The following is a 144,179-nucleotide window of genomic DNA, read 5'->3' on the forward strand; positions in this document are numbered from 1 at the left end:
AATGCTTTGAGAGGGAAGGTTTTACCAGTGGGAAATGCTACCCTGCCCTTGGTGTTGGCAGGCAGGGAGGCTCCTGTGTCAGATGGTCTCTCTGAGCCTCCCCAAGCCTCACTGTGGGCTGGTCCATCTCCTCTGCAGCTCGCCAGCAATGACCAGTCTGGTGAGCTGCCTATCAAAGCACACCCATGCCCAGGATTGCCAGGGAGAGACAGCAAACCCTGCCCAGTCTGGAAGGTGGTGGTTGGAAGATGCCAGTGGTGCTGATAGAAAACTCCTGTCCCAGCTTGCAAGGCAAGATGTATTCTACTTGCCATCTGTTAGAGGTGGGGCAGTTCTCTTCTGTTCATTGAGCAGTTTTTCTTTATCTGTTCCACAAACCAATCTTCCCTCTGGGGAGACATCTGTTGATAACGGGCTATTGAATGTCCCTGCACGACTGGTAAAAATTACAGCAACCCAAGAGGGAGGAGCCAAGCATTCCTACCTGGATATAATCTGAGATCATGGGACAGTAAGACAGCTTCTCCACTGGATTTCCCAGAGGAACAGCAGCTGCCTCTTCCACTGGATCTTCAGAGGAAAACTCCACCCTTCTCCAGGGTCCCTGCTCCAGCAGAACCACAGCTGGCACTGCAGGAGGGCTGCAGCCACAATTCCAATGGGACTGCTGCCAGCACCCTGACCCACAGGGGGTCAGGCTGTGTTCTGACTCTGTCAGTGTTGTTTTGGTTTACTGCATTGTTTATTTTATCTTTTTATTTTCTTCCCTAATAAGGAACTGTTATTCCTATTCCCATATCTTTGCCTGAGAGCCCCCCTTAATTTCAAATTTACAACAATTCAGCGGGAGGGGGTTTACATTTTCCATTTCAGAGGAGGCTCCTGCCTTCCTTAGCAGACACCTGGCTTTCCAAACCAAGCCCTTTGCCCATGGCTGAGGCAAAGGCAGCCTGGTGCAGCTGGGGCTGGAGATGGAGCTCCCTTAGCAGGAGGGAGAGCAGGTGGCAGAGCAGCAGGGAGGAAGGCTTGCCAGCCACACACATCACGAGGAGCCTGAAAGGAAACAATTTGTTTAACTAGTTTGCCAAATAATATCTATATTATGAATGCACCAAACGTTGCTTATTTCTCCTCACTGGAGGGTTCTTGCTTCCAGGATGAAGCTGTTGTTTCCTCCAGTTCAGAGCTAGGGAAAGGCTGGGAAATGCTGCTGAAGTCCCAGTGGGTGTTTGCTGCAGGTCAGTGAAGGTGGAAGGGGGTTTGTGCTCCTGTGGATCACTCCAGCTTTCCCTCGGGAGAAGTTTGCTCAGTGTGTTCCAGACTCTTCCTTCACCTGCTCCCAGCGTTGAGTTCACACCTGTTTATCCCAGTTTTGGGGAGCTCCAGGGTGCATGGCTAACACCTGTGATGTGCTGCTTCTCAGCTGGTCCCTGTGGCTCCCAACCCAGCCTGATGTTCTCCTAACAGCCTAAAAGATGGAGTTTCAAGTGGTCACAACCCACATCTAAGGCCAGCTTTTTCCAAGAGTTGGGTTTGGATCCTAAATTACCCAAATTCCAGGGTTTTGTCTGGAGCTGTTCAATATAGGTCATACCCATGCTCAAAGCTTCGTATCCGATATGAACTAATCTGATATTAACTGGTGTGGGTGTGTGTGTGGCAGGGGAGCTGTTGGAAATGAAGCTCAGTGCATCAGAGGAGCAGTGAACATCCATAAAGCAGCAGAGGAGGGGTGACAATAGGAGTGCAAAGGTGTGTGCAAGGGCTGCAGGGTGCTCCAGCGTCAGAACCTTGTGCTACAGTAAATGAGCACTCCTAATCCTCCATAAAACTGAACAGTGAACTCTCCAAAAGCTGGTAATGTTCAAGCTGCAACCCAGTTCTCTGATTTCCCTAAGTGACAGGGTTTAAAAGGAAAATTGATGAGGAGATGGATGTGACATGACTTACAAGGGCATTAATGGAACTCTAGAAAAACATTCATAGCAGCATAAGAAAAATAAACACAGTGGAAAAGTATTTATGGATCTACACTGACTTAAATGGTCACCAAAACAATTTCTCTTTCTGTCTCCCACAGGAAAAAAAAAATGAAACTAGGAAATATAATAAAAACACACACTTCAGCATTGGCATGTACAGCCTTTCTGGAGCTTGCAAAACACTGTATGTGCCTGGATATAGGCAGTGGCACACAAACACACTTGCTGATCTTTGCAAGAGCTGAGGCGCTTTTCCTGCTCTGTCAAAAGGCATTTGGGGTTGGTGGCTGGCAGGAGAGGAAGGCAGAGAGAAGGGCTGGAGGCTTTGAAAGTGGCGTAACCAGGCAGGCAGCTTCCCCTCTTCTCCCTCTTGTACTTTCCCATCATGACTGCAGAAATATTTTCCTCTAGTGCTTCAGCTTCACTTAACTCTCCCTTTGATCAGTGTTTATAGTAATGGAGCTTGGTATAAGCGCTAATATCCCTAAATGCTGTAAATATATATCTATAAACACTAAACAAAACATTCCCCATATAATAAACAGAGACCAGAACTGTGAATTAGAGCCCCAGACAAGGCAGATGCACAGCAACAATTCTCAAGGACTTTGAAGTTAAAAGCATGGCTGTGTAAATGTAAGAGCTTTTGTAAGTCAAACTAAAAGTCTCATTAACGCAGAAGTTCCATGATCAGAAACCTGACTAGTTCAATGAGAATCCCCAAGGACACGAGTATTTAGCACACTTTCTAATTAAAAGAAGAGAATTATGGTACAGCAGTTAAAATATGGTTTATACTCATCCAGGAAATGTTCAGTGGATGGTGTGTGCAGAGATACCCTGCCAGGGCTCTCTCTGCAAATAGGACATGAGCAAACCAAGGTGCACCCAGGCAGGACTGAGAGTGTCCTCTGTGCTGGGGTCTTGTCACCTTGGGTGATGCCTCAGGTTTAGCTTTTCTATTTTTCCCATTCTGTGCTGCTTTAGTGTGTGGGTCTGAGCTTTATATTATGGGATGGTGAGCTCTCTGCACAGAGCAGGGAGACAAAACAATGCCTTCTCTAGCTGGGGACCCAAGGACAACCAATGCAGATTTCAGGCCCAAGAGCACAAACAACATGGGCTGAAAGAGAGAAAAACGAGCAGGATGGGACTGCATGGGCTGGAGCTGGAATTGGACAATGAACTCCAAGATGCAAATGGAGCAGAACTTCTAAAAGTGAGAGACCCCGTGACTGGTCATGCATTTTGTGACCATTTTGGGTTCACCTGGGATGCAGCCCTGGCTGGGCTCTTGTGCTGCCCAAGGTGGATCTGTTGAGACCTCCTAATGAATCCCTCCTTTATTCTTTAACTCTGTCTAGCCTCTGTTTTAGGTCAGCCTTCACAAGGCATCATCAGCACACCCAGGGCTGCTTGGAGTCAGGCTTGCTTCACTTTCCTCATGCTATACAGCACCCAGCCTTAGAAACTAGAGGTTAAGGATTTCATTAACCCCTAAATATAGAATATCACAGTAATTTGAAACAGTATGTTTTCAGGGAAAAAAAATTATCCAAAGCACTGAGAGAATAGGAGAAGAGAAGGGTGAGGAGACACAAAACTTTACCATTTAAGAAACAAATGAGTTCAGGTGGCATTGGTTGAAAGGGGTTATTAAAAAGTGAAAAAGCAAGTGAAGCCAATTGGTTTCAGGAGCTGAGTTGCAGGTGTTTGTGGAATGAAGGGTTATCCAGCTCCCAGGTGTTCTCAACATTTTGTCTCAGATGCCTTCAGTGCCCCCTCCAAGCTCCTGCTTTTTTCTGTACAGAATAACCAGGGCAAGTACAGCTATGTGAAATAGGTTTTTGTTATTCTTTAAGTGCTAGCAGTATTATTATTTTAATGAGCAGTTTATTCATTGTTGTCTCTGCCCTGGTTTATCAGTCTGTGCTGCCATTTGTGTGAGAGCTGCCTCGTGAGCTGTGAGAGAAGTGAATTGCTCTGATCTGACTGACTGCAGTTCACACTGGGGGCAATCAGAGCAGTGACCAGGTTTATGATCTCAGTGAAAGTGGCACAAATATGGGCTTATGAAAATGTAGAAGCTGCCTACATGGTATGAAAGGTGTTTTTGCAGTGTACTCCCTTTGAGTTTGGCAGAGAACAGGTTTTTCAGCCATCAGTTCAACTGGGTCTCTTAATGAACAGCTGTTCCTCATTGGCAGCCACCAGTTTCTTGTGGATTATTTCTGAAACAGCAAGAGACAGCAGCAATCATTTCTGTTACCCTTGACTAAAGGCTGCCTGTCAAAATGTTTCTTCAATCTCTGTAGCGAGGATTAGGGTGTTTTTCCCAGCTCATGAGAAGTCAGGTGATCTTAAAGGATTTCCCAGTCTGCTTCAGGATTCCTCCAAAAAGTCTCATTTGTGGAGTTTGTGACCAAAGAAAATAAATATCTATCAGATCAACAGCTACCTTTCCTTCAAGTGAGTCAAAATGCTGTATCTTCCCTTTGACATCCTTTAAAGAGCTTCTTTTTTGCTCTAAAATGAAGAATACAATGTTTTTAAAAATATTATTTCAAAGCTGAAATTAGGAAGTCTGAAAGTTTCATTTTGAAAACACAGAATGAAGAGTTCCCCAGCTTTGAAACTCTTGAGACATATTAAGTGAAATTTTTATCAGACTAGGCTTTTCTAGAGTTAACTTTGCAAGAATGACAGACTACAAGCATATTTCATTTAAAACAGTTTTTAAATGGTAGTTATGCAAAAGCAGAGCTATTTTGGGAAGGTCCCCTCTGTGAGAGCTGCTGCTGAAATTAGCAGCTCCTGGTGCCTGCCATGTGTTTGTACTTTTAATATAGGTAACCCTGAGCCAAGGTTGGAGACTAATGCCCCACTTAGTTTCTCACTAGTGAGCTGTTGCAGTTTGCCCTTTTCTCCTTCCACTCAGGACGTTCTTAGCCTGGGTAATTGCACTGAGGAGGAAAACAGACTCCACAGGAGTGGGTGAACATGAACACAAGAGACACCCCTGTGTTCAGGCTCATCTCGGAAGGAGGGAAGAAGGAGGGGGACACCTGGATCAGTGTAGAAGCTTCCTCAGGATTTCTTGGGGTAGATAATGGCATTTTTCGTAGCAGCATGTCCATCTCTGATGCTGAGGAAGATGTTTACACCATTCCTATTCAGTGCTGTCAGTTTATCCACTGGAGTCCTCCCCACCCTCAGTAATATTCTAGGAAGAATCAGAAGTGTTTGGGATGTTGATACTCCTGTAACATCTGTTCTTCATTTGATCCCTTCCAAGCTCCTGAATGCCTTCAGCAACCAGGATCAGCCTCCTCCTCAAATCTTTCTTCTTTGCTTTGCCCCAGTACACTCCACCTCTGAATAAGGCAATTTTTTTTGGTGGTAGCATTTTCACAATATACATGAAAATGCCAACATAATTAAATAAACCAGTGCTGAAACCCTCTAAAGAACAATTATCTTTTGTTTGAAATACTCCTGGCAGAAATATTGGAAAACTGACGTGTAATTAGTACATTGAGCCCCACTGCAGCACTAAATACAATGCAGCATTAAATACAACTAGGGCTCCTAACTCTGGCTTCTCCAGGATTCCAATTGACCAGAGATAGCAAATTTGTGAACTGGTTTTATACATGTGCACACTGTTACTCCAATGATTTTAGATGCTGTTTCAAGCCTATACTCCCAGTCTCCATTATGTTTGTCAGGCTCTTCTTCTTATCCAGAAATCTTCACCTTTAAATGGCTTTTCTCTGCTGTCTGTGTGATCAGGGACAAAGAATAGTGTTGGATGTTAGCCCAAAACCAGACTAAAGCAGAACAGGATTAATTGTATGACTCCCAGTGGAGGAATCCTTTAGGGTCACACCTTAAAAATACCAGGGCCCCCAAAATGGCAGATAGGTGATTTCACAGTACTTGCACATCCAACCCTCCTTGATTCCAGCTGTCTTAGGTGCCTGAACACATCAAAAGTTGCCTGGCAAGATAGAGGCCTGAACCCAGGATGATGAAGGGAGCAGGGAGATGGGAGAAAATCAGTGGCTGTGTGTGAGGTGTTTGTTGGACACAGAGCCCCCTCACCTGCACAGAGGGCTCAGGTAAAAGCCAGGAGCTGCAAGGCCTGGCAGGAGCAGGATGGAGGAGCTGGCAGCTCCTTCACGCTCCCTAAAGGGAAAGAGCTGCCAAAAGGGAACACAGCCCTAGAAGTTGTTTGTTCTTCTAACAGCAGGTTGAGTTGGCTTTTATGTTTCCAAATGTCTATCTATGTACCTCCCCACTGATTCAGAGCAGCTGATATGCCAGGAGACCAGGAGGATGGCTCCTGGGGAAGAAAAAATGCTGGTGGAAAGGGAAATTTCATACTTAGGTATCTGGAGTCTTTTTTTATCATAAAAGAGGAAGAGCAAGCTGTGCATGACAGCTATTAGTCATGTTATGCAATTCAGTACAGGGAAGTACACAAGGGCTGCAATGAGAAGCATTGTGTGAGAACTGATGTAAAACTGACTATTTATACTAAAACTACTTCAGCATTTCTATGAGTGCTTTATTGTGAAAGTGCCCCATATAATATTTCCAGAGGTAAAAGATGATGGGAATCTGCAGGGTGTTCAAATCTGGAGGGGAGGACAAGTCTGAAGGTAGGTTTGGAAGGAAGCTGCTCCTCAGGGACAGCTGTGAGGCTTGGGACGTGCTGCTCCCCTGGCTGTGAGCAGAGCTCAAGGCACAAAGCTCCTGGCAGTCGGGCTCCTTGTGCTCCCTTCCAGCCTCCCTGCACCACAGAGGGATCCAGATTTGTTTCTTGTGACAAACGTTGAATGACTCCTCATGGGAGAGCTGTTGTGTTTGCTTTGGGCTGTCACTGCTTTCTGTGCTCCCTTGAGCATTATCCTAGGGGGGTGTCAGGGGAAATGGGGATTTGATGCTGCAGTTTGTCCCATCCTAGATGGTTTGCCATTGCTAGAGTGGTGATGTATTCCCTCCTGGGATGGGCTTAGAAGCCCTTTGCTAGAAAAATGTGTGGTGACCTTCTAAGGGGAGGTGTGTGACACCACACGCTGTCCTGCAGGGTGGGGTTTTGTATCAGGAGGGCCTGGGCAGTACAGGGCAGGAACCCAGAAATCCCCAAGGAAGCCTGGGTGTGGCATTCACATTCTTTGAAAAATTCCTTCACCCAGGATTTTTCCCCTGGGAAGCTGGGAGGCCCTACAAAAAAGGAAAACAATTCTTATCTCATTTGCTTCTCCTGTGTTGTGCTCCTGTGGAATGTGCTTGGAGATTGTTCACCCACAGGTGATTGTTCCATTGGGTTCTGCTGTGAGCTGTTTTCACTCTTTGGCCAATGGGGGCCAAGCTGTGTCAGGACTCTGGAAAGAGTCACGAGTTTTCATTATTATCTTTTAGCATTCAGTAAGTATCCTTCCTGTATTCTTTAATATAGTATAGTATTCTTTAATATAATATATTATAATAAAGTAATAAATTAGCCTTCTGAGAGCATGGAGTCAGATGCATCATTCCTGCCTTTGTCAGGGCTCCTTGATTACAATACCTGGGCAGTTCCCCTGCTCAGCAAAGGGACAAGGACAGAGCCCAGGGCTGCCACCACTGCAGCCTCAGCAAGGCTGAAAGAAGAGCAGAGAGCTGAAGAAGGTACAGCCACATCTTTGTGACCTGCAGGGGACATGGGGCCACTGGTCCTTCAGCTGTGACAGAAAGCTCCTACCAGGAGGTGTCACAGCAGAGATTTTGTCATTGGAAAAACTAGAAGGGATGGGGAGCACTGCTGGCAGCAATCAGAGGACTAATTAGAGGACTAATTGCTACACAGAAAAGTGAAGTTAATGACAATGGTTAAAGTCACATATTGGTGGTAATAATTCAGTACTGCCTTCTCAACCTGCTGAGCACAAGGTGACAGCAGTGCAGGATGTCAAAGGAAATATCAATTCCTACATGTAAAAACAAACTAATTTTGTGGTTGAGAGCCACAAAAGCATGGCTTCTCTTCAAGAAAGAGTCACCTGCACTCCACGACTGTGGTCTTTGTGAGGTCCACAGGACGAGGGAAGAGATGAGGAATCTGACTCCATGCTCTCAGAAGGCTGATTTATTATTTTACTATATTATATTATATTATACTAAAGAATGCTATACTAAAGCTATACTAAAGAAAAAGAAAGGATACATCAGAAGGCTTAAGAAGAATGAATAATAAAAACCCGTGACTCCTTCCAGAGTCCCAACTCAACTGGATGGTGATTGGTCATTAAGTAAAAATAAATAAATAAATAAATTTAAATGGAACTGATCAAACATTCACCTGTTAGTAAACAATCCCCAGACCACATTCCAAAGCAGCAAACACAGGAGAAGAGAATCAGGTAGTTATTATTTACGTTTTTCTCTGAGGCTTCTCAACTTCCCAGGAGAAGAAATCCTGGCAAAGAGACTTTTCAGAAAATATCACGGTGACACACGACCTCCACCAGTGGACACAAAATAGGATTTCTGTGCCGTGGCTCCAGGTGCAAGCTGCATGCAAACCCCTGCTCCCCTTCAGGGGTAATTGTGTGTGTGGACAAGGCTTTGTGCCCTGTGGTGGCTCTGGGCAGCAGAGCCCAGACTAAGCCTCCACGTGAGCACCTGAACCATCTCCTGGGCTCTCCTTGGCCCTCTGATGTGTGAACACAGAGCAGCACTGAGGATCCAGCTCTTCCAACCTGTTAACATCGTGGATGAAAATGCACATTTCTGCCCTTGAAGAAGTGGAATCAGAGGAGTCTGTGATAGGGGAGCGTGGCACGGATGAAAGGAGAATGTGAAGGACTTTGAACATGTAAGAGAATGTGAACAGTGGCGATCCCAGAAGGGAAATTCTTCAGGGAATTAGAAGGAAAATAGATGTTAGGGAGGCAGGATTAAAACTGATTGAAGTCAGAGGGGGGAAGCTGGATCTGAGTTTTGATCATGAAAAGGCTGAGAGGAGGGAGAGTAATCTGAAATCAAAGCACAGATGGAAATCAAACCTGAACATTAAACAACCTGCAAATCTCTCTCTGGAAGAGACGAGATTCAAGGACCCAATAAAGTGAGATGAGGGGTTTTCTTAGATCCTTGCAGAGGGACAGCCTCCACCTGGAAAAGGGTCCAAAATTCCCCTGGCCTGGCAGAGAAGGGGAGAAGGAGTGTGCTTGTCATGACTGAGAAGGTTCCCCTACAGGCCCTGAAGGAAGAACCAGCAGGGTTACACCCACACCCCACCCAGTAAAGAGGGCTTTTACTTGTCATTTCCCCCAGCAATCATGTTTTCTCTCCTCTTAAGGGTCTGTTTCTGGCACTGTCCAAAGGGCTGAACTTTTTCTGTCTCTGCTGAGGCCCTCAGATGATGCCCCTGAGTGGGGCTGGCTGGGAGCCAGAGGGAAAACCACAGCTCCTGCATCCAGATCCCTCCTTAAGCTGCTGCTGAGCCCTGTGCATGCGTGTGTGAAGTGTCCTGCCAAGCTGATGGGCTGGAGATGCAGAATTAACAGTGTTGACTCAGGCCTGAAGACTTTAAAAGAATTTATATCAACAGATTTTAGAGATCTTAAAATATACAGCTTGAGTAGCCTTAGGTTTCTCAGGCAGCTGCCAAATCAAACTGAATAATAAAATAAAACTGAATAATAAAGTGATCGCACAGTGTAAGATCAAGACAGGGCCAAGTAGAGGCACCTCCAGTAATTACTGGATTGGGAGCAGCCTCCTGACAAGCCTCGAGTTTCTGCTGACATGCTGAGAACCAAAAACAGCTACAGGATTTCTCCAAATGAAAGCAGCTCTTCCCTGGCCTCAGGATTTACTCCCCGTTTGTTCCTTTTGCTCTTTCCTGCCAGGGGAGGTGCCAGGCAGGGCAGGACAGGACAGGGTGAGGTGCTGCTGGTCCAGAGGAGGAGGAGGTAATGATGGAGATGGAGATGAAGGAGGAGATGGAGATGGAGGAGGAGGAGGTGGTGGTGGTGGTGGAGAGCTGGTCATGACCCAGGGGGAAGGGGGCTGTCAAAGAAGGAGCAGATCCCAGAGAGGACAATGCTGATGGATGATGAACCTGGCTCCAAAAAGCACCACTCCCTGCTCTTCGGCTGCTGCCACACCTGGGACAGGTGTGTCCTCTTTGCCCTCTCCCCAAGGGCTGACAGTGCAGGTCTTGTAGGTGCCAATGTCCTTTGGAGAGCCCAGCTGTGGGTACAGGAATGGATCATCCTTTCTCTGCTTTTTATTATTTACTTGAAGTCTGGAAAATATCAATATTAAAAGCCTACTGTGAGGTTTAAAAAAATGGCCTTGAGATGTTCATTTTTCATTATTTGCATTGCAATAGTGCCTCAGAGCTGTAAAAAGCTCAACTAGGAACCCTCCATTTGCTTTAAAGCTACATATGTTTTGTTTGGGGGTTTAGAGGGGGGATGTTTAGAGGTTTTTGAAAGAAAGATTTCATTTTTTGATAAAAACATCCTGGGGAAAATGAAGCTATTGAGGAAGGGGAACCAATTTTTATTCCTTTTTGGTGACATTTTTCATGAGATAAAATGTAATTCCTGAGAAGCTCTAACTTTGGTCCTTTTTCATCCTTAAAAGGTTTCTTTCTCTCTAGACTCATGGCATCCATTTCCCATTGTCCTATCAGAGTGCCAGGGCAAATATATCTTTCTATTTTGGTATTGTCAAGAGGTAAGGTTTGAAAGGAAAGGTAATATCTTTTCTTAGAGGGACTGATAGAACTGGGAAAAAAGGGACTTATTTTTGGGCATAGAAGCCCTGTCTGACTCTTTTGTTTATAAATTGCCCTTCTGTTCTCCCAGAGACCTTCCTGGCTCTACACTGAACTCTTTTAACTCTCGCACAGACACTCAAAAAACACAGTCATGATATATCTTCACTGATCCTGCAATCTCCTCTCCACCTCTGCTTTCTCTCCTCCTCCAGCTCCTCACTCTTCTCTGTTTTGCAATCATCTCAAGTGGCGTCTGCAGCTGATATTTTATTACTGATGTGTGCCTTTTTCTAATCCTCCATTATTTGGGGCATATCCTTTGTTATCTGTGTTAGACTTTTCTGTGCCCTGGGGATATTTATCACTAATTGATTCACAGAAATGGGAAGGTAAACATCCATTTTTCTTAGAATACACATTTGACTTGCAGCGGGACAATCCCTGGAGCTTTTCTTCTTTCTTTCTTTCTTTCTTTCCTTTGTGGTGTCATGCATGGCTGGTTGGAGCTGAAATGGAATAGAGGTGATGTCTGCAGTGGGCTGAGCAGCATGTTCAGGATTTGTGTCTGTGCCTTTGTGGCTCACTGACCCCACTGGGGGGAGTCACAGCTTCCACACAAGGAAGTGGTAGATGTACCTGCACCCTCTGGGGGTAAAATATCCCCTGCAAGCCCTCAAAAGGGGCAGAGAGGCTGACTGAGGCTTGGGGAGGAGGGAGGCCATGGGTTCTGTTCAACATTTCCATTATCAACCTGAATGATAGAACTGACAGTGCACTTATGAAACTTAGAGGTGGCACCGAGCTAGGAGGGACTGCAAATGTATTGGACAACAGGATGAGAATTCAAATGAGTTCTACAAACTGCAGAAATGGTTTGGAGGAGGGAAAAAAAAGGAACTAAATTAGAGACAAGTGCAAGGCACAAAACTTGGGTGGAATAATCAATGCAGAGTATGAGGAAGAGGCAGGGGTTCTGTGGAAAGGGAACTGGTGAGCAGAGGAAAATAAAGGCTGGACAAGAAGTTCATCAAGTCTCAGTGTCATCTTGGTGGGAAGAAGGGGCAAATATAGGTAGGACATCAAGTAACAGTCTCCTCTGACAGCAGAAGTGATGCAGAGTGTGCATTGGAAAAGCTTTCTGATGATCAGCAGTGTTCAGCATGGGCTGATAGTGTATTTGCAGGAAATGCCCCGACAAAGGCAGGAATGATGCATCGGACTCCATGCTCTCAGAAGGCTAATTTATTACTTTATTATAATATATTATATTAAAGAATACTATACTATACTATACTAAAGAACACAGAAAGGATACTTACTGAATGCTAAAAGATAATAATGAAACTCGTGACTCTCTCCAGAGTCCTGACACAGCTTGGCCCTGATTGGCCAAAGAGTGAAAACAGCTCACAGCAGAACCCAATGGAACAATCACCTGTGGGTGAACAATCTCCAAACACATTCCACAGGAGCACAACACAGGAGAAGCAAATGAGATAAGAATTGTTTTCCTTTTCTCTGAGGTCTCTCAGCTTCCCAGGAGAAAAATCCTGGGTGAAGGACTATTTTAGAGAATGTGAATGCCACAGGCTGAGGGTGCTGAGGAAGAGAATCTCGCAGGGGTGAGACAGGCACAGGTGGGACAGCTGTGGGGCAGGAGGAGGCAGCAGCATTGTCTCAGGATCCCTGAGCCCTGGTGCTTCTTGCCCTTGTGGCCCCACACCTCCCTGTGGGGACCTGGGGAGGGCAGAGGCTGGTGCTGTGCACAGCCCACACCCCCCTGACAGCTCCAGAGTCCTCTCTGCTCCCAGCCCTCTGCCCTGCCTGGGCTGTCACCCTCAGCAGGGTTCTGTTCTGGGCTGTGAGCATCAGTCTGCCTGGGTCATGTGAGGAGGAGACTGTAGGAACATGGGCTTTTCCATTATATTTTTCTCACTTCACTAGACAGAAGTCTGGCAGGAGGAGGATATGAGTTTAACTATGCTGTTGGCCTTGAGGCTTTAGGTATCAAGGAGAGATTATTTCAGAGATCAAACTGAATGCTGATTTCAGGGAGTAGCTCATCCCTTTGGAGTGCTCCAAAAGGAAAAGGGAACATTGTCAGTTCAATCTACTGTGGAATTTATAATATTAATGATCTGAACAACACTTCAGGGATTTCTGTCAGATGTCTATTTTAATTTAAACTCTTGGGTGTTTAACTACCCAAAATATTGAGTTCTAGTCATTATAAAAACTAATAACTGGCTTATTTTCTGCTAATTCAGAAACTGAGGTTAATTATCTATAGTGAAGGGATATGGTAGTAATCTAAAGTCTACCTGAATAAGACACTGTGGTTAATTGATTCCCCATGAAATGACAAAAGATTCCTTCAGAGAGAAAGGGTGTTTAGTATTCATGGCTTTCTCAAAAGTACTAGTGTTTGCCTCTCAGGAAAGGGTTTGGCATGATCAGCTATACTTCACCCTTTTCTTATCATCATTGCTGGTTTATTTTCACAATAAAAAATCCCACCCCAAACCCAGGACCACTGGGTGATGATGAATTTCCCAGGGGAGAGCCCATGTGCTCCTGTACACCTGTACAGGTGTTTACAGCAGCCCCTTCCCCTCTGCCTTTTTGGGGCACTGCTTGATGCCCAGTCCAAGGAGGGGGGACTGCACCTACGAATTTGGCATCTGTGTTTGACCTGGACACAGGGATGCTTCCTCAGAGCTGTGTGAGCACAGCCAGGATTTGGCCCACCTGACTTTTCCAAAATCACAGAGGACATCAAGTCCAGAGCTGGAATTGCTTCCTTTCTCTCTGTCTTGTCTCTTCTCTGTTCTGCCATTCCCTTTCTCAAGGGCTCTGAATCTGCCCACTCTCCCACTAGTTTATTTAATAAAAATTACTTTCTAAGCCAACTTCAAGCAGCTGAAAAAATTAATTTAAACTTCCCCTAAAGTGTATTTGTCAATGTCCACTGTTGTAATTCATTGCATTGTATCCTAGCATCCCCTGAACATGGCAGTGTCAGAACTCTGGTGATGTAGTGCAGTCTCCATGTATAATACATCACCAGAACAGTTTCAACTTGGATGATATATGAAGCCAGCCTGGGAGGATTTTTAAAACAGACCTAAATTTTGAGGTTTTTTTTTTTTTTTTTGTTTAACTTTAAGCTTTTGAAGGCTTCACCTGAAGCCTTTACTGAACATCTAAATATTTTTTCCCTTGCTAGGTAGGAGTTAGCAATGGCAATTAACCTCTAAGGGCTTTGTAGGTTGGCTGCCCAAATTGCAAAGGTGATGTGTGTGCATCACTATTTACCTGGATTTCTCTGGATTTATCTGGATTACCCTGCAATGCTGGTTGTGTTTAAAACAAAATACTCCTTGTGTTTGCAGCCTAAATTGGGCAGTTTGGGAGGGCTTTTGGGCAAGGGGATGGTTAAGGAGATGGGATAGGCATGGGGATCCTCCACTGCATGGGATAAACCTCCCATGTGAGCCCTGGACTGCAGAGCGTGGGCAGCAGGCTTTTCTCACAAGAATTGTTTTGTAAAGAATGTGTTGGGTGGTGTAGCTGGGTGTACCTGAATGCTGAGAGGGCAGGAGAGAAGAAACAGCTGAGAGCAAAAGCTAGAATGGGTGAGCCAAGAGCAGATAAATATGAGGGCAAAAATGGCAGGAAAAGGGTAGAAGGACTGGAAATGAAAATGGGAATGGCCATTGATCTTTGTTTACAGACACAATCTGTTACCAGGGCAGGTCAGGACTTTCTCTTGAAGCAATCTTCAGTGCTAACTTTAGAAAAAATAAAATAGAGACATGAGCAGAGACCAGCTACCTCCTCTTCTTCACACTTCATATAAAAATGCAACTCTGCTTGTCTCTCACTTTCTCCTTCTGAGTTTGTTGTTCTTTTTTTGACAAAGAGGCCCCATATTCCAGCCAGATTTCTTCTTACTTCCGAAGTGGTGAAAGGTGAGTGTGAAATATGCTTTGTGCTGCTGTGCTCCATCAATGGGAAGCAATTCCTGCACTTTTGAAAGAACCTGCCTTTGGTTGTCAGGGCTGTAGTAGAAAAAAAAAAAAACCTCTGAGTGTGCAAGGGAACATTTGAAGAGTTATCTAACAGTAGTAAAGATTTGGCCCAGCTCAATGTTCCCACTTAATTACCAAGAAAATGCTGTACATTTGAAGGTTTAAATAATTAACAAGCCTTGTGTGACTCTTAATGTTTTGTTTTTTTATTACTGCCCTTTTTACAAAGCTTTTATTTGAAAGGACAAAAGCAATAGTCAGCGTGGGCTCCTGGCCGGAGGGGTCACCCCAGTTTGCACAGGACACAGCACACTTTTCATCAGGAGAGAAAGGATGAAGTAGCTTGTGCTCTTCAGGGCAGCCAGGACAAGGGATGAGAGACAGAGAAATTTTGATTCCATGTTTCAGAAGGCTGGTTTATTATATTATGATATATATTATATTTTAAAAAACACACTAAAACTATACTGAAAGAACAGAGAGAAATATGCATCAGAAGGTGAGACAGGAGTAGGAAGGAATGAATAACAAAGGCTTGTGACTCCCAAAGAGTCCAAACCAGCTGCCTCCTTGATTGGTCATTAAGTAGAAACACCTCACATAGACCAATCAAGGAAGCACCTGTTGCATTCCACAGCAGCAGATACTAATTTGTTTAAATTTGTTCCTGGGGCCCTCTCAGCTTCTCAGGAGAAGAAAATCCTGACAAAAGGATTTTTATAAAAATGTCGTGGCGACATTAGCTCACTCTGCTGATCACTAAAGCTGGGGTAAGGAAGGACAGGAGCCCCTTTGTAGACAGCCTGTTTGTGTACAAACTTCAGCAGGTCCAGAGTGGGCAGGATGTTCAGAACCTGGGACCTGGCCCTGCTGTGGGAACTCCTGATGTGCTTAGAAGTTGCTGGCTGCTTGTGGCTGCACCTGAAGGGAGGAAGGAAGGGGGAATGTTCTAGGCTGAAAGAGCAAATGGAGCAAAGAGGTAAACACTGGGTTAGTGCTTCATTTTTTCCAAACTGCTTTCCTTATTAGGGGTATGGTTTGATAGAAAAATAAATCTGACTTTAGGACCTGGAATAACAGCCAATTCCATGGCATGATGTGGTGTGTGGCAGTGGTGCAGCACAGACTCTGCCCACCCAAAAGCTCTGAGGTGTCACGGTGGGCATTGCTCAGGGTGCTGTGACCTTCCCAAAGAAGCACCATGAAGAAGACACCTCAGGGGCACAGGCACATCTCTGCTCACCCCAGGTGATTTCAGCTCTTCTGGGATCTGGGTGATGCAGAAGCAGAGACGGGGTCTGCGTGTGGGGTTCCAAGGAGAGCTTTATTGAGCATCTTCCCCAAAGGGGTCCAGGGACAAAGAGCATCCAGGCAGGGAAAGCAGGGGTCTATATATATGGATTTTGAGGGGTGGGGCAGAACACCAGTGTGGGAAATGGATTTGTAGAGACTTCTCAAGGCACATTTGCCGAGTTATCTGCTTTCTCACACAAGGAGCATCAATTTCTTGGACTATACCCGTTTCTGACCCAGAGATGGGGCAACTGAGAGGCGTTTTAAAAACTTTTATTTCATTTTCAGTCTCATGTGAAGGGTGACCCAATACAGATGTTATAATTCATTCCATCACAATCAGAAGCCAACTATTTCCTAATTACAATACACTATAAGCATTTCTGGGCTTATCAGCTTTAGCCACACCATGCTGTAAATGCCTTAAAGCCAATCATCTAAAACTACCCCTTGTGGGTGTTACCACAATGCATCTTTCATAGTTCTGTTTCTCCAAATGGCCAGTCTTATTTGCAAGGGCATCCTTTGAATCTTGTTTCTAGCTCCATTTCTCTCTCAGCAATGTCTGTCCTATTCCATGGCATTTCTAAGTCAGCATTTCTTATCTCAAGGTTTGCACACAGATGCACACTGTGTGAGCCTTCTGTCAAGCCCTGAGAACTCTCTACAAATCCATTTCCCACACACCAGGGCCAATGGGATGAGGGCACAAGGGTGGAGCCAGAGGGAAGGGCCAATGGGATACATGGAATCTGCATGTCACAGCAAGGCATGCTGGGAGAAGCCTTTTTCCTCACCCTAACAGAAGTGGTTATGCTTGAAGGGTTTCCCCTGAGCAGCATGCTGTGGATTCTCTCCCTGTTGGCCTCCCCAGTGAGGAGCTGAGAACCTGCTGGAGTCCAGCTCCCACCACAGCCCTTCCTGGGTGCTCCTCCCTGCAACACAAACCCTTGGAGAAGGCTCCAGGTGGGGACAAGGGAGCTCATCCCTCCTTCCCTGGCAGGTGGGGACAGCCTGGCAGATGTGAGGGGTGGTCAGTGAACCTGTCCCAGTGCTGGTGCTTCGCTGCTTTATGTGGGACAGGTGTTCCTGGCAGGGAGATGCGGGGTGCGCCCTCCTGATGGGCTCAGAGCAACCAAATCTGCCTTAGAATGGATCAAAGGGATGATTTTCACGGAATTCACAGAATCAGCGGGTTGGAAGAGACCTTCAAGATCATTGAGTCCAACCCAGCCCCAACACCTCAACTAAACCCTGGCACCCAGTGCCACATCCAGGCTTTGTTAAACACATCCAGGGATGGTGACTCCACCACCTCCCTCGGCAGCCATTCCAGAACTTTATCACCCTTTCTGTGAAAAACTGTATCCTAATATCCAACCTGTATTTCCCTTGGTGCAGCCTGAGGCTGTGTGCTCTGGTTCTGTCAGTGCTGCCTGGAGAAAGAGACCAGCCCCAGCTGAGCACAGGCACCTTTCAGGGAGTTGTAGAGTGATGAGGTCACCCCTGAGTCTCCTTTTCTCCAGGCTGAGCACCCCCAGCTCCCTCAGTGGTTCCTCACAGGGTTTGTGTTCCCAGCCCCTCTCCAGCCTCGTTGCCTCCTCTGGACGCACTCAAGCATCTCACTGTTCTTCCTGTGGGTCTCTCTAGGACACAATGTCCCAGTTCCACCTTCTGCTGGAACAGCCTAGCTTAGTGTGTGAGCCTTTCTCTAAGTCCAGCCTCCGTGCAGTGAGCTGGGCTACACAATGCACAGGTTTGTCAGGAGAGGCTCTTTTCTTCTTCTGCCCTTGTAATTAGATGCTGTCTAAGCACTTGCACTTTGCTGTTTCACACCATTTTGGAAGCAGTTTTTGGGGGGGGGGGTTGTTTCTGTGAACCCTGTTTGTGTTTCTGTCAGTATACTGAGAAATATTCAATCCTCCTCTGGCTCCTGGGTCAGAGGATCATTTCTGATGCCTCCTGTGGTGGGTATTCCAAGGCTTACACAGTGTGTAAGTCTGATTTCCTGAGTCAGTGATAAATCATTGATTCTCATTGTCATCCCTGTGCCCACAGCAGGGAACTGTCACAGTGGTGCTGCTTAAATTGGCCCCAGTGCTACACCCATTGCAGGTCAGCAAACCCATGGCTGAAGTACCTCTGCAACAGAACAAAGAAGTATCAGAGCTGCATTAGCAATGAATTCATTAAACATTTGCATTTTCATGGAAATCTGATGCTATTTCATCTAATCAAAGATTGTACTTGGTTTCCCCAAAGTCTTACATCTCAATCTATAACTGACACACTGTGAAATATCTGAAATCCACTTGAAAGCCCATGGGATCACTGCTGAATTCCACATCCTTTTAACATATGCAATTACACTGAGATACACAGAAATTACTGTCGGTTTTTTTTCACAGGCTTTTCTGCTAGTTCTGTAGAAGGCATATTTGCACCAAGTGGAGAATTTTAATTCTCACCCATAAGACTCTTTGTTCGTTTTTGCCAATAGCTTTTATGACTGTCTGCAGTTTCATGGGCTATGTATACATCCAATACTGTGACTTAAATGTTTCCAGATTTCCTAGCTTATTACTTAAAAAATTGAGTAAAAAATACTCTTGTGAAAAATTTGTTACAGTTGCTTCTAAGATTTTTAGTTAGCGTAAGTCTCCAGAATCTGGCTTGTGAAATATGTGATTCTGAGATACTCTAAGCTCTGGAAATAGCCCTTTTTGTTGAACTCTGGTCTCGTCTGGTCTCCAAAGCTCAACATCTGCCTTTGCAGACAGAGCTGGCACTGAGCTGCTCCTGCTCACCCCGTTTTTCCTCCTTTATTCTCTGGATCACCTCCCCTGGTGGGCATCTGGGAATTCCAGGGCTGCTCCTGAGCCAGCAGAGCCAGCCGTGCCCCCCAGGTGAAATGAGCCCGAGCAAGTTGGGAGAGACTGTTCAGATCTGTTCCCTGCACGCTGAGAGGAACAAAGAGGGAAGCCAGCATTCATCATTCAAAAGACAAACATTTGACAGCACAGCTTGACTATGTCAGGAACACTTCTGTTTTAATAGTATGCCTGCGAGCTTTCAAAACAAGTGTTTACCTGTCACAATAAACATTTATGAGTGAAGTACACAAAACACACTAAACTTGGAGCTGGCAAGCTTCCAGAAATGCCATGTGCAGTTAAACTCTTGAGCTTGTCATTCCATCCAGCACAAATCTCTTCAGTTGTCTTCTCTCTTCTTCAGTGTGTACTGTGGGACTCTCCTGACTGCTTTGGAGACATCTGTCTTGGATGCAGACAGAATCCTGGGAAGTGCAGCCAGTGCCTGGAGCTGACAGGCACATTAAACCCAGCTCTCAAACAGGTGCAATTCACTCACTCATGGCTCCTGGTGATGCTGGCTGTCTTACTGGTAAACAGGAGCTCCTCGTGGAAATGTGGAGCAGAGCACATGGAGCTTCCCTTAGGTGTTGAATCAGACTTCAAATTTGGATTTTCTGGTGACTTAAGAGGAATAAAGAGTCTGATCTAGTGGTTGGCCTGGCCTGGATTTGAGTCTGACACAAGAGAAGGTCATAAGTTTGCTTGGCTGGAGTTTCCTTTGACCATGCCAAACAATGAGAATTCCCACTTTTTCAGAGATGTTATTTCACTTTGTAGGATTTCTTGCCAAGTCTAACACTGTGCAGCATACTGGAAAAATAGCTAAAGTCAATAAATACAGCCCATAAAAATAAAGTCTGGCACAAGGTTTGCACAGGAAACAATTACGTCTTGCTTTTTCTTTTTTTTAAGGCCATTTCACATTTCAAGAGCTTAAGGAAAAGCTAGGAGAGCAAGGGGAATTTCCTCCTGTTTATACATTTTACTGTATATACATGTGCATTTAATGTTTTGGGGGTTTTTTACATTTTTACATTTTAATGTTATGCTTTTTTTTGTTGGAGAGTGAAGTACAGGACAGTTTCAGCTGGCCAGATAGTGTGGTCTGACCAGGATGGACAGGTTAAAAGGTCCACCTAATACTGGGGGAACAGCAGCTGAAATGGGAATTAGGAACCTCAGCCTTGGGGCTCCTGAGTTGGGTTCAGTCCCTTGTATACTGTAAAATTTGAAAGTCTAGTTGAAATCAAGACAATGCTGCTTAAACAGGAAACACTTCTTGAGATGGCACAGTAAGCTCTACAGCACTTTTAAAGTCCGAGTGGGGTGGTGTTGGGCTTTGTTAAGGAACTCCTGGCCTGCTGTGGAATTGTTGGTGCAAACCAGAGATTCACATCACCACCTGCCCCCTGGGCACCCACTTGGTGCTGCAGTCCAGTCCTCATGACTCCTGGCACTGTAAGCTCCAGGCAGTTGGTTTTCTCCCCTGCCCTGTGGCTTCTCACAATATCAATCCTCCTTTCCCTAAGCCCTTGGGTGCTTTCCTGATCCAAAGGAAGCCCAAGGGTGCTGCTGAGCAGCCCCTTCTCTCCCCTCTCCCACAGTCAGCGTGGGTGGCCGTCTGCCTTGACTCCCGTGCAGCATTTCAAAATGCTTCATTTTTGTTCCAGTGCAGAATGTAAAAGGCTTTCAACATCTCCATTTAAAAAAACAAAAATTCCAGTGTTTGTACTCCCCATTTTCCTTCGAAGAGCACAGTGAGAAAAGGGAAGGCCTGCTCTTGTTCAGTCCTGGCAAGTCCAATCCAGAGCTGTGTAAAAATGCATCTAAAAAAAGGACCTTTCTTCAAATAAATGCCCATTTAATGAATAAAAGGGAAACAATTGAAGTCTGCAGTAATAGAACAATTATGTGCTGTTGTGCATTCCAGCTGGCTACACATTGAACAGTTCTTACAAATTGCTGGAAACACAGCAGCACACGGATCCGATACATTTCAGGACAGTCATTATTAGGAAGAAATACCATGTGTCAATCTGCTGATGCCCTGTGAGGGCATTCTGCTCCTAAAATCCCTTAATTGCTGCTCTGGGGCTCACGTGTGCCCCGGCCCACCACGTGGGAGAGGGAGAGTGCTGGGAGCAGGAGCCCGTGTGATGCTCATTAACGCCCACAATCTCTGCTCCTTGCTCTGCTCAGCTTCAGAGAGAAGGAGAATGGGCAGGGGGGGGCAAAGAGGCAAGGACCCCCAGCTTGGGGAGGTCTGGGTAGCTACAGGGGAATAGGAAATCAGGGGAGATCTGAACACAGATCTGAGCTAGGAGGGGGATGCACAGAAAAGACAGAAAAAAGGCAGGAAGTGTTATAGATGGGTAATGAGGTGGCTGGCTCTCCCAGTGAAGGGCTGACCATTACGTGTGTGTGAAGTTCTGTAGATGTACAGTTGTGTTACTGCAATGTGTCCTCCCCCTTGCACTGCGATCATGGGATGGCCTTGGGCACACAGGGGCATTTGGGAGGATTGGCTTGTTACTATGGCAACAGCTGACCCCAAATCAAGGTGTAAGAAAGTGATCTGCACCCCTGGATGGCAAGGAAGGAGTCACTGACAGGACTCTAGGAGGGGCTAAGGGTATAAAAGGCAGAGCATCCATTTTGAAGATGGGCACGTGGCTGACAGTCACAGGGGCTTCCAGCACTGTGATTTTTCTTTATTTAGTTCTTTTGTTGTATTTTTGGTTAAGGTTTAATAAAGGTTAGGGCTTCCACCTCCTTTAAAATTTCACAAGTGAGCAGTCGTTTCTCACAGAAGGCAAAATAGCCAGTGGATGCTGTGCCTGTGAGCCCCACATGCTCTCTCCTCATACCTCTCTTGGTTTTCCCTTGTGTTGGTATTCCAGAGGCAGTGAGGAGGATGAGATGGCCGTGGAATGTCACTCTGTGTGTGCAGCCCACACCAGTGTCATCTGGGGTCAGGGTTGGCACCTCTGGAGCCTCCAGCCAAAGAGGCACTGGATCCAATCTGCACCCTAAAACAGCAGCAAACTGAGCAAGCTGCTAATTCACTGCTTGTCCTTCAGGTTCAGGATTTTAATCAGTGTTTTGATGTTAATGGAAGCATTTGATGGACATTTTGGGATGCAAAACCAGGAGAAATGTGTCAGGACTGTGGTGTGGTAATGGCACAAGGGCTTCGGGCTCCCACGAGGTCCTCGCTTGGTTGATCCCCTAATGATCTTTGGTCACTCAGAAACTGAAAAGGTCATGAGGGGTGTTCAGAGCTGGTGAGTGCTGATTAAACATGATATAAACACCTCTTCTGTGTTAGATCTGTGGAAAGAATTTAAATGTCTGAAGTGCAGAGGAGTAGGGATTAACGAGCTGTGAAGGAAGGAGATGTATTTAAGGTGTTTGTGAATAGGGAGAGGATGAAGTTCCTACTCCATATTTAAGACATTAAAACTACTTTGCAGGTCTTTTTTCTTTCAAAAGAAAGCCTGCAAGCCCCCGCAGATCTGAGTACTTGTCAGGGATGTAATGATGGAAATTCTGTCAGCCTTGCTTTGCATAATAGGGATCATTATGTGATGGTAAATTTCTCTGTATGTTCTGTACGTTCCTGATGTGGGAGGAATAAAATATTCCTGAGGTTTCTTTTGCAGAGCTTGTCAATGAACAGGCTGGGTCAGATTGTCTTCCCATTTATTAGCAGGAAAAGCTAAGATGACTTTATGCAAGCACAACAGTAGGAAATCAGTATACTGGGGGAATCAGGCTTATTGGTTCAAACCTTCCCAGCCGGACAGGTCCTTCTTTCTTGCATCAACTCTATTTTAAGTTCATGTTGGGAAGCCCTGCTCCATCCTCCAGCTCCTCAAGTTCTGCTGGGACAGCATAAGACAAGTGGCATTCACATTCCCTGAAAAATCCCTTCTCCCAGGATTTTTCTCCTGGGAAGCTGAGAGGCCCCAGAGAAAAGGGAAACAATGCTTATCTCATTTGCTTCTCCTGTGTTGTGCTCATGTGCAATGTGTTTGGAGATTGTTCACCCACAGGTGATTGTTCCATTGGGTTCTGCTGTGAGCTGTTTTCACTCTTTGGCCAATCAGGGCCAAGCTGTGTCGGGACTCTGGAAAGAGTCACGAGTTTCATTATTATCTTTTAGCATTCAGTAAGTATCCTTCCTGTATTCTTTAGTATAGTATAGTATTATTTATTATAGTATAGTATCATAAAGTAATAAACTAGCCTTCTGAGAACATGGAGTCAGATGTATCATTCCTCCCTGTCACGGGGGTCCCTGCAAATACAATAGTGGATGTGTCCTTGCACCTGCATCAGGTGCCAGCTCCCTGCCTGTCCCCATGACAGAACTGGGCTGGTGTGCTGGGCAACCAGTCAGTGGGAGCTGGGTGAGTTCTCCTGAGGGGCTGCACAGGCACACAGCTCGTTCTTCAAGTGCTGCTGCTTTAGGAGTTCCCAGAGAGTGCAGAATTCCTTCCTGGAAATACAAGCCATGGGGTTTTCCTCAGAGGCTCCTCTGAGACTTTTTAAGGATTTGAGAGTGTCACGTGCCTGTGAAGAGCAGACCACTACATCTTAACTTGGGCTCACACAAACCACAACTGCCTGGTTGAGTGAAAATATGCCCAATCTGGCTGATAATAGCCGGTATGGATTTCAGAGAGGCTTATCTGACCCAGCTGTGGTGTCCTCCATCAAAATCTCAGTGGGAAATTTACACAGGGACTTAGCCAGGACTTTGCAAAGGCAGGAGAAGTTATCGCAGTCTGCTGAGGGCAAATTAGTCCCAAAGGGGATACATGGATCATCTGGAGCTGCAGGGGGACAGGGCACAAGCCTGTCAAGCTCTTACTTTCATCTGAGTTCTTCAGGTACTTTTGCTATCTGCAAGAGGCTTCTGTTTGTGTCCATGGGACACATTTGGGTACCTGGAGCTGAGAATGGCATTGAGGGGTAAAATGAGTAGTTGTTGGAATAAATTGCATTTTCCAACAGGCAAGGCAATGTGTCCTTTCACAGGCTGTAAGTAGGTATTTGTTCAAAACAATTAGACTCCATAGCCTAGTTTAGTACTTAATCAATTTATGTGGTTCGTTAAAGTACCTGCATATGCCCTTAATAAGTTCTGACACCCTTTTCCTAGAGCACTGCTATGTGCTTACAGAGAAATTACACTTTTAATTATGCCACACAAGCCTAATGGAAAATCTAATTATGACAGCAGTATTTTTCAACTTTTGTACAAATAATATATTTTCTGTAATGCAGTTGCAAGTGTTGGCTTTGCTGTAGAGCTTTGGGACAGGACATTGATTCAGTGCAGAGTTTGTGCTGTGCTTCATGGAATATTTATTAATCACTGCTATGTATTATTTGTATGCTGTCACAAATGTCCTGGTAGTTGATGCAGTAAAACAGGCAGGTGGGAGTCCTTGCTCAAAAGACTCTCTCTGCTCTGAACCCAACACTTAAGCAGCAGTGGAAATCCTGAAGCTGCTCCTCAGGGATTTGTGTCCTGACTTTTGATTCTCTGGTATCTGATGTGGTGTAAACTCTGAAATGTTTGGCACAGATTAGGATGTTCACAGGTTTCCTTTGTGCCTAATTAGGGTTCAGTTCGTCTTGGAGCCTCATTTTTCTTGGGGACAATGTACAAATAGATCAGAACATCATTCTTCTTCTGAGTGATCTGTTGCTGACTGCCTTTCATGGTCATGATTTCTCCAGAAGCTCCACCTCACCAGAGGGTGAGGAATAGATTGTGTGGAATAAAAGTCTCTGCTTTACTCTGGTGTTCCCCTTTGTGAGCTCCACACAGTCCCAGGGATTTTGCCGGAGCTTGCCAGTACTTCCTGCAAGCTCAGCAATACTGTTGGTGCTTTGAAACAGCGTGAGCTGTCTTAGTTTGGCTGTTTCAAAGAGAAAAGATGGGGATTTCAGTGCTATTCAGAGTGGGCCTCTTTCTGAGCCTGTTTCTGCTCAGTACTCAGCATGAGCATCAGCAGGGACAGAGTCACATCAACAAAGCCATCTTGCACATCCCATCCCTTGTGCAGATGGACTTGCCTCGGGGCAGAGGAGCCCCACAGCTGCTCCTCATGAGCCTCACTGGCAGTGCCTGGGTTTGCTGGGAGCACCTATCGATTTAGTTCATTACAGCACACCCAACCCCTCTGCTCTACAAAATACTTTTCTTCAGTGTCTAAAATGTCAGTCAGGCTCTTAATTGCCTTGCAGCTCATATGCAAAGGGTATGAACATGCATGGGTATGCAGTTCATATGCAAAGGGTTACAGCCAACCTTCTGTTCACAAAAGGAGGGCAGACTGTCTCTCTTGGCTGTCTCTCCCCAGCCTGAACTGTCAGAGGCAGGGGTTGTCCTCAGTGTCTGTGCACAACACCAACCACTGGAGGTGCTTCTCTGGGCTGTTGTGGAGCTGCTGGACACTAACTGAGGGGCACTGCTACATGCAAGGCATGGCTGCCACACACAGAGACCGAAGTTTGTCCCAATCTCTAAAAGCCTGGGAAGTGCAGGGAAGGGCAATGATGTGAGCAGAGCTCTCTGAACATGGAGCAAGCTGAGCTTCTCAGGACAAATCCTTGATTCCTCTGAATGGTTCCTCCTCTGGTTCCTCACAGAGAAGTACCTGGACAAAAGGCTCACAAGGCTCTGTGCTGGTTCAAAACCCACTCAAGCTGCTCCCTTTCTCCCCTGCCCCTTCTGATAATGGAGAAACACCAGGAGAGATTATAAATTGGAATCACAAATTTCTGAAAAATTACAATAACCACAATAGTAACCACAGAAAGAGGGTTCAAAAGAGAGGGAGAGTTTTACCCACTGAATAAGCAAAAATGCTTCATCAAGACAGCACCCAGTGTAGTTTCCCAAAGGCAAAATGGCAACTGGCCCTGGGCTGGGGCCATATGCTATTTGGGAAAACAAAACCAATATATATTTTAGAATTACTCTTATGGCATAACTTCTCCATCCCCAGCTGCAAACCAACAGGAAGCAGGGACAAAATAAAGCTTGGAAAGGCTGTGTCTTAGGTTGGAAATGGGGGTGTGTGTTCTATCCCCATCTGTCAGAGCTGGGGCAGTTCTCTGCTGTTCATGGGGCAGTTTTTTCTTTCTCTCTCCCACAGCCAATCCTCCCTCCAGGAGATCTCTGCTGTCCATGGCCACTGAGTGTCCCTGCATGGCTGATCAAATTCCATCATCCCATGGGGAGATGCTCTGCCCAGGGCAGGAGCCAAGCATTCCTGCCTGGATCCAATCTGAGCCTGGAACAGCACAGCAGCCTTTGCCCCCTGCATTCCCAGAGGAGCAGCTTTCTGCTGCCCTGCATTGCCAGAGGAAGAGCAGGCCCATCTCCAGCAGCCCTGGAGCTGCAGAGGAAAACTCCCCCCTTGTGCAGGATCCCTGCTCCAGCAGAAGCACAGCTGGCACTGCAGGAGGGCTGAGCCACCATGGAATGGCACTGCTGCCATCCCCCTGACCCACAGGGGGCCAGGGCCTGTTCTCACTCTGGCAGTGGGGTTTTGTATTACTGCATTTGTGTTTTTAATTTTCCTAGTAAAGACCTGTTATTCCTATTCCCATATCTTTGCCTGAGAGCCCCTTAATTTAAAATTGTAATAATTTGGAGGAAGGGGGTTTGCATTTTCCATTTCAAGAGAGGCTCCTGCCTTCCTTAGCAGACTCCTGTCTTTTCAAACTGAGACTGTTTGTGAATGAGTGGTTCAGCTGCAGAAGTGCCAGCTCTGTGCACCCAGCAGGGTTTGGGCTCTGCTGCAGGAACCTTCCTGGGGCAGCAGTGACAGCAGCCCCCATCTCACACCCTCTCTGGAGTGAGAGCAGCAAAAAACATGAGAGAGAAAACTTCCCACTCCTGGCCTTGGCTTTTCCTGGCCGAACCCACGTCCCCAGCAGTGATGTGAGTGGTATTGAGCAGACAGTGCCAAACACTCACAGCCCTGCCTCAGTACCCAGCACACACTGCAGAGGTTATTGGCTCCTGAGGATCCTATTCAGAGCAGAGCTAGAGCAGCTGGATATTTTCAATCAATATTTTTACTTGTCAAGGGAACAAGTTTGCCCTGAAACCTGGCTTGGTCAGATGAGTCCCTCTGTGTCTCACTGGGGTGATTTATTTAACAGGGTCCATCTCCCTTTTCTGGATAGATCAGGAGAAAAGTTGTTGCTCTTGGTTGCTTTAAACCCATTAGTTCTGCTTGGGTGCTTTGTGGCTACTAATAGAAAATATTATGGGAAGGACTGCAAATCCTGGTCACTGGAGAGTGCTGAAAATCTGGATGTCTGTTAGTGTGTAGTGTCTTTTTCTGCAAATTCTAAAGCATATTGCAGAAGTGTAACCTCTCCTGCCATCATGAGTCCTCTGCCTAGACCAGATGTGATCACCTGGTGTTATGTGTTCCATATGAGCTGGAAAGCAGTTAAAGCATCCTCTTGGCTCCCTTCTTCCTCATTGCTTTAATCACAGACATCTCCATTTTTCCAGACATTCCCAGTGTGGGGTATTAAGCGTGGTAGATTAAAAATGAATGAAAGGAAAAGGGAAGGTAAGAGGGAAAGTGCCAAGCTAAAGCTGACCATCTGTCCTCTGTCCCTGAAAATGAAAAGCCAGTTTTGGAAGGGAACTAAGGGGACCTTGATGGCTGGAGTGGCTTCAAATCTAATGGCAGTGCCCACTGCCCTGCAGGCAGGAGATTGTCAGGCAGAAATCTAGTTGGAAATTATTTTAGCATTTCTCAGGCCGGTGTGGTTTGCTTTGGCCTAATCCACCTTTTGTGTTTTTATTCCTTGTCTCATGGAGGTACCTACAGCCCTGAATTGTCTTGCTGAAGGTACTGGTGCCAGGATGAGGCTATTTTATTTCAGCAAGTCCATCCCCAAAGCTTTCAAAGTGCCTGAGATTATGGAAGTTACCCTGCCTGTGCAACTTAATTGCACTACTGGGCTAAGGCTGCTGTAAAGATATGCCTGTTAAATTATTAACTGATATCAGCTCACACAGATGAAATTTTATTTCTTGAATTATGATGATCAGAGCAGTCCCACCAGGTAGAACTGCAGAGAACAGGTTTACTAATAAATAGTACAGAGCAATCCTTCATTTCTCATGCCTGTGAGAAGCTTGGAGCACAACAGATTGCTGCTGGAGGGTCCTGCCTGGGAGGCTCCCAAGCAGCAGCCTGCCATTCCATTTCAGCATTTGTTAAACTGCAGGGCAGCATTAGACTGGCCTGCCATTTACATCAGTGAGAGGTTAAAACACTGCAGAGTGCTTCAAAGGCCTGCTGGGGAAGAACTGAAAAATGCCTGGGAAATAATGGCTTCCCCAAAACCCTCATTTTCACAGTGGTTGCAGAGTAAATCTTTCTCTCCACATTGCAGCTCTGCTCTGAAGCGTCGATTCAGACCCAGCCTCTCACAAAATTACCTAATGCCTTTCAGCTGAATATCATCCCAATTTTAAGCCCATTAGGTGACAGGAATATTCATTGTTGAGGGAATGAAACGTTTTAGAGCGTGCCCAGGCTGGTAAGGAGATGAGGGGGCAGATAGAGAGGGGAAATGAAGGCACGAGGCAGACAGCCAGGATCACAGACGCTGTTCAAATGTGTGGAGCTCCAAGTTCAGGCCTTCCTGTTTCACTTCCAAAATCTTCCTGCCCACTGATGTCCCCTTTGCTTCAAGGAAAAAGAAAAAGAACCCCAAATATATCCAAAACTTTATGACTCTCTGGTATGTGGTGACTTAATTTTGCCATTCTTGAGATAGAAGTGCCATTTGTGTGGACATGAGCACAGTCAGGTTAAAGAAAGATTTCTAAAGCAGGAGCTAGGCAGGGGAGCCCAGCTGAGACACCCAGAAGCAGCTCTGGACTGGCCCCTGTAAAAGGTTTATTAAAACCTTATCAAAAATACAATAGACCACTGAATAAAGAAAATATTACAGGAGTAGAGAATCTTTCCCACCACAGGCTCACCCACACAATGGAGGTTTCACCTTTTAACCCTTTGGCCCCTCCCAAAGTTCTGTCCATCCACTCCTCCTTCCCTGCCCAGTGCTGGAGATCATTCCTGACACCTCGATTGGAGCTCAGCTGCTGCCACAGTAACGAGTGACCATCCCAAATGTCCCAAACCCAGGGCACCCCTGATAACAATACAAGGGGGTAAAGCACAACTGTAAATGTATAAAACTGCTCCTAACATATATACACCATATTTGCCTTGTAATTGTGAGAGTCAACCATGACATTGCTTATCACAATCATTAAGCCCTTTTGCCACTGGCAGGTCCTCAGTGATTTCCTTGCTTCAGAAGCAGGAGGAATTGCCCTGGCAGAGGCAGTGGGGGTGTTTCACACCCATCTGTGTGCAGCAGGGCTGGTGTGTGCCAGGGCAGGTCAGCTCGTGCCCAGCTCACCCCTCCTGCTTCTCCTTGCCACCAACAAGGGCAGGTGGCTGAAGGCACACGGTCTGTAGTCACTGGGAGCGGGACTGTGTGTGGCACACGGTCTGTGGGCACTGGGATTGGGGCTGTGTGTGGCACACGGTCTGTGGGCACTGGGATTGGGGCTGTGTGTGGCACACGGTCTGTGGGGATTGGGAGCGGGGCTGTGTGTGGCACACGGTCTGTGGGGATTGGGAGCGGGGCTGTGTGTGGCACACGGTCTGTGGGGATTGGGAGCGGCGGGGCTGTGTGTGGCACACGGTCTGTGGGGATTGGGAGCAGGGCTGTGTGTGGCACACGGTCTGTGGGCACTGGGAGCAGCGGGGCTGTGTGTGGCACACGGTCTGTGGGGATTGGGAGCAGCAGGGCTGTGTGTGGCACACGGTCTGTGGGGATTGGGAGCGGGGCTGTGTGTGGCACACGGTCTGTGGGCACTGGGAGCACCGGGGCTGTGTGTGGCACACGGTCTGTGGGGATTGGGAGCAGGGCTGTGTGTGGCACACGGTCTGTGGGCACTGGGAGCAGCGGGGCTGTGTGTGGCACACGGTCTGTGGGGATTGGGAGCAGCGGGGCTGTGTGTGGCACACGGTCTGTGGGGATTGGGAGCACCGGGGCTGTGTGTGGCACACGGTCTGTGGGGATTGGGAGCAGGGCTGTGTGTGGCACACGGTCTGTGGGCACTGGGAGCAGCGGGGCTGTGTGTGGCACACGGTCTGTGGGGATTGGGAGCGGGGCTGTGTGTGGCACACGGTCTGTGGGGATTGGGAGCGGGGCTGTGTGTGGCACACGGTCTGTGGGGATTGGGATTGGGGCTGTGTGTGGCACACGGTCTGTGGGCATTGGGAGCGGGGCTGTGTGTGGCACACGGTCTGTGGGCACTGGGAGCGGGGCTGTGTGTGGCACACGGTCTGTGGGCATTGGGAGCGGGGCTGTGTGTGGCACACGGTCTGTGGGGATTGGGAGCAGCGGGGCTGTGTGTGGCACACGGTCTGTGGGCACTGGGAGCAGCGGGGCTGTGTGTGGCACACGGTCTGTGGGGATTGGGAGCAGGGCTGTGTGTGGCACACGGTCTGTGGGGATTGGGAGCAGGGCTGTGTGTGGCACACGGTCTGTGGGGATTGGGAGCGGCGGGGCTGTGTGTGGCACACGGTCTGTGGGGATTGGGAGCGGCGGGGCTGTGTGTGGCACACGGTCTGTGGGGATTGGGAGCAGGGCTGTGGCCCAGCCTCATCCCCAATGGGTCCAGCTGTGAGAAGCAGGTGAGCAGCATTGACAGCAGTGAGAGTGCCCAGGTGTGCTCACCAATCATAAAAAGGGTACAGCAGGCACACAGGTGCAATGCATGAACATGAGGGGTTTAAAAGGCCGGGCTAAAGAACTAGAAGGGTGGATGTTTGCAGCTTTTTGAAGTTATGTGGTGATACTCTGCATGGGTTGAAGCTTTCTGAAATTGTGTGGTGATATGTGGGGAGCAAGTTTCAAAAGATGGCCTTGCAAATAAGACCAGATACTGTGAAGAAACAGAACTATAAAAGATGCATTGTAGTGGTACTTCTGAGGGGTAGTTTTAGGTGATTGGCTTTAAGGCATTTAGAGCATGGTGGGGCAAAAGCTGATAGGCCAAGAAACACTTGTAGTGTTTTGTAATTAGGGAATAGTTGGCTTCTGATTGTGACGGCATGAATTATAACATCTGTATTGTCTCACTCTTCACATAAGACTGAAAATGGAATAAAAGTTTTTCAAATGCCTCTCGGTTGCCCCATCTCTGGGTCAGGAAAGGGCTTAATCCAACAGTGGTGCTCTGTGTATTGTGGCCATCTCAACCGTGACAGATGGCAGCAGCACAGTGCTCCTGGCTGAGGGGTGACAGCCAGACCCACGCTGCCCTGCAGAGCCAGCACAGGCTCCCTGTGCTCCACCAGCCAACCCCACTCCCACACAGGGGTGCACTGGATTTGGGCATTTCAGCACAACCTGGAGCAGGAACATGCAATCAGTGTGGGAATGAGATGTTTGTTTCAGGGCCACAAACCTGCCTGTAAGGAAAAATCAGGGTGGGGGAATTGCTGTTGCTTTTCAGGCAGATACAGCTTTTTTTTTAACTTGCTCTTGATGTTGTATAAAAGCAATGGGGTCATTTTGAATCTGCAGAGGAGCCTGAGCAAACTGCCTTGTTCTAGGGAGGAATCCCAGGAGGGTTTCTGAGCAAGGCTCCACTCTCCACATGGCCCCTTCTGTGCCACGCTGGAGAGCTGCCCCTCTCTGGTGGGATGGGCAGGAGCCCCAGCAGCACTGCAGGCATCCCATGCCTAGGAGAAGCCATTCCTGCTGCAGGGAGACATCAGGAATCACTCCAGTTTTGCTGGAGGAAACTGAATTTATAAGCCATTAGTGACACTCTGAATCAGTGTATTTATGAAAAGTGCCTGTAATATGTTAGCACAGCTCTTAGATGAAAGTGGAGCAGAAATCCTGCAGGATAGGGAAGGGGGATGCACCAAAAACCTTGGATGAAGTCCAATATTCAGGCAATAAGACCTTAAGAAGCAGGCATCATTATAAGATAATTGACTGTGGAGAGCAGTCACACATCCCAAGGTGAAGCATAGGGCACTTAACATATCAATAAGGTCAATTATCTGATTATGTCAGCTGCCTTAGTGCTGTTATTAACCTATATTGCTCTTATTAACCTTTCTGATGAAGAATCTTTCAAAAATAATTATATTAAAGTACAAATCTCTCAAGTTTAAAATATGTGAATGTTTCATTTCAGTAGTCGTGTGTCATAGGATAATGAACAGCTGATTGCCTGGCTGACACAATGAGGTTTTTAATCAGGCTCCTTTCCCTGGGATCAGCCTGTTCACTCTGACAGCCTTCCCTGGGCTCAGGCAGGCTCATGAAAGCACTGCTGTCATGTTACCAATGGCAGGATTTAAAATTGAAATGTGAGTAAATAAGACAAGAAATGTAAGGGATATGCTGAGGAGAGGGGTCCTGAGAAAATACCCACTGAAAGCCTCTGCAGTCAATGCCAATTATTACAGCACACAGCTGATTCAATTAGTGCCCATGTACTTGTGCATACAGGATTTACTGCCTCACACAGCTGATCAAAGGGAACACACTGCTCAGGAAAATGTGTCCGTATTCTTTTTGTCCTTTTTTCCCTGCTGCAGAGCATTTTGAAGTAGGAAGGCATTTTGCCACAACTTTCAGCCATTCTTTCATCTCTCGGGGAATGGGAGTGCTCTGATTTCTGCTGTGGATTACTAATTCATTACATGCTTTTGGCAAAGCCAATGCAAATTCTGCTCACTGCAAGTTTAATGGCTATCCTGTCTCTCTGTGTGTCTGGGCAATAGGTGAAGCATCTTTTCCTGCAATGTGGCTGTGTAGTCATCAAAACCAGAGGCCTTATTTTTACCTCTGATGACTTGTCATGCTTACACCTTGATGTGGTTTGATTTTAGATGACTACACTGAGCATCCACTAAAGATGCCTTTTTAACCTCTGGAATTCATCACTAATTTGAAATCACTGGGCATTTGGAAAAGTTTAGGTAAAGAGTTCTTATGTCCATTTTAGGATGGCACTTCTCCAGTTGGAAGTGTCTGGTCTCCCTCTTTGATGTCCAAGTGAATTCCTTTGCTAGTTGAAAACAAGAGACGGGGACACCTAAAAAGCTAAAGCAGAAAAATTATCCTTCCATTAAATTTCCATGCAATATCTTCCCATTTTGGTTCCTTTGCCAAGATCACCACTGTCAGCACAAGATATCTGGTGCTTGGGAAGGGCAAGTATTTCTGTTGTCATTCCACATCTTCTCTTCCCTCTTTTATAGAAGATAACAGATGATGAAAGTTAATTTCTTTGTTTCCAGGTCCTACTCAGGAGACCCTGATACACTTCTTGTTGCATGTTGGGAATACCGAAGTTAAATCTTATTATTCAGGATGAATCCCTACAAAGTCACCTCCTTGCTCCTCCAGAGAGAGGACATGTCCCTCTATCAGACCCCAAACCACTGCAAAATCCAGTGACCATCACAAGCCACAGCTCCTGGCTCAGGCAGGTCAATGTTCTGGTGCTGATGAACATTTCTTCCTTTTGTACACACATCTTTTGTACTTCTTCTAGTGGGATGGTGGGCATCTGTCTGTGCCCCACACACACATTCCTGGTCACCTTCCTAGCTGTGATCCTGTTGGAGATGTTTGTGCCAGGATTAGGGCTCTGCTGACTTCTTGCACAATTCTTTGTAAAGCCTGCTGTGAAGTCTCTGCAATGTTCTGGAGTGAAATGAACTATTAGGAGGGCATTGGAAATCAAAGTCTGCTGGGAATAGTCTGGAGGTAAAGAGAGGGCAGCTAGCAGAAATGAGGACTCAATGAACACTCTGTCTTGCAAGTGACACTGCTGAGCCATGCCAGTGTGTCTGGAGAAGCCCACAGGAACAATCTCTTCCAGGAAAACAAAATCTGCTTTTACCTCCCTCTAAGGTGTCAAAGCTGCAGCAAGACTGAAGGTTTGGGTAGATTTTCACTCATTAGCTTTCCACTGGGACTGGAATTGGCTGAGCCAGATTGTACCATTATGAAATGTATTGTTCCTGTTGCCTGGGGGGCTTTTTGCCTTGGGGAGGGTGTTTCTTTCTGGGTTACCTTGAGGACTGGAGTGTTACCGTGGTTTCAGAAGTGGTTTCTCTGCCCTGGGACAGCCTTGTCAGTTCTCACAGGCTGGTAAAATTGGCTGAAGGTTGATGCCATCATCCCCTACACACTTGTAAACTTTCTCCCTTTTCATCTCTCTTCTTTTTTAAGACACCCGGGAGATGCTGGGGCTGCTGTCAGGACAAGTTCAACATCAACTGTGATATCTCCTTCTGAAGATTTTCCTTCTTCTTTTAATCACTGGTTTTGACATTTGTATTTAGGTGCTCTCTCTTGTTTGTCAGTAGTGTCAAAAGAGAGCTGTACCAGACAAGAGGTGAAATCTTTGATTAAAAGGCAGATGTCCGGTGGTCTGCAACCTGCTACTGCTGCTGTGGGAGTGAGCTTGCTTCCAAGGTAAAATCTGAAAGGAAATATTTGCTGGCCTGAAAGCTTATCTGACTTCATTTCCCACATATTGCTTCTTGTTTTCTGGTGGGTGAGTGGGAGTGGTCTGTCAAAAACCTGCTGCTGCTCATCCTTTTGAGGATATTTGAAGGTCAAGGACCCCTGAGTGTGTAGGAACTGGTAACTGGCACTTGGAGGGAATCTGAACAGAGGAATTGTTAAGCTCTGAAAGATCTTTGCAAAGATATTGCCATATTTGTGTACCAATTTATGTTTCTCTGTTTCTAGAGAAAATCTTTCAAACATTTCTTCTTTTACATTTACCAGCAAGAACAGAAGGCTGTAGCAAGGTGAGGGGAAATAGGCAGAGGAAGATGCTGAAAGCCAGATTTTATTTCATATGTTCCCAGTCCTGGGAAAATCTGTGCAAGAACTATCAAAATAGTATTTTTCTTCTTTTATTTTTTTCCTCCAGTGCTGAACTTCACTATACTGACAGTCTGAAATTCTTTTGCCTCTACATTATTAGGTTATTTGGTGAAAACCTTCCTGTTCCATCTTCAGTTTTTCAGGGCTCTAGCCATCACTTGAAGCATTGTAGGACTGACTCTTGGAGACTCTTATTTGGTCTTTAAAATGACTAACCTGTTCCTCATAGTAGCCTGTAGTAATGCTTCTTGCTCCAGTGTTTTACACTTCCAGCGTTCAGATTTCCGAATAAAGGCACCACTTGTTCCCCCAGGCCCTGGGACACAGATGTGGGAACCTTCCTGATGAAAACACAGCACTGTGAGGGTGTCACTGATGCTTGCCCTGGGCTGTGGGACAGCTGAGACCCTCTGGCATCCCTGAACAAGGAAAGGAAGTGTATGATAAACTCATGGATGGAGGAGTCTTGATGCTCCTGCAGAAAGCAGATGGAATATTGTGTGTTGTGAAAGGCCCTGATTTAACAGGAGACACTGGAAGACGGAGAGAAATAGAAGGCATTTAGGAGAGCTGAAATTCTGCTTCTTTCAAGATCAGCCTGCCAAGCTGATCTTGAAATTGCTGATCTTGAAAAGCTGATCTTGATTCACCTTCTTCACATTAGCTGTAGCTGGCTGTGCTGCAGCTTCCACAGCTCTACAGACAGGGAGATTTTTCTCCCCTTTTCCTTCTTTCCTTTCTTCTCCTTCTCCTTCTCCTTCTCCTTCTCCTTCTCCTTCTCCTTCTCCTTCTCCTTCTCCTTCTCCTTCTCCTTCTCCTGTCTTCCTCTCTTTTCATTCTTTTTTTATTTTTGTCTCATTTTTCTCTTTCCTGTTTCTTTCTCATCCTCTTTAGGAGCTGAGAAGAACCACAAACACTGTAATGGTTTCATAGGGTGATCAGTCACTCCTGTTTGCAGTGGATATTGTCTGCATAGAATTAGTAGTCTGTAAAATTCCCACAAGACAGGCACAGCTGAATAGACATAAAACTTCTTCTAAACAATTAATCAGATTTTACACAAACAATGGAATTTCAAGTCAGCTGTTTGAGATGATAGAGAACTGATGAATTTTTACCTGAAGTAAAGCAAATCAACAGTAATTATATTTGTCTTGTAAAGGAGGGAGCGAATTTTAGAGGTGGAAAACTGATACTTGAAACCTCTTTCAAAGACAGTGGTCCTGGCTTGTTGCCATGGTTTGGAGAATCTGTAAGTAATTGTCCACACTATTAATCAAATAGAAGTTTGTGAATTTTATTCTATTGGGAAATTGCTACAAAAGTAATGTTTTGAGGCTTTGTAATGATGTCCCAGTTGGACTCTGCTTCCATGAGCCACATGACTCATGAGAAAATGAAATCCCACATAGTTCAAGGGAAGGCAGAGATGAAGAGCCCTTTTCAGCAGAAGAAACCCAACAGCAGAGAGACAGAATTTTTCCTGCTGGTCTCAGAGCAATTCTGTAAACAGCTGCATCTGCTCAAGATTGTTTACTCTGGTTTTTGTGGTTTTGTCCTGGCTACCAGAGATGCCACCATCATGACTGCAGTCAGGGATCTACAGTGGCAGATGAGCTTTGAACAAAGCATTTAAACAGGATTCAGTTTAGTTCTGCATTCCCTTGGATGTCAGTGTTTCTCTAGACTTCTCAGCCTGCAGAGCCATGAGACACCTCTCCAGCAGCTACTCTGTGGCCATTTCTGCTCCCAGTCACCAGCAGGAAATGCAAAGGCAGGTGGAAATGAAAGCTGGTTCTCAATTTGCTCTGGAGCCAGTTCTTACTTTGACATTCCAGTTTTCCTGTGTTTGCTGGGCCATGTCAGCAGAGTCTAAGTAATGCCTGAAGTTCTAATTTGTCTGTCAAAGCCCTGTTCAGTGGCCAGCACCAGCCGCAGTCCCAAAGCCTGCTCTGTTCTCTGTTGACTAAGCTCAGAGTCAGCTCTGGACTGGGCACATGCCGTGGCTCTGGGGCTCTGGCAGAGCCATCACACTGCTGGTCACTGCATGAGGCACTGGAGCTCTGCCTCCTGGGAGCTTGGGGAGCAGATGTGGGGCAATAGGGAAGGCTAGAGAACAGGATCTCCTGCAGAACTGGGACCCATAGGGAGGTCAGCAGGACCAGGCCAGTGGCTGTCCCCCTGTGCTGGGCACTGGTGAGGCCCCACCTCAAATTCTGGGTTCAGTTTTGGGCCCCTCATGACAAGAGGCTGGAGAGTGTCCAGGGCAGGGAACTGAGCTAGGAAGGGTCTGGAGCCCCAGGAGAGGCTGAGGGAGCTGGGAAGGGGCTCAGCCTGGAGAAAAGGAGGCTCAGGGGGCCCTTGTGGCTCTGCACAACTCCTGACAGGAGGGGACAGCCGGGGGGTCGGGCTCTGCTCCCAGGGAACGGGGACAGGAGGAGAATAAATGGCCCCAAGCTGCTCAAGGGCAGGTTAAGTTGGGAAAATATCTTCACTAAAAGAGTTGTAAAGCATTAGAACAGGCTGTCCAGGCCAGTGGTGGTGGTGTCACTGTCCCTGGAAGCGTTTAGAAGGTGTGTGGATGTGGCACCTGGGGACATGGTTTAGTGTTGGCCTTGGCATTGCTGGTTGGACTCAATGATCTCAGAGGGCTTTTCCAACCAAAATGATGCTGGTAATATTTCACAGGCAGAATGGAGCAACTGAAAATGTCTGTGTAGAAACCTTGGAGTTCCCAGTGCTGTGCTCTGGGGGTTTTAGCAGTCAGCCCATCTCTAGCCATGACTCAGCTGCTGTGGCCATTTGTGGGAGATCCCTGGATAAGGAATGAACCGTGAGCCACACAAATGTTTGGAGCTGTTCACATCCACACACTGCTATTTTCTCATGGTTACAAGGACCCCAGGGAGGCCAAACTCTGACTAGAGGGAATCTTAACAGGAAGTTCACAGCTTGGAGTAGTGGACTGGTTTTATTTCCCCACCAGTGCAGTGGAAACAATCGATCTGGTGGAGAGATGGCAGGAGCAGGGCAGAGCCACCAGCAGCTGCCAGCACTCCCTGTGTGTGTCCCTACAGCAGGTGAGCTGCTCCTGGGTCTCCCCCTCTCCTCAGGGGATGTGAGCCAGGCTGTGTTGGGGCACCAGGAGTGAAAGGAAGTGTAGCCACATTTCTCTTCACATGGAAAAGCCAGGCATGACTTCCCAAGAATATTTCTGAGATTCATATTCTCTGAACCTCAGAGAAAGGAAAACCAATTCTTATCTCATTTGCTGTGCCTGTGTTTGTGCCAAAGTAGAATGCAATATGGAGATTGTTTACCCAGAGTGATGGTGTTTTGTTTCCTTGGCCTGTCAGGGCCAAGTGTGTGTGTGTGTGTGTGTTGGGACTGTCAGCTGACAGCCACGAGATGAGTGCACTGTGTCAGAGTGAGTGCTTGGCACATTCAGTTTAGATGTAATATAATATAGAATGATATGGTAAAATAAAGTAATTAATTAGCCTTCTGATAAGATGGAGTCCTCCTCATCATTTCTCTCCCCCTCGTCAGGGGCAAAAATATCCACTATAAGGAAGGGGACCTGCCCTGCCCTGCAGCATGCCAGGCTGGGGCTGGGGGCTAAACCCGCCTGCCTTGGAGCAGTGGCAGGTGTTAAATAGTAACAGATGTTAATATTGACAAACTGAAGTGGCTAAATGTGGAAATACAGCCCTGCTGAGACGTGTGAAGTGAGGCAATGACCTTCACACGTTGCAGATGGAGTCAATAAAAGGAGTTGGACTGCAGTGAGAGGATGTGTGTGCACAGCAGGACACGGGGCTGGCCAGGGATGGTTTCCTGTAGGGAACAGGATGGAGAGCCTGTCCTGAAGAGGTGACAAACACCAAAAACCCCAGAGTTCAGCACACCTATTTACTGCACCCAGTGACCCTGTGAACCCTGTGTGAGTCCTCCAGCCCTGTTTCAGTGGCACAGAGAAGAGGCAGCTCTCTCAAACACTGGGTCCCTCTGTGGCTTTACCCCCTTTTATCCACATTTGCTCTTTGGTTTGTCCAGATCAAGGGCCCAGATGTACACTCTGTTCATGCTGCCACAGAAGCTTTTCTACTAACATGTTTTATGTCAGACCTCAATGTTTTTAGGGTCACAGCCTGCTTTTTGTGAGTTTAGCCAGGAAATTCAGTGGGGCAAGGATTTGATCTCTTCTGTTCCAGAAAACAATAGCAATTTCTGCTGCCCTATGTGATATTATTTTGCAATTTGGAAGAGATGCAGAGGAGATGCTGCATTAAAGGGAGATGGGGTTTTTCAGGAGCTCCCCTGTATCCAGTCCATGCTCTGTTTCAGTTGTTTATCCCTTGAATGCCCCTGACCCTCACAGTCACCCACCGGCCTGTGCTGGGTACAGACCACCTGAAATCTGGGCAGGCAACACCTTGTTTCCACCTCACAGGCCCAGACTTATGGAGGAGAAAATGTCCTGACTGAAGGGAAGGGATGCTCCATGTGCCAGGTTTTTCCTAATATCTGCCTTTGACTGAGATCCAGTTTTACACCAAACGCTGAAGGTGTTAATTTAAACATGCTGGGTTTTTGTTTGTTTGTTTGTTTTTCTCTGTTCTGGGCATTCAGCAATATTTTCACCAAGCCCAGGCAGGGCAGTGCTGCACTGGGGGATTCATAACTCAAGGCATCCCTTGGGCCAAGCAGCCTAAGATGTTTTTAACTGGCACCAGCTCCCATGGCAGCAGCAGGCATAGAGATCACAGCCAGGAGACAGCATGGTGATGTTCAGTGACAATATTAGTGGGGGGAATCAGCTTTAATTCTTTACTTTCCATTTCTCTGCAGATCAGAAGTGAGTATGCACCATCTTCATTAGCAAGGCAAATACCTCAACAGGCAAACAGGGGCGATTCCCTTTCCTTCTGCAGCACAGAGCAGGAGATAAGCACACATCAAAGGGGGAGCTAGTGGTTTCTAGGAAAGGATCCCAGTCTGAGCTGCAAGGTCCAATCCCACCTGACATGTGCTGAGTGGAAATCAGGAGTTTTGCTGTGTTTGCTGATGTCAGTGGGATGCTTTGTACTAGTGCTACTCAGTTTTGATTTGTAGATGAAACAGTAACTATGATAACCAGAGCTCAGCCCTTGCCTGCATAATTCCACTCCTCTAAAGATCATGCTTCCAGGCTCCCTTGAGAGAGCTTGGCAGGCTCAGAGTGTGACTCATCCCCCTCCCAAAATACACGACTGATGGGATGAATCACTCATTGACTGGGGAGGATGTCTCTCCTCAGGTAGCCCAGGCAGGATGTCTGGCACTGAGATGTCAGTGGTAGGTGACCCCAGAATTCTCTGCTTCTTGCTCCTTGGTGAGCCAGGCTTGTTTTAGGATATCTTTGAGGTTCCCTTTCCTAAATCAGTGGCAGATTGGTTGGACACATGGGGCAGCACACTGCAGCATTTTGAGCTGACAGATGTGGCATTCACATTCTCTGAACAGAGAGAGACATAATTCTCTCTCTCAGGTTTTTTTTTCCTGGAGAAGCACAGAGGGAAAACAATATTTATTTCTGCTTGCTGCTCCTGGTGTTTTGCACATGTGGAATGTGTTGGGAAGGTTGTTTACCTGATGGAATTTGGTAATTGGATTCTGGTGGAGATTGTTTATGTTAATTAGCCTATCAGGCCCAAGCTGTGTGGCCTGTCGCTCTGCAGACAGTCACGAGTTTTTAGTTAGTAGTATGATATAGTATGGGATAGGATCTCTCTTGAATATAGTTGTAATGTAACAGAGTGTAGTTTTAATAGAGTGAGTGTTCAGCATTCCAAAGCCTTGGAGTCACATGCCAATCATTCCCTTAGTTGGGGGCACCCTGCTAATTCTATATACAGAGATCCTGTGGGCAGACTCTGCTGTCAGAGAAGGAGATTTTCAGCTGCCCTGTCCCCACTGTCACAGTCCTTCACCTGCTTCAAAGTCCCCAGAACCAGATGGGCTCAGCCAGGGCTTGCAGTGGGACCTGCCTGTGGGCAGGGGCTGCACTGGGAACAGCCATGAACAGAGCAGGGTGATGGTTTCTAAACCTTCCTGGACTTGAAGCCCATCTATCTGAGCCTTTCACTCCTGCCGCAAGTGAGGGAATTCACACTTGCAGTCATGACACCCAGAGCTGCTCAACTACTTGGTTTTCCTTCCTGAGATCTTCCCACGCAGTCTTTGAAAGATGGCTCAGCCTGTTTGCAGTGATGGAAGCTACAGCACATGAACAAGGTTTCCAGTGTGCCCTCACCTGTGAGGTGAGGCAGGGCAAGGCACAGGGAGCTGGCAGCTGTTTTCCACCATGTCACCTTTCCTGTAAGAGGCTGTAGGGAGAAGAAAGGTTTGTGCCAGCTCAGAGGTACCAGCACCCCTGGGCAATCCCCTACCAAGTTTCCAAGGCAAGGTATCCAGCCACATTTGCTCTATTTGACCCCTTGTCTTGGTTTGAAAAGACAGGTGTGTGCTAAGGAAGGCAGGAGCCTCCCTTGAAATGGAAAATGCAAACCCCCTCCCTCTGAATTAATATAACTTTGAAATTAAGGGGCTCTCAGGCAAAGATATGGGAATAGGAATAACAGGTCTTTAATAGGAAAAATAAAACCATAAATGCAGTAATACAAAACCCCACTGCCAGAGTCAGAGCAGGCCCTGGCCCCCTGTGTGTCAGGGGTGTGGCAGCAGTGCCATTCCATGGTGGCTCAGCCCTCCTGCAGTGCCAGCTGTGCTTCTGCTGGAGCAGGGATCCTGCACAAGGGGGGAGTTTTCCTCTGCAGCTCCAGGGCTGCTGGAGATGGGCCTGCTCTTGCTCTGGCAATGCAGGGCAGCAGAAAGCTGCTCCTCTGGGAATGCAGGGGGCAAAGGCTGCTGTGCTGTTCCAGGCTCAGATTGGATCCAGGCAGGAATGCTTGGCTCCTGCCCTGGGCAGAGCATCTCCCCATGGGATGATGGAATTTGATCAGCCATGCAGGGACACTCAGTGGCCATGGACAGAAGATAATTAATAATTAATGGCCCATTAGCAGAAGAGAGCTCCTGGAGGGAAGATTGGTTGTGGGAGAGATAAAGAGAACTGCCCAATGAACAGAAGGTAACTGCCCCACCTCTGACAGATGGGGATAGAATACACACCCAGCTAAACCTGAGACACCCCTCAGAATTGCTGAGATTGCTGGAAATAAGAATTCCAAAGGATGAAAGCCTGTGCACTCCAGGAGAGACAGGAGTTCAAATGGACTGCACTTTTTTTCAAGAATTTTGCAGCATCTGAACTTCAATTAGCTGGCTTTGTATTTCCAGAGCACTAAAAGCAATGTGAATTCTGGCTTGGTAATTTTTAAGCTTATTTGTTCTCATCAGAAGGTTTTAGCATTAACTTATAAGCAATGCGACTTTTAATGTGATGACACAGACAGCTTCAAGTTGGTAGAGGTCAGTTCTCAAGGATTTTAGCCTGCAGGATCCTACTGATTTTTAATGGGAGTCACACAGCTAAATCCCTGCATATGGTCTTGAAATTCTTTCCATAAAGCCAGAGTCTTTCCAAGTCTTCATTTCAGCTAACATCATTATAAATACTTGAATGACTTTTGGAGATCATTTAGGATATATCACCAGTCAAAGTGAGTTAGAAACAAATTGACATGCTCTTGCATCTGGGGAAGGACTGGCTTTTCTTTGGGGTTTGTTTTTTTTTTTTTTTTAATTGTAATTAAATTATTTGCTCTGAAAGTTGGTTGGTATTGACAAAGAGTACATTTTCTATCTACTGAATGAATTTTTATTCCTCCACTTTGTGAATCAAAGATGAAAAATTTTTCACTTTGATACTAAGGTGAGAAAACCTGAAAGTCTGAATAATTCAGTTTTGTAGTCAGCACCTCTGGACCTTACAGTTTCAGGGAGAGCTTGACTTCCAGAGAAGACCCTAAATAGAGGGGTTTGTTGGAACTTTTCCTAGGAAGGCCTCCCTCAAATGCAGTGTAGAAAATCCACCTCGCTCTGATAACTGCAGCATAACCTGCTCAAAGCTCCTCAGTGACCAAGGAGCCCAAGATCTATTAGCTCAGTGTTTGAAATGGTTATCCAGCCTCACTGCCAAAATGTAGGGCATTCATTTTCCTGGATCACTGAGCTAAATGATTTTTCTTAGCTCAGACCTAGGGGCAGAAACACAGGCTCTTGGCTCCCAGTCCAGTGCTCTAAATATTTCTCCTTTGTCAGAGAGATGAGCAGCAAATAAATTCACACAAGCCCTTGACAGGAAGAGCATGTGTGGTGGGAGGAGGTACTGCCAGATACTGCATACTTAATTCAATTAAGGAGTTAGTGTCTGTTTATAGTTAATGGGGATTTAAGGATACATTCCTTCAACGTGCTCTGAACTACCCCCTGGAGAAGCTCTTCCCTCTCCTAATCTGGGACTGAGGTGTCTAAAACCTTGTCCATCTTTTCTGAGTCCACAAATCAGCCTGGACAGTCTCTTCTCTGGTGAGATTATCTGCCAGAGCAAACTGTTTCATTGACAGCTTTTGCCCAAGGGGGCATGGATTACTTCCAGCTGTAGGTATTTCCTTCTGCAGAAATTACCACCTACTTCTAGCCACAAGGAAACCTGGTTGATATCTTTCACTACTGACATCTGCTATAATGCAACCTTGGGAGGCTGAGGCCAAGCTCACAGGAGCCCTCAGAAGCCTGCCTAGGCCAGGCTTTCCCTTTCGTGCAGTGAAATGACCCATTTTGTAATCCTGCTTTGCCTGGGGGAGCACAGGGGATGGAGTGGGGGAAGCAGGGGGCAGTGGACAAAGCCCAAGGGAGTCTCCAGCTTTGTCTTGCCACAGTGCCCAGGGCTTAGGAGAGAGACAGAGTCTGCAGAGGGTTTTGTCTGGTGACTACATCAAGGTGTCTGCCTTTCCTAGTTAGGGGCTGTGTACCTTGAAGTTCTAAAACTGTGGCGTAACTTTTGGCTAGTAGGATTGTCTGCTCACGATTGTCTCTTCACTTGAACAGTAAGTTTATATGTATTGATGTGAAGTAGCATTTTTTTTGCTAAGTTGAGCATTGCCTCCTCTCATGTTCAGTGTTTCTGAAGGTTGCAAGTCTGGGCTTTCTGTCTGGGCAGTGCAGGAAGTTGGGTTGTTTGTCTGACTCGTGACTTTCATGGATATGTTGCCATTAGCCTGGTCCTGCCCTCTAATCTCTGCCTTTACTGAACCCAGAGCTGCTGGAGTCCCCCTGCTCAGCTGCCTGCCCTGGTTTCTGTGTTGCCTGATGCTAATCTAGTTCTAATTAAGTTGAGCTCTGGGGATTTGTGTCGTGGGTGCTGCTCCTGTGGGGTTTGTTGGTTCTGGGGAGGCAGTGGCACAAAGAACCCTTTGAGGTTCTGCATCCCTTGCACCAAGCCCTGCAGTTACTTTTCCAAGCAAGGCTTTTTAGGATGAAAGGAGTTTGGGGTTTGTTTGGTGTTTTTTGGTTTTTGGTTTGTTTTGTTTTTTTTTTTTATTTCATCCCAAGAAATTAACTTTTCCATGAATAAGGAAAATACTTCTTTAGAAGTTCTGTTTTTCAGCTCCTAAATTTTTTATATCTATTCACATAACAGCTGAGCAGCTCTTCTGTACTAATGTCTGCTTCACTGTGCCTGTTTCTCAGGGGCACCAAATCTGTCTTGCATTAAACCCTGGTTCTTGTATTATTTTAACTCAGCCTTTTAGAAGGTGGTTCATTTCTAGTGGCAGGTGTAACAAGTCTGTGTTTCCTGCCAGATCTGGCGCATGCTTCCTGATGCTGCTGGGCTGGATCAGGCTCTCCTCCTGCCTTTTTTTGGGGCTGGTACTGCTCCCTCCTCCCCTGTGAAAGCCAAACTCCCCCTGTGCTCATTTCAAAGTGACCCTCCCTGGGATCTCTAGGCAGCAGCCCCTGCAGCAGCACTGCACCTTGACATTGATAAACCACAACATATTGTTTAACATATTGTTCCCAGTCTGACATATTGTTCACATTCATCATGGAAGCAATCAGTACAGACCATTTTATTGCAAACCTGTTTCCTGGTGCTCATCATTAGGTCATTAACCTTAACAATGTCAACATGTTCTCAGTATGCAGTTTAATTGGAGAGCAGTGCAGAGCATTGCACAGGCTGTGCCACATACAGGGCACAGTTTAGGAGTAACAGAAACGCTGCACCAGCAAGGCTCTGCTGAGAAATAAAGTCAGGTTTGGACAGGAGATGCAAATGAAAGAATAATGTATCTGTACCTTGGGGGACTTAAGGAATCTCTGAGCACAACCATAATTTCCTGTGAGCACCTATGCCAGGTGAAGGTTTTCATTTTACAGTATCCATTTCCAGGAACTGTTTGTGTAGGTTTTTTTCCTGTGGTGCATTTGCCAGTTTCAAGGAAAAGAGATGGGCAGTCCAGTGACTTTTGCTCCTGTAAATGCAAACACTGATCTTGGCAAGGCTTTCCTCTGAAAGTGCTTGTTAAAGCAGCAAAGCTCATGTCTCCTGGGGCCAGTTGCTCCCAGGCTATGTGACAGAAATTCAACAAACAACTTGCATGTGGAAGAGTCGAGTAGGAGCAAGTAAATTCTTCAGGAAAATATCCTGATTGTGTCCTTAACTGTGGGGGAAGATTTCTTTTTCTTACTTTTCTTCCAAGACTGTGTAGTCAATTATAAAGTATTATACTCTTCTGTATGAGCTCTGCTTGGTTCTTATGGAGATGATCAGGACACCACCACCTTTCTTAGTGTAGATGGTCAAACTCACAACCTCAAGTTGGGGCCAGGTCTTGGCAGTGTCACTTAAATCTTCCCATAATGCTGTTGAGTGCTGATAACCTGTGGTTTTGGTTTTAAGGTAGAAATGTAAGGTATCTGTGGGATGTCATCTTCCATTTCTTGTTGATTTTTATTGGCAATTAGGTAGATGTGAACGTTTCAGCCTCAAGTTCTGCTGGGTTTTGATTGCCCTGCAGCAGTACTTAGGTGGGGTCTAATTAACTGCTGTGCATAGACTGAGAAAATGCATCAGTCTCACTGCTCCAGGTGAAACCACAAATTGCTCAGCATTGCAAAGCCAAGGGCCAGGTTTGTGCTGCAGGAAGGGAAGACGTGTGGCAGGGAATGCATGAGGGAGTGGCAGGTCTTTAGGGGCTCCTCTTCTGTTGCCTCCTCCTTTCCTACGAAACACAGGTCCTTTTTCCTGCCAGCCTGGCCTATTTCTGCTGTCTCATATTTTTGTGCTTTAGCACGGAGCACTGCTGTGCCTTGACAGGAAGGTCCAGAGGTCTGATTGACACCCTGTTTCTTCCCCATTACAAAATAAACTAATTTCTTCAGCTCTGCACAATATTCTTTTGGAAACAGGTATTGATCTATGCAAGTCTGTAGAGTGAGTAATCAGTATCCACCAGTTTGGGGAGAATAAATAAATCAAGGGACAGGAAATGATGGATGAGAATACCATTGAGTGCTTTTTGAACTGATGCTTTGTTCTGACTGCTCAGCTCCTGAAAGGGTGGGCTGGATTTTGTAGCAGCAAACTGATGTGAAAGCTTTGCCAACTTCCAATTAACCCAGTTGTTAGATGTTACTGAGTGATTTTGAACTAGTCATGCTTTCTAAGCTGACTCTTATCCAGTTAAAGACAATAGCTTGTGAAGAAGGAAAGGCTTCCCTTTCTCTTACTGTGGCATTGATAAAGTGTAATCGAGCTTAGTGGTTTGACATTTGTATCTACCTGAGCCTGTCTGCAGGGATCATTCAGAGCCTGCTTGGAGGGCAACAGGAAATGGTGACACTGGAGTGCTGTAGCCCTATAAATCCAGAGAAGCTACTCCCCTTATCTTTCTCTAAATTCACTGTGCACCTCACACAGAACTTGCACATGTCCAGCCTAAAACACAGCCTCAGTGGAAAGCAAGAGCTTCTGTCTGCTTTGTGCGTTGGGAAGTATCGGGATACACAAGACAGATGATGGACTTTAGACCTGGTCAGCATAAGAGATTTGATAGCAGGATGCCTTGGCAATAGCAAGCAGAACTTTGAGGATTAAATCAAGATTGCAAGAAGGTTCAATCAGGCTGACTTATTGGGGAAAGAAAATTACACCAGACTTCTGCAAGCAAGAGATGTTCAAAATGTACAAGTTTGTTTATGTGATGATTAACCCAATCCTGGTAGTAAAACATTACTTGCCTTCCTAAAATACAATATAAGCATTTGTATCCCACAATAAATTTGTATTCTTTGACCATCTCATGAGTCCCCATCTCTCTCTTCACTGCTGAAAGGGAAGCATCCATCTGTAGGGCTGTGGGAACCAGGTGCTGTGGCTGCAGACCAGGACTCTCCCTTTTGGCTTGCAACTGCCAGAATCAGCAATCTTCCCCCAGAAACCTCCTGTCTCATCCCACCCTGTGTTCTCTGCTGGCTGGATTCAGTCCCAAAGCACAGCTAGCTGGTCCTGCTGAGCTCTGAGTCTGGAATCTGAGAGCCTCTGGATGAGGGCAAGAGCTGCTCCAGCCCATGACACAACAAGCTCTCTTCATCCTCAGCCCACTTCCCTACACCTTTGGGATACTAAAACCTTCTAGGGAGCCAAGTACCATTATTTAATCTATAATTAAACGGCCAGATAACAATCTTGCAGACAACATGGCCTGTCTAAGCCAGCCTGAGCTTTCTCTGGAGCAGTGGCACCGGGAAGCAGTTGTCCTCTGAATGCAGACAGGTCACCAGAGAGATGGAGGGGAAACGGGGCAAACTCAGGTGCAGTTTAGAGCAAATGAGAACAGCCCGGGAGAGGTGGGGAGGAGGGGCAGCCTATTGATCAGCCTGCACAGCCCACTGAAATCCAACAAGGCTGCTTCAAGGATTGACTTTGTTTCAAAAGCAGAAGAGTTTGGAAAAGTCTGTTTGATGGGAATGGAGAGGAAATCAGGAAATCAAAGCAATATGTTCATTCTCTCCCCATTGAATGTAGTTTCTTGAACAGGCTTTGGCTGTCATTTCCTGAATGCTCAGGGAGCAGCTGGCCTGAGGTTTTTTAAGTATTAGCAGAGATCAAACAGGGTGAGTGTAACTGTGGCGTGGCTGGGGAAGGGAGAAGGGCTGGAACACGCCACATGCTGTGTGCCTTGTTATCAGTGCTAAGATGCCCAGTGTCTGGGAAGAATGATGCACAGAACTCCATGATATCAGAAGGCTAATTAATTGCTTTAGTATAATATAGCTATATTACAGAATATTACACTAACAAGAACCATCACTAACTAACTAACTAGAAAACCCGTGACTCTGCCCGAGAGTCCCGACACACACACGTGGATCCAATTGGTCAATGAATCCAAAACACCATCACCAGAATCCAATCAAGCAATCACCTTGGGTAAACAATCTCCAGAACCCATTCCACATGGGCACAAACACAGGCTCAGCAAATGAGATAGGAATTGTTTTGATCATTCTTTTCTCTGCTTCTCTCACTGCTTCTCTCTGTTCAGAGGGCATGTGAATACCACACCTTGTTCTCTGTCATTTAAAGAAATAAACAGGCTGCAGGAAACCTAACTCAGCTCAATCAACTGCTAAACCTGGCCTGACAGCCAGCCTTCAGAGACACCCTCCCCCAGCTCCAGACCCAGGCTGAATCAGCAGGTTTGCCCTGTGAGGGGCCTGGCTCCCCATGTGCATCAGCAGAGGGATGGAAAGCATGAACATGCTGCTGTGCTTGAGGGCACAGTGTAAAAACTCTCTGAGCCCTTGCAATGCCTGATGGAGCTGAAGGCTCTTGGCAGAGGTACTTGTGTGTCTGAACTAACATCAGCTGCCCAAGACTGATGTTATGAAAGAAAATAGCAGTAATAAATGAAAAGGAGTTGGGCAACTGGCTGATGCCTACTAGGAAAAAGAGAAGAAGTCTGGAGGGAGGGGGAAGTTGGGAAAGTGAATGGAGGAAATGGCAGGGCAGAAATCAGGGACTCAGCTCCTGCCACTGGCTCCTTCCCTGGCCTTGGCCAAGGTGAATAAGCTGAGTAAATGTTTGCTAATTTAAGGAACAAAGCAGTGATTTTAGACACTGAGTTCCAGATACTGAGGTCTAAAAGGAAGCCCTGTGTCTTCAAGGTCTTCCAAGAGAAAGTGTTGTCACTCTCCCACCTACACTGTTTCCATCCTGAAGTGGTGATAACATTTGATGACTGTTGAATTTTGTGTTGAATTTGTATGGCCAGGTTTTGGTGGCAGAAGGGCTACAAGGGTGGCTTCTGTGAGAAGCTGCTGGACGCTCCCTCCATGTCCAGCAAAGCCAATGCCAGGATGGACCTGCCACTGGGCCAATTAGGAATGGTGGTAATGCCTCTGTGCTAACAGATTTGAGAAGAAAAATAGAAAATTTTTAAGGAGTTGTATCTGCAGCCAGAGAGGACAGGAGTGAGAATATGTGGGAGGAACAGCACCCCCAGGGCAGTGCAGGAGGAGGGACAGGAGCTGCTCCAGGTGCCAGAGCTGAGATTCCCCTGCAGCCCCTGGTGCAGCCCATGGAGAGGCAGCTGTGCCCTGCAGCCATGGGGGGCAGGGGGGCACAGATCCACGTGCAGCCCCTGGAGGAGCCCAGGCCAGAGCAGGGAGGTGCCTGAAGGAGGCTGTGAGCCCGTGGGGAGCTCGTGCTGGAGCAGGGTCCGTGGATCCATGGTGAGATGTTTCCTGGTAGGACTTGTGACCTTGTGAGGAACCCACACTGGAACAGGCTGTGCCTGAAGGACTGCACTCCTTGAAAACAGCCATGTAGGGGTAGGTAGTGAAGAACCTCTGGGATGGGCTCATGGTGGAGAAGTTCATGGAGAACTGTCTCCTATGGGAGGGACCCCATGCAGGAGCAGGAGAAGGACTCTGACTGACTCTGCTCCCTGAGAAGCAGCAGAAACAACCTGTGATGAACTGACCATAACTCTCATTCCCATCTCCCTGAGCTGCTGGGGGAGGAGGTAGAGCTGGGAAGGAGGAAGGGGTGGGGAAAGATGATGTTTTTAGGTCTTATTTTACTTCTTACCATCCTGCTCTGGTTTTGTAAGTAACAAATTCAATTAGTAACTCCAAGCTTGTTTTGCCCATGAGGGTGTTTGATGAGTGATCTCTGTTGGACCTTACCTTAACCCATGAACCCTGTGTTATATTTTCTCCTCCCTGCCCAGCTGTGGAGGGGAGTGACAGAGTAGCTTCAGTGGGTGCCTGGCATCCAGCCAGCATCAACCCACTACAAGTTTCCATCAAACAATGCCCAAAAGACATTTAAAACAAAGACTCCAAAACCTCTTCAGTAAGCCCAGAGTCAACTGTTTTAACAAATGTATTTTAGAGGGATCGTAGCAGAGTCTTGATGAACAGCATCATCCCCACGGACAGGCACTGTGGGCAATCTGATGGTTTATTTATTTCTGTGGGACTCAGGGTGCCTGGCTGTGTGCTGAGCAGCTCCTCAAACCTCACAGCCTGGGGACTGGGGATCCCTATTGGATCCTGCTTCAGTTTGTCCAGCCCAGCCACCTGACCTGGCTCCACTTTGGCGTGGTAATGAGAACCCGGGATTAGCTGAAGTATCCGTGGGTTGCAGGTACAGGAGAAGCACAGCTGGCTGTTTTGATTTGTATATGTTTATGTAAATGCCTCATAAAATATCCCCCACTGGGACAAGCCAAAGTCACGCATCATAAAGATCAGCTCCTGTAATGGCTTATTTACAATTGCATTTGCCAAGGTAGTGAAAAAAATATGCCTGTGTTTATAGGAAATTAATTTCTGCCCCTTCAGTGATCAGCCCTGAGCAAGCAAAAGACCTGAATTGTCCCAGTTGCTTCACTCTGGCAGAGAACTGCTCTTCAGAGCCTCCTGCAGTGAAATCTGGTGGGGATGTTTAATCAGAAAACCTTAAAGCAGCAAGGTCCCAATCCAGCCAACTCAGTGCTCCTGCAGCAAGCAGTCCTTCTTCAGCAAAGCACTAAATCACACCTTAATTTTACACCTGTGCAAAGCCCAGGTACCAGGCTGGGCTGAAGATGGTGTGTAGGGCTTTTGCTGAAGAAGGATGGATTTTTGCCTTGGGCTTGAATTAGCATACAAAGAATGAAATGCCTTACGAGGCAGATCAGCCAGGTTATTTAAACATAAAACAACCCAAGCATGACAGGTCCCACCTAGGGAGGAGCAGTTCTTAGTGCCAGTAGATGGTGCTCTGGCAGCTCCCTGAGTGGGTGAAACCACACTCACCCCAGATTTATGCAGCACCCCAACATTCTCATGGCTCAGTGCTGCTCCCATGGCAGAGGAGGTCGTGACTCTGCTGGGAGTGAGCCTTGAACATTGATCTATGTGTAGATGATCTGCAAAAAGCAGTTGGATTTTCTAAGAGTCTTTAGGTAAGTCTTGCCCTTCAAGTAAGATTTTTGTACTAAGAATGTAACTGCTGAATGCTGTGGGTAAACCAAACCTGAACTATTTAACTCTGCAGGACTTCTCAAGAATTAAGAAAGAGTAGGTGGAAATCTTGTTCAAACTGAAGCCAGCTATTAATTTGTCTATAATTCATTAATCATAGGTTTTGTCCTGAAATCCTGACACATTTTTTGCTATTTTTTTAAGATTCTGGCAGAGTGGATGGTGGTGTTGCTGCCCTGGGGAAAAACCAACTTCAGGACAAACATTGCTCCTGCCCCAGCTAACAGCCCTGCTCCCCAGCCAAGGTTTGGTGCCATCAGAGGTTCCTCAGCAGCAGGGCTGCCCTGGAGCAGGGGTTGAGGGTGTGAGATCTATTTGGCAAGAGAGGCAATCCCCGTGCAGTGGCTGCCAATAGAAGCAGGGCTTCCACCTGTCCCTTTGTGGCCAAAGATTAACCCCATGAGAGCTAAAGGGCAGCAGATACAGGCAGATGCCCAAATTAAGTGTTCTATCTCTATGTATCACCCCACCCTGTGTGTTACATCTAGCCCTGGCTGAGCCCAGTCAATGAAAAAGAAATCTGTTTTCTTGCATGACCCCCTTAAAATTTGAGGAATTTCCCTGACAAAGTGATGCATAGTTATGGGCTCAGTAAATGGTAGAGTGATTTATGGCTTACACACTGTAAATCAATAAAAAGAATCACAGACATTGACAGCACGTTCACAGCCCATTTCTTTAAATGGAAGGCACTTTTCTATCCTTCCCATTTCAGACTGGTTGGCCCACAGGGAGGTTCCTGCCACTAACGAGTGCTAAGAGAGTCTTTATAAAGCTTGTAAAACCTACATCTTATATAATACTTTTCCTTAGATGCCCTTTCTTGCTGTATCATCATTTCCAGTCATAGCAAGCACCATGTCCTGCACCCTGGCTTATGTGGTTTCCTTCTCCTGGGCACTATTATGAATGAAACACATGAAACATTTCCAGGGTTTTGAACCTCTCCAGACCTCTGCCTTCCCAGGTATAAACCCCAGTTTAGGTGTGTTTTGTTTGTGTGACTCTTGCTGTGGGGTCGGGTGTGTGCTGCAGGTGCTGGGAGTGGGAGATGCAGCAGGAGAGGGATTTCCCCTGGGCAGGAGGCTGTGGGGCTGCCCAGGAGCTTTGGGTGCTGCAGGCTGGATTTGGAAGGGTCCCATGGAGGGAGCCTCATGCTCTGCCCTCTGTTAGGAGTCTGTGGGCTCAGGGCTGTGCAGGCCAGGTCGCCAGTGGGGACCAGGAGCCTGGGTGCCAGCCAAGTACCATTTCCTTTATTTACATACAGATACCACTCCTGGAACATGTTTAACTGCTCTGTTGAAATGGGCCATAAATGGGCCATAAAAGTCAGCCATTTAAGTCCGGAGAAGCATTAAGAGACTCTTCAGTGCTGGATGGGTTATAAATAGTCCACAGCCCAGCCAGCTTCCACAAATGCTGGAGCCCTGGCTGCTCTGAAGGACCCTTCTCCGAATATCTGAATATCTGCAGGCTGCTCTTCCCTAGGGCAGCCATGTAACAGCACAGGACAATTGCACAGGTTGTCCTCAACCAAGCTCCTAATGCTTGTCTGCTCTAAGCAGCAGCAGTCAGCAACTTGTTAAAGGTTACCGGCTAAAAGATAATGTCTTTTAGAAATTAAAAATTATTTCAGATTTTTTATTAAAGCTTCCACTTGCCTTTAAATACAACAGGTATTACAGGTGTGCTTATCCCTTGGGAACACAGCCTGTGCTTAGACATTCTTTGGGAAGCTGGAGACTTTCCAGAGAGTGCTGGTTGTAACACCAGAAGGGAACTAAACTCCAAATTAGCCACCCTTCCAGGAAGAGAGGGACAAAAAAGGAGAGACTATAGGCTGAAAGAAGAATTTACTTAAAGCACAAAGCAATGGGATAAGACACACACAGTAACAACAGCAGTGTTAATAGCAAAAGAATACAAAGAAGGGAAGGTGTTTTACCCACAGAAGGGCTTTCACCACCAGGAACAAAAAACACCAGTCAGTGATGCCTCTCAGAGATTGCACCCAGGTGGTCTCCAGACAAAGGTGTTACAGATGGGTAATGAGGTGGCTGACTCTCACAATGAAGGGCTGACCATTACGTGTGTGTGAAGAGAAGTTCTGTAGATGTTCAGTTGTGTTACTGCAATGTGTCCTCCCCCTTGCACTGCGATCATGGGATGGCCTTGGGCACACAGGGGCATTTGGGAGGGTTGGCTTGTTACTATGGCAACAGCTGACCCCAAATCAAGGTGTAAGAAAGTGATCTGCACCCCTGGATGGCAAGGAAGGAGTCACTGACAGGACTCTAGGAGGGGCTAAGGATATAAAAGGTGGAGCATCCATTTTGAGGATGAGCATATGGCTGACAGTCACAGGGGCTTCCAGTGCTGTGATTTTTCCTTATTCAGTTATTTTCTTATTTTTTTGTTAAGGTTTAATAAACCTTTAAAATTTTAAAAGTGAGCAGTCGTTTCTCACAGAAGGCAATATGGTGGGGCAGCTCCTGTGCCTAATGTCACACTCCAAGCCTAAAAACAGCAGTAGTCAGGGACCAACCAGCCCTGGAAACTGGGTCATCCATGCAGGCTGTGCAGCCCCTCCCTGGGCTCAGCTCCTGGCAGCTCCATGTGCTGCACTCACCACTCTGTGGGTGATGCCATTCCTGCCCCATGACCTTACACTGCCCAGCCCCGCTGGCTCAGCTGGGCCTCAGAGCTGTCCCTGCAAGCACCACAGCCCATCTGCAGTCACACTTCAGAGAAACCTGGAGCAGGGGGAGCAGTGGGTGGCAGAGGGATCAGCTGGGCAGGGCTGGATGGCAGCAGTTCCTCTGCTGGAGTGAGCCAGGCAAGATGGGGCACTTCCCGATCTCCCTGCCCAGACCACACTGCCTGCAGTGATGGGGGGGGTGTAGGATAAACAACTTGGCTGCACTGGCCTGGTGCTGAACTGCACCATCCTTCTCTGAAACCAGGACACTCAGTCAGGCCACAACTGAAATTTGAGCAGCTTGAGGAAATTTAGTGTCTCCCTTGTTTCTTTTGATGAGAGAACAGGATATAGGCTTTGCAGGATGGGCATTATCCATTGGATTGCAGCCCCACATACTGCAACCACCACCTCTTTCTCATGGGCAAAAGTAAATGAAAAATCAGCCATGATTCTAATTACTCTATGCTAATTGGGCTGCATTCAGGCTTCATTGATGATGCTATTATGCTGCAAGAAAACAAGGGCAGCATATGTACTTACCTTGCTCTACTTATCCTATGATTATTCTCTGTTAGTACAGAAACATGCTAAAGTATCAGCCTGCACACAAATTAGCCCATGCAATGGACCACTGGAAGTTCAGCCCTGGAGCACATTCACTCTCTCTTTTTCAGCATCAAATGCAGTATCAGGGATGCCACAGCAGCTCCAAGCACTTTTATCTTGTATTGGGTTTAGCTTGTAACAGCATTTGCAGCCGTGTGTTTCCTCCCAAGAAAACACTTTTGTATTCCTACCCAATCCATCCTGATGTCCTTATCTAACAGAATCTCCAATGCAGAGTTTCACCAGGGCCTCTGGAAATCCTGCTGCCTGGGGAAGCATCACCATGTGCCTGGCAGCACTCCTGTGCCCATGCCTGCCAATTAGCTCTAGCTCTTGATAAGGGGGAGGAGGGTGTTCCATGCTGGATTGCTCACTCCTGCCTTGGTAACTTGAGCAGAACTTGTTTTCTACTGTAAACTGGACTGAGACATTTGCATTTTGTTTTTTGCAGTAGTATCTAATATGCTGAGAGCTCCTGGAGTCATTACAAAATCATCAGTGCTTGTTCCAGTGTGATATATTCTGTTTGTCCAGCTGGCTGTTTTCCTACCATATGTATTTATTGAAGCTGGCTGAGTATCTTTTTCTGTGATGTTTTGCTTATTTATTCAAGAATGAGTTCATCAAAATTCAGCCAAGCTTTCTGTCCTCAACATACAGAGATCTAATCGAGCGTTTGAACACACCCATCACAATAGCAACTGAATGCAAAATTCCATGTGATTCAAAAACTGAATGCAAACTTGATAGGAGCAATGGAAAAAGTCTGCCTGTCCCCAAATCCATCCTGGGTATTACTCTGTGAGACTGTAATGACCTCGAGAGGTAATGAAAGGATGAGAACCTCCTCAAGTTGCACCAGGTTCAAATTGGATATTTGGGAAAATAATAATTTCATGGTGTCATGGTTTGACGCTGGCCCAGTGCCAGTGCCCCCATGAAAACCCATCTTCCCCTGGTGTCTGCTGTGAGATGTGATCAGAGACAGAGCAAAGCAGGCCTCCACTTGTAAACAAGAAAAAAACTTTATTATCACATAACTACAATAAAATTAACACACAGAGCAGAATGGAAACCTTTTAAACATTTCTCCTCCCCCCACTCAATTTCCACAGAATGACACAAAACCTTAGATCTCTTCCCAGTCCATCACCCTTCAGATAATCAACTCAGTCCATCTCCACCCTTCCAACAATCACTTCTCACTTCATCAAGGAGAGAAGGAGCCCTCCTTGTGCCACAGGTTTCCCCTGGAAAAACACACGGCCGAATCCAGCTGTGTTTCCCCGTCACTCAGCCATCGCCTTTGTGACTTCTTCCTTCCATGTTCAGTGCTCTCACCACTGCACATGGACCAGAGCTGCTTTTAGGGTTTCCCCTTTCAAGGATGCCTTGCCCAGTTCCAGAAGAGAACGACAGTCTCTCACCTCTTTTCGGGACACCAGTCCCCCCCAATATTTCACCCCCTGGGGCCGAGGGGTCTCACCATCACTCATCACCTGTCGTCTCCGCTCACATCGCTCCTTTGGCACCGCCTCCCCCTAAAATGCAGTCTCTGTATTACAGGAAAAGGTTCTGTCCATGGCTATACAAGAAAAGTCCAGCCAAAAGCCACTCCATCATCTCCTCCATTTAGGATTTTCTCAACATCTCTCAGTCCTTCTTCACTTGCACAGCTTTCATCACACTTGCACATTTCCTCTTATCCGTTTCTTTCCTCCTTCGACTCCCGGAGGATCAGCATTTGCCAGGTTTCCACCGTCCCACAGAAGGGTTAAAATCACAGTCTCTGCTCATCTCGAATTCCCACACCGCTCCGCACTCTTCCCTTGTCGCCCCCCCCTTCTCCTCCTCGGCCAGGCCAGTGCTTATCAAATTTCAAGATAGCACTGGCACCTCTCTCCTTCTCTCTCTCTCCTGAGAAAGGGGGGCTGCCCGCTGCCTCTCCGAGTTCTTCTACCCTTCCATCTCTGTGGGGAACTCACTCTTGTCCAAGCCATCGCCTCCCATCCTCTGCCCAAGGCTCTGGCCCACCTCCCTCGGCCGCGTGGCTTTTCCCTCCCCTGCCCAGCCTGAAGCCGGGCAGGGGAGGTCTGAACTCTCCTCCGACCAGAACCAAGAAGAAGGTTCCCCTGGGAGTTCTTCGCTTTTAACCCCTGTGTTCTCAGAGGCATATCCATATCCTCAATGGTCAAACCAGGTGTCAATATCCACATCTGAGCACCTATTGGTTTGACTACCACCACCTCCCAAAAACTCATTTCCTCTCAAACCACGACACATGGAAAGGGTTGTCAAGCACTAGAACAGGCTGCCAATGGATATGGGGGAGTCACCATTCCTAGGAGTGTTCAGAATATGTGTAGATGTGGCACTTGGAGACATGGTTTAGTGGTGAGCACGATGGTGGTGCCACACTGACAATTGGACTTCATGATCTTAGAAGTCTTTTCCAGCCTTGACAATTCAATGATTTCTCCCTTTAAGGCACCTGGTAACTCAAACCACACTCCAGTGGGAGCCCCTGGGAAGTTCCTAGCAGGTGCCTGTCTCAGAGCCCATCAATGAGTAAAGTGGCCATGATATCATGTTCAATATCGTGGTCTCATCAGGGAGAAGGATTTGTGTTGCATTAAGCAAGACAGGGTTGCTAATATCCACTGAGGTTTACATGGGAAAATTTAAAGCCTATTCCAGTATATTAAATGAGGCTGAAAAGCTTCGATCAATAATTTCCCTTGTATGAAAAATAAGAGATGAAAATGAAGGTAGATTGATTCAAAATACTTAATGCCAGATACCAGCTGATGGAAGTACCTTGTAAATAGCATTCTGTACAGTTGCCAATGAATTACTCTAAATTGTGAGGGTGATTGAAATGTGTTTTATAATGTTCATGTCCAGTTTAGTGGCCATTTACAAAATTTAGAAGAATATGAAATCCCCAAAGAGTAAATGAGCAGCCAGCAAAACCCAGAGTAGCAAGCAGTGGTAGCTTGCAAATGAGATCTTGGAGTTTATTAGACAAAAAAAGCCAGAGTTACAAGCAAGAAGAATCAGTGCTTTAAATGTGTGTTTAAAATTTTAAAATGTGTTTTCTATGTACTTCCTTTTTCATCAACCCTCTATTTTACATGGAGATTATGATCTTTGATGTGGAAAGTGAACTGGATGTGGTTTTTAAAGTTAATTTGGTAATAAAAGAACACTTCCTTCTCTGAACAGCCCTACGCTTGGCTGGGGCAGTTCATGTAGGAATGTTTTGTATCTCATCCCACTGATTTCTGCAGGGAGTTAGCAGAGTTGTGTTCCTTTTCTGGCTCACTGGGGTAGATGGTGACCTTGGGCAGTGGTGTGGTGACTCCTGGGGACAGCCCATGGTCCCAGCCAGAAGAGGATGCCCAAAGAGACCTCAGGATTGAGAGCAATCACACTGTCTCTCACAGCCTGTCTCTCCTGTGTGTGCAGAAGAGCCTTGCAGCCTTCCTCCCCTTTCTCAAAGGCTTTTCTGGTTCCCTCTTACTCTGTGAGCTGTTCCAGGGCTTTTCCCACCAGTGCTTGGGAAGGCTGCAGTGTGGTCTACTCCGTGTCCTGAAACCACCGGGCAAACCAGCAGGAGATCCAGAAAGATCCATCCACACTGCATCCCCTGGGGGCTGGGCTTTCATTTACTAACAGCAGTGAGCACCAGTTTTTGCTTGTGTGCTTTTGTGTGGGTGTAGTCACAAGGGAAAAGGCTCTGCACTCTGCAAATTTGGGTCTTAACCATTCTGAGAAGTTTGTTTTGTGCTGATTTTTTTCTGCTTTAATGCATGGTGGCACTGCACTGCTGATATTGGAGCTGATTGCTGGCTGAAGCCAAGACTTCCTGCAGACAGATCCCACTCCAGCAGTTCTCTGACAAGTGAGTGACAGCCAGGCTGCCTGCACAGAGGTCACTTGCACTTTTTGTCCTCCAGTGAGCCCTGGGGTTTTTTGGGTTTTCTTATCTTCTTAATGAATTTAGTAGGAAAGTCTCTGCTTCAAAGTAAAAGGCTCTGGGGACAGCTCATTGCAGCTTTCCCAGGAGGTCTGAGAAAAAAAGAGGGATAGTGACTTTTTACAGAGCTAATAGTGATAGGGCAAGCAGAAAAGGTTTCAAACCAAAGCAGGAGAGATTTTAATTGGCTCTTAGGAAGAAGTTCTTCTCTGTGAGGGTGGGCAGGCCCTGGCACAGGGTGCCCAGAGCAGCTGGGGCTGCCCCTGGATCCCTGGCAGTGCCCAAGGCCAGGCTGGATGAGGACTGGAGCAGCCTGGGACAGTGGAAGGTGTCCCTGCCCATGGCAGGGGTGGCACTGGGTGAGCTTTAAGGTCCCAATCCAAACTATTCTGTCATTCTATGAATGTCTTCTTGAGTGGAGCTGGCATTTGTAATAAAGCAGTTTAGATGCACCCACACCTTCCTGCTCCACGATCATATAATCAGGAGGAGAAGGACTGCGGGCAGCTGCTGGTGTGTAAAAGCAATGGCTAATGATGAGTTTTGTCCTTTACTTTAGGGTATTTTATTGGAATAGGAAGAAAATTCACCAAGGAGGGGCTGTGGAGTGCCCACAGGGTTATGCTAATCACCAGTGCCAAAAGAAAAGTAATAGGAAAGTAATATCTTCTCATGAGTAACAGGAAAACAGCTTTTTTTTGCCTTTTTTTTTCCTGGTGATTCAGTCCACTAATTAGTTTCCAATGCTCAGTCCACAGGATTTTTGCAGGAAATAGGTCTTTCTATTTATAAAATTGTTGTTCTGTCAAGTCACAATTTTTAATTTGTGGCCTTGAGGATTTTAATTTCCTCCTTGTGAGGTGCATTTTAACTAAACCATGTTCCATCAGCCCTGTACAAGCTGCTGCCAAAGCTGCTCTTGCTGTCTCAGCCTAGGCCTTTGTGGGGAAGAGGGAACCTGGGACAGGGCTGAGACCTCTTAATAGAAATGACCAGGAGAAATGACCTTTCCTTACCTTCTGTCTCTTCCGTCTGCCCTTGGAGCCCTTAGGGCTGTGGCCAGGACTTGCTGTGGTGGCTTTCCTTCAGCTGCTGTTCAATGTGCAGTCAGGAAAATCCACATAATCCAAAGAACTGGCTGGTTCTCCACAGCTGATCATAGAGTCATAGGATATTTTGGGTTGGAAGGGACCCAAAAGGATCATCAAAGTTCAGCTTCTGGCCCTGCAAAAAATGGGGTTTGGAATCAGGGTCTATATTGCAAATCCTTTCCTGGTTTGGGCTGCTGTGGGATTTTCATTTTTACTTCTTGTAAAAGGTGGCAAGCTTTTTTATCCAGTGTTGATGGTGTAGGTACAAAAACTCAGAGGATATTTCTTCAAAGATCTCATTTTGACTTAAAAAACACAGTCAGGTTCTGCGTCATTCCTCCATATGTTTTTCTTGATACAAGAAACTTGTGATGAAAGTGAAGAGACTTGCATTTTTTCTCTGGCACTGCTTGCTGTGTTTCAAAATCATGTTCAGTATTTGCACACTCAAAATAGGCTCTTTCTGTTCATTCATACTTTTTCTTGGAGGTTACTAAGGGTAATAAAGGACAGAGCAATGCCTTTCTGAAAGCTAGGTGCACTGTAGGAGCATTTGAAGTGCTTGTTCCTACACATTACTTGCCCAGGAGAAGCAGGTGAGGATTAATGTGCATTACTCAGGGCATCTGCCTGGCTGAACACATCTAATTCACAGAATCACAGGCTGGTTTGGGTTAGAAGGGACCTTACATCCCATCTTATTCCACCACTGTGGCATTCACATTCTCTGAACAGAGAGAGACATAATTCTCTCTCTCAGGTTTTTCCTGGAGAAGCACAGAGATCAAAACAATTCTTATCTCATTTACTGCTCCTGTGTTTTGGAACATGTGGAATGTGTTGGAACATTATTTACTTGAAGGAATTTGCTTGATTGGATTCTGATGTGAGTGTTTTGTTTTCTTCACCAATCTCTGCAAACTGTGTCCTGACGGTCGGTCAGGAGACAGTCAGGAGATTTTATTGAGTGCTGGTGCAGTTTCAGTTTAGCTGTAGTGTAATATAGAATAATGTAGTATAATAAAGTAATTAATTGGCCTTTTGATATTGTGGAGTCCTCCTCATCATTCCTCCCGCCTGTGGGGCGGAAAATACACCGATACACCACCTGCCATGGGGACACCTTCCACCATCCCAGGCTGCTCCAAGCCCTGCCTGACCTGGCCTTGGGCACCGCCAGGGATCCAGGGGCAGCCCCAGCTGCTCTGGGAAACAAGAGGGCTGAGCCACATCCTTGGTATTTCCCAGGACTTGGGATGCTGATTCAGAGTTTTCTGAAGCCACTTGCACAGCAATGGAGGTCTCAATGTAAATCTTCCTGTAAAGCTGGCCTTGAAGGGGACCAGCAGAGCATTCTGGCTCAGCAGCCTTTGGGTGGTGAATGGTGCTGTCGCCCCACTTGCAGAGCCTGGCAGAGGCCTTGGAAATAAAACCCCCATGTGACTTTACAGACTGAGCAGTGAGAGTGAAGCGGGAGAAATGCAAGAGGGTTTTCCCTAGGGATCAAGTGATGGTCCTTTGAAAGGTGATGGGTGTCCAGAGGATGGAGCCAGGGTCTTGTCAGTGGTGCCAAGCAATAGCACAAGAGGAGATGGGCAGGAACTGAGACCTGGGCAGGAACCCAGGGAGTTCCACATCATCATGAGGAAGAACTTTGTGCAGTGACTGAGGCCTGAACAGGCTGAACCCTAGAGAGGGTGTGGAGTCTTCCTCACTGGAACTATTCCAGACCCCTCAGGACAATCCTGTGCTCTGGGATGACCCTCCTGGAGCAGGGAGGTGGCACCAGATGATCCCTTTGGTCCCTTTCAGCCTGGCTCTCTCTGTGATGGAGGGAATGTCTGGCCCTGCTTCCCATATTTCCCAGGAAATACTAGGGTAGCTGCAGATGTTACTGTCCTGGAGGAAGCAGGGCAGAAGCAGGAGGAATTACAGATATGCTTCACTGCCATTGCTCTAAACAGCAAACAAATAAGCAGTAATCAGTAAATAAGCCCATAACATTTTCCCCCAGACACTGTCCTCAGATGGCCTGTTTGTGCTAATCCTCCTCAGCACTGAATCACATGCCAGGCAAAAAAACCCCCAAACCTCTGAGTGAGAGAATTTAAACTTACTGTCTGGGAGAAAACTCCCCCCAGGGCTGGTTTGTAGCTTGTACCAAACAACCCCAGGCCCTGGGCTGGATGCTGATGCTGTGGCTGCATTTGGAATCTGCTGCTAATTCATAAACATCACAAGCAGTTGATTTCAGCTGAACCCCTTGATTTAATTACACTCTTGTATACAGTGGGGACCTTGTGTTTTCCTATATGTAATGAATATTAAGCTGATAGCCCTGTAATTTCCTGTGCCAGGCTTGCTCTCATTTTTTGCATATTGATACCACATTTGGTTTGTTATTTTCCAATTTTCCAGTCTTCTAGACTTGTGCTCAGCGAGTTCTCCATAGTAATTGCTGTTGGCACACACATTTCCTTCCTCAAATCTGCTCTAACACACTGCAACGAATTTTGTCTCATCCTAGAGATTTGCTTGGGTTTCAATTCCTCTTATTTATTCATTGTCTTGAACTCGGCAGCACTGGAAGCCTGCAGGACTCTGGATATAATTTCATATTCCACAGCTTTAATTTCCTCCTTTATCCCAGGCATCCCCTCTTCCCCCCCACATGAGCACATGGATGGTTTTTATCTGACCCTCTGATTTTCTGCTGTTCATAAGCCACTTTCCAGTGCTGCTTCCTCAGAAACTCCTATCCCAATCTGAACACTAAAATGGATTTAAATGTGGCAGGATCAAAACTAATGCTGATATTTACTCAGTTTTCTTGGCATCTTGGTGTGTTTGGTGTTTGTCCAGCTTTTTCTCTCTGTTTTTGAGATACTTATCTGGTGTGCCCTACCTTGCCTTTGGAGGTGAATAAACCTCTTTTCTGGGTGTAATTTGGGCATTGGAAGGGTGTGGGATGAGGACAATGTGGGATGAGGGCTGTATGTGGGGCTGCTTTTGTAGGACTTGTGTGGAATTAAAAAAAAAAAGTTGACAACTTATTTGGGCTTTTATTTGGACTAGAAAAAGTGTTAATCATGCAAGATATGTCAGCTGAGCATCTATGAAAGGCAACCCCAGGCTGCTGCACTGGAGTGCTGGGGAGAAATGCTTGGCCCTGGGAGGGAGAGGGTTTGATGCCTTTGACTGGCACTGTTCTGAGAAATTAGGCAACTTAGGAGGAAAAGGGGGAAAAAAAAGACAAAAAGAAGGTGGGAAAAAAGAAACACATTAACTGAATTGTCTCCATTTCCCAAGAGTCTGTGAGGAAAGCAGCCTTCTGAAATTAGCCCTAAGGAGGGCACCCTCTTCCTGAAACCCTTGAGCTCATGGTTTGTGCTCACAGAACAGTCAGCTGGGCTGTTTCTGTGGGAGTGGCTGAGAAGCCAGCCAGAAGCCCTTCTCAGGCTTTTGGGCCCTTTCCCACCTCTCACTGCTCGTGACACTCATGTCCTGAAGGAGCAGCTCCACCCTGGCACCCCTCTGATGGCCATGGTATGAGGTGAGGTGCTCTTCTGCTGTGAGTTCATGGCACCGTTTTCCATCCTGGATTTAATTTCCCTGGCTGCAAAAGGAAAGCCAGATGCCCTCTCTGTATTTCTTTGTGATTTCTTTCCAAGAATATTTACCGAGAAGAGTAATCCCATGGTGAATAATCTTCTTTGCTGGAGCAAACATCAAGAAGAGGTGTGCCCAAATCCCAAGCCTGGCCTTCTCCCATCACACCCCTGACTGTAATGCTGGCATGGAGGGAGAAGCTGGCTGTGCTTACCCCAGGTAAGCACCTACTATTTGTATAAATATTTACCAATCTTGCTGACTCATTTTTGAATGTGAAGTTGTATGAAGGCCAGGCTCTTCAGGATTTAGCATATAATGAGTCTTATTTATATTTATTATTTTTATTATATATATATGAGTTTTTAATCTCAATTCTTGTGTTCTCCACCCATCCCTCAGAGGACTGACCAGTATATTTTAACCAGGTTTTAACCAGTATATGTTAACCAGCATATTTTTGACTAGTCTATTTTTGTACTCTAGTTTCCAGTCTTTAAAATCTCTTTCCAGTTTGGTCATCACTGAAGTGCTGGGGAGCAGCCAGAGCCTGAGGCAGGGATCAGGGGATGAAGTAGTCACGTTGACGGTGGTGTTGCCATGTGATGATGCAAATTTTTTCTATTTTTGTCAGAAATTAGAGCCTTGGTGAACCAGAGTTTAGATCAAAGATACTGTCGTTGGAATTCTGCTTATTTTGTCACCTCTTTCTGCAGAGTAACCTACTTCTGGTGCTACCTCATGTAATCAGAAGCAACCTGTGCAATTAAGAAACTGAGAGACATCTTTAGATGGCAAAGCTGTCAGATTCCTGTCTTTCCCAGTTGACTTTTATTTTCCTTAGTGCTCTTGAGGACTCTTAGTTCCTTTCAAGAGACAATTCATGCTCGCAGGCTCAGCAATTATTGATGGCTTCCTTTGTCAGACAAGCAGGGTATGTGAGCATGTGTGTACCACTCACTGGGTACATACCACTGGCCTAAATGCATCACTGAACATCTTAAAATTAGAAGCATAAACAACATTCCTTACTGAAAACTCCATTTTTACAGAGCTAATTGTACCAGCTCCTCATCCACACATAGAAAAAGGGAAATAACCTCTCTCTCTCTCTCTATATATATATATATATTTTTTTTTTTTTTTTTTTTTTTTTTCTTGACTTGTTCTTATTCCTGCTGAGAGGGCTGGAGGTGGAGCAAGGCATCCCAGGCACCATTACCTGTACAGGTATCTGTGGCAGAGAGTTTTGGGTCAGGAAAGGGGATATTTTGGGTCAGGAAGGGGGAGATTTTTCTGAGACAACTTTGTGACGAGGATGTCACTTGTGTCCTGTAGATTTCTAAGAATATTTTGTATGGTGGGACTCACTGGGTCTGGATGATTCTCACTTGCATTCAGTTTGATACCTAAGAGTTGACTTAATGGTTTGTATTTTACATTTATACAGAGCCCAAATCATCCTCCTGGCTGTAGCTGATTTAAATAATTCCTGTTTCAGGAATTATTGTCTCTCCTGCTCTTCCCTCCCTGAGAAGAGAGCAGAAAGTGGCTGAGCAAGTGGCACATATGGTTGAAATAGTCTTGGAGCAGGAGCTTCAGAGTTATTCATAACAGCTGAGCATGTAATTGTGCATAATGCAGCAGAAACATTTCTCTTCTTGTGATTGAAAGGCATTTGCTTTTGATTGGTGTGCAACTGTTGTACCTGGGAATATCAAGGGGCTGTGAATCTGCATTATTTCAGGCATGAGTGCTTATCAGTCACATCTGAAAACACTGGAGCAAAATGGCCTCGTGACAAACGCAGGCAGGGCCAGTAACGACCTTTACAAGACAGTTTTATAGAGCAGGATGAACAAGAGGGGCTGGATCCTCAGCTGCCTAAAGCAGCCTGTCTGTGCTGCTGCTGCCAGGCAGGAGCTGTGAGAAATGCTTCTCACTTCCAAAAAATTTAGAAAGATTTATTAAAATCTTATCAAAAATACAACAGCAGACTGAATAGAGAAGATATTACAGCCCTGGGAGCAGAGGATTTTTCCCACCATGGGCTCACCCCCACAATGGAGGTTTCACCTTTTAACCCTTTGGCCCCTCCCAAAGTTCTGTCCATCCACTCCTCCTTCCCTGCCCAGTGCTGGAGATCATTCCTGACACCTTGATTGGAGCTCAGCTGCTGCCACAGTAACGAGTGACCCTCCCAAATGTCCCAAACCCAGGGCACCCCTGATAACAACACAAGGGGGTAAAACATAACTATATAAAACTTCTCAAACATGACATTTGCCTTTTAATTGTGAGAGTCAACCATGGCATTACTCATCTGTCACAGAGCTGATGCTTGCAGACCCAGGGAAATGCCAGGCAGCAGCAGCTGCCCCTGCTGTGAGGCTGTGGTGAAGCTGTGCTGGTGTGTGCTGGTGGATGGGTGAAGCAGAGCTGCTCTGGTGAGCAAAGCTTCCTACCAGCAAACCTTTATCTGGGATCTTTGTGGAGCAGGTGAAGCAGGTGAGCTTGGATGCTGACCCAGCCTTGCCATGTCAGTGACAGTTTGCCATCATCTCAAATCCAGGCACTGCTCACTTCCTTTCATTCTCCCACTTGGACAAAATATTGACCCAGCAATTTTGGGACAAAAGCATCTGCAAGGGCTGTGGAGTGCACTTGGACATGGTCATGTGTGGGCAGGAGACTGTAGATGCAGTGACTCATTGGCTTGTACAGCTGGTCCATCCTCCCAGTCTAAAACTTGAGGTCTGAGTTGCTGTGAGGGGCCGATTACCTTCCACTGGCTGGGACCAGAGTTTGATCACTGAGGAAACCATGCTTGTACTCAGGAGAGGAGTCCAGTCCACAGAGCTGCTGATCTGAGACTTTCATCTGTGTGAAATTCACTTTGGAAGAGTAATAGCACCAAAAAGGAAAGCTGGCTGGCTCTCCTAAATTAAGCAATTACTCTTAGACACAGTCCTGTCTGTGAAGTACTTGGAAGTTCATCCTCAGGCTGAGATGGAAGGTGGTTTAACAAGGTGTTTTACAAAGTGTAGGTGGATAAATTCCTGGAGCATATCTGTATAAACCCGCTGTAAAGGCTGCACAGAGGTTAAACAGATAGATAACTTCATGGAAGCTGAGTAATCGCACTATTACTCTGTATAATCTTGCTGGAAGGCATATTTTTCTACAGAGCAATGATACAGAAGATATTTGTGTGTAGTGATTACAGCAGCAGAAATCAATTGCACACAGCAAATAATTTGTTAGCGCAGGGATGCACATTATGTCATCAATAAAGGGATTCGTTTGTTGAACTATAATGAGGGTGAGAAGAAAGCAAACTTCATACTGGTGTAACTAGTCCAGTCATAATATTGGCAACAAATATATCTGGTATATATACATCCTTCTGGAGACTGGGTGTGTGAGCTTTCCTTAACACCCACTAGCTCTGTATGTTCTTTGCATCTTCAGTATACACCATAAGTACTCATTAATTTCTTAAAAAAAATAATATGTAACCTGATTTTAAGGAATATATCCAAGCACACTGCTACATTTGCCACTACAAAAGAAAAAGGCATCACCCTAATGTCACTGCATCTATTAAGAAACTTTCTGCCAAGGTACAGGCAGAGTAATCAGTTTCTTTTTTTCTGTTCATTAGGAGCTGTGTGGTCTTGAATTAGATATTCCCAAAGGCAGGCACAGTCCCTTATGCATTGCTTGGAGGGGCCCCAGCAGTGCTAATCTCAGCTGAGCTCCTCTTACACAAACCCTTCTCCCCTGGGCACGCACTCTGTGCTCTGACAGTCACAAATCACTGTGGAGGAGAAGCCTCCCCAACACCTGCCAGGTGGGTTGTTTTCATTCTCCTCAGTGCAGAGTGGATTTTCCAGCAGTGCTGCTGATGGCACATGTTCAAGGTCACACAAAGAGACTGGGACTGCTTGGCTGAGAAACAGATGTTGGGCTCTGCCTCTTCTCCCAGCCCCTCACAGCCACACATCCCCACACTTGCTGTGAGCTGCAGAAAATCCCTCCTTGAGCCCCTCCTAAGGGTGCCTTTAATGCCTGTGTGCAGCTCCCTGGTGCAGAGGGGACTGCGACTCCTTGGCAGGGTGTGATGGCTTCTCTTGGAGAGTCACTTTGGTTTCTCAGCAAGCACTGAGGCCAGGGTCAACTCCAGCACGATTCTCTACAGGGAATCATGGTGTGGAAGCTGAGATTTGTCTTGCTACAAATCCTACACGTTAAGTAGGAATGAGTCTTTCCTTACCCCAGGTTTGAAGATGAATTTAAAACTGACCACTTTGGAGAAGAGCCAGAAAATAAAAAGGAAACTGAAAAGGCAAATTGGGAATCAGCAGGGGAAAATAATCCCTCCTGATTCCTGCAGGTAGCCAAACGCTACCTGCAAAAGTCCCAAAGCGTGGGATTAATGTATATAAATAGGGTGTAAACAAATTCAGTGGCAGGAGAATGCCTAAATCCTTCGTCCCTCTTGCAAATCAAACAAGTTCTTGAAGGATTCAATTATTTCTGAGATCTCACCTTAGCCAGGGATTAACTGACACCAGAGATCAGGAAACCCGTTGTACTGGGATCTGTGCACAGACTTCCTGGGCCTGGGTTTTGCTGCAAATTATGTAAGGAAGGGGCATGAGCTGCAGGGTTACCACAAGGCTCATCCAGTTTTTATAGGCAGCCAATGGTCTCTTTGGATTTTGATGGAGCAGCTGGAGGCAATATTTTCTTGGCCAAGAAAAAAAGGGAATATGACACATCCTGGCATATATTGGGAGTTGGGGAAGTAGTGAAAAATATCTGATGTTGCCTTGCACTGCGTAGAGAGGTTTTCTGCAAGCTGCTTAGTCATCTCAGGATCTTTCTCTGCAAGAGAACTGGAGAAGGATTTTAACAAGAGCCTGGAGCAAGAGGACAAGGGGGAATTGCTTCCCACTGCCAGAGAACAGGATTAGATGGGATATTGGAAGAAATTCTTTCCTGTGAGGGTGCTGAGGTCCTGGCACAGGGTGCCCAGAGCAGCTGTGGCTGCCCCTGGATCCCTGGAATTGTCCAAGGCCAGGCTGGATGGAGCTTGGAGCAGCCTGGGACAGTGGAAGGTGTCCCTGCCCATGGCAAGGACTTGGAACAAGAGGGGTGGGATTGAGGGCCCTTCCAGCCCAAGCCAGTCTGTTCTGTGATCAGACAGAAGGTGTTGCTTGGCCCATTTCTGTGTTGGCTGAAGCAAAATGCCCATTTATCAAGGGTATTTTGGGAACTGTTTTTTTCCCATGTCTTGCACCACAATCCCAATTGTCGTGGGCATGTCAAAACCTGAGGACTATTTCTCCCAGCTGCAGAGTGTGTGACATGGGGCAGCAAGGCAGGAGAGGCCACTGCAAAGTCCCCAGCCAAAAAAGAAGGGAAGGAAAGGAAAATCACCACAGAGTTATTACGGAAAACAGAATCACATGTAAATTGTAGCTCTGCTGGTGTATTCTGGGGAGCTTCTAGCCATTTAATTGGTTAAGACAGATATATAGCAGTATCACTATCTGCTAGGGACCCACATAAATCATCAGGGATGGTTTCTGTTGCTATTAGATGTAGCCAGGCCTGGTGGCCTGAGTGCCACAGAAAGGAAGCAAAATACAACTCATCCTGTCAAGAGCTGCTCTGTGTTGTAATTGCAGTATCTGTAAGGAATGCCAGGGTTGGATTATTGGAGATGTCAGAAACAAAATGGGAGAGATTAAATGGCCACAAAGAGCTGCAAAATGAGGAGGTAATTGTACTTCATACAAGTTCAAAGATAACACAGGGAATGTAGATCTTGACCAGGGCTGTGTGGAGCTGAGAGTGCATGTGGTGTGTCCCTGGTCTCCAAGTCCTCTCCTGGAGCACCTGTGGTGAGCCTGGAGGAGCCTGGTGAGCACAGCCCTGCTGGACCCACTGAGGCAAACACCCTGTCCCTCCTGCGAAGGTGGCACAGAACAAGGGTGAACTCTGCTGCATGTTAATGCACTCCAGCTGCAGCCTCTGGAATGAGGAAACCAGCTCCCTGCTGAATTAAAACACAGGGAATACACAGGAGTGAGTGAGTCTCTATGCACGGTCTGGGCAGGCAGAGCATCTCCAAACTTAATGGCAAGTGTGGTGCTTGGTGTGCCCCCTGCACCTCACATGGGGCCACTCTGGGGCGGCCTGCCACCTTCACCAGCCCTGGGCCTTCCTTCCATCTTCACCAGCCCTGGGGCTTCCTGCCACCTTCACCAGCCCTGGGGCTTCCTGCCACCTTCACCAGCCCTGGAGCTTCTTGCCACCTTCACCAGTCCTGGGGCTGCCACCTTCATCATCTCTGGGGCTGCCACCAGCCTTGGGCCTGCCTGCCACCCTCATCAGCTCTGGGGCTGCCACCTTCACAAGTCCTGGCCCTGCCTGCCATCTTCACCAACCCTGGGCCTTCCTGCCACCTTCATGAGCTCTGGGCCTGCCACCTTCACCATCTCTGGGCCTGCCACCTTCACCTGCCCCTCAATGGCTGCTGGGGGTGAGTCAGCCTGAGCTAACCTGGGGGCAGTAGGAAGCCATGAGATCTTTGAGGAGAAAAGCCAAATATGAGCACTTGCTTTCTTGCAGATGCCAGCTTCATCCTGAAAGAGCCCTGAGGCAGTGGGAGAGCTCTGCTGGCTCTCGTTCACCTGTGGTTATTTCTCATCCCTGAAGGCCTCTGTCTGCAGGAAGGCTCACGAGTGCTGCTGTGTTTGATTTCTCCCTGCTCCTGTTTTCTCCACAGCACTTTGCTGTTGTCTGGCTGTATCTTGTACATGCAAACAAGCCAAAAGTGACCTTCAGTGTCCCACTGCTCATGGAGCACAGGTGGAGGAGTTGGAGTGGAGCTAATGGCCATTTCTAGCATCCCTGCACGTTCCTCCCATCTCAGAATTTAAGGGACATATTTTATTTCCCTGGAGCAAGGAGACCAGCATAGCTCTTTTACACATGGAGGAGGAATGCCAGGGTTGGATTATTGGAGGTATCAGAAACAAAATGAGAGAGATTAAATGGCCACAAAGAACTGCAAAATGAGGTGGTAATTGTGCTTCATACCAGTTCAAAGATAACACAGGGAATGTAGATCTTGACCAGGGTTGTGTGGACTGCCTTTATGTGCCCTTATGAAATGTAATTTGGGTTTGCTTTTTTTTTTTTTTCCCAAGAAGCTTCATGTTTGATTGAGAAATAATGTCACAGCAGGTGAGATTGCTTACTGGCAGTTAATTGGAATCTGTGTGGGTCCAACAACCAACTTTTTATGGTGTCTGATTTCCTGCTAGCCCAAACTCAGGATACCTCCCCTGGCACAAATGGAATGGGCTATTGGAGAATCTAGTCCAATTAGTCTAAGTGGCATGGGCTCTCCTTTGCATCACTCTTCAAATCCTGTAGAGCTGAGCTTTGCAGGAGAGAGGGAATTTGGCCCCATGCCTTTCATGTGGTGCCAATTTGGATGAATTGATGTTTGATGTACGTAGGTAGCACCACCAAGTCAATTCAAGTGGACAAAGGTTAAGTGTGCACTGCAGACAATTATCCATTAGTGTAAAAGCTCCTTGGGATAATATTTGTACATTGAAATGCCAAAAAAATTGGACATGATGATAGCTTTTGCAGCACTGTATAATTCATACATGAGAGCTCTGCTTTGCATGTTTGGTATTTCAGAAATAAGGGAACCCATTTTTGTCAGGAAATGCAACATGTGAAATGCAGTGCGTGCAAGTGAAGCAGCAACATCCAGTGCTTGCTGTAAACCTTGTCCTTTAATATGGAAATTATATATATTTTATATAAATAAAATATAAATGCCCTGGGATGTTTGATGGAAGACACTCTCTGAAATGGTAACCCTGAGATGTCCAGTTGGTAGAAATCTCTGCAGCTCACATGAAGTTGTGGAATGGTGTCCCTGTAAGAGGCAGGGACAGAGTTGCCCTGCACTGCTGTGAGAGCAGGATTTCTCCTGCAGTCTCTACTGTCAGGCTTCAGTAACTTCCTTGACAATGATGTCTATGGTACCTGGAAAATCCAATTTACAGTTGAAGGGATTAATAACTGGCTATTATCAGGCATTACCTTAGAAAACAAGTCTGGCTTGTGTGTATGAAACAAGTGGTTCTCTGGCATCAGTGTGCTCAGTGCTTGCAAAATTCTCCTGAGGATTCTCTGGTGCTTGTAGTCAATATGGTTTTCTCCATCAGAGTAATTTGGGACATACCCACCTAGAAGGTTACATGTTCAGGTGTTCCACACCTTCAGAAATGTTGAGTCTTTGGGACTTCAACCTCCACCTCCAATTTCCTTAAACCCAGGTTTTTTTACAATATCAGGATGATGCTGTGGTTCATCCTCATCCTATGCCTTGATCCAGGGACAGATTGGGAGAAATTCAATTTTTAAATGTATGCTTTTCCTGATCCACCTTGGAGCTGTGGTCTGTGGCTGGCTGATTTACCTTCATGTTACTGTGTTCCAGTTACCTTAAGAACCATTGTCAAAGCACTTGAATAATCACAACAGCCCAGGAGCTCCAGCTTTATGCATAAGGAAGCCAAAAAGGCATTGGACCACCTGGGACCCCGTGTGTGGATCCTATCCTTGTGCTTTGGTGCAGATTTGGAGACTGCTGTCATCTCAGGTGAGATTCACCACCTCTAATCTACAAGTCTGATCCTCATGTTTCTCATTAAAGCTCAGTTCCTGAAGTTATCTGAGCACATCAGAATATCAGATTTCAGTTTTTCCTGTGAAAATAGCGGCTGGCATTAAAAAATGGCAAGCAGTAAATCCTAAATGTTAGGAAACACTGGGAACATGCTGTAATTCTGGGAATGAGATTTTAAATTGTGTGTGTCTGTCTGGTCTTCAAACCAGTATCACTGGTTTTGGGGACTGTGGTGTTTGGTGAGGGTGTAGGGAGGAATTTTGTACTGAGACAATTTTTCACTGCTCTGTGAGTCTAAAAAAATGATGTAGTGTGAGAATTAGCTTTTCCAGATTCTAATAGCTATCACAGTGTGTACTGGTCGATCTATGATCCTTCCATCATCTTTGGAAAGTTAAGGACCCTGATAAAATATCCATTAAAGTCAGAGTTGTTTTGTACATCTCCCCAGGCACTGGATGAGATCCAGCCTAAATACCCAATCTACATTTTCATGAGTCATTGCAGGAGCAGGCAACACACTATAACAGGTACAATTGCCAGTTTCAGTGGGAGTTTTGCTGCCTCCACTCTGACTCCAGCCCAGTCAATCTAAATTTCCATTATGGACCAGGCTGATCTGATATTCCTATGGCACACTGCTTAAAATACGTGGACACAGAGTAGTTATAAACCATTTTCCAATGACTTGGCCCTTGATATTAAAGCATGTATGGCTCATGCATCTGCTCTTTTGTAAATCTGCTGGTGCTTCCACACAGCCTGCACAAGGAGCAGGGAAGACACAGAAACATCTGTTTGGAGTTTTAAGCAGCTTGTTAGATGAATTCAGCACCTGGGTTTCCTGCAGTGAGTCAGCTCTCGTCTGCTCAGTACGGATGAGAAATGGAGAAACACAACACTCCTTGGGATCCCTGTTCTCCTGGCTCCTGGTGGATTGCTCGAGGTAATTCCTGCTGCTGCAAGCGGGAACTGCCTTTGAAAAAGCCCCAGAAGTAAATATGGGAATAGCATTCTGAGGGGGGAGTTTACTCTGCTAAATCTGCTCAATCCTACATGAACTCCAGAGAGGAACTGTTTATGTGGCATGGAGCGACAGGATAAGGGGGAATGGCCTCAAACTGACAGAAAGCAGGTTTAGTTGATGTATTAGGAAGAAATTCTTCCCTGTGGAAGTGGGGAGGCCCTGGCGCAGGGTGCCCAGAGCAGCTGGGGCTGCCCCTGGATCCCTGGCAGTGCCCAAGGCCAGGCTGGATGTGGCTTGGAGCAGCCTGGGACAGTGGGAGGTGTCCCTGCCCATGGTGGGAGGGTGGGATTGATCTTTAAGGTCCTTTCCAACCAGACCATTCTGTGATTTTTATGATTTCTATGATTTCTGTAATTTCTGTGATTGTGGTGCTGCTACACACAGGTTATGGTGTTTCCATCTTACTGCCATCCCAGCTAATTCCTTGGCAGTGGTCCTAAAAAAATCACTGTGTCTGGTTAAAAAGCCCCAGTTCCGAACCCATTTTCTTTCTGTTCCCTTTTCCCTCCTTCCCCACAACTGGAAAGGATCTCTCTGGTTTTGGTGACCATTACACAGCCAAATGGAAATCTCATTTTGCTGGGAGCTCCTGGCCAGTCTCTGAAAGCAGCACAAGGGACTTGGCTCTGGAAAGAGGTGCAGAGCAGCTGCATGATGACAAATGACTTCTGCTTGGTAACCTTCTCTTTTCCTGCCTGTGTATAAGGTGTTAGACATGAGCTGATATCAAGGGCTAATTTGCCACAGCAAGGAGAATTTCCAGTGAAGTCAATTCATTTTTAGCCTATTCAGGGAACCCAGGAGTGCATCCCCTCCACCTGCTCGTGCTCGTGAGCAGAAGGAATGGGCTTGTGAGACGAACTGTTAGGTTGTAATATCATTTTGTTCCTTGCAGCTCTAGAATCAGGCTGCCTAAACAGTGTGTTTGTGTCATGGCCGCAGAAAAAGAATAATTTTGGCTGTGCCCAAAGCATACTGCACCTCTCTCTAAGGCCAGTGCACCAAAACTGGCTCATGGCCCAGTGCAGAGCCCCTGGACTCATCAGGAAATGCCAGTTTTAATCCTTTATGGCCTGAAGTCCTTGTATTCCTTTGGGCTTATGCATTCCAAAATTGAGGGAGGAAAAGAATGGTGATTGTCTGGTGCCTCCCCACCCTGCATGAACAGCACTGGCCTGTGGTAACCTGGATATAATATGTTTTGTCTGATGTAGTTATAATGATCAATGAGCTATTTCTCTCTCTTTTCTGAGTGATTTTGATTATTATGTATAACAGCACATAGTCTCCAGTGGATAAAAGCCTCTAATTCTATTTTATCCAACTCAGAGAGCAATCTCAGCAACTGGCTGTTGCCTGTATTATTCAGCAGCAGCTATGGCATGTATTATTGCATATGATATGAAGGACTTTGTAATAAATATTTAGTGTTCCTTTAATCTGTCTGTTCTTATATCATGTTCTGCAGATAATCCCCTGCTCCATGTACAATTTAATGATTCTTCTTCTGCCCATCTGCTCTTCTCCCTCATCCGGACACCCAAGCCCACCTGCCCTGGGATGAGCTTTCCATCGGTCTCTCTTCTGAGCAGTCTTCAGAGTTCTGGGTTTTCATGACTGTGTCATTAAGAGGAAGAACATTTGTTACTTTTGTGGATTTGTGAGTAGCAATAAACTGTCTGGTGCTTAGATCTCAGCTTTCTGGCACACAATAATTACTTTTTGCTGAATGGAGGCCAAAGGCCTTTGGGAGATACCAAGTCTGGCATGGGATTGGAGATGTTTATGTTTGCTGCTGGCTCTTTTATCTGATGCAAGTTACTTTGTGCCTGTCCTTTCTTCTCACCCATTGCATGGTAGGGTTGGAGCCCTTCAAGGAAGGGGCTTTCCTAGGTGGAACCTGAGCTTGGGGCACCAGGCATCTTTGGAGTGTGGGGACCAAGGAGTTCAGCTCTCCTGTGGGTCTGTCATCAACATGACCACGTTGCAATGGCTGAGCAGAAATAAGTAGAGCTGTGAGCTGTGGAGTGTTTTGTGGCAGGGCCAAGGGGAGAGGGACAAGGCCTCATGAACACCAGCTGCTGTGAGTCTGGCCCAGCTCTGGTGACCAGTGACAGGAGCTGGGGCAATGGCTGGAGCTGTGTCAGGGGAGGTTTAGGCTGGGTATTGGGAAAAGCTTCTTTTTGCAGAGGGGGCTGGAGCACTGAACAGGCTCCCCAGGGAATGGGCATGGCCCCAAGGCTGCCAGAACTCAAGAAATGCCCAGACAGTGCTCTAAGATACATGGTGGGATTGTTGGGCCCTGTCCTGTGCAGAGCCAGGGGTTGCACTGGATGATCCCTGTGGGTCTCTCCCAACTAAGGATATTCTACAATTCTTTGAAAAGGTGTCTCCAGACCATAATGGTTAACACGCAGCTGAAGTCTGTTAACGGACCTTTTCCCTGAGTCCAAGTCTAACCGTCAGCTTTCCAATACCTGTGGCAATGAGATCCAAGTTTAAAATAACCCAGGGCTTTCACTTGAGTTCTCCTCAGAGCAAGGACCATGTGAAGAGACAGGTGGTCATACACCAGGACGTGCATTTTTCTGGAGCGCCCTTTTCCCAGCTAGGCCTGACTTGCACAGTCAGATGTACCCACCTGGTGCTTTCTCTGCTACCATAAATTCTGTTAACCCCCAAGGAACAGAGCACTAGAGATGGGAAGGGGATGTCATGATGAAAAGGACAGTCACAAGTAGCATATCTGCAGTGGTACCCTGCTTCACTGCTTCAAAGTTAGTTATACTGCAAGTCAGGATTTATTATAACTGCTCTATAAACTGTGCTAATGAAATCATGCCAGTATTTGTTAAAGCAGGCAATAATGCTGAACCAGAGAAGACATGAAAAGAGTTCTGATCATCTATTAATAGTGTTGCAGTCCTATTTTGAAAAGATCCCCAAATTCATGTGTGGTGGCACTAAACACTAACCTCCTTAAAGAACACTTAGTGCACCTTAGTAGTATCTATTATAGTATATGGGATTTTAATTGCTTTATTATAAAAGAAAGCAATACTCACCCTTTTATGAATTTTGATTTAATGACTTTAGCACATTCATTATTAGTTCATTATGGTTCTGTGGAATTGAGGCCTCCTGAGTTAAAAGGATGTCCCCACACTAAGCTGGCCTCAATTAAATTGTAATCATATTGTGGTTAATCTCAAGGACTTGCTCTGTAAGGGCAGGGGTATGAGAGAGAGAGAGGCAGTGGGGGGCATGAGGAAGAAACAGGAATGCAAAGAAGCAGGATTTGTGTTGATAAAAACCTGTTTGAGTCCTCCTCTGACAATGTCCTGGGCTAGAACCTGAAATGACTTCCTTAGCTTGACCCATAATATTAGATACTTAAAGCCACAACTAGAACCTCCTGAAGTAAATAAAATACTGCTGGTCTTTAGGAGTAGAGGAGAATTCTATTTAGGGAGGTTTGGCCAGTTTCTCCTCAAGTCCTGCAGCCAGCAAAGGTCCATGAGAACAGGCCACTGACAGATACCAGTGGGACTGGAGGGGACTGGAGGTGCATTCTGACACTCACGATTTGACTGGGACCATGTGTGTGCAGATGGAGGAAAAGGGAAGCCCCTTGCAGAGGGCAATGGCAGTGCTGAAGATGCTGCAGGGAGCAGGGCTGTGTGCCTGGGAGTAGGACAGCAGCACTGTGGGCAGGGACACTGCAGCAGCTCTGCTTTGTGCCCGTGGTGCCAGCCTGGGTGCACGAGAAAGGGCTCTCCACTGGAGCCTTCTCCTAACATGCTTGGCCATGGGACTACAATAAGGAAACCAGCAACTTGGGATGATCTGGAAGAAGATTAGAAATTCAGCTCACAAGTAATTTGGTTGAAATATTCCCTCTTTGATGTTTTGCCATGCTGAACAGTATAATAACTCTTCCAGAAGAGCACTCCAAACAGAGCTATTTTGGGATTACATTTTTCCTTTAGCTTTTATCCTGTGGTTTTCCTGAATCTACTTTTTATCTCCTACATTTCTCTGAAAATGTCTCAAGCTCTCATCAACTATTTCTGATCCCCTCAAGCTTAGATCCTGGGTATAAATAAGAGTTCTTGTTCATAAAGCTGGAGTGCTTTGCAATGACTGTTTGAAAGGCTTTATGTTATATATTTTTGCTCTACTGTGGAGCCAATTCTGGAATCCATGAGGCCCAAAACTGAGGAGAATGGGGAGAGGCCAGATTCCTGTGTGTTGCAAAGCAAACATTTGTAGTGCTGGGGTCAGGGAAGATTTCCACAATAACTTCCCATTAGAAAGCCAGATCCTCAACAAGAACGGAATTGAGTACAATCTTCAATTTTACTTCATAATTTGATGTAATTTGAACTAGAAAAATAGTTAAAAGGAAAAAAAACTAAGCCTCAGAGAAACTAGAATCCTGCTTTCACATAGTGTCCTTGTTAAGATAAAGTCCAGTGAAAATTGTGAAGAACAGTAATTTTTAGGCTTTAAAAGATGTTTGTAAGAGCAGAAAGTAAATTAAGTCTAAAAGGTTAGAAGGAACAAGCCTCACCAGATTTTGTGTCATGTTGTTTAATAATTATGAATGATAATTACTGTGGGAATATCAGTAATGCTGACAATGTCAATATTTCATAAAGTATTTCTATATTTCAGGAATTAAATGGAAAATGTTGTGTTTCATGAAATAAAAAAGCCGTTGGGGGGAAATGATGCTTTTATTGCAGTGACTTAGGTGTGGAGTTTTCCAGCATCTTTTCAGTCTGTAGTTGTCTCTTCATCAGCTCACAGCTTCAGTGAGTCTTTTATTTCCCAAATTTCACAAGCCTCTTTAAATCCCTATTATATGTTGCTGATGATCAAAGGCCAGGCCAGACCCTTTAGCTTTGCTGAAGGAAACTCCACTCTCAGCAACTCTGACTGTACTCAGAGAGCTGGAGAGCTCCCTAAACTGAGGCACATCTGTTTGCCATGGGAATTTACCCTTTTTTCAGTTTTCTTATGCCATTTAGGGCATTAACTTGCCAATGATCACGTCTACAAAAGGCCCAGCCACTGAAATTTTGCACAGAAAACATCTAGCACTAACAAGACAATGTCGAGGGAGAAAACAGCTCAAGGAATTTCTTCCTGACTGTGGAAATATGTCCACACTGCTGAGAGAGGCTGGCTCTGGCACCTCTGCAGAGCTCCTGGAGTGCAAGCTGTAACCTTGGGAGCAATTCAGCAGCAAGCAATGAATGAGAAGCGCTGGGTGACGTAGAGCACCTCAGAGGGAGAACACAGCAGTTCCCTCCAAGTGCTCTGCTTTAAGGGGTTTTGGGCCAAGTTCAGCCCACATGTGGGACAATCCAAAGCAAATCTCTGCATGTAACTCACTGCTGCTTCTGTGCCAGTGCCACCATAACTGACCATTCTCATCAACACAACCTCGTGGGCATTGATGAGTTGTTTGCATGGCACAGTTCCCCATGGCACACTTCTGACCCAGAGAACAGCCAGACCAGCACCTTCCCCTCTGCCCGGCCATGCCCTGGGCTGGGAACTGCAGCAGGGACATGCTGGGCCCCTGTGGCTGTGCTGGCACCAGGGCTTGGGGCCACAGCTGTGTCCTGCTTTCCAGGCTGTGAGAAAGGATACTCACTTTCAAAAATGTTAAAAGGCTTTATTAAAGTCTTATAAAAAATACAACAGCAGACTGAATAGAGAAAATATTACAGTGTTGGAAGAAGAGGATTTTTCCCACCATGTGCTCACCCACACAATGGAGGTTTCCCCTTTTAACCCTTTGGCCCCTCCCAAAGTTCTGTCCATCCACTCCTCCTTCCCTGCCCAGTGGTGGGGATCACTTTCTTAAATCTTGATTGGAGGTCAGGTGTTGCCATCCTAATGAGCCAGCCCTCCCAAATGCCCCAACTACCCCGGGCACCCCATGAGAACAGTGCAAAAGGGCGGGGAGAAAAGCTATAAACCTATAAAATTTCTCTTACCATATACATAATATTTGCCCTTTAATTGTGAAAGCCAACAATTTCGTTACTCATTTATCACACAGGCCATGCATGCTTGCAGATCCTGCATGTCCAGGGAGTGATCTGCCTGATGTAGTGGATGGCATCCCTGCCCACGCCACAGGCTTGGAACCAGCTGGTTTTAAAGGCACCTTCCAACCCAAACCATTCTGTGATTCCATGGATCTATGTACCCTGTGATTTGTTGCAGTGGAGGCCAGCATCTTCCATGTGCCACTGAGTGATCATCAAAGCTCTCCAAAGAGAAGTCAGTCCCTCACACTGTGTGTGTGTGCTCGGAGTAGGCATAGCCTGAGCCTCCTGTGTGTGACAGATTTAGAGGAGCAGGCAGAAGAGAAGGTGCTGGTGGGAGATGAACACTGTCAGGCCCTATCTCTGCTTTTGATTAATTTGCAAAGATGAGTAATTAAATCCCAACGATCTTCCTTCAAAATATGAATAAGTCACCTTCATCTTTTGTTTTCCCTGGGCTTCCCTTCCCAAGTATACACAGACCTGAGTTTTGATCAGGAGCTTACAGCCTGTAAAGTAATTTCTGGAGAGAGATTGTACTGCCTTTTCCCTCAGTAAGCTCAAGAAAGGTAAAAATTATCATATTATGGGTGCTTTGGCCATGAAGAGAAAATGATGCTAGATGTGAAAAGAAAGAAGTTCTTCTTATCTCTGGGAATTTCTAAGCATTAAATTAATTCCCCTATCTCTTGGTGTGTTAATGGGAAGGCTTTCAGCTCTGTGTTAGACAGAGGCCTGCATTTGCATTTAGATGGAGCTATTTTAAGGATTGTAGTATATACATAGGGGCCTGTATCCCATTTACAATAGAATCTGAAAGATAAAATTAATATCTAGTAAGTGGTTGTTTTTGCAGTTTTGTTATAATCTGAACCCGTAACTGAAGTGCCATAATCTGACATAATAAATACCAGAGTCTTTCACTTGAGAGAGATCTTATCCACCCACAGGAAGAATACTCTCTTTAACCAGTGAAGTGGTATTATTTTTTCCCTTTCACAAGATAATCATGCAGTGCTGCATCCAGGCCAATTCCTGGCAGTGATACCCAGATGACTTTTCCTTTTACTCATGTAAAACAGTGTTCTGCTTTGGGAGGAGAAAAGTTTTTGCCCCACCACCCTAGACAGCATAGCAGGGTGGTGGTGGCTGTGAGGAGGACACAGTGCAGGGACTTTAAATCCTGCTTTTTATCTCTGTTTGTCTCTGAGATGGGCTCTCAAGGGAATTTCTCATACATGCCAGGGGCTGTGCTGATCGTTGCTGCTGGGTTTGCAAACTGCTGATTTCCAGAAACACCTTGAAGCTTTGGTTTTGGTAGAACTCTGACCTTGTGAGATCCCACCTAGAGTACTGCATCCAGGTCTGGGGTCCTCTGCACAGGAGAGAAATGGGCCTGTTGGAGAGGGTCCAGAGAAGGCCATGGAGATGCTCCAAGGGCTGGAGCCAGACTGGCAGAGCTGCAGGTGCTCACCTGGAGAGGAGAAGGCCCCAGGGAGAGCTCACAGCTCCTGCCAGGGCCTAAAGGGGCTCCAGGAGAGCTGGAGAGGGACTGGGGACAAGGGATGGAGGGACAGGAGACAGAGAATGGCTTCCCTCTGCCAGAGGTGGGTTTAGGTTGGATATTGGGAAGAAGTTCTTCACTGTGAGGGTGGGCAGGCCCTGGCACAGGGTGCCCAGCGCAGCTGTGGCTGCCCCTGGATCCCTGGCAGTGCCCAAGGCCAGGCTGGACAGGGTTTGGAGCAGCCTGGGACAGTGGAAGGTGTCCCCATGGCAGGGAGATTGGAACTGGGTGAGCTTTGAGGTCACTTCCAACCCAAACCATTCTGGGATCCTGTGACTTAGACAAAAGCTCAGAGCTGCTCTGAGCTGCTGCCAGGTGGCTCTGTGGCAGGGTGATGTATGAAACCCAGATTTGGGGCTTCAGCACCCTAAATCTGAGATTTCTATGGCAGCTGCCAAGCCTGAAGGAGAGCCCTGGCACAGGTGGAGTCAAGGCTGTGCCTCGTTCCCCTGCCCAGGGAGGACTGGGCAGCCCCAGGTTCACTTGCCCTGAATTCATTCTGGTGGCAGAGAGTGGAGATGGAAAATCAATGGGGTTTGTTTCAAATGCAATCTGTGTTCAATGACACAAACTGCTCATCGGTATAAAGACTCTGCATCCAGTGACAAAATTTAATCCTCCCCAAATTAATCCACCCCTGCAGCTGGAGCCATGGAAAATCATGGGTCATTGATGGAGCAAGCACCTCAGGTGAGAAATCTGCTCAGGTGCTCCTGAAGAGGTCTTCAGGGGGTTATTTAAGTAATTTTTCCTAAAATTGTCCCATTGAGTTAAAAGAAAAATTTTTCTGATAATGCTGACATTTTTTATGAACCAAAACTCAGGCAGAGTTTCACACTAAAGGTGCTGCACCTTGCAGCTCCTTGTCAAAGATGGAAATGGTGTTGGTCACTTAAGGTCACTTCCAAGGCCTGTAGTAAAGGGATTTTTTTTACTTTATAGGGAATTATTAGAAGCTCCTTTTATCCTCAGGTAAAAAATTTTGAACAAAAATGGCTTGAAAAATGACAGTCCCAACCCCTCTAAACTAAACCCATGTTTCAAGTGGATTTAAACACTTTTCTTTAAAAAGCTGAAATGTCTTATATTAGTGTGACTCTATGTTTCTTAAGCCAAGTTATATCTCATAATGGCTGTGCCTTGAGAATATCTTTGAGGAATTGACTCCAATAGTACATGTTTCTACAGTATTGAAAGCTCTTTTGACTTTTCTCTAGAAATGAACTTCTGTTAAACTTACAAAACTGGTGCAAGCAATTCCCCATACAGCAAGCAAGCTTTGCCTCATGGAAAATCCTTGTGGGAAAGATCTGGACTGTTGTGGGGCTCTGTGCTCTCTCTCACCAGAAATTACTCATCTGATGGGAAGAAATAAAAATGTATCTCCCAAGAACACATTATCAGCATTCCCAGGAGCTGCACCTGGCAGGGGCCTGCTTGCCAGCTCCTGTTGTTCCTTCTCATGCTGACAGCTATCAGAGAGTTTCTATTTTAGGGAGGAGCAAGCTCTCCTGTTTCCCAGCCTTTCCAGCTGCCCCGTGCCTGCCTGCTGCCTGCTCAGCCCCTGATGAGTGTCTGTGGCCCCAGAGACCAAGTCTGAGATTGAAACTCAGATCAAAAGCTTATTTATTTTGTTTTTCAAGTGAATCCCTATCTATTAAGAATTGGACTAGTGAGCAGTAATCCCCAAGTCTTACATGAAAGATCAAATGAATGGATGGGAAAAGAAAGATAACAGGGGAAAAGCTTGATTTGGACTAGTTTCCCTAACAAGAATGGAAGAACAGTGAGACATGTCAATTTGACTTTTACAGAGCAGGTTAATGCCAGATACTTGTTTATCCTCAGAGATTCCTCAAATCCAGCAGATTTCAGCACTGCCTAATGAAAGCTTAGGGAAGATCAGGAAATGGAGCATGTACAGTTCAGAGGAGGGAAAGATGCAGATGAAAACAAATGCAAAGTCTCTCCCCTTCATGTTTCAAGTGCCAAATTATGCTTGACATTTCAATTTCCCCAAGGCGTGCTTCCGTAAAATCGTTTTGAACTCTCCTCCAAGTGTTCAGGCTCCCATCAGCTCCTCCCCTGGCATCAGACAGGTCAGACGGAGCTGGGGCTGGGTGTGAAATGCAATCAGTGCAATCATTACCACAGCACTGCACCGCTGGCATGCAGGAGAGCCATGGATGGGCTTCCCAGTCAGCTTGGCACGATGCAAACCCTGTGCCCACCCCATCAGCTGGTGACAGAACCCAAAGGAGCTGCTTTGGTTTGGTGACTCGCTTGTGGCTCCTTTTGTAGCATTTCTGGGAATCCAGGGTGTTTACCCCTTGTGTGTGGGTTGTTTCACACGAGGATTTCTGTACTGTGTGTCCATAGCCAGAAGGTCTTGAGTCCTTTGGAGATCTGTTACCACTAAAATTCTCACTAGTGCTCAATGTTCCAACAGTTTTAGAAAGCTTGAATTTTTGAAGTGTTTTTGACCATGTTCCCAGTGAAAAATACCACGATTAGGGAAATGGCCGAAACTGTGTTTTTCCCAATCCGTTCTATTGATGTGTTTTGTTTTTCTTGTTTTCTTCTAAAGGTCAGTGAAATTTTCTGTTGCATAAATTTTATTGACTTTACTCATTGCAGTTGGGCTTGTGAGGGAGATGCTGAGACTCTGGGCACTGTCAGTGCCAGAAAGTCAGAAGAAACGCTCCTCCCACGTGAGTGGGAATAATGGTGACCCAGCTTTTGAGAGACCTCACTGAATTGAATTCTCTGAAAAATATACCCTTGGGCTGTGGTTGCTGAGCACTTGAGAACACATATGATTGATGACATGGTCATTAGGAGCATGATTAAGAGCAGCCAGGATTTACATTTACCAACTTGGCCTTTTGCAGTGGTCTGGGACCACCAGAGCTGTGCACAATGTGACTGCATGTGTGGAGGGGGAACGGGGGAGCTCTGATTAATTCAGCTGGCAACATGATGCTGGCTCTCTTCTTTGATTGCAGCTGATGAATAGTATTTTAAAAGCTAAGAATACATTAAGCACTTTGCTGTAGCTCCTATACAGTCTGAGGCCCAGCACCACAGCTGCGCTCCGTTCACAATGGGTGCAGCTGAAGAGCTAAGAGGAAGGAAGAGAGACAGCTTTTAGCTTGACTTGAGCTATGGATTCTGCTTATCTTGGGAAGTGGCTGGAGGCACCAGTCTCCCTGTGCTGACAGCAGGAGGGGGTTTGCTGATGGAGTTTTGGGCCGCAGCGGGATTCACATTCACCAGTTTGGCTGCTTTGGCATGTTAAAATAGCAAGTTGTTGCTCGAGCAGGTAATTGTGCTCCCTGCCCTCCCTCACACTTTGCCTCTGTGCCTGGAAGGCCTTTTCCCTCCTTGCAAAGCTGGGAGCTCCCTGCTGCTCTTTGGGGTGCCAGCCCCTGCAGGGTGGGCAGGGTGAGCTCTCTGGCCCCAGGCACAGCAGGCAGCCCTGGGCTGATCATGGTGCCCCTGGGCAGGGATCCTCTGGGGATTTTCCCATTATCCAAATTCCCCCCAAATTAGCACAGGCTTCCTGTTTAACTCTTGCCTTTGCCAAATTTGGTTGAGATTGACTGTCTGGCTGAAAGTGTTTGGGGGAAGAGGCAGTGAAGAAGGGCAGGATGGAAAGCTCAGACTCACATGCCCTGTGACCTTCAGGAACCAGAGTTGTGCCAGGGTGGGGAAGCAGCAGCTCCACAGGCACAGGGAGCAGGGCAAGCTCCTCTGCTGCCCTGCATGGGCAGCATCCATCCAGACACCTGGGCAGAGGAGTGAGCCACGAGTGGATCCTTTTTTGTATGACACAGCAACACTTCTCTAACATCCAATCTCCATAACAACTGCAACTTTCCTCCCAGCACCCCTGACTCAGTGCTCATGCCAGGACCATTGCCCTGATTTGATAGCAGCTATTGAAGGAAATAAAAATGACAGCTTTGGAGCAGTCTTGTCAGGCAGCATGATGACTCTTGGCAGCAGGAGAACCATTTGCCCTTCTGGAAACTGCTGCTCAGTCCCAGGGTCTCAACAGACAAGGTACCAAGTATGTCTTTTCCCTCCCAAGTGGGTTAAGGCAGGCTGCCAGGCCCTCGTGGGAAGAGTCCCCACGGGTGACAGACTCCTTCCTCACAGCAGGAGTTCGGATGGCACTGCCAGCTGGTTGCCAGCCAAGTCCCAAGGTGTGCCCTGCTTGCTCACTTCCACTATAAGAACAGGGGGAAGTTTGTGTGTGCTCCCCACGGCGTGGGAGAATTTGCTGCTTGCAGGAAAGAGTGGAATATTGCTTCTACTGCTTCCCACCTCTGCCCCCTCCACACTTTTCAGCTGCAGCATCCTCTGCTCCCTCCAGCCACCCCTCCTGCTCCCCAAGGGTTTCTCTAGACAGGTTGGCTTGGCACAGGGCAGCCATGACAAATGCTAAAACTGTGGTGATAAATTATGCTCCTTTGCCCAGTCCTTCTGGAAAGCAATTTTAATGTGGATTAAAATAAAAGAGGTTTGATAGATGCTGGAAATGTCTCCCTTTGGCTGTTAGGAAAAAAATCTGAATGCCTGTAATATTTCTGCCGAGAATTACAATAATTGGTATTTAAATAGTATTCTGAGCAGAGCTGCAATTGCCTAGGAAAGCCAACCCCAGGAGCAAGATCTGTTGTCTTTAAGAGCTCAGCCAGGCTTGGTAACTTAAAAAGAAACTTGAATTATTGAGAATTTAAAACATGCCCTTGCTTTGGCTTGAATGCAACATCAAAGCAGGAGCCTGTGTGTTCCTGAAAAAAAGTTTCCCTCCCCTCCCAGCTGCTAAATGCTGTTTCTCTGCTGATTTTATTAGTGCCACTATCCCAGCATCATCTTCATCTATAAATGCCTTTTTAATGTGCTCACAGGAGGGAGTCAATTTTGCCCTCTCAGAGGAGGAATTACCCACAGCCCAAACAAGAAATGCCAGTAGCTAAAGAAGGCTGGTGATCTTAGGAATAGCCCTGTTCCCTTTAGCAGTGCTGGGCACAGCATTGAGAGGGCCTTTGTCCTCCAAGGGTGGGTTAAATCCATCACACAGCTTGTGCTCACCCTGGATCCCATCACCATGGTGGTCCTTGTGCTCAGGAGGCAGTGCCCAAAGTCTGCCACCTCCCCCAGGACACGGCAGTTTCAGAGGGATGGTGTTTCCTCCTCTCCCTTCTGCTGTCAGACTTCTTCTGAAGACCTACCTGGTCTCCAAAGCTCACAAAGCCACTGCACAGCTGGGACCTCCACCTCCCAAAGGCCCAATCACTGCTTCATGGAAGTCACACAACAGTTGTTTTATAATGACAGGGTTTCTTTTGAGACCAGCCCCGCTATATTTGTATCTGTAAGTTACTGCTGCTGTCTTTCCTGTGTCTTCCCAAACCCAACATCTTTTAGTTGTACACCGTGCCACCTGTTTCCCATGTAGATCTAGTATTTAAGTCCCTGCAAGCCTCAAACCTACTGCTATTTCCACATGGCTTTTCCCTATAATCCCTCAGCTCTCCCACCATGCATGGGTGACCCCAGAGATGACCCCACTAATGGGAACACATCAGTGCCTAATGCCACCAGCAAGCTCTGCCTCAAACAATCTGGGGCCTCTGAGGGTGTTACTCACAAGTTTCAGACCAATGCAGTTCACTGACAGTGATTATCTCATAGTTTTTCTCTTCCTACCAAAACCTCTATTACCTGTACAAGATATATATATATATATATATATATATATATATATATATATATATATATATATATATATATATATAATATTTTAATATGTATTTTTCTATATTTTATGTTTTTATAAAATGATAACTATATAATAGTATATATTATTAACTATAAATATTATTATTAAATATATAGTGTAGTATATGTGATAATCTATAATATATTATAATGTAATGTATATATTCTGTAATATAAATATTATTCATGTTGTTATATAATATTATATTTATATATGAATATATAATACATACATGATTTATATTTTTTAATATATATATCTTTGCGTTAATTAAAAAATCCAAGGTAGGTATGTGAGCATCCCACAACACGTGGCAGTGTGGACACTCCCAAACTACTCAGGATGAACAATGAAGGGCTTCAGGCACAGCTGAGAGCTGTGGCCCAGCACTGCTGTGACACTCCTGGCCTCTGTGCAGCTCTGGGTGTGATGTGTGGACAGAGCTGACTTTTCTAATGTCAGCAGTAAGCACTGGGAAATGTCTCCCTTTGCCTTGAAATCATTGCAGTTTTATGTGACAGCAGCTTTAGTCCCCAGCTGAGATTAGAAGTCCATTAAGTGCTTGAAATGGTGTGCATGCATTGTGTGAGGGTGGGCCCTCCTGAGCAGCTAATGCTGTTAACTCTGTCCCACCCAGGTGTCCATCCACCTCCAGGTACCCACCTCTCCAGAAGAGGATTTGCTCAGGGTAGTAGATCCTGGAGCTGCTCTAATTTTTTGGTTGTGCTTGCATCCTCCAGTTTTAAAGAGCATTTAAAAGTGAGAGGAAAAGTGCTTAACCTCATAGAGGTTAATATATATCAAAGAAAGAGGATAATATATATTGAATATATATTATATTTCATGGATTAAACCTAGTAATTACAAGTTAAATTCATTATTGATTCAAATGGAAAATAATTTGACTGAAGACAGTGGAAATTATTAACCCAGAAAAGCAGTTTGTTATCTAACAATTCCTCTTCAAGGAATAAAGAAATAAACCTCATTTCTCCTGTGACACCCATTGCTTTTCCCCAGTATACTTGTACTGATTTCTGCAGGGTGATTTCTGGGACTGAAACAAGGGAAATGCACAAATGCTCCATTCATGGTGAAGTGGTTTGAATAAACTCAAGTGAACACACAGAGGGGAGGAAAAGATAAACAGTCCTGAAGAGGAAATGCCAGTGAAGAGGTTTGTGAGAGCAGGAGCACAAGGCTTACCAAGCCATTCAGCTGTAGGAGATGCTTCAGTTTCTCTGAGTGGTGAATCGAGCAGAGCCAGGACTGCTGGATCAGCTCCTTACTGCCTGCTGAAGGTTAAACAGCAGCAAGTGTTCCCTGGGCACAGCCAAGGAATTATCAAGAACAGGAGCATTTCCTGGAACTGTTCAGCAGCTCAGGTGGAGGTGGGATTATTGTGGAGGAATGGCAAGCAGACTGTAATTAAAAATATCAACAGATCTCTTTTCAGTTCTGAAAGATTACTGCAGGTATTTCACCATGCATGATCAGGGGATTAGTTGATCCAGAGCTGGTAGAGATCCCTAACTCACGCTTGGAGAAATGTGTTTGCATGCCAATGAGAATCCCAGACTTGGTTTTTAATAAATAAAAATATTGTATTTTTAGATATTGGGTAGTCCTCAGAGAGCTAGGTTAGCAGCTTGGGAAATTGAATCCTGGAGCCTTGGTGTCCTGGGTTGTAAATTATGGTGTGGGGGTATTTTAATTCCCACCTGTCAGAGCTGGGGCAGTTCTCTGCTGGTCATGGGGCAGTTTTTTCTTTCTCTCTCCCACAGCCAATCCTCCCTCCAGGAGATCTCTGCTGTCCATGGCCACTGAGTGTCCCTGCATGGCTGATCCAATTCCATCATCCCATGGGGAGATGCTCTGCCCAGGGCAGGAGCCAAGCATTCCTGCCTGGATCCAATCTGAGCCTGGAACAGCACAGCAGCCTTTGCCCCCTGCATTCCCAGAGGAGCAGCTTTCTGCTGCCCTGCACTGCCAGAGGAAGAGCAGGCCCATCTCCAGCAGCCCTGGAGCTGCAGAGGAAAACTCCCCCCTTGTGCAGGATCCCTGCTCCAGCAGAAGCACAGCTGGCACTGCAGGAGGGCTGAGCCACCATGGAATGGCACTGCTGCCACCACCCTGACACACAGGGGGCCAGGGCCTGTTCTCACTCTGGCAGTGTTGTTTTGGTTTATTGCATTGTCTATTTTCTTCCCTACTAAAGACCTGTTATTCCTACTCCCATATATTTGCCTGAGAGCCCCTTAATTTCAAAGTTATAATAATTCAGAGGGAGGGGGTTTGCATTTTCCATTTCAAGGGAGGCTCCTGCCTTCCTTAGCAGACACCTGTCTGTTCAAACCCAGACAGTTGCCACATTAGCCAGCCCAAGTGTGGCTGGAGACCCCAGGCAGTGTGATTTGTGATTCCAGCCCTGTCCCTCACCTCGTGGCACACCTCACAATATCTGATGGCTTCAAGCTCCTGACACACTGACACGACCTTTCTCATGGTGGGTATCCATGGTGGCCTTGGGCTTTTATTAACTCAGGTCTCTCCCATCTTCAGTGGAGAGCCTCCTTGTCACAGGATATCAAGCAAAAAGAGGCAGAAGCCCCCTGCCACCAGCCCCCTCCCCTTTCCTGCACTTCCCTGCCCCAGAGCCAAAAGCTGTCACCCAAGGAGGCTTTGGATGTTGGCAGAGCAGAAGGGATCATTCCAACTGAATAGAGCCATACATAGAGGTGGAAAGATCCTCTTAGCACTCATTAATTGTAATTTTCAGGATTAATGCAAAAGATTTGGCAGCTTGGCAGAAGAGAGTTTTAGCACAGATAATTTGCTGCATCTGGCTGGAACTAAAGAAAGGGTCAGCAGCTCCCCCAGCCCCACCAGAGACAGGTGAAGAGAGGGACAGGAGTAACCAGACCAGGGATATAAAGGGAACAGGGATATAAAGCACCTCAGAGGTGACAAGATGCATTTTACACAAGACAGTGTAAATATTCGTGTGATTTATGAGAGGAGCAGACTTTCCATTGCTGATTATATTGAATGGAGGGTTATTTAGAGGCTGAGGGGATCAATACAGCAGCTGAGAGTCAAAGCAACAGAAGGAAAAGTGTAAATTGCAGTGCCTCCTTCTTTGTGAAGTGCTTTCAGTGCCCCTGGATCCATATCTATGAACGGATGGCTTTAGGAACACACTGTTATGCTGTTGAATTGTTCTGGTGGAGGGGAAGGCCAATCCTGCACAGAGCACCAAACCCAGCCTCCTGGATGTTCTGCCAGAGATCCAGCTCTGGGCTGGATCATGGTTTAGGCTCAAATCCCCACCCTCACTGCCATCCTCAGCAGGCAGGTAGGGATCGGAGGGCAGGGGGAATGTCAGTGGTACCACAGCCTTTGGTGAGCAAGTCTGAGGTCCCCAGGCCTGCTCAACCTAGATAGTGTGAGGATTTGTCCTGCTTTTGGCTGGCATAGAATTCACTTTTCCTCTTAGTGGCTGGTACAGTGGTGTATTTGGGTTCAGTGTGAGATTAGTGCTGATCACACACTGTGGATACTGACAGCCTAGTCAGAGAGAGAAAGCCAGATAAACTTTCCTAGGAATTGTTGTGAGGAGTTTTGAGAAGGCTGAGAGAAAGCATTAAAACAATCTTGCAGCTGGTGTTTTGAACAGTTGTTTTCTCATAAGATGTTTACCAAAGGGGGTTTTCCTAATCTGCCAATGGTGACAGGGTGTGGATTAAATCACCAGTCAGGTCCACCTGTGTCAGAACAGTGTATAAAAAGGAATGGCTTGCTAATAAACTTGTCATTAGCCTGTTGAAGAGAGTTGGAGTTTGTGTTGCCTTTGCTCCTGCTCCTGACTCAAAGGTGGCATCACACTGATGGGTTTGTTGCTGCTGAGCTGTGCTTCCCCTAAATCAAGGACTTTTCAGTGTCTCATGCCCTGCCCATGAGAAGATGCACGAGAAGCCAGGAGGGAGCATGGCCCAGGCAGCTGAGCCAGGCTGGACAGAGGCAGTTCCATACCATGAAGTGTCCTGCCCTGCAGAGACTGGGGGGAGCTGTCTGGGGGAGGGGCTGGGTGTCAGCCAGCAGGTGCATTGAGAACTCCTTGTTTCTCTTGCATTTGTGTATCTGTCTCTCTCTCTCTCCTTTAAATTGCAATAATATTTAATTAGTATTCATTGTAGTAGTATTTCCACTATTTTTTCTTTGCTTCAATTATTAGACTGTTCTTATCTCAACTTAAAAAAATTTATCTTCTCCCCCCTGATTCTTCTCCCCATCCCACTGAGGAGGCAGTGAGAGAGCAGCTCGCACTCTGCCTTGATTTTCTGTGCTTGATTTCTGGCTGGGGTTAAGGCATGACAGGACCACATATCTCCTCCCTGACCCATCCTATCCCTGCCTGCACCTTGGAGCCAGGGGAAGATGAGAGAATCAGAAAATGGTTTGTGCTGGAAGCAACCGTAAAGCCTATCTCATTCCAACAAGATCTGTGACAAAAGCCTTGTAAATATGATGTCTTTGTGATGGGGAGCAGAAGAAGACAAAGAAAATGATTCCTTGTGTGAAACAGATTATTCTGAAGCACATCAGGAACTTTTCACCACTGTCTAGCCACTGTCGAGCTTATGAGTATTGGGGTTTACTTCCTATCACTTTTTATTACATTTATTCCTTCAGAAGAAGTATAACTCAAATGTCCCTAATCTTTTTAGCATGGAATTTTAGATTTTAATGGGTTTGTTTTAATTTGCACATATTCTTGTTAATAATGAAATCTGTTTAACAGGACTTAAACCAAAAAGCCTGTAATGGTAATTCAAAACATAAAACTCCAGTGCATTTCCATAAGAATTCCCTGTTAATATTCTTAAGGCTTTTTAATGGGTATTGGTATTAGCAGAAACATCACACAAATTAGAATTAGGCTCTTCGTGAATATTTTTAAATGAATATTCACAGACTCTTCAGCATGAAATTAAATCTAGTTACATTTGATGCTGCTGGTATGTTTTAAGGAAGTCTACTTGACTGAAAAAAGATTGTGTTGCCTGTGAACTTATTACTGATAGTTCATTTAATTTATTATAGGCCGTTGAATGTAACAATCAAATTTTATATAGCATAGCCTTAGGAGCCAGTGTGAGGCTTTAAATCTGCAGAGATGGAACCTGAGCCAGTAAATCACTGGTGGAATTAGGAACAGGGAATTCCTGCTCTGGCCAGCACTCTTGTGTCTCTTGGCTGGGTGATAAACCTGCCCCGGTGCTCTAAAATGGGAAATCTGACTTTGGGGATTTGGGGTTGCCCTACAATTGGGCCTCTGAGATATCTTAGATTTTTTCCCCCTATTTTTCCTAGTTTAAACCCAGTATTTTGCATTGGGGTCACCTGTTTCACAAGCACATCTGGGCCTTGCAGAGGTTTGTGACTCCCTCTGTGGCTTTGTCACCAGCTCTGCTTCACCTGCTGCTGAGGGCTGGTGGAGCCACTGCAGCTCCATGGCTCTGGCTTAACCTGTGCTGGAATTAGCTCCTCTGGTGCCAGGGGATGTAGAAAGAAACAGTCAGTGGGCAATTGTGTCCTTTCTTCACATATCTTTGCTGAATTATTTCCCTATTCTCTTTTTCTCCTGACCGTACAGAACTAAGGTCAGCCTTATAAAATCCAGATTACCACCCCCAGCAAGCATGACAGCAAAGCAGGTGCTTAAAATTAAACATGTGCAAATCCACTGGAAGTCCAGTGGAGTGAAGCACACAGTAAAATTTAAACAAAAGGTGAATTCTGAACTGATAGCTTTAGGAACACATTTTTGGACTGGACTGATAAGGAAACATCCCAATCTGCCTCAAGAAAATGCCTCCATGACCCCCTGGGTGTTGCTGTCATCACAGGATAGTCAGATTCACAATCTTCCCTGTTGTATCTCTTTTATTTTGACAATACCACCTTGTGCCTGCCTCTAGGTCCCAGGAACCAGGCAGCACTTTCCATGATATATCTTGGAGCCCTTAAAACACAAAAATAGAGTGGTGTCATCTTCCTGCTGATGTACGCCTCAAGAACCTGTCATTCCCTTGATACAGTACAGCAGGGGAATGGTCTCTCTTCAAAATATATCACTTGGGATTGTGGCACTTTGAGTTACATGGTGCCAGGATGGCAAGGGTTTGAACCATTCACAAATGTGGACAAGACAGGGTCAAAATATATCTCTAGTTTTCACATGGGCAGCTGGACTATCTGAAGTGCTAAAAATCACATTAATGTCATTGCCATTTAGTGGACAGCAAGGAAGTGAAATTGGATTAAAGCACTTGTGTAGTCTGGGTTCCCAATTCCCATTTGCAGTAGTCCCCAGCAGAGGCCGAGTGGCTGAGGAGGGCACAGGGTGGCCCACTGTCCCTGCAGGTGGAGGCTGGCCCAGGAGCTCCTGGCAGAGCAGGACGAGCTGCACACCCCAGGAGTGCTGGAGGACCAAACCCTCCAGGAAGGCAGTGGACTCTCTGTGAATCCATTGCCTGTTTTTCTGCTTTCAGGACCCTGCTGATTGCACCTCTGGCCTGCCTGGACCTGAAGAATGTGCTGCCTGTGCTGCACGTTCCCAAATTGTCAGAAACAAATTGTGAAAGTCTTTGCTGTGTAAGGTCTCAGCCTCCAAAGCACTGTGTCCCCTGTGTCCCCTGTCCCAGCACTGCCGCAAGCATTCACTGGTGCCAAGGGCATGGCCTGTAGCAGCACCAGTGCTTCCAGTGCTCAGTGCTTAAAGATTTGTGGGATGAGTGGCCCAGTTGGCATTCTTTGTTGAAACTGTCTCCATGAAGAACCCATGGAGTCAGGCAGGGCCAGCTCTTCAACCAGCCAACATGGTTCTGTGGAATCTAAAAGGATGATCTGCTCTTCCTTGGGGCCTGCATTAGCTATGCAAGGAAAAGGAACAATTCTGGCAACTGGAGAACAATTCTGTGATGAATTGGTGAAATTTTTTATTTATTGCCTTGATGTTGCTCTATTCTACTGCTGGGGAATTATGCACATTCTGCTTGTACAGGAAAAGAATTCTGATAATTAAGAAATGTGCATCTTGGACTTAAGGTAATCTCATAAATGCACACTAGTGCCCACACACAGCAGAACACTGATAGCTGTGGCACCCAGGACTGGCTCCTCAGCCCTCAGGAGGTCACTGCACACACTTTAGGTGGGAATGGGGTGCTTGCTCCAGAGGAACAAGGCAAAAACAGGGCAGGGCTGGAAGGCAGAAGGACCTGGCCTCCTTTCAGGCCAAGTTCTGCAGGTGTAATTAAACAGCCTTGGCTCTTTGGGGCTCACACTGCTCTCAGGACCCTGATTGAAGCACGTGGAGGGGACAAAGTCAGGGCTCTCATTTGGAGTTCCTGCTGCAGTATCACATGTGGGAACAAACTCCCAAGTTCCTCAGCCTTTCCCACACTGGGTGTTATGGCAGGATGCCAGGTGGAGCCTGTGGTGCACAGAGAGATGTGTGGACCACAGCACAAACCTCAGCTTTAAAACTGGGTGAGTGTAGAATCAGCTGCTTTTATTGCCAGATACTGCGATTTCAACCCAAGGAGGAAAAAAAATCCTAAGTTGCTTGTTACATGGAATAAAAAAAAAAAAAAAAAAAGTTTTACTGATTTAGGAGTGACATTTTGAGGGCTAATGGTTGGGTGGTCACTAAAACTCCTCCTGCATGCACAGGGCTGCCCAAGGAGCCCAGCCACACTGGCTTGGTCAGCCAATCTTTTGAAAATCCAGCCCTAGTCATGGAAGTGCAGTAGGTCACCCCTTAGCCCCAGGTAGAATCAGCAGAAGGATAGTTATTTTCAAATACAGCAGACCAGCTTATTTGCATAGTCTCCACACAATTTATTGAAATTTCCCAGAATCTCCACCAGAGAGTCACATTAGCAGAAGGAATATTAACCTGGGAACCTCCACAAAAACTTTACCATGAATTTCTTCTATCTATATATTTTTATCTTAATACAGCACTGTCACTGGCCTATTTAATTCTCTTCTGGGCACAATTGTCAACCTGTTTTCCAGAAGGGACACATGCCACCGGATTTGCTTTATGCCATTTAAGTAACTATGACCAGTTGTCATAAATTGAGGAGTGGAATTGCTCATTCGCTAAGGCTCTCTAACAAATGAGATCAGAAGTCCAATGAATATGTCTTGCAAAGCTTTTCAATTACAGATGTCCATGTGCAACTGTCAATGCCAGGATCAGTTCAAATAGTATCATTGCAGGTGTGAAAGACCTGCAAATTGAAGTCTGTTTCACATCAGTATCCAACCTGTGACTGGAAAGATTAAAAGGAAAATTTTCAAGGGACAAAGGATGAACAATTAATGAGCCCTGGAGTGGCTCTGAAACAGGTAGCAAAGCAAAACAACTGTAAAAGGAAAAGCTGTCAGAAATGAGCAGTTTGGTGCCAAGTTTCAGGAGGAGATTAGTGGAGAGTTTCACTGGATCCATTAGTGTTTGTGAAGTACTTGTAGACTGGATCAATGAGCATCACAGAAACTCCCAGGAGGAAGTGAATTAAAAGCTTTTCTTTTTTTTTCTTTTTTTTTTTTCTTTTTTTTTCTTTTTTTTTTCTTTTTTTTTTTTTTTTTTTTTTTTTTAAATAGTGGGAAGCAAATAAACCAGAGGTCACACAGCAGCTGAGACTAAGACAAGGCACTGCATGGACCTCTGGTCCAGTGAGTGCTGCCTGTGCCAGGGTGAGGTCAGCTGGACGAGTATGTGGCTGTGACAAAATGTAGTCATGGCCAGCAGAGGCTGGACCAGAGGTTTTTAGGTGACCTTAAGTCAATCCATTTTAAACTTTGGATTTTTGATCTTCAGTTCTGAGCATTTGGTGGGAGGAGGCCCTTTGTAGGTGGACAATAAACTCTGTGACTTGGTTTTAGTGGAAACAATAAGGAGGTACTAAAATCCTGAGAGCCACCTTAAAGATGCAGCACCAGAGCTTCAAATGATTCCGCCAGCACAGCACCACTGAAGCTTCCCAAGTGCTATTGATTTACACCAGTTGAACATCTGGCCCATATGCTTTGTATTATTAAATACTTCTGTGATTATTATGTGAACAATTAAGATGCATGGAAAAGAAAAAGCAGGCTATGAATTGTGCCTTCCCTGCAATTTGGGAGTAGGAATTGCTCAGGAAATGCTCTGCTCTGCCTTTTACTGAAGCTGTGCAGTTTATCTGTGAGTTTTTCTAGAAACCAGAAAGTGAATGGGACCTTGGGAGATTTTCCAGGTAACTTTCTTCCTCCAGGGCAGTGTCATCACAGAATCACAGAATGGTTTGGATCGGGTAGGAAGAGGCCTTAAAGCTCATCTAATTCAACCCCTGCCCTATAGGCAGGGACACCTTCCACTCACCCAGCTTGCTCCAAGCCCCCTGCAACCTGGCCTTGAGCATGTCCAAGGATGGACAAACTTCAGCCCTGTCATATTTGCTCGAGATGTGCTTAAAACTCTGACACTTGAGACCCTGCAGCATATCCCAGTGCTCAGTACTGGTGCTGATGAAAGAATGTTTTCCCCAGTCCAACTTACCTCTCTCCCTGGCTGTGCTTGAGCTCTCCAACTTCTTGTCCTGTCCACCACTGCCCTGGAGCAGAGCACAGTCCCCTCCCCTGCCCAGCAGTCCCTTGTACACAAAGCCTGTCAGTTGGTTTGTCTCTTTTGTGTAACATTCAATCTGGTCAATCATGTTGGAATTCACAGCTGAGGAAGTCCAGACAAGCCCAAGTAAATGTTAACACTGCAAATTCTCTATTATTTCTTTCCATAAGCCTGATTCCCTTTCATGGTTTGCTGCTGAAGTATAGAAGTACATCCAGCCATAAGAGAAAAAGATCCATCTTTCAGCATCAGGAGATTAAAGAAATAGAGTGAGATAACGTTTTGCAAACCTGAAAGGATTTGAAAATCCCTCTCCTGCTATTTCTGGAAAAAAGTCAATTGCAGGGCAAGATTATCTTCATTAATAGTGTGAGAATGAGTGTTGGCTGTGGGTTTTGTTTAACCTGAAAAGCAGCACTCAGCAGCTGGGTTTCCACATCTAAAATAATATCCAGAGAATCAAAAATTCTTTGCCACACATGAAATCATCCTTTGGTTGTGTAATGGAGCTCAGCAGTGCAATGTGCAGGAGAGCAGGATAACCTTTTAACATCCCCACAATCCCCAGGGACTGGCATGTTGCTGATTAACAGATGCTTGATGATTTGAAGTTCCCCAACTTAAAGCTTTGTATGTATTGCACAAGTCACTGGTTTTATTGAGAGCTTGGGAAACATAATTTTTGGCTTTCATCTTATTTTTCAGATGTGGCATGGTGTAAGTGACTGCTCTGAAGCGAAAGCAACTGTTCAGAGAGAGAGGGATCTGAAGCAATGCTGTGGGAACTGCTCTGCAGGGCCTAGCCCATGGTGCCCTGCCTCTGATGGGACACCTTCTCCAGGAGGTGTTTGGGGGTTCACCTCAGCGGCAGAAGGCAGGAGCAAGCATCCCTTTCCAAAACACACCTCTGTCCTTCGGCATTCACAGAGCCACGCAATGGGTGTGGCTGGAAGGGGCTGTGGAGGTCATCCAGTCCACCCTCCCTGCTCAGGGATGGAGTCTGGCATGTCTGCAGGGCAGAGTGGTTACCTGGGGTTTGTGTTCACCGCTTCCATCTGGGCTTGGAGCCATGGACTCAACGTGTAACCTCTGCTTCTTTGTCCTCCCCGATACTGGCTCAAGGGAAAAGCATCCATTTCTGTGCTAAAGGCAAGGCTGCAGGTAACTCAATTAACCAAACTTCTGTGGTTCAGTGGCAAAATTAAGAAAAGGATCCAGAAACTGTCAGAGACACCCCTCACAAAGATTGGACCTTCTCCTGAGGCCATGTAAGGTTTTTTTCCCACTGACCCTTTGGATTCAGCAGGTCTTTCTCGAGGGCTTTCATTCATGTCTGGAAAGCAGCTCTTATCTGCTCTCCTCCTGAAGGCATCCAGCCTTTGGTTGATCACTGCCCCCCTGCCACAGGAGCTGCTTGGAGAGCCAGGACTGTGTGCAGGAAGAAGGTCCAATTAACAAAATCTCCACTCCAAAAATCTGCTATTTTCAGGGCACTCCTCACTTGCCAAGCTGTGCTAATGTTAGCAGTGCATGGCGAGAGGAACTTTAAAACTAGTGCTGGAAAAATCCCAAACCCTGTCCCTGAACAAAATGCCACCAGCTCCCAAAAGACTTGTTTGACAGACAGAGAGCCCTGTAGCTGTCAGCTCTCCGTGCCTTTGGGGGCCTGCTTATTATTTTTAAATACTTTATCTCTCTGGTGGTTCTTCTAGCAGTGTTGCCTGTACAAGCAAAACATAAGGGTCTTAGCAGAGCTGTCTATAATTTTTGATATAAATAGGATAACTCTAACTTCTGTTGTTGTTAAAAGATAATAATAATCTGCATTTTATTTACATTTTGTAGCAACAGAAGAGGTGCATCTTGGAAGAAAGGTGTGTTGCTGCTCCCAGCAAGGTGAGCAGAGAGGGGCTGGGGCCTTTTCCAAACTGCAGAGAGGTGAAAGGATTGAGAAGCAAGCAGAGGCAGAGCGAGGGCTGCAGCGCAGCCCTGCCCTCCCCAGTCTCGTCACTCACGCTCAAATCAGTGACATTTTATGTGCCAAGGGCAAATAAATACAGGAAAATTATGTGGAGATGGAAGATCAGGGAGGTGTGGAGAACGAAAGGTTGGGTGAGTGGAGGTTTTGTGGAGAGAATCACTGCCTGGGACTGCTTGACAGAATTATACTTCATTACTGCCGCTTCACAGCCTTGATTTTCATATTTATTTGTGACTCTTCTTTTTTAAACCATGGGCTCTTTTGACATGAGAGTCATGCTGTGTAAAGCACTATTGATTAGAGTTTCTAATTTCATGCCATTACAGCATGACCATTGGGGAATGAAATGTATTTTATTTTTTCCACCACAGCTATGCCAGCAGTGTTTGGGACGCAGCCATGGCACAGACTGTCAGCAGCAGGCATTTTCAGCTCAAGATCTTTGCTGTTTGAGCCAAAAGGCGAATTTGCCCAAGGTCTAAGCTTTAGCTCAGTGTGTTTTTCCTGGAATTAAAGCACATCAGTTACAAAGTGTATTTTGAGGGCAGAGGTTTCCAAAAGGATGGCTGACTTGGGGACTTTCCATTTTTCAGTCAGGGCTGCAGAAGACCATTTCCCCCCATTTTTTCCCCACAGTCATACCTTTTTAGTCATACCCTTTGTCTTTCCACAGTCTCTGGTTTGGTGCTCAAAAAAGTGAAGGAAATTGCTAAAGATATGGAACCACAGCATCTGATGTGATCATGTAATGTACATAATCCCCATTAGGTACAAGCTGCAAGAAGGAATTGACTGTAAACCTGAGGAAGACCTGGACCAGCCTTATTTAAAATGATTTTCTCCTGTCACCAGCCAAATTTGGATCCTTCTGGGATTTCCTTAGGAAAGGGTTCATGGTCAGGGGAGTTGGTGCATTAATAGCATCTCATCCCGTTGGTGCTGTCTGGGGGCATCTTCCCCTCTTCCCCTTCCCTCTTCCTCCTGGTATCCACCAAAGCCCTTGGGCTTTTTGGTCTATCTCCCAAAAAAATCTCTAAGATCTTTCTTTTAGGAAAAAAAAAAAAAAAAATCACCTTTTTTTTTTTTTTCTCAAAGGCTTGAGCGAGGCAGGGATAAAATGAGCCAAGTCTGTGGCTGAGCTTGGCTGCAATGGGTTTCCCTCATGCTGTATCTAACGTGGTTTGTGTTCCCCCCTGCTTTGGCCTGTCAGCAGTAGATGTGCACTGTCCTGAGCTCATGGAGCTTTCCAGCAGTGCAGAAGAGCTCTGACAGAGTGCCCATGGATGTGTGAACCCCTTAAAGATGGCCAGATGAGAGCAGGGTGAATGCTTGACATCTGGCAAAGGGGAACCACCCGAGAAAGTTCTCTGACTTCTTCTTTCTTGCAGGAGCTCCTGACACCCACCAGTGGGTGATGAATTAGTGCAGCACAGCTGGAGCTGCTCATGGGCTGCAGGTGTGAATCCCAGAGCTGTTCCTACATGTACTGGACCACTGGAGCTTTTGTGGCCAGTTTTGGGTTTCCCTTGCAAAAAGACATCAATGTACTGGGTCAAGAATGAAAAAAACTGGAGTTTTAAGGAGGGAAAGAGGACATCTTAGTGGTGTTGATGACCTTTGGAGGAGGGTGTGCAAAAGGCAGAGCCAGATTGTGCTTGGAGATGCAGTGAGAGGACAAGGGGCAACAGGCACAAATTGCAGCCTGGGAAGTTCTGATGAGATATAACATCAAAAGTTTCCACCCTGAGGATGGGTACTTGGTGTAAGCCAGCACAGTGAGCTTGATGCCTCAGGTTTTAGCTTTTATATTTTTCACATTCTGTGCTGCTTTGGTGTGTGGGTCTGGGCCTTATATTAGGGGATGGTGAGCTCTCTGCACAGAGCAGGGAGACAAAAGAATTCCTTCTCTAGCTGGGGACCAAGGACAAATGATCCAAATCTCAGGCCCAAGAGCACAAACAACGTGGGCTGAAGAGAGAAAAACAAGCAGGATGAGACTGCATGGGCTGGAGCTGTAACTGGGCAATGAACTCCAAGATGCAAATGGAGCAGAACTAATAAAAATGTGAGATCTCGTGACCAAGCCCTCTTTTGCTTCCATCTTGGAGCCATCTGGGCAGAGCCACGACTGTGGCTCCAGCACTGCCAGGGTGTGGCCTTTGAAGGCCCTTCAATAAATATCCACTTTATTCCTCTGAACTCCATCTGGCCTCCGTTCCAGCTCCTTAAGGCATTGAGCTGCACACCTCCCTGCTGCCTCCAGACTCCTCCAGGCCTCTGCTGGTCTGCTGGCATTTATAGACATTTCTAAATATCAGGGAAGTATTGCTGGGAGAGGGAACTGTGCAGTGAACGACACTGACTTGCAGCAGCAAAAGGAAGAAGGTGGTTGAGAGCTGGATCGTGGTGACCATGCCAATGCTCCACTGAGGAGTGAAGCCTCCTGTGGGAACAGAGCCTTTTCCAGGAGATGAAATGAACTTCTTCAGCATTAGCCCTGAGTAAACACTGGTCCAGCTCATAAAACAGCCTGGAGTGCAGAACTGTTTACAGATTTTATTTGTCTTGAGCCTTGTGCTTTGTGAGATCAGAGGTGTTTTTATTACCCAGCTTTGTGCAATATCATTGCAGAAACAAATGCCATGTGGGTGTTTACCATAATGAGGGAATACATTACAGCCCGAGAGGATGGCAGTGTCTAATAGAAATAAACTTCTGCAGCACCTGAGGGCCAGTCCCAAGGAAGGGCTTTTCCTTGTTTCTTTTTACCCTTTTTATTCTGATTTTTACTCCCCCTGCATCTGGACGCTCCCCACACCCAGGACAAAGAGGCAGGACTGAGCCTTCCCTCCCTGGTGAAGTGCTTTGGTTTTGGGGAGCAGTTCCCCACAGAGAATTACAGCCCTGGCTGGAGGGGCAGCAGCAGCAGTGCACACCCAGCCACCTTGAGTCAAACACAAAATGGAACTTGGCCAGTTTCTAGTACTGGAATTTAACTTTTGATTTTCCAAGGAAGATGCAAGCAGTTTGTCCTTATAGGATGTTATAAAGGCATTTCAAGAATATTATATGGTCTGCTAATGCTACTGAGAATCTCTTAAAAACTTAATTGCCTGTGACACCAAATGGGAAGAGAGTTGTTCCTTGAAAGATCCTGTGTTTTGAAACCACACAGCCAGTTCTAAATACTTTCAAATAGTACATACCTCTTTATTCCTGCTGACAATTAGAGTAATAGCTGAATGTACGATTGGGGAGACTGACTGAAATGTTTCAGTACTGTTTTCTTGTTTCATTTTTTTTCACAGTGCAAAAAGACAGTGGCATTCTTGGTCTATGACTAAACACAAGATGAGGAGACAGAGAGATCTCAATGACAAAGTGACTCTAAAAGCTTGGGAACATTTCTGCTCCCATACCAATTCTCTTTGCATTCCTTCCTTGACAGCTATTCACAGTCTGCTGTTTTAGTGAGAAAGGAGGGAAAAACACCCCACAACCAAAGTCTGTTACCCATGCTTTGGAAGAAAATGGGCTTCATCAGGCACAGCTTCTGTAGAAGAGAGGTTCTGGAGCTGAGAAACTGTCACTGGAGCCCAGGTAGTTTTGGCTGAGAGACGCCTCCCAGTTTGGCTCCTGGCAAGTGCCATAGACCCCTGGCTCCTGTTCAGGTCTGCTGGTCACAAGGGTGACAGAGAGAGGATCCCCTCATATCACTTACTCACTGCACTGACTGACCAATACCTCTATTAATTCTGGGGAACAGGAGACCTCAAGAGTTTCAGCCTGATCACTTTTATTTTGGCCATAATATTTGGCACACAGGATTCTCTGTCTCAGCCTGGCTGGAGCTAGCACAGGTGTCTGCTCTCATTGTGTTTGTCCATTAAGGACCTGTTTCCATCTCCTCATTTCCCTGTGAGGCCCATGACACACAATAGTATGAGACAGCAATACCCACTGAAACATGATGTGACATCTGAAACCTCAAAGGACACACAGACACAGGCTCGTGCTGACCAAACTGTGGATATGCTTCCTTTGAACCTGGTCTGAAAGCAGGGGGAAAATGGCTGTGATCTATAGCTTTAGCAATTTGGTTTTTAAGCATATAAGCATCTCAGGGTTGTTCGGTTTGGTAGGGGTTTTTTTGGGGTTTTTTTGGGGGGTTTTGTTGGTTTTTGTTTTTTTTTTTTTTTTTTGTGGACAAGCAGATCTGCAAAGCACAGCAGATGTCTTAGATTTCAAGATACAAGGGAACATTTCTCCTCGGTCCTCAGATGAAATGGACTGGGCTTTGCTCCAGAAAAGAGAAGCTATTAATCCATCACTGAGCATGAACTTAAATGAGCTAATATTGGGTATTTTAGTTCTGATGTACGTGCTAAATTAAGTAATCATTCAGGGTGTAAAAGTAATGTCTTTGGAAAAATGTTATAAAACACCATGGCTGAGGCACGTGGGGCTGCACAGAGCTGGAGCAGGTCCTGGCACAGCCACTGCTCCCACACCTGAGCTGTGCCCAAACTGCAGGAACCACTGACTCCTGGGATGGTCTGCATTGAAAAGCACCCTTAAAGCTCATCTTGTTCCCCCCTGCCTAGGCAGGGACACCTTCCACTGTCCCAGGCTGCTCCAAGCCCCAGTGTCCAGCCTGGCCTTGGGCACTGCCAGGGATCCAGGGGCAGCCCCAGCTGCTCTGGGCACCCTGTGCCAGGGCCTGCCCACCCTCACAGTCAGAGGAAGATGAGTGCACCAGGACTGAGCCCCACAAGGCTACTGTGAGTATCCTCTGGGCAAACAGTGAGTAAATATTGCTTATGGGAGAGAGTTTCCATAAACAGTGCCAGTGTCTGGGCACATTCTGCCTGCTCCAGCCCCTGCCTCCACAGCCTTGAGCTGAAGGTGCCTCTGCCTTGTGCTGTACACACCTCCCCCCATTATCTTCCAGCCTGGGTTCTTTGCTCCTCAAGTACCACTAACCACAATTACACCCTTGAGCAAGGGACAGCAATTGATATTTCATCATGAGGATTTTTCACCCTGACTTTTATACCCACCTGGAGTGAACAAACCATTACAAGTTTCATCCAATTACGTGAAGTGCAGTTGGACACACGGGTCTGAGCACAGTCTCTGTTCAGTGGGAGTGAGGGACAGTCCTTTTTCAGCTCCATCATTCATTAAAACATCATTTGCCTCTCACCAGTGAAGCCGAAGCACAAGCCTATGGGATGTCACAGATGAGGTGTGCTAATGAAAGGTAGGCAGAGCAGGGTTAACAAAAGGGTCCTCTCCACGCTGTTCCTGGCTCTTACTACTTTGTGCAGTCCCCGTTTTTTATGATCCCCTAGAAATGTTTCAAGGGGTGCTGGAATTGAGGCCCACAAATCCAATTAATAGCTGGTGTGGTGTGTGCCCAGAATTGCCATGCACCACTTACAGAAATGCCTGAGTGCAGCAGAGGAGAAAAAGGAAAGGACTGGGCACACAAGACTGTAAATGAGCCTCTAATCCATCCCAGCCTGTTGTTTTTGCTCTGGGCTAAGAAAATCTTTGTTAATTAGTTTAGCACCTTTGCTCCCATGAGCTGGTTTGGCCACCTCTGCCCTTTCAAACAGACCAGTTAGGATGTTATTTTCACTGGAGTCACCTGGCTGATGTGCCAGAGGCTGAGTGGGAAGAAGAGCCCACTTGCTTCCCAGGGTCCCAGCTCCCTGGGCTCAGGCATGCAGGGCTCACTGCTGCTTAAGGGGTCATCCCTCCTGCAGCAAGCACTGGAGAGGTGATGGCACTGCCCTCCATGCTCCAACCCCATTGTGAGCATGGCTGGGGAGGAAAGGCAGAGATAAAGCTTGTCTTGACCTAATCAAGGTGCCAGTGGGATTCAACAGTGGCTTCATGGCACATTGCTTCTTGGCCTGGTTGTCTGAGGGCTGAACATCACATTTTGTCCATCTACATATCAGACCTTCCATGACCTTTGAAACTGCCTGAGTGTGAGCAGCTCAAATATTTCTGAGTGTAAAGAAAAGATGTTTCAGAGCTGATAAATTTGGCAGTGTATCTGCAGTTACAGGTCTTTGTAAGGGCAGAGAGGAGGACCTGCTTTTACCAACAGGGTTCTACATGCATGCACTTAAACCAGTATGTCACTCCAGTAAACAGACCACGACTGTGATACAGGCACAGCAACACTGGTATGAAGATGTTCTTGTCAGCACCACGATTCAGTCATGGGGGTAAAACTGAGGTGTCTCCAAAACCCTGAAAGCCAGTGCACAGAGCTGGGCTGGACTGGACAAATGCCACCTACAAGTTCTCCCTGAAACACCAGAAAAACCAGTGGTGGCAGTTTCTAGAGCTAGGTTTCACAATTCCCTCCACTCATGGTGGAGCAGAGACTTATAGCACAGAGATTGATTTTGTGGTTTTGCCAACACTTCACATCTAATTCTGTCAGTAGTAAAGCTTTTGTTAGTATAGAAATGTCATAAAAATTCACATCTGAAATCACTTTGCTGTGTCCCACGAGTTACTTGCAGCAGGGGATGGCCAAGGCCCATGGTCCTCACAGAATACTGGAGAAGAGCTGAACTAGTTGGTGATTTTAAATCCAGCTCCAAATGTGGCAGCAGGGAGTCTGGGAGGGAAAGTCTCCATTTCTGTACCATGTCAATCTGTGTGGTATTCACATTCTCTGAACAGAGAGAGACATAATTCTTTCTCCCAGGATTCTCCTGGGAAAGGCAGTGAGAAACCTCAGCGAAGAAGCAAAAAACAATTATTATCTCAACTTGCTGCTCCTGTTGTTTTGCACCTGTGGAATGTGCTATGGAGATTGTTTTCTGAAAGTGTTTGTTAATTGGACACCAGTGAAGGTTGTTTTGTTTCCTTGGCCAGTTGGCTCAAAGCTGTGTCCTGGCTGTCTCAGACAGTCACAGGTTTACCTTGTATCTTTGTAGTATAGTATTCTTTATTATAGTATCCCTTTAGTATGTAATATAGTATAGTATTAGTGTAATTAATATAAATATAGCTTAATAAAGCAATTGATGAGCTTTCTGGATCATGGAGTCAGAGCACATTATTCCCCAGCTGGGGGATTGCCTGTTTCTACAATACACCTGGAGCACGAGGGCACGTGTGGCAGGTCCTGCTGCCTGTCCTCCTGCCCAGGGTTGGGATTTGCCAGTGCCTTGCCAGCGGGGTGGGAAGGGAAGTGAGGAGCAGCCCCACATTTGCTCACAGGGAGCAGCTGTGTGGGGATGTGCTGGAACAGGCACAGTGACATTAACCTACAACCTCTGCAAACTCCTGGCCATGCAGGTGTCCTCCCTGCCTTGTGTGTGTATAAATACATACCTGAAATTTAGCTTATCCTTGCAATTTCTACTTCCCAGAGAACAACCACTACCTGTGGCACTGGAGACCCAAAGTGCAGCTGCAAATCAGCTGCTTTAATAACTCATCTGCACAATCCTACACAATACACCCCTGGAGGGAGTGAACCAGGTGCCTCAATACATGGGGGGATCTTATTTCTACTTATTTTCTGCTTTTATCCAATTATCTGGATTTTTACCACCTATAATGAGTTTTTCTTCCCAGCATGCCCAGAAGAAGCACTACACCCAATTGGCCAAAAGAGAATTGCTGTGGAGACAGATGAAGTGACATGACCAAGGTCACCCAAGGGCCGTGTCTGAGAAAGGAGCTGAACCTGGAGTGCTCTCAGCAGGGTCTGAGTACAGTGTAGGCTCTGCATGTACCTGGAAGCAATTGAAGGACAAGAATTTCACAGCTGGAAAGGAACCCACTGTAAGTCCTGTCCCACCTCTGAAGCCAGTGAGACTAGCAGACCAGAAGATACTTTCTAATTTTTTTTTTTTTTTTCAGATCATGTGCACAGCTTTCTGGAAAAGGCACAGCATGCCCACAGCTGGGCCAGATCTGCAGCTGATTCCTCCATTTGCCTTTTTGGTTCCTATTCTCATTTGATACATATCACTCCAGCCCTGCTAAATTGACTTTTCTTTTTTTGTTACTCCCAGAAATACCATTTTGCAATGATTTTTCCATTTCTAGATTGTCATGGTCAGTGTCCCTGTTGTGGTATTTAAGTGAATTAGGGAGGTGGCACGGGGCTGAAGCAGAATGGCATGGCCAGAGCTCAGCCACCAGCACCAGAAACTTTGAGGGTGCTCCTCAGAAGGCACCTCAGGGGGCAGGAACCCAAGCAGATTCTTAAGAAATTGTTCCCATAAGGAACTCTTCTAGAAAATCTGAAACTGAACTTGAACCAAAAGTGCAGGAAATGACCACAGGATCCCAGAATGGTTTAGGCTTGAAGGGACCTTAAAGACCACCCAGTTCACCTCCTGCCATGGGCAGGCACACCTGCCACTAACCAGGTTATTCAAACACTTGGCCTTGTTTCAAACACTGTTAGGAGAAAGTCTCTTTGGCCAAAATCTAGATATTCTCCTGAACTCCAGTAAACCTGGCTGCTGTCACCCTCCTAGAGATGACTTCATTCCACGAGGCTCCTCAGCCCAGGCTCTGTGCCTCAAAAGCAATTGTTTGTGCTGTGGTTGGGAAACGTGTATCATCACAGTTGCCTTTTTACCACTGCAGAGGAATTAATAGATATTTCTCATGGAAGACAGTCAATTCTCATTACACTGGGCTTTCACAAAGCTGGTTTGTTTGGGCTTTTTCTCAGAAGAGGAATATCCAAGAGACAGTGCTGAGGCTGAAGTCTCTGTGTCACAGTCTCTCTTTGGGCTGTGAGAGTGTGAAGGCAGCACTCAGAGGCAAATTGAAGGCAAATTTTATATTGAGGGAGGCAGCCACAGGTTCAGAACTCTCTGCTGGTGTAAGATTAATGGAGGTTTTACTGCAAACTTTCCCATGCAGCTCTGTGTCAGCAGCTGTGAGCCTGTGAGACAGTGCCAAGGGCTGGGGCAGGAGCATGGCAGAGGGGAGGTTGCAAGGCACCAGCTTTTTGTTAATGTGAGATCATGGAATCCTGGAATGGTTTGGGTTGGAAGGGACCTTAAAGACCACCCACTGCCATGGCAGGGACACCTTCCACTATCCCAGGCTGCTCCAAGCCCCAGTGTCCAGCCTGGCCTTGGGCACTGCCAGGGATCCAGGGGCAGCCCCAGCTGCTCTGGGCACCCTGTGCCAGGGCCTGCCCATCCTCAGCATAAAATTCTTCTTCCTAATAACTAATCCAAATCAACTCTCTGTTAGTCTCAAACCATTACCCTTTGTCCTGCCACCACAGGCCCTGCCAAAAAGCCTATCCCATTTTTTCTCCTTTCAGTTCCTTTCAGTACTGAACACCACAAGAAGCTCTCCCTAGGCCGTTCTCCAGCCTGGTCAATCCCAATTTCCTCAGCTATGGAGTTAGTGTGGCACGTTCCCACCAGCATGGGGCCACCAAAGATCGCAGTGCCAGCAGCCCTGCCTGCTCCAGTGCTGCCTGTAAATTCCTGATCCCTGCCCAGCTGGTGGTGTGGGGAAGGGAGGGGCACTCTGCTGCCTGCTCAGGTGCAGCATGCAGCAGCAACAGCCTTCCAACAGGCTCCCGAGCTCCTTCCTGACTGTTTTACTGTACAATACAGCACTGGAAGTCATTATTGTTACAAAGAATCACTAATTCAATAATGCCACTACCCTGCAGGAATAACAACCACACAATATTAATGTGCTTCCCCCCCTCGTATTCATTGCAGAGCACAAAAGCTGCTCACAGAATGCAAGAAGACTTGGAGCAAGGGCACCATTAGTGCTGCCATGCATTGCTCACACCCAATCCAAGAGCTGGAAATTATGATTGCAAAGCACATTTTTGAATGCCATTCACAAATACAAAAAAAAATTTGCTAAAAGTTAAAACTTCAAATAAAAATAGGAAAGCTGCCTGGCATTTTATGATAACACAGCACTTTATTATTCCTCCTCGATTGTTTGACGTTTATGCCTCTGTTTAGCAAGTCTGTTCATTATCCTTCTCCAATTAACAGAGACTTTTTTCAGATTATTTTTATGAAATTCTCATTTAATTAGCAATGCCGCTGAATCTCAAATGGCAGTTTTAAAAATATCCTTCTACCGATCAAGCAGCCAAATTGTCTTTCTGAGATATTTGAAGAATTGTAAACCTTAATTTGTCTGCTAATTATCCCCCCTGCTTAGATGATGGGATTGGGAACACCTGACAATCAGGGGTTATTCACCGGACACCTTCACTGAGCACGGTGTGGAAAAATACAGATTTCACTTATTAAAACCTTCTTATGGGCTTTTTTAGAAGTAGAGAATGGGATTTATCAGATGATTTTCATGATCCACACAATAGATGGGGAATTAAAATAGTAGGACAAATAATAGAAACCAGGTGTGATAGGAGACATCAGGCATTCTACAAGCACACAGCAAAATGAGAGGAAATACACTGATAATACAGTAAGGAAAAAAATAAACTGAGCAGTAAAATGTCAGTGAATGGGCCCTCCTGCCATACAGCTGGAGACCATTATGGTATTTAGCAACTCATACACAAATAAGCTTAAAATGCATATTTGCCATATATTGGTGGGTGTATGCAGTTTGGGAGAGAAAAAAAAAAATCTTTTTATCTACCACTGAACCACTTGCACATTTGCAGGGGAATGTGGCAGCCCTGCAGGTCCCTGCTGGTCAGGGCTCCCTGGGCTCTCTGACACTGCCCCTCTCCAGCCCTTTGGGAGCAGGGACTCCTGGCAATGCCTCCCCTGCCTGCTCCCAGCACCAGGGGATGTTTAAATATTAAATATTAAAGCCTTTACAATAAAATCAAAGCTGTGTTAGTGGGATAAGGGGAAAACTCAGGTTTTCCTAGCACAGGGCTACAGGGCAAAATACTGAATTTGAGACAGAGTCCAAGCATGGTTTGGGCTGGTAGGGAGCTTAAAGATCATCCAGGTCCAACCCTCTGCTGAGGGCAGGGATAACATTTTCTGTTCCAGGTTTTAAGCCTCAGTCTAGCCTCAGTCTAGCAATCTAGGGACATGTCCACCACATCCAACACCAGCACCTGGAATGGGCTCCCTGGCAGAAAAATCCAACAATTAGGGAGTGTGGCATAGGATTTGAGGGGAAAATGGGATTTAGGGAGTGTGGGGTGGGGTTTTGGGGGGAAAAATGGGATTTAGGGACTGTGGGATGAGTTTGGAGTTACCAGGGCACTTCTGCCCATGCCACGGTGAGTTTTGGGTGGTGTTGGCTCTGTCACTACAGCTTTGCTGTGCTCCTGCTCTCATTTACATCCCAAGAGTGCTCAGAAGCCCAGAGGTAGGAGGAGGGCAAGTGAATAGCAGTGTGGCCATTTCAGAGGCTGGAATGGACACAGGGCTGGCAGGACCCCACCAGCCATCCTCACCGAGTCTCACAAGCTCCAAGAAGAGCATTTAGCATTTGGGGGCCAGGAGAGAAGGCAGGAATGCCTCCATCCAGGCATTGGAGGGGAGTAGTGGAATAGCCTGCTGCTGCCAGAGAAGTGGAGAGGATCCCTCAGAGAGGCACTGTGGATCTCCAGCTGCAGTAACACATTGTTATGAATCTCTATCAGCGCACTTGTAGTGCAGCTGGAGAGTATGTCTGACATTGCCTCCAGTGACCTTTTCAATATCGTCCAAGTGCTGCAGAGCTGGTCTTTCAAGAGGAATTCAAATCGAATTTACTCAGGCAGAAAGGATTGGCCTGAGGATAGCCCTGCTACTCACTTCGCATTTCTCCTTGTCATTCTCATGGAAATTGCAGATCTTTGAGCATGGTGCTTCTTCCTAGGAGCTGCAAATGTCTCCCTGCAAACAGCAGGGACAGCCAGGGCTCTGAGGGAGGGTTTGGGCAGTGACAGTGCTGTGACAGGCGTGGCAGGGCTGCTGGTGGCAGCGGGAGGATGCAGGTGTGAACTGGAGCACACCCTGCTGAAAGGTGACGATGTCACCTCCTGAGCTGGCACACCAAATTAGCTGCCGCATGCCGGGCACCCACCATCGTGTTACAAAATGCAACGCATTGCCGTGGGATGGAACAGCTGAGATCTGGACAAACGTCAGGTGCAGGGAGAGAAATTCATGGGAGAGAAATTCACTGCGCGCTCTGCAAGGTGACACAGCCAAGGAGCAACATCTGGTGCTAACACGAACGGCCCTGGGGTGAATCTCTGCCCTTCTTGGGGCAAAGTCTGTGTGTTTGGGAGGGGCAAATGTTGGTGTTTTCATGTGCTTCCCTGGCACTGTATGATTATTTCATACATTTGTCTGAGGTGCTTTAAAATGTAATTTCTTTGATTAATTTGATGTCTATATTTTCACTGTTTTGTTCACTCCAATTTATGACAAAATTGAACAAAGTGGGTAACAAAATATAGCCCTGTCAGGCTCCTGTCTTCGTGGATATAAAGAAAAATGTGAAACTGTCAGGCACACAAATGTGCCAAACCCCAAGGAAAATTATTACATTCTGCTTGACATTTACTTTAATTTTACAAAATTCTGTAATACCATTATAAATAATAATAATAAAAAGCAGCATGGAAATATTTTAAAGTGTATTTATTTTCATTTGCTAGCTTGGTGATTTATGGGTTTGTTTTATTTTCTTTTTTTTTTTCCCCTCTCTGCATCAGAAGAGAGAATGAGCACCTTGAGCTCGAGTGCTGCCCTGACTGCAGGGTGCCTGGAGTTGGGTACCCAAGGAAATGTGCCTGCAAGAAGGGGGCAAAGTAGCAAGAAAGCAAATCTCTGCTCCCAAAAGCTCTGCAAGGCTGTTGTTGAGCCCCTGTAAAGCTCTCTCTAAGGGTCAGCTCGCTGGGTCACATCAGTGACTGCAAATGCCAGTCCAACAGTCAGTTTGTACCAGCTGAGGGTCTAAAGGGGGGCTGGTCCAGCACTGCTGTGTGGGAATGGGACACAGACACCCAAAGAAGCATGGGAAGTGAGCAATCTAGTTTTTTAAGTGAGAATCTAATTAATTCTTTTCTAATGTAAGTAGAGAAATAGTTGAGAAAAAAGGGAAAAGAGGATGGAAGTCAGCAACACTCTGCTTTCAAGAATGGGATGAGCAAAGGAGCTGTGAAAAAATACACATGGGTATTTTAAAAATACACGTGGGTGATGCTGAGGGCCTAATCCTGCTCTGCCTGCTGATGTGAGAGCACCACGTTCTACCCTTCCCTTGAGACCAGGGCTGGCTCCTTAGGCCAGCCCAGCCTTGAAGCTCCTATGCAGAAGTACAGACGCTGTGCACTGTCACAGTTTTTAATCAAGAGGCAGCTGTTCTGTCTGCCTCTTTGGGGGAACTCAAAAGTGATGTGAACTGATCAGCACACATCACTCAACTGTCTTCTAAAAATCCAATTCTCCTCCTGACCAAGCCTCCAAGTAGAGTCACACACCCCAAAGGAAATGGGAGAAGAAAACCACTTCAAGACATCAAGGTGATGTCTGGTGCTCTGACAGCTGAAGGCAAGAAAGGTGTATGAAAATAATTGATGGGATGTAGCAAACGGGGCTGGCGTCATTTACATACTGAACTGACAGCATGTGCCATTCACAGACCTTTTCACTGTAAATAATGCCATATAGTGACACAGAAAAGTCTTATTTATCTCAGAAGTTAAAAAGGCACCGCCTGAGTGGACAGCCAACTTCTGGGCTCCCCAAGAAAATGTTTATATAGGAGAGGTTGCATTAGATAATGATATCTAACCTGGCTGATATGGGCAAGGCTCTGTTAGCCAGTGAACTCCAGGGATTTCCAGCCCATCTTCATGATCCCTGTGCTCACCCCAGGGCTGGTGCATTGCCTGGGACACAGCTCTAACACACTGAATCTGGAAACCTCAAAGGGCTCTGAGTGGTCAGTATTTGTTACCTTTTCCCCTTGTCATCCCCATAGCCTCTCATTTCCAAGGTGTTTGGGTTTCCTTAAGAGCCTCCAGCTGTGCTGCATTTGGGGTTGAGTGCTCCAGCTGCTCTGCATTGCCCTCCCTGCTGCTCTCAGGGAACCACCCGGGCTGGGTACAGGGAGCTCAGTTTGAGTAGCTGTGCTTGGGTAATCTGCCTTGTTTTGGCAAGAGAGGGAGGGCTGGAGAGTGTTCTCTGGGTTGGGATATCCATGGGGCTGGTGACCTTTGCAGCTCAGAAGGTCCTTGCACAGCTTGCACCCACCTGTACCTGATGGGGAGGTGCACCTTGGCCATCACATTGCACAGGAATGTGTCCCAGCATTGGTGCTCTAAGCCCTGTGTAAGCCCTGATGTCCTTGCATTGCTCAGCTGGTGGGAACAGGCTTTGCTGAGGAGTGGGATGCTTTTGGAGAAAAAGGCTTTCCTGTTGGGTGAAAGATTTTGGTGAGCCAGACTCTTCCAGATTGAAAGGTTTGATTTGTTTTCATCTGTAAAGCACGGCTGCTATTGGGAACTAAACCCTGGGGAAGCAGCGAGGCTCTGTCATCCCAAACAAGTCAGGAAGCTCCTTCCTGGTGTTTCCACAGCACCCCTGTCCTGCTGGTTCAGTGGCCAGCAGTGACCCCTCCATGCTGTGCTCACTTGAGTAGAGCTGCTCCTGTGTGCAAACCCCAAGCACCTCCTCTCCTCTGTGGCCACCTCGGCCCCTCGGGGCTGGGCTCTGCCAGCCAGCAGGTCTCCACTCAACCTCTGCTTTATAAAGCCCTTCTGGGAAGTGAAATGTGCTGCCTGCTCAGGAAAAGGCGTTATAATGGGCAGGTAGCTATGGGGGAAGATGGATCACTGAGTCAGAAATCAATCGAGAGCTTGTGATGGCATCATAAATCAGGGGATGCTGAGCGTTAAAGAAACCCAACACTTGATTTATAACTTGGCACAAGCCATTTGTCGCCAGCCAAGATTTTCAAAAAGAGAAACATTTTCGTAAGCTTAATTTAACATTATTTTTTTCCACTGTGCTAAGTGTTTCTGTAGGGTTTATTTTTCCTCCCGCAGATAAAACTCAATTTGCGGATAAAAACAGCCAAATGACATCTGAAAATTTTGTTTCCCTTTCAAATTCTTATTGGGTTTTTGCCCTCTTTTCCCTAATTCATGGTCATTCTTTTCTCAGCCTAGATTTGTCCCTGATGTCTTTTAATATTGAGTCTCACTGGGAGCTGGAGGCTTTTGCTGGTGGATGGCTGGTGCAAATCCAGCTCATGCTGCTGAGAAGTATTATCAGTTAACCACTGCTCTGCTGCTGCTGCTGTGGAGCTCATTTTGGTGTCAGCAGCAGGTAGGCAGCTGCCTCACCTACACCTGCCCTCTTAGCTGTGTGGCTGGGTGCCTGCAGGAGGGGCTGAACACTCAGTGGACTGTGGTAAATCAGGATTTACCCTGAGCTGCAGTGGCTCAGGAGGGGCATTGTGTGCTGCTCCCAGTGCTGAGACTGGAGCCTGCAGGGCCTGATGCATCAGAGTGCTTCATCTGTCCCTGCACCTCAGTGTCTCCTCTCTTACGCTGCCAGGTGATGTGTCTTTTTTTTTTTTTTTAATGAGGAATTAAAGTGTTGTTCTGGTGTGAGGGTATTTTTTAGAATCTAAAATAAAGCATCTGCTAATTCTAAGGTGCTCTGAGCATCAGGCTTGGTGGGCAATGCTGTTCCCAGAGCACTTATCTTTTTTCTGTTATTTTATAATTAATTTTGGATTTTGGACTTGATTTCTTTGGGTGCCTTAAACCAAGGTGGGAAAGCACAAAGGAGAGGTGTTCTGGAGTTTTCTGTGTGCCCTGGTGATGCTGTTTATATAACATGTATACAGCAGGTGGGCACAGCACCGAGCCTGTCTGAGTTCCAGGAGAGTTTGGACAATGCCTTAAGCACAGAGTGGGATTCTTGGGGACATCTTCGAGATGTACTGAGCTAAGACTTGAACTTGATGATCCTCGTGGCTCCCTCTCAACTCAGAATAACCTGTGGTTCTGAGGTAATTGTGCTTCTTAATTGGAAGTATTTGTCAGTGCAAAGCATGGTGCACAAGGTCATGGTGGAAGTGTGCTCAGTTTGCAACGTGTCTCAGACCCACGTGTGGCTCTGGCAAATCTGTTCCAGGCCAAAAAAAGATAACAAGCATGAAGAAATAAAAAAAAAAGTACGGAACTCAAATATCCTCCACTTACAAATAGTGAATAGTGCCTATGGTCCATTTAGCTTCATATACACAAAGTAATATTGTTCATAGGCAAAACTCCCGTGAGCTTCCTGCAATAGAGAGGATTGGTGTTGCTTGGTTACCAGTGGTATGCTGGCATGCTGAGATAAATCAATACAGCTCCAAATATTAAAGCCTTTAAAATAAAATTAGAGCTGTGTCCATGGTCCCCAGTGCTCCTCTTTACCTTGGAGCCAACGTGGCACTGGAGCTGTGCAGGAGCCATGGACACAGAGACTGCCCAGGCTGCTGCTCTGCCTTTCTACTCTTTCTGCTTCCACTCCTTGAACTAAAAGTGAGAATAGGCTGAGCCATCCCAAAGGAGAGAGCAGGATGGAGGGGCAGCAGGGCTTTGTATGCATGTGGAGGTGACTTTTATCTGCTCTGCAGCTGCTCCAAGCCCATCCCTCTTGTTTGAGCCAGTGTCCAGCCTTGGACAGACCCATGACAGCAGCTCCTCCTCTCTTAGGGGGCCTGGGTGAGGTTTGCCCTGGGCAAGATGCTCTGAGCTAGGCCTGAAATGAGCACAGAGCCCTGAGCAGTCATGGCATGTCCTGGCAGTGTCTGCTGAGAAATGTGGAGAGGGGAAATATCTGTAAAAAAATGCCAGAACAGCTTGGTTCCCCAGGGAAGTGCCTCAGCTGCCAAGGTCCCGGGTCCCTCTTCACCCTGGGCTGGATGTGGCGCAGTGTTGTCCTTGAAGAGGAGATAACTTTAAATGTTTGAGTCTTGCTCTTAATTAAATAAGAGTGAAGAAGCCGTATCCCACAGATTGAAAGAGAATGAGCAAAGCACAGAAAAGAAATAACCCTCTTTAGCTCATTTACTCAAGTGAATAAAATTGGTGGTGATTGACCTAACTTTTCTATATAAATACAATTTATATCCTTCGTTGAAACTGAGTTTTCTACAGATGGTAATGGTGGGGGAAGATCTTGCTCTGGAGTGAAATGTCAGCAATGCCCTGCACCCACAGGCATGGGGTGGGCTGCCTGGATCAGCTCTCTGGGCTTGGAAATCCCAGGGAACAGGAGCTCAGGTGTGAAATGCAAATGTAAAACAATCAGAGACCTTGGTTCGTGGGCACAGTGCTGAGATAAGTCACTTACTGGCGCCTGAGAGTGGGTTAAGCTGTCTATATAGACACAGCCCTTGGAATTCCTGTGACAGTAATACCTAGAGAAATCTACCAGGATTAGATCACTTATATTAGATTTGGTAGATATGCATGTACAGCCTCTTCTCCCAAAAGATTGTAATGTAAGTAGACAAGTCAAAATAATGGTGAGAAAAAAAGGCTGTAACTTTACTCCAGCTTGTAGATGGCAAACTAGAGCACAGCAAGGCTCAGTCACTTGCCCACAGAGACAAAAAAAAAAGTGTAGTTGAGCTGGGAACTTGTCTTGGTTTGAGAGACGGGTGTCTGCTAAGGAAGGCAGGAGCCTCCCTTGAAATGGAAAATGCAAACCCCCTCCCTCTGAATTATTATAATTCTGAAATTAAGGGAATGGCTTCATCCTGCCAGAGAGTGGGTTTAGGTTGGATATTGGGCAGGGATTGTTTCCTGGGAGGGTGGGCAGGCCCTGGCACAGGGTGCCCAGAGCAGCTGGATCCCTGGCAGTGCCCAAGGCCAGGCTGGACAGGGCTTGGAGAACCCTGGGATAGTGGAAGGTGTCCCTGCCATGGTGTCCCTGGCAGGGGGTGGAATGAGATGAGATTTGAGATCCTTCCAACCCAAACCATTGTGTGATTCCATGGTCCCAGCACTGGGAAGTGGTGCCCATGGGGGGCTCGGGAGAGGTCACACTGTGTTTGCCCAGGAGCCGTGGCTGTGTTTGCTGGCAGCACCTGCAGTTCCTGGGACAGCAGGCTGTAGTCTGCAACACTCAAGGGACTGCAGGCTGGAAAGGTTCCCCACCTCACCCAAACACCTCTCTGAGTGTCCTGGGGAAGCCTCGGGCAGCTGCAGTGTGAGGGGCTCCCAGTGGCTCTTGGATCCAGCCAGAGCAGTGTGAGTCTCCATCCCAGCTGCTGCCAACAGGGCAGGACCCAGCACAGAGAAGCAGGGACCTGAGGAGGGGGAGCTGGTGGCACGAGACACCGTTTATCATTGTCACTGCTAATAATGAAGGGATGGGACTGTTTTGGGGCTGGGAACGATTTATTGCCCAGACAAACATCAGTCTCAGAGGCTGTGAGGTTCTAGAGGAGCCAGCAGTCAGCCACAGCTCCAGAGCAATCATAAGTTCTTTGTCACAAGGCAATACAGAACTTTCTAACCCGATGGACAGTTGCCACAGGGTTTATTTTGCTTTTCTGACCTTTACTCACTTCTGTGCACTGTGGGTGCTCTTGTCCAATGGCTTCTGTCTCACATGCACATATATATTTCTATTATAACCTCTAAATTCCCAACCTACTCCAAACTGTTACGTTACTACACTATAAACCCTTCACCATCGTATCAATACTTAAGGCATATTCTTACTTACAACTATAGAAACATAAGTTTATGTTTTCAGTGTCCTGCAGGGAAAGCAGGCAGTTGAGGAGGAAGGAGCAAAGGTGGTGCTGCTGGGAGAGGCTTGGAGGACAGCACTGGGCTCCCCAAGCTGGGCATGGAGAGCAGAAGGACCAGCAGGAGATGGGTCTGGTGGGAATGAGGATGTGCTCATTTCTGCAATCCAGGGTCTGCCCCACAAGGCATTTGCAGTGGCAAACACCACCCTGCTGGAGGGGAAACCCCACTGACAGCAGCTGGGCACAAGATTGTCCCCACACACACCACTGTCCCCACCCCTTCAGGCTGTACCCCCGTGGGCTGTGACCTCCAAAGACAGATGCTCCTGCTTGCTAAGCAGAGGAGAAAGAGCTGCTGCTTTTAATTATTAATGAAATTTCACACACAGCATTAAAGACACAGGCAATTCTTTTTGGCAAGTGTAATGAAAAAATTAATTGAATAATCACTCCATGTAAATAGATTTAGATAAGCTTCTCGTCTTTTTTTTTTTTTAATTTTTTTTCCCTTCCCCTCCTTCTCTCTCTCTGCTCACACCTTCCACTTTTCAGTAGAGAAACACTGTGATTAATTGCTTGGAGTATTGTTTTAATTCATAGCATCCTGTGCTGAGCAGTGGCTGTACTGGCTGGGACCACCAAGTCCCTTGGGTGCAGACAGTCTTACCTAGGGGATGCAGAGTAGAATTAGGGAAGAAAAGGCTGTTAAAATTTACTGTTATTAGAACACTTCAAAAGAAACCAAAATGCCTGATTTATAGGGTGTTGCTTTTTTAATGGCTTAGAGAGCCTGATCCTGTTTGTGCCTATGAATCTTCCCAGTTTTTAGGGGGTTGTTGCCTGGTGGGTGTCCCTGGAACTGGATCCAGGCCCTGCCTGCTTTAGGGACCGTGTGCTGGGGACCATCCCCTGCCTGCTGCAGTGACCTGGTGTTTGTGAGATGCTCTTACTGTTCCCCAGGCTGCTCAGGTCCTGTCAGCTTTGTGCCTTAAACTTTCATGTTGGAGTGGGAAGAAGCATGACAAGCCCTGCAGTTTTTCTTTTCTCTTTTCCCATTAGGGAGTTATTAATGTTTCCCAGTTAATGAGCCCATAAGTGACCCTTGGGCAGGGTTGGGCACCCCTGTGAGTTCCCTGGGGGCTGCACTGCCAAGAGCCATGGGAGGGGTGTGGAGCAGCCAGGCCAGGGCAGCCCTTCCCAGCAAGGATCCAAACCCCAAACAGAGCAGGACCAAAGCACTGAATTCCTCACAAATGCCAGAGCCTGGGGCTGTGCTGTCTCCTGTGAAACCAGTGAAGAAACCCCTTGTTATGCTGTGCTCTGGTTCCCACCTCTCATCAGAAGCAGTCTGGCTTTTTCTCTCTTGTGTGTTTCAGTGAAAAATACTTTCCATTAAATTTTATCTCAGAGAATCTTCTTTGGGGTCTCCAGCTCTGATTCCCTAACACAGGATATTTGTAAAGACAGAAACCTTTTTTACCCTTACCCATGAAACTTCTCAATTCTCATTACTCTTCAAAGTGGCAGAAATTTAAGGAAGAGCCAGGAGAGAATATCTTTTCATAGGAATTTCTTATGGTTTTAAAAATTAACAATCAAAAATACACACCAACGTAACGAACCCCCCAAACCACCTTTCTCCCCTCCTGTGTAGGGCCCTGAGTTCTCACAGATGCCCAGCAGCAGAACCAGGGAAGGTGTTCAGGACCAGGCTGCAGTGGCCCTGTTTAGCACCAGCACAGGTTCAGCCACATCAGGACACATCCACTTTCTGTATTTTGAAGTTTAAAATGGCCAAATTCCTCGCCCTGTGATCTGCCCCATCGTTAAGATGATGTAGACAAATTTCAACTCTAGCTCTGCGGATTTTCCAGGAGAGTTATCCTAACATTCCCTGAAGACATTTTGCTTTTCAACCCTGTGTCTTTTTCAGCTCCCCATCTCACCTGACAGCAAATTTCCAGCTCTCTTGTTCCCTATAGTTACAGCTATGTTCAAACAGTCTTATCATTCAATCAACCCACACTGAACCAGCCAGTTGCCTGGAAAAGAGAGACTGCTCTTATGGCTTTTCACACTTACTCAGCTGCTGCCTCACTCTGCCTGCAAAACAAAACAAAAACGGAGAAATAGAAACTGCCTGCTGAAATGAAGCAACTGCTTTGGTGCTGCTTGTGGTGCTGTAGTTTCCATGAGCTTCCATGCCCGGAGTTTCTGAATTTCTTTTGCTTTAGATGACAGCTGGGTGTGTGACTGTCCCCTGAAATGACAGAGGAGCCCAGTTTATTTCTCTCTTGGGGTCTAACCAAACTGAACTTTGTGGACCATGGACCCAGGACAGTTCATTTGGGTGCTGGAGATGAGACACAGACACAGGTCTGGCTAAATACCTGTAACTCTTCTCCGGGGTATTTATTTCCATTGCCAGATAGGTGTACAATTGTAACATTCATAATGCCTGTCAAGCTGAGACAATTCAGGTTGCATCTGGTTTGTGCTAACACACACACAGAGCCCTCTCCCTACAGCCCCTGCCCAGCTGGGAAGGAGCTGCCTTGGGTGGGAGCAGCCCAGTTGCTCAAGAGGAGTTTATGAGCAGTTAATTCCCTTTCTCAGGGACTTTGGGTCTTCTAATTCACAGTGGGCTGAAGCTCTGTGTGTAATTGTCTGGTGTGATTCAGTACAAAATCAGCAAAACTAAGTTGCTGGAGGGTTTTCCCCCCCTTTGAATACCCCCAATGTCCAGGCCCTGCTGAGACCATCTCAAACTCGTTCCCTGTTGGGCTTTGGCTCAAATGCCTGTGGAAGGGGTTAAAAGCCCCTGGCCCACAGCAAAACCAGGTTCTTTACTGGGCCTGGTGCTCAGCAGTGTCCAAGCATGGTCTTCTTCCCACAATCAAAGTCTTGGGGCTCATTTGTTCCAATTACACCAGTAAGTCCAGATGAAAACCAGCAGAAACACACCAGTATAAAACAGGGTCAAAGGTGAGATGACAGTCTGCTCCTACTGACACTGCTGTTCTTTTTCCACTGATGTTTTATTGCCCTCTGGTATAAATCAGGTCTTTCATGGTTTTTAAGGTTTGGTTCCATGTGACTGGCCTCTGCTAAAGTGTCCTTTCTCAGGTTTCAGGGCTCTGTTTTAACCTTTAATTTAAAAAAGAATGAGTAATCTATAAACAATGTAATATTGTTGGGTGGTTGAGTTTTTTTTTCTTTTCTTTCTCTTTTTTTTTCTTCTCCCCTCCTCCCTGCAAAAGAACCAACTGAGCCTAATCCTATATTCTGAAGGACCTGGCAGCCATTCAGGACTGCTTTTACTGGGTTTATGTGGAATTTGGTTGCCTGTGGCTTCAGGCAGCTGAAATCTTTTAGGATGTGCAGGACAGGTGAGGGAGAGCCAGGTACTCGTGGATCCCACCCACAGGAGAGCAATGCCTTTGGGAATCAACTCTTGCACATCCCCAGAGAAGGAGAATTCTGTGGGGAAAGGGAAAGCCTCAAAAGTTGGCTGCTGGGCAAAGCCTTTTTCTCATGGTAGGAGTGACCCTCACCCCGTTGGTGTCATTCCATCCTCTCCCTATGGACAATACCCAAATCCAGGCAATCCTTCCAAAAGCACTCAGCTCCTGCCTGTGCTGCCAGTGACAGCTTTTTTGTTTGGAAAGAGGTTATTCTGGCCATCATCGCCTGGATGTCACTGGGAGGGCTTGGGGTTGTTTGAACATCCAGGTTTCAGATGGTCAGGGTCCTGCAAAACAAGCTCAAGGTCCCATTAAAAATGCAGATATTATCCACATGGAATTATACAAATGGATATTATCCAAATGGATAATCCATGGGATCATATGGCATGTTTTTAGGAATGTGGGCTAGGTGAATTTTGCTTTTTCCCAGTATTGCCAGCCTTCAAGCTGATCTGTAGCAACCACCATGTCTCAAATGCACACTGTTAAATAGTTTCTTGAACCTTTGTGTTTCTATTCTCTCTATCATAAGATAGGTATAGCAGCCCATCTCACGGGATTGTACTGTGGAACAATGATTAAAATCTTCACACAAAAACACTTCACACTTGTGCAAAGTGTTTCTGTGAATGCAGGAAGAACCTTGCCTGCCCCAAAAGCTCTTTTGCTTTGTTGGAGTCAGTGGATTTGCCACTTAGAAAAAAAAACCAAAAAAACCAAAAAAAAAAAAAAAAACCAACCAAACAAACAAACAAAAAAAACAAACAAAAAAAAACCCAGAAAAAAACCCAATCCAAACCCACAAAAACCTCAAAAAACAAAAACAAAAAGAAAACCACAATCAAACAAAAAACACCCCAAAAAAATCAAAACCAAAAAAAGCAACAACACAAAAAAGAGCCAAGTCTGAGGTGAACATGAGAAGCTCCTGCAATAAGCAGGGAAAAGTGCAGGAGCTGCTGCCCCTCCTTGGTCCTTCCCAGTGCCCAAAGACCATGAGCCACAGAGGTTCCTAGGAGCCTGCAGAGTGAGACAGAGGATGCTGCAGCTGAAGTGCCACATCCTTTCTCCCAGGTTGTTATTTATCAGACATATGCCTCTGATATAATTAATGTCACCCTTGGCCTCCGCTCCTGCAGAGGAAGGGGCTCAGTCACCTGCTGGGGAAGCTGTGACTCCAAATCTGTGAATAAGGAAATAAGGGGGTCTCTCTTCCCCTGCCCTGTGGGGTTTTTGGGGGATGCTGAGCCCCAGGGGCAGCCTCGTCTCCCACAGATATTCACTTCTCATGGGGGTGACAGTTTGTGGAGGGAGATGAATGCTGATGCCTTGTGAAGGCTGCCCTAGAACAGAGATCAGAGAGAATTAAAGAATAAAGTAGAAATTTATTACAAGGCCTCCATGGATCCACCTTGGGCAGCACAAGAGCCTAGCCAGGGCTGCACCCCAGGTGAACCCAAAATGGTCACAAAATGCACGACCAGTCACGGGGTCTCTCCCTTGGATCAGTTCTGCTCCATTTGCATCTTGGAGTTCACTGTCCAATTCCAGCTCCAGCCCATGCAGTCCCATCCTGCTTGTTTTTCTCTCTCCAGCCCATGTTGTTTGTGCTCTTGGGCCTGAGATTTGGATCATTTGTCCTTGGTCCCAAGCTAGAGAAGGAATTGTTTTGTCTCCCTGCTCTGTGCAGAGAGCTCACCATCCCCTCATATGAGGCCCAGACCCACACACTAAAGCAGCACAGAATGTGAAAATAGAAAAGCCAAAAGCAAAGGCATTGATGCAGACACTGCTCCAGAAGAAATGCTCAGGAAGTCCATCTCAGTGAGGATGAGGAGAGACTGGGGTCACTTTGTGTTGACTGTGCTGTAGCTCCAGTTGTCTCCAGAGCCCCTCTGAGATTTTGTGTAAAAGAAATCAGGATGGGCTCATTACACAGATATGAAATGTGGGAAACCTGAGCTGCTGCTGTTGACCAAGGAATGGTGCTGTGGTGGTGAGCTGTCCATGGCAGGAGGGGCTGCAGGGCTCATGGCCCTACAGCCTGTTCCCAAGGAAGTTTGTGAGATCTGGGGCTAACTGTGGTGTGTTTAGAAGTAGAACCCAAGAGCCAAAAGTGGCTGTGGAGGTTCTGGCAGTGGCCCAGGCCACCTTTATGGACTGAGAGGTGAGGGAGAGGTGAAAGCACCAAAGCTGTGCTTGCATGGTGCATCCCTGTCTCCCCTCTGTGGTTTGGTCACTGTTTTTAGCAGCTCTGCTGAATTTGGCAAAATTTCCTCATCCACCCCTGCAGGGTCAGTTTGGCAATTTATGTTCTAGTTTGAAAGCAAAACCAGTGAGAGACTCCAAGTCAGAAATAAAATTTATTAGGAAAAGGAAAACCAAAACACATACAATAACACAAAAGAAAAGCCACTGACAAGGTCAGAACACAACCTACCACCCTGTTGGTCAGGGTGCTGTAGCAGTCCTGTTGGACTGGTGGCTGCAGTCCTCCTGGAGTGGCAGCTGTGGTTCTGCTGGAGCAGGGATCCTACAGAAAGGGTGCAGCCTTCCTCTCAAGATCCAGTGAAAAAGGCAGCTGTTCCTCTGGGAATCCAGTGGAAAGACTGACTGCTCTGTCCCAAACCCCAGACTATATCCAGGTGGGAATGCTCAGCTCCTCCCCCCTGGGCAGAGCATCTCACAATGGGCTGTTATCATTCTCTGAGTCAAGTGGTGGGTCCATTAAATGGAAATGGCTCCTGGAGGGAGTTATCTCTGAGTCATGGCATGGCACTGATGGGCCCATAAACAGGAGATAAGGAAGAAACAATGCCCCTCCTGGTTTTCAGCAGCTCTTGAGGATGGGAATACAATAAATCTTTATATTGTAACCTAGGACAGTTCTGTTTTCCTTTGGGAATTTGCACTTTGTCTTGGGGCTTCCCAGGGTCTGTCCTTGCTTGCAGGAATGCAGGGCAGTTGGCATCTTGCTAGCACAACCCTCAGGCTCTCACAGCTGCTCCTGGGAAGAGCTGCTGGGTGCAGCAGCAAGGCAGGATGCAGGTGTGTGGCTCAGGGGTGTCTGCTGGGAGGAGGGACTCAATATTTCATCAGCATTGATTCCTGGAGGGCCATCTCCCCGACACTGATGGGAGAGGTTTAGCTTCAAATTAATCCCAGCTTTGGATCAATGGGGGAAGATCAATGAGTTCAGGATAAGCCAACCTGTAACAGCCACAAGCTGGTTCACTGCACAAGACGAGCTTGTTTCAGCTGCCAGAGGTGTGAGAATATGGGAGGATCTGTGCATTGGGGGATGGATGTGGTGGGGATCTGGCCTGGACACATGGACCAAAGAGCTCTCAGAGATGGGAGCAGGCTGGTTTTTACAGAAAAGCTTGGATTGGAAGGGACTTTAAAAACCATCTTGTTCCATCTCTCCCTGCCATGGGCAGGGACAGCTTCCACTAGACCTGGATGCTCCAAATCTCATCCAGTCTGTCCTTAGACACTTCCAGGGATGTGTTCCTGTTTTACACGAGGCCTCACGCTGAGGCTCATCAGGTGCCCAAGAGCAGATCTACAGAGTGAATGTCCTTCCTGGAGGTATTTCTGCAGATGTGGAAGAAGGACCAGCCCAGTTTATTGAGGGGGATTACAGCTATCAGTGTGGGTTGCCATGGTGAGTAATTAAAATCTTCCCACACGTCCTGCAGCAGGTGCCCTGCACAGCAGATGTTGTGCACACCACAGGCATGGCAGCAGCTTTTGAGCACAGGAGAAACCCACAACATTCTTTCACCTCTACTTGTCTTGGTCAATGAAATGGTCCCTGGCTAGAGCTTAAATAATGCTTTTCATGCTGCTTTGCACAACACAGAGGAGCTGCAGGGTACAGGCTGTAATCCATGGATGCTCACTGTCTTTGGGAGTGTCAGACATTGTTGTAACTGTTGTAAAATGTACCAGATAATGGCATTAAAGCAATAAAACCTCTGAGGGTGGCTGTGTGCCTTGCCTGGTGCCAAGCTGAGATCAGGAAACCTGGGTTACCTCAGGAGGTGTTTAACTGATGTCAGCTCCCAGGTCCTGCAGACTTTCAGCCTCAGTGCTGGGTCTCTCCTGTAACACTGGAGCATCAACTGCATGAAGATTTCCTTCCTCTGCTTTGGGATGTGTGTGGGGAGCCCTGTGATGAGAGGCACTGGGGTCAGAGCTCTGTGTGCTGGAGCACAGAGCTGCTCTTGAGTCCATCACCTGAGCAGGTCCAGCTGGCCTTGTTTGTGATGGGTATGGGACCTCCCAGCCAAGCCACAGCTGAGAGGTGATCAGTTCATCCCCAAAGAGAAAACACAAGGTCTGTCATGTCCCAGTTTAGGCTTTACTGTGACTCATCAGACTGCTTCTTGCCGTGCTTCTCCATTTCAACCCTGAAAGAAATCAAAACTGTATCTTTGCTTTTGCACTTTGCTTTTTTCCTCCCTGGATTTCTTTGCAGTGCCTCTGTTGTAATTGTTTAAAGGAGTTAGGAGGAAGCATGGACAATGTCTCCTGTGCTTCTCAAGGAAAATCTTTGTGCAGAAGCTTGTGCAGCCTGTCCTCCTTCCTTGTGCCTCTCGGAAGGTCAGGTTGTGAGCCCAGATTTTGTTGGACGGCTGGAAATCCATCTGCAGTGGGCTGGTTACTGGTGTAGCAGCCAGTGATCCCAGAATTTAGAGAGGAAGGGGCTGGTGGGACCAAGGGGAGAGAGCCACTGTGCCTTTGCTCCAGCACACCCCTCCTGCTGGGCTGTGAGTCCTTTCCCAGGACTGATTGTCCAAAGAACAAAAGCAAAGCAGGGGTAAAGTGCAATAATCATGCGAGAGCAGAGAAACTTGAGAAGTACACCACAGGTTCACTTAACTCCTGCTTGGTCGATAAGCTGCTTATTGCAAGGCATTATTCTTGTGCTCCTGATTCCCAGAAGTGTGGAGCTGCCTGGAAGGCCATGAGCAAACCCTGCCAGCTGGGCTGCCATTGATTTTAGTGGAGCAGGACACAGCCCTGGTAATAAAGTGTGAAAACACCATTCCCCCAAGAGGAACAGCACAATGGGATAACAAAAGTAGTGACTAGCATGGGGTTGTTTCATATTCCTTTGCACAAGGAGTGGCTGGCTGGCTCCTTCACATCCCCATTGCATGGCTGCAGTGATAAATTAGGCCTACGAGCAAAGAATCCACACTGGAGGGTGGGCTGATCACCACCCAGAGAGAAAAAAATAAGTCAAAGAATGTTTGTTTCATAACTCTGATATTCTTCTACTTCAGCTATTCACAGTTTAAGAGCAGCTATTTTCTTTTCCACTCTCTTATTTAAAACAAGAGCTTCTGTTAAACCTGTGTGAAATACAGATTTCCTCTGAATAAAATGTAATGCTTTGGATGAACATTTTTTTCCCCTGGGTGAATGATGAAAAGTAAGATTTACCAAAAATGTCTCATTCAATGACAAATCAGGTGTTTTGGTTTGGAGAATGGAAGAGAACAGCAGTGAGAACAGCTCTGCCTTTAAGTTACATTTGGGTCAATATGAAAGAAGAATAGCTAAACACATTGCACCTAGAAAACATTTGAACCCCATTGAGCAGTGGGTCTAGGGGTGATGTTCCTGTAGATCTTGGCATAAACTTTTAGATTTTAACAATACTGAATTTAGTTTTCTCTTTTGCAAAAAAAATCCTTTACTTGAGAGATTTTGCATGGCCTTAGCCATAATATAACAAATATTAAATCTAGTTTTAAAGACCAAGGTCACTTTTCAAAAGTAAAATCTCTGTTACATATGTAGACCAGATGGATTCTGTTTTCAGTGATAGTTGGGGGGCTCTTTTTTTTTTTTTTTGGACATGTTATTTCAAAGTGAGCTTGAACAGAAAAAGGCTGAGCTCAGCCTAACACAGCATCAGAGATAAAAAAGGAATTGTTCTAATGCAGTGGTTCCCACAGCCCAGTCCCAGGTGCCATTATTTGCCACAGGGCTGTGGGGTCACCTGTGAACCAAGGGAAATGCACTGGGGGCAGCCTGAGGTGCAGGAGCCCTGCATGCTGTGGGAATGTCATGGTGCTGAGCCCTTGCACCTCACTGGTTGTGCTGTGCTCACCTTAGAAACCATTTTATGATTTTATACCTTGCTTTTATGCCATCCTCTTGTAAGCCCAAGTCATATTTGCTGTGGCCCTGCCCCTGAAGGGAAGGGCTCCATCCTTGAGCAGGTGTGGGTGAATACCTGCAGAGAGGCTGAGCAGAATCGTGGTGAATTGAACTCTTTTCCTCCTCTCTGTCTCTCTGCAGGTTTGTGTCCCACCACCCCCACCTTCCTGTAGACTGGTGTCACCCACAATAGGTTAGTTTTGAAAAGAAGGTGGATAGGTAAAGGAGAGAAGGTATAATTATGGGTGGAATCTGGGAATTTTTCGTCAGATTGTGACACTGTTGAAATCCCCTTTGTGGCACTTAGAAATCCCCATTTTACACCAGTGCCTTGGCCTCAGAGCTGCACCTGCCGTGACAAAATCCCAGAGGGTTTTACCCCATCCCCTTGTAAGCCCAAGTCAGTGTTTGCTGTGGCCCTGGCCCTGAAGGGAGGGGTTCCATCCTTGAGCGGGTGGGGGTGAGTATCTGTAACTGCAGTGCTGCATCCAGGTCTGGAGCCCTCAGCTCATGAAAAACATGGACCTGTTGGGTCCAGAGGAGGCCCTGGAGATGCTCCATGGGCCAGAGCCCTCTGCTCTGGAGCCAGGCTGGGAGAGCTGGGGGTGCCCACCTGGAGAAGAGGCTCTGGGCAGAACTCACAGCAGCCTTTCAGTGTTTAACCAGGACTCATGAAAGAGCAGGGGGAGTGACTTTTTACAAGGGTAGAGCAATAGGACGTGAGGGAATACTTTTGAACTAAGAGATGAGAGATTTAGATTAGATGTTATGAAGAAATTCTTCACTGTGAGAATGCCCTGGCACAGGGTGCCCAGAGCAGCCGTGGCTGCCCCTGCATCCCTGGCAGTGCCCAAGGCCAGGCTGGACACTGGGGCTGGGAGCAGCCTGGGACAGTGGAAGGTGTCCCTGAACATTCACAGCAGGGTGTGAGCATGAGATATCTTTAAGGTCTCTTCCAACCCAGACCACTCTGTGACTCTGGAATTGGTGTGTGGCCCTCGCTGGCTCTGTCTGGGCCCTGGGGACAGCCCTGCCTCCCCTGCCCACAGCAGCTCCTGTGTCCACAGCAAAGTCAGCCCTGTGAGCTCTGTATTGATCACAGCCCGAGGGCAGCCCCTCCTGCCAAAGGCCAGGCCCTGGGCCCATCACAGCTGCAGTTTTTTTTCCACATTACTGTATTAAGGCAGGAGCTGATGCCAGTAACCCCCATCCTTACAACCTTCCTGGATGTTTGCTCAGCTTCTTGCTTCCCCAGCCATTTAACATCAGGTGTGCCGTGCCCACAGCAGCTGGGACAGCCTGGACTTGATTCTCTTCCCAGGGATGCTTCTAAAAAACTGTTGCACAGTGCTGGTCCCTTGCCAGCATTGATGGATGCAACATCCTGCTTTACTGGAACTGCAGTGAGGCAAAGGGTGGGGAATGGCAGAGCAGGGACTCGAGTGCCTGTCCCTCCTGCAGCAGCACTGAGAGTGCCTCAGAGCCTCTCAGCCACAGCAGCCTCCCAGATTCCTGCCTTATTTTTATTTAAGCTGGCTTAAATCACAAGACCAACGCTGGGAGGTCTCAGCTTCTGGCTGGGCAGTGCTTGGATGGGTACCAGGGGAGGGAGGGGTGGCCACAGCCCTGTCCCCTCTCGCACCCAAAAGCACTTGTATGTCTGGAGGTCTCAAGGTTGGGGCCTTAAATCTGCTTTAATCTCTGACTGCCAGAGGTGGGCTTGGTGTGAAAAATGTGTATTTTATTATTTGCTTTTTGCAAATATTAAAATTAGTATTATATGTGTTATGTTAGAAAGTTATGCTGTATTAATTTTCTCAAGTAGTGTGTTAAATAAATAGAGTTTTAGGTTATAACATAATGTTAAAGTAGAAACTCTGCTATGTAAGATAGTTTTTTTAAAAAGAGAGGAACGAGGTACTGCCACTAGGATAGCAGCCACAAGACACCTACGTCGTTCAGAGAAAAAGAATTTATTTCTCTATTATCAGAAGAAACTAACTTCTTCCTGCCTCAGTCAGCCCTGAAGACACCATCAGGATTAAGAGGAAGAAGCTGACACTGACCAGACCGAATCCTTTGTTTGAATGGAATTTATGCATCATGTATGAGGTGTATGAATATGCAACAGGCTATTGTCTTTAAGGGTTAATCCCCTGTTAATAATTTTCAGGCTTATTTTGCCCAGAAAAGGTACCCAGACCATCTGTAACTCTTTGTTCTTATTGCCTCATATTGTCCTAATTCCTAATTGTCCTAATTTTTATTACTCTAATGATATACTATTTTTATGACCATTTTATTACTATTAAAATTTTAAAATTCCAAAAACAAGTGACTGGCATTTTTCACACATGGACATCTCTTGAAGAACTTTGGACAGTCCATCCTATGGGGTTGAATGGTTTTGGAGCAGTTCAGTCCATGTGCCTAAACCCAAAGTCCAGCCCAAGCTGGCAAGCACCATGCGTGCCTCAGGGCCATGGCCTGCCACCCTCATGTTGCTTTTGGGGCATTCTCTCGATATTCTTTGTAGATTTTCAGAGCTGCTGTGGTGTCCATGACCCTGAGAAGCCCCAAGGCAGCAGAGCACACATGCACTTTATTTTTAGCTGTATCTGGACATCCACAGTCCCTCCTCCTCCTCCTCCCAACAAGGACTCTGAGTGGGGCTGGCAATTGAGCACTGTGAAACCTCTTAGCTCACCTGGCTTTCTAAATTCCTGAAAATGCCTCAGACTTCTGTTTTGTTAGGAATGGCACCAATCAGGTGATGTTTCTTCATCCTAAAACCTCACCCCATGCCAGATGATGCTGGCCTGCCCATGGCTGAGGAAAAGGTGTCAGCTGAAAAGAGATAGGTGAGAGAGGGGGCAGGCAGAGAGGCTGAGCAGAATCGGGGTGAATTGAACTCTTTTCCTCCTCTCTGTCTCTCTGCAGGTTTGTGTCCCACCACCCCCACCTTCCTGGAGGCTGTGTCACCCACAATAGGTTAGTTTTGAAAAGAAGGTGGATAGGTAAAGGAGAGAAGGTATAATTATGGGTGGAATCTGGGAATTTCTGTATCAGATTGTGACACTGCCGAACGCTTTCTGTGCAAAGTATATTGTCAAAAAGGCAGTGATTGTGCTTTTCCCACCACCATTATCAAAGCTCCAGTCAGTCAAATCCTCCCTGTTATTAAATGCTGCTCTGCAAGTCTGCATTGTGAAGCTGAAGGATATAATCACAGGTGCCAGACATGGGGAGAGAGCTGATCCAAAGGTGTGAAAAAAAAGAAAACACAAAGATGAGCTGAATAAAAACACATAAATGAGGTGTAAAAAATCAGATTACAGGGGGCAGAGAAGGTGGGAGTAAAATGAAGCAGAAAAAAATCCATTACTTTGGCTTTTCCCCCCCCTTTTGTTAATACAGTAGACACTGGACAAATGCAAGTCAGAGCACAGGAGCATTTGTCACCATTTTCCAGCCCTGCTTGAGACATGCAGAGCTTGAGGTGGTGGTGGCGCCTCTTGGCTGCTGCTCTCTGTGTCACAGGGCCATCAGCACCAGCCCTGGGACCGTGGGGTGCCCCTGCCAGCCCAGCACGCTGGTGTCCCACGGGATCTGCAGCGGCTTTGGCACAGCCTGGCACCAGCAGCACGCCTGGATGGCTGCTGTGATGTCCATGGCAATACAGGAATTAGGAAATCAAGTGTTTGAAATGACAAATATTAACACAGGCTTAGGGTCCTGGTGGAATATTTCCAGGTTTTTTTCTGCCAGAGTGGACTGGCAGAGGGATTGGGTCTATCAGAGCTCCTGTGTCAAGGGGAGAGGATGGCTGCATGCTGCCTCCAACGTGAAAAAAACCTCATTCTGGTTGTAATGCCAAAAACTCCTTTTGAAAGTAACTTTGCTCCAGCCCAGGGGTGTCAAGCTGAAGGGTTTGCTGCCACCCCCTGAGCTTGATATTTCAGGAGTGGATGCATTCCTGCGGAAAATTTCCATTTTGATGAACTTGCATTTTTTAGGAAATTTTCAAGCAGCATTAAATGTGTCCTTTGAAGACAGCTTTGAGAAACCAAATCACCCAGATTTCCTTTAGATGTGGGTATCTCCTGTCATTTACTCCCACATCCCTCCGTGCTGCCCTTGTTCATTTTACCAAATCCTCTGTCTTTTACCCAAGAGCTTGGCCACAGAAGCTGGAACCAGTTTCCCTGCACAGGGCCAGCCTTGTGCAGAGCCTCCCCCAGCACACTGGACTCACCCTGGCCAAGGCTAAGCCTGTTTGCAGTCCATGTCAATCAGGACAAAACTGGTAGAAGTGCAGCACACAGCTGTTCTGAGATGGGTTTGCAAAATCCTTTGAAAAACAACACTCTGAGGTCAACCAGTGCCACTCCAAACATGGAAATCTGGTTTACAGGGACATTCCTGGGTGGGACATCTATTAACAGGCAAGGCAATAGGTCACCTTTTCCATACATAAAATGCCAATAGCATATTAATGGAGCTCAGACAAGCAATCAGCCCTGCTCCTGGGCAGGGATGCAGTCATGCTTATAACATAGAAAAACATAGATTTTTTTGTTCTGCCCCAAGGCACCTTGGAATTTTGGCCCTATAGAGGTCAATAAGGTTGGGTTTTTTTTTTCTGGATTTTTTTCCTGACTCTTCACAGAGGTAAAAGGAGCTCAGAGAAGGACCTATGATCTCACTGCAGGAATTTCAGAGTAATGTTTGCTGGCCTGTTTTATGCATGAGGATAGGTGAAACGATCATTCAGCTTCCTTCTGCCCAGTCCACCCCTTCCTGCAAACATTTTTCTTTTTGTCACTCTGAATTTCAGGGGGTCAGAGCATCACTTGTAAACTGAGCAGCACGTGCATTAGGTAAGGCTAATTTTGAACACGGCAGGTCATCTCTCAAAGTAGCATGACCTTGGTTCAAATTCCACCATATTTCAATTGTTATGGATTTTCTGTGCCTCTTTTCTGAATGGGAACCTCTGAAATGAAATGCTGTGAAGTGCTATAGATCTGTTTGCAAGGTTATCACAAAGGCAGGCGGGACAGTTCTGCCTCTGAGAGGATGCACTGCAAAGCCTCCAAGGTCTGTGAGATACTGACACTCCAGAGATGTGTCACTGGTTATCAGGGGCCAGGTTTCATCCTGACCCTCAGACCAGCTGAAATACTCAACTTTATCATTGTGTGCTCACTGTCCTTCCTGCCAGCAGTGTGGGGATGCCCACAGACCCATGTGCAGGGCAACAGCAGCTGCCCAAAACAGCGTTTCAAAGACACACCAAAGACTTACCTGCCCAATTTCCCACTGATTGTCTGCTCCCAGCAGCTGCAGACTCAGTGCAGGGGAGGGCAGAGTGTTCTGCCCAGTGAGCAGTGGTTCAGTGATGACAGGCTGGGAACACAAACCCTGTGAGCAACCACTGAGGGAGCTGGGGGTGCTCAGCCTGGAGAAAAGGAGACTCAGGGCTGCCCTCATCACTCTACAGCTCCTGAAAGGTGCCTGTGCTCAGCTGGGGTTGGGCTCTTTCTCCAGGCAGCACTGACAGAACCAGAGCACACAGTCTCAGGCTGCACCAAGGGAAATACAGGTTGGATATTAGGAGAAAGTTTTTCACAGAAAGGGTGATCAAGTTCTAGAATGGCTGCCCAGGGAGGTGGTGGAGTCACCATCCCTGGGTGTGTTTAACAAAGCCTGGATGTGGCCCTGGGTGCCAGGGTTTAGTTGAGGTGCTGGGGTTGGGTTGGACTCGATGATCTTGAAGGTCTCTTCCAGCCTGGTGATTCTGTGACTTCTGTGAAATCAGGTGCCACCCTTGGGACAGGCACCCTTGGGACAGGGCAAAGGAGGTGACAGAGAGCAGCTCACGTTTCCAGCAGCACTGGAAACCAAGCGCTGTGGAAAAGAGTGGAGAACCTGCAAACCTCCAAAGCCCGAGCCACAATAAAATAATATTCATAGCTGGGATGGATTTTTACTTTTCAAGTGCCAAATGGGATAATATCCAAGTTTGTAATGAAAGGACATAAACCATACTCTCACCACTGACAGAACAAAATGATTGATTTTTTTTTTTTTTTTGTCCAGTTCCAAAATATGTTGCTTTGGGGGCATTTTCTTGATGTTATTTGCAGATTCAGCAGGTTGGCTGATGAGGTGAAAATTGTCCAGCTATGCTGGCTTGGCAAGATTTACCCGACCTTCTGGGAGATGCAGCCAGAGGAATCAGCAGTGTTGACATTTGTTGGTGGATATCTAAAGCCACATGGTTGAGCTATCTGGCACAGCTTTGGCTGCAACCAGGGAGAAAAATATGATGGAGTTTTTGTTTCAGGTGCAAACTTCTGCAATTTAAAACTGAAATCTTATCTTCCCACAAGCAATATAGAATTCATTTCAGATCTTGAAGTCTGACTGTCTAGTGGAGAGAAGTAATACTCCTAAACTTTTTTGTCTCAGGGTGTCCATGTTTATGTACAGAAGTCAGAAGCAGGCAGTATTTATACATTTCCTTTCAGGTGTTTACAGCTGCAGATCTCAGTGAGAAAGCTCTTCACCAGCTTTAAAGAGAACAATCAAACAGTGTAGCAAGGGGCTGATTGCTGCTCCCTGGGGAACTGCTGCACACATTATAGACTATCTGCCTCACACAGTAATGACAGACAAGTAGATGACCTTTCTATGCTAATGATTTTGCTCCTCAATGAATTCATCCTATGTGAAACAGGCAACCTGTCTTTGCTCAGTGATGGATCATGTCATGGGATCCGAGAGCCTTCGTGTGTTAGTTAATGTTCTGTCAACACAAACTCCTGAGAGATCCTCCCAGATGTTCTGGATGACAATTAAGCTCTCCTGAATAAAAGAGATGGTGCCTAGCAAGTTTCCAGGAGCTGATGCACTTCCTGAAACACAACTGGTCACATCCCAGTGGAAACGTTCCCTTCCTCTGCTGTGGGAGCACGAGTGCAAGAGCAGGGTTAAAAAATCTACAGTAAAATGAACTGGAAAATATTGATCCAATTTAAAGCTGCATTAGGAATGCCCAAATCATTGCATCCTAGCATTAACTAATTTTTAAATATCTAATGGTTTTATCTGCTCTGCTGCACTTCATAATGACAAATAAATGTGTTAGTGCACACAGCTCCTGCACTGCAGATATTTGGGTTCCCTGTACCGAGCACAGACCCTGTGCCTGCCCCATCTCCACATCACCAGCAGGGAAGTGCAATCTGACAGAGTGCAGGTGGGACACACAGGTTATTTCCAGCAGGATTTGGCTGCCCAGCATTGCACCTTTCCTTCCCAAGGGCTGCTCTCAGGACTGCTGTACATCAGGGCAGCATCCCACAGCTCTCCTGAGGGATTCACAGCAATGGAGCCTCAGCCCAGATAATACAGGTTCCTCTTGTGTTTACATACGAGTTGAAAACCAGGATGAGGGCAGTAGAATACATGATAATAAACGTTTAATGTGTGAAGACTTTCAACCTGACGACTCTTCTGTAAATGCTGTGGAGAAGCCTTGTGTTTATAACCCACAGGGCAGGCTCCACCTGCACCCCATTCATGGGAGAGACTGGTATCACCCTTTTCTCCCCACAGGCAGGACCTTCCATACACCCTTGGAGCTAAACCAAGGGGCACAAGGTTGCCCCACTTTAAATCAATGCAGTCCTGCAAACTGCTTTTGCTCAGCCCAGTTCTGCAATTTTTAAATGTCCTTCTGTTTTTGTTCTTTCCTTAGAGGGCTCGTTTGCTTTGGGAGGTGCTAAACCTTGCCTTGGCTTTTTAGAACCCCAGGCTGGAAGGGACATCAGGGATCACCTGCTCCAGCCTGTCTTGGCAAAGGTATGGTCTAGATGAGATGGCCCAGCACTCTGTCCAGCCAAATCCTGGAAGCATCCAACCCTGGGAAATCCACCTGGGGAGATTATTTCAATGCCTGCTTGTTCTCATCGTGAAAAACTTTCCTCATGTGTCCAACTGGAATCTCCCCAGGAATCTCTTGTACTCATTACCCATTGCACCCTCATCTTTTCCATGTGACCCCTTGTAAAAATGGAGTCTTCAGCTTCTTTGTAGCCACCTTTTGAATACTGGGACATGGTGATCCAGTCTCTTCCCAGCCTTCTTTTCTCCAGGCTGAACAAGCCCAGCTCTCCCCTTTCCTCAGATGGCAGCTTCCCCTTCCTTGGATCATCTTTGTGGCCCTTTCCTGGATCCCCTCCAGCCCATCCACAACTTTTTGGCAAAGCCAGGACCAAATCTGTGCACAGAAAGAAAATACAGGAAATACTATTGTCACAATATGACTTTTTTTTCTTTTTTCAGTCAACTGAAAGTACATATACAGTATCACATATACAGTACATATACAGTGTCAAATAAGTGAATACATATGAAAATACATATACAGTGTCAAATAAGTGAATATTTAAGTATTAAAGAAAATAATGATAATTAGGTGGTTACAATAATGCTAACTTGAACTGTTCTGCCTAACTTGATTATTCAGATTTTCAAAGAGAATTAAAATTAATTTTAATCAGCATTTCAAGTGAGGAACCTATGCAAAGTTCTTTGCTTGAAACACATTTATTTATTTATTTCAGCTGCTTAGATCTGCTCCTGCCACTTTTCTTTGCTGGGGGAAGGCGTTTCCCCCTTTTTTTTTTTTTTAACCTGTTTACTTCAGAGGAGCTCCCCAATTTTGTTCAAAAAGCTCCACAAACATTGACGTTGGCACAGCCTAGACCATAGTCCAAAGATGGGGAAGAACAGGGAGGAAAAGGAGCCAGAGACACTGGTGGTCCTCCAGGCCTCAGCAGAAAGAATTCTCATACCAATAGCGTGATCTGCAACTGTTAGGGGTGAGTGACCTCCACTCCTGTGGCTCCTGTATGCTCCCTCACTCATTTCTGCTGACAAAAATCAGTCCTCAGGTTGCCTTGAACCATCCTCACAATCTCATCCAGCCTTTTCTCATGGAATCCCAGCACCTCTCAGTTTTCCATGGTTACCACATCTCCAGCAGACTCTCACAGCACATCCCTGCCTCACTGAGGGGATTCTTGCCCTGACACTGAATCCTGCTGGTCTGCCCCGTTTCTGGCTACCCAGATCTCATTCTGCCTTTCCAAATTCCTGCCCATCTCCACCTTCCTGCCCTCAACAGATCCCATGGTGTCCTCTGGGGTTGGTGTCTAGGGAAAATGGATTTCCTTGAAGAGCCTGTCAGGGAGGATGTGGGAGAGGTTTGGAGAAGTCCTGCCTGTAATGTGCTCCTCTCATGGTGTCCTTTCGCTGCATGGAAATCAGCATGCACAGAATTACTGCCTCTCTTTTTTAAATTGCTCTCACACTGCATTTTGAGGAGATTATGATGAGTTTAGCCCCCATCATTGCTTAACAGTCTACTGTTTTATCAGGGGGAATCTGAGAACAGACATTTTAAGTGCACTGAGGTGCCACAGTGAGGTTCAGGCCCTGATCCTGTCTCCTCTGTGACTGCAGGAGCAGCAGACACAGAAGAGGCATTAACTGGTGTGGGGCAGGGCTTCCCAAAGTGGGTGATGCAAACCAGGGGTGCTGTCAAACCCAGCCCTGCTGTGGGCTGAGGAGCTGCTGAGGGGACAGGACTCCTCCAGAAGCCAAAGCTCCTTCCCACCTGCAGCCAGCAGCTTTAAACCCAGCATGGGGACAGTTTCTGCAAGGGGTGGGTGAGGCCCTGGAGCAGGTGGCAGAGAGGTGGCAGATGCCCCATCCCCAGCCACATCAGGGTCAGGCTGCACAGGGCTGAGTTTTCTGTTTCTGCTTTGTTTAGAGCTCATCCACACTGGGTGAGTGCTCCTCAGGATTCAGTGTCCTCAGCAGCACAAAGCTGAAAGTGTTCACTGTTAAAAACTGCTGTTATTAAAACAGGAAAGCATAGTCACTGGGCTTTCTGAGTGACAGATTCACCTGTTCTGGAAGAAGCAAAATTGCTAAAAGTGCCAGGAAGTATTTCAAGGTATTTTAAAATACTCATAGAGAATATTTTAAAAATCAAGGAATTCTTGTATTATTTTGATAATTTAATTTTTTTGAAAAAACACCTCAGTCCGAACAAAACCCTATCCACTTGGTGGATGTGGCATATAAAATATTAATCACACCTTCCCTCTTAATTTTTGTGCAGCCCTTGTTGGTGTTGTCAGCCTGGACCCAGGAGTGAAGAATATAGAAAATGCTTTCATTTCAGATTTGGGGCACAACAGAAGAGCTTTTGTCCCCAAAATCTTGTCTACTACCTCCAGCTCTACTAAGTGGTCTTTGAAAAAAGTGCCTGCCTTTCTGATGGCCATGATGGCATTTCTAAATGAAGCTGCACCTGTTCAACTGAGGATGTGGTATTTTAAACCAATTAGTTCAATTTGCAGAGCAATCCATGCTCTTACTCCTCTTTGAAACAGCTTGTTTTGATTAAATTAAGACTAAATACCTATTAATACATTTAATAAAGGTCCTGACTCCCTGCATAACCCAAGCCAAGTCCAGCTTGCCCATGAAGCCCTGCAGGAACAGCTGCTGCACAGGGGTTAATCCAGGCCATCCCTAAACTTGTCTGAAACTCCACAACCTGCTGTCACTTCAACTTCCAGTCTGCCACTCCCCTTTTCTTCTCTCTGCTGTCATCTGCTGAGTGTCAGGGCTATGATTGCCATGGAGCAGGACCAGCAATGCCTGGAGCCAGCTGTGCTGCCATCCCACCCTCGTGCAGCGCAGCTGGAGTGGGGCAGACCCCTTGCACAGGAGCTCAGAGCTCCCTGGGTTGGGAGGGGATGCCGGGGTACCTGGTGCCAATTCCCCGACTTCTGGGACTCAGGCTGGGTCCAGGGGGGTTCCCTGTTGGAGGAAACCCTCCTGGAGTGGTTTTGGGTCAGGAAAGAGAGATGCACTGGATCTTTTCGGTCCTCAGGTTCTTGTTTATTGTTATCTTATCTAGAGTTTTGCACACTGTCCACACCAGGCTCAGCACACTGGAAAAGCACCACAAAAATGGCAACAACCTCTTGTTACGAGGTCTTTTAAAGCTAAACCATCCAATTAAGAGCTGACACCTAGATTGTTTCCCCTTTTAACCCAATAACTGATCCCAAAGAGCCCCAATGTGGACTTTTCTGCCCAATTACAAAATGCCACCCAAAGCCATGAAGAAGAAGGAAGAAGCATGAAGGAGAAACCCAGGATGACACCCTGTGCCCTCCATCTTGCTCCCATCCACAACATAGTAAACATCCCAGAACCTAAATTTCTCATCAGGTGATACACCTGCACTACTATCTGTAATCTATTTCACACTTCTGTGGATTCCAGTTGATCCTGAAGTCTGGGAAACTTTCTCCATGGATGAGGGTCAAAGTCAGTGCTCTCCTGGGGGTCAGGGCACCCCAGGGCAGATAGAGAAATATTCCCTGTGCCCTGGGTTTCCACAAGGGGAGGCACAGCAGCTTCTGGAGCTGACAGGTGAGGCCCCTGCAGGAGACAGGGACTCTCTTAAAACAGCAGGAACAAACTGGTTAACCTGGGCAGCTTTCTGGTTCGGGAGGGTCACCTAAGCCTGCTTCTTGCTGCTTCTTTTCTTACCCAGGAAAGACAGAATTCCTCTCAGTTTGTGCTTCCACAGGATATTTTATTTAGAGTTTGAAGGGTTTCAAACTCTCCTTCTCTCTAACTTCTCTTTCTGTTTCTGAGACCTGCTTTCATAGCTTTCTGAACATCTTCTGACCTTTACTATGCTTCCCACAAGTTATGTCCCTTTGGAGGGGTCCTCTTCATTCTCTGAGGTGTCCTGTCCTTGCAGGGGAGCAGTGCCCTGCTCAGGCTGTGGGAGTTTCTAGGAGCCTCTGCTTGGCTATCAGACATGGACCTGTTTCTGTGGCATTCACATTCTCTGAAAAATCCCTTTGCCCAGGATTTTTCCCCTGGGAAGCTCAGAAGCCTCAGAGAAAAGGGAAACAATTCTTATCTCATTTGCTTCTCCTGTGTTGTGCTCATGTGGAATGTGTTTGGAGATTGTTCACCCACAGGTGATTGTTCCATTGGCTTCTGCTGTGAGCTGTTTTTACTCTTTGGCCAATCAGGGCCAAGCTGTGTCGGGACTCTGGGAAGAGTCACGAGTTTTCATTATTATCTTTTAGCATTCAGTAAGTATCCTTTCTGTATTCTTTAGTATAGTATTCTTTAATATAATATAGTATCAGAAAGTAATAAATTAGCCTTCTGAGAACATGGAGTCAGATGCATTGTTCCTGCCTTCGTCGGGACATTCCCTGCAAATACAATATGTTTCCCTGGGGAATTAATTGGATTTGATGGCTGTGCTCTGTCTCTGAGTGTAATGGGTGAAAAACCACTCCAGGCAAGGTAATTATTGCAAATATTTCTTGTTTGTGTTACAGCACAACAATTGTGTTTCACAGCCAGGTGTCAGAGAGGGTGAGCTTTACAGAAATAACTGGACCCTGTTCTCCAGGTTTGTTATTAATTAACTGTTCCATATAATGCCGCTTGAAGCTCAGGAAGTGCTTCCAGGAATGGGGGAGCTGCAGGAATGATATTCACGTCTCTTCCAAGGATTATTGTCAAAAGCTGGAGCTCAGTTCAGGCCTCATAACCTGAGAGCTGGAGCAGGGCTGAGATGGCATGGCAAGGAGGAGAAAACAACACCAACCCATGATCTGTGTTATGGGGTCATCAGAAGGACCAGTCACACCAAATATGATCAAAATTTAGATTTCTCTGGTGGAAAAAAAATTGCCAGTGACCTGGCAATTTCCACAGTCTTGGTGTCTTTGCTTTGAAAGACTCCTTTGTTCTGCAGGTCTCAGGGTGAAATTTAATCATGGCTCACATAAATACTAATTTTTTTGTCTGGCTGGGAGCCAATCTTGGATCATATACATTGTGCCCCTTTCCATGGCATACACACACCATGTTAAAACTATTCCTGCCCTCTAAAGGGAGGAAGATCAGGGGCAGTTGCTCCTTGTCTGGAAACCTTGCTAGAGAAATGGGAAGGTGAAGGGCATCCCTATGGCTCTGGCATGGGATGGCACTGGCTTTATAGGGAGGGCAGCAACTTATGGCCCACAGGAGCCCCTTGTGGCCCACAGGAAGCCCCACAGGGGTTTGGGTCTTGCTGGTGGAATGAGCTCATGTGCAGTTTTTGTCTCAGTGACCTGCTCAGGAAACATTTTTGACTGAGGGTTTTGAGTTGGAATAACTCTTCAGGCACTTTGACTGGAAAGCTGCTCTCAGAGGGCAGTTCCTGACTGTCCTGTGCAAGTGTTTGGTGTTTGCAGTTCAGCTTTACAGGACTGGGACTGGCCCCTCAAGTCCCACAGCATCACCCCTACTTCCACGTTGGTTTAAATTAGGGAGCAATGAGTAACAGACTATGAAATTTGGGGGGGGGATGCTAATTTAGGCTGACTTGTGTGAAGCTTTTATGAATTGCAGACATTTCCCTAATGCCCTGTGGTTTTCCAAATGCCTGTGAGTCACAGCCAACCACTTTCATTCACAAAAATATTTACAAGATTGGGTTTTTAACTATTTAATCAGTTCTGTGAGGGCTGGAATGCTGTTTTCAGACTGAAGTTGCTGGAGATACTCACACTCATTTCACTGGGATGTGGATCTGGCCTAAATTACTCTAACAGCATGTAATTATATACAAATACCAAAAAAAATTGCAAAGGGCATTAACTCAGAACCTTCCAAAATGAAAAGCAAATGCTCAATTAAGATGAAAAAAGACCTGGCCTGAAAATTGCCTGTGAGACCCTCTAGCCAATGCAGTCCTGGCTATGGATGCACCTTTTCTTGAGACAGAGGAACATTTTATGTTTGTTCTTTTCCCCTCACCTCCAACAGGATCTGCTGGAAATTGTTCAAAGGATTTGGACTTGGAAATACAACTTGAGGGAAATGGATTAGCAGCAGGGGGATGGTGAGGTCAAAAAGACAACTTATTTCATTGCTTTGTGCCCACTGCCCCTCTCAGCTGTGCATCTGTTGTACACCAGAGTATTACAGGTATTTCTGCTCAAGGAAAACCATTCTCTTGTGGGATTGTACTCACGGGATTATAGAATGGGTTAGGCTGGAAGAGACCACCAGAATTTTGCAGTTTCACCCCGGCCATGGTCCAGGGACACCTTCCACTGTCCCAGGCTGCTCCAAGCCCCAGTGTCCAGCCTGGCCTTGGGCACTGCCAGGGATCCAGGGGCAGCCCCAGCTGCTCTGGGCACCCTGTGCCAGGGCCTGCCCACCCTCACAGGGCAGAATTTCCTCCTAACACCAAATCCAATAATCACCTCTGATCAGCCTCTATGAATAGCTGTAAGTATGGATAATCAGTAACCCTGACTGATACTGATCATCTGGGAATTTTTTTGCAAAGGCAGCACACTCTAAACCTGAGCAGGCAGGTTTGGGTGTGCCTGGGTTTGAAAAGCCAGGTGTCTGCTAAGGAAGGCAGGAGCCTCCCTTGGAATGGAAAATGCAAACCCCCTCCCTCTGAATTATTATAACTTTGAAATTAAGGGGCTCTCAGGCAAAGATATGGAAATAGGAATAACAGGTCTTTATTAGGAAAAATAAAAATAAAAATGCAATAGTACAAACAAAAAAAAAAAAAAAAAAACCAACCCTGCCGGAGTGAGAACAGGCCCTGACCCCCTGTGTGTCAGGGGGGTGGCAGCAGTGCCATTCCATGGTGGCTCAGCCCTCCTGCAGGGCCAGCTGTGCTTCTGCTGGAGCAGGGATCCTGCACAAGGGGGGAGTTTTCCTCTGCAGCTCCAGGGCTGCTGGAGATGGGCCTGCTCTTCCTCTGGCAATGCAGGGCAGCAGAAAGCTGCTCCTCTGGCAATGCAGGGGGCAAAGGCTGCTGTGCTGTTCCAGGCTCAGATTGGATCCAGGCAGGAATGCTTGGCTCCTGCCCTGGGCAGAGCATCTCCCCATGGGATGATGGAATTTGATCAGCCATGCAGGGACACTCAGTGGCCATGGACAGCAGAGATCTCCTGGAGGGAGGATTGGCTGTGGGAGAGAGAAAGAAAAAACTGCCCCGTGAACAGCAGAGAACTGCCCCAGCTCTGACAGATGGTGATAGAACACACACACCCATTTCCAACCTGAGACAGGGTGCTGCTGGTGAGGCAGAGGAGGGCATTGCTGGTGAGGCAGAGGAGGGCACCTGTGTGGGCCCCAGGGCAGTCCCTGGCTGATGTTGCAGCTCTGGGCACAGCAGGGACTGGGCTGCCTGTCACAGGAGGGCTCTGATGTGGCTTTGGTGCCTTCAGTCGGGGGTAACCAGGCCAGACACACAAGTGCAGACAGCTTAGGGAGGTGCCCTGCTTGTCCCTCCAGGCTGTGCAGGGCTGCCCCTCCCTCCCCAGCCTCACCTGGTGCTGCAGAGAACTCTCATCCTCCTGTTTGGGCTCACAGCAAGCTCACGAGCTCCTCTTTATAGAAACCATCAGGCTTCGCTAAAATCTCTGGGCTCAGAGCAAAGCCAATGACTTCATCCCTGGAGCTGCCTCTGCACAACCTCTGCTTTCACAGATCTATTAGGAAGCTCCCCGGGAGGGAAAGCCCAGCTGCCAAATAAATCACACATTCCCAGCAGAGAGGTGTGAGGTGCTCAACAGGAACCTGAGTGCCTGGAAGGAGGGACAGGGGGATCTTCTGCAGAGATTTTCCAAGCTTGTCCAGGCACAGGCTGGGCCACATCCTCAGCCAGAGCCCCTTTACTGGTGTAAAGGCACCAGTTCAGTGGAGTTCTGCTGCTCTGCTCACAGTGAGGATTTGGCCAGAGCCTGTGTGTGTGGTGGGTAGAAAAGAGACTATTGTCAACTGCAGGGCTTTTTATTTTTCTTTCTAATTAAAAGCAGATATTTTTATTTTTTTAAACACTTGCAGTGGGAAACTCTAGTTTAGTTTTAGAATTTCCCATTTAATACTCCCCTAATGCCTGTGGAAAGGTTTGAGTTGCAGGTCGCAGTTTGAATCTGTATGGACAATTGGCTGGGGAAGGACCTGGAGAAACACAGGTATAGATTTGCAAAGCTTGGGGCAGGGATGTGGGGAAGAGAGAAACCTACAGACTGAGCAGCTCTGCTGCAAGACAGGGTGGATAAAACCTCAATTTTCCCATTCCTTTAAAGATGGGTGCTTGAGCACCAATGTTGCATGATCCGGGGATCATGTCAGGCACCCGTAATTCAGATTTGGTGGCACCAGAAGCCAGATTTCCATGTGTATTTCCATGTGACTTCCTTGTGGCCTCTGCGTTGCATCTGCTGGACCTGACAGAGCTGACACCGAGAAAAGGGAACTCCTCTCCAAGCCCTGTCTTTGCAGTCCAGCTCCAGCAAAGACAGAATCACTGTGAGTGTGCCACCGTCTGCCAGGAGGGGCTGTCCAAGGTCTCCTCTGCAGAGGACAAGGTGTGGGTCTAAATCCCTCTGCAGTGCCTGCAAAAGAGCAAGGGCTTGGCTGGAATTGCAGGCGTTGGTTTACATCTGTCTCCTCCTGAGAGGAGAATGAGGGAAGAAAAATGAGATGTGAAACTCATCTTGTGCACCATTCAAGGCTTATTTCAGAGGGTTGGGACAGTGGGATGAAACTTTCAGCCCTGGGGCCTCTGTTTAAACTAGACCAGGTTTCTTTGCATAAAAACAAAGGTGTTGCTGGATCGGGTTTCTGGTCCATGTTTCCCTTGAAGACTTGAAATCTCCAGCTACTTCAGAAGAAGACACAAAAATGAATGCCATGAATTACTGGGGTTTATATCGCTCATCCAAGCTCCAGTGAAAACTTTAATTTTTCTATCAAAAAAGAGAAAACTTTCCAGCTTCCACAATTTTCACTGACTCATATTCTTCAACTCCATGAACTATCAGTCCTAAAAAGTTTCCCATCCCCTGGGCTTTCTCCATGCCTGGTTTTGCTCACTTTCTGTGAGCCCCTTCTGCTGCCACTGCTGCAAATGATTTGGGGGCTTGTGTATAATGCTCCAAGGGCAGGTTTTTCAGTACTACTAGCTGTAATCCAGAAGTACCTTGCATCACCCAAACCCATGAAGAAGAAGGAAGAAGAAGGTAAAGAACAACCTGCCTCCACCCTAAAACCTCCCCTTTGCTTTATACATATTACTATATTCTAAAACCCCAAACTCTAAGTTTTCCACCCTGTTATACTACACACTTCTAACCAACTCCACACCCACAATCCCAGTGCTATCATTCAATTTTGGAAGCCTTCTCCAAGACCTCAGGTCAAATGCAGTGTTCTCCTGGGGGTCAGAGCCTGCCAGCACAGAAAGTCTAAAATTCTCAGCATCCAGAATTCCAACAATCCCTATCTGCAAGGGTACAAGGGGAACAAGGAGA

General features: G+C 46.5%; 1 long non-coding RNA gene across 1 annotated transcript; it reads left to right on the top strand.

Moving 5' to 3' along the window:
• Positions 1 to 6,538: 6,538 nt before the first annotated feature.
• LOC119709918 lies at positions 6,539 to 99,269 on the top strand. Its single transcript, XR_005259451.1, has 4 exons — positions 6,539 to 6,646; positions 72,040 to 72,201; positions 97,063 to 97,518; positions 98,203 to 99,269. It is a non-coding gene; the product is annotated as an uncharacterized LOC119709918 (long non-coding RNA).
• The last annotated feature ends 44,910 nt before the right edge of the window (positions 99,270 to 144,179 follow it).

The sequence above is a fragment of the Motacilla alba genome, chromosome 19 (genome assembly GCF_015832195.1).
Source record: "Motacilla alba alba isolate MOTALB_02 chromosome 19, Motacilla_alba_V1.0_pri, whole genome shotgun sequence".
In the NCBI taxonomy this organism is placed as follows: Eukaryota; Metazoa; Chordata; class Aves; order Passeriformes; family Motacillidae; genus Motacilla; species Motacilla alba.